General features: G+C 38.7%; 2 protein-coding genes and 1 pseudogene across 9 annotated transcripts in view; all 3 read right to left on the reverse strand.

Annotated features, from left to right (window-relative positions):
- Positions 1 to 51,539: 51,539 nt before the first annotated feature.
- Positions 51,540 to 60,034, reverse strand: LOC116480075 (ATP synthase subunit C lysine N-methyltransferase-like; annotated as a pseudogene).
- A 2,533-nt stretch (positions 60,035 to 62,567) lies between these two features.
- GXYLT1 (glucoside xylosyltransferase 1) lies at positions 62,568 to 121,402 on the reverse strand. Of its 2 annotated transcripts, XM_032173719.2 has the most exons (8): positions 120,960 to 121,402; positions 105,932 to 106,024; positions 94,851 to 95,022; positions 91,558 to 91,683; positions 87,820 to 88,071; positions 79,621 to 79,744; positions 79,154 to 79,326; positions 62,568 to 69,629 (listed from the first exon to the last, which is right to left on the reverse strand). In XM_032173719.2, exons 1-8 carry the CDS (start codon positions 121,169 to 121,171, stop codon positions 69,468 to 69,470), a joined length of 1,314 nt encoding a protein of 437 aa, XP_032029610.1. In that variant the 5' UTR covers positions 121,172 to 121,402; the 3' UTR covers positions 62,568 to 69,467. The 2 variants fall into 2 exon arrangements, with proteins under 2 accessions (XP_032029610.1, XP_032029611.1); XM_032173720.2 differs by lacking the exon at positions 105,932 to 106,024.
- A 14,973-nt stretch (positions 121,403 to 136,375) lies between these two features.
- The window catches only part of YAF2 (YY1 associated factor 2), a 78,314-nt gene continuing 72,826 nt past the window's right edge, over positions 136,376 to 141,863 (reverse strand). For 5 of the 7 annotated variants that reach the window (XM_032173724.2, XM_032173725.2, XM_032173721.2 and 2 more), the window contains 2 exons: positions 138,112 to 138,264; positions 136,376 to 137,326 (listed from right to left, as the gene is read on the reverse strand). In XM_032173724.2, coding sequence (XP_032029615.1) covers positions 137,089 to 137,326; positions 138,112 to 138,264 — 391 coding nt within the window. In that variant the 3' untranslated portion in view covers positions 136,376 to 137,088. Of the gene's footprint in view, positions 137,327 to 138,111; positions 138,265 to 141,863 lie in introns of those variants that run through there. The other 2 variants (XR_009209344.1, XR_009209345.1) reach the window with 2 other exon arrangements.

Here is a 141,863-nt window from a genome sequence, read left to right on the forward strand (position 1 = left end):
CTAATTCAGTGGATTATAAGGTAGGAGAGTGGGGCTCAAGTCTGCATTTTAACAAGGTCACTGGGGGATGCTGAAGTCCATCAGTGTTTGAGCAATTGGCCCACATTACAGTGCATGAAATGTGTATACTAATTACATATTGAGGAGGCATTTGGAGTCTGGCAAGAATTGTACTAGCTCCAAGTAGGTTTAGCCACAAAGACAGCTGTTTGGCATTTTCCATAAACTCAAGATTACAGATGTCCATTGTGCTCAGAGGTTACCCAATCAAAGCTGGGTTATCCATCATATGGCTTCACTAGGGAACTAGCTGAGCCTTGGTACTACTTATTAAAGAAACATTAGGTACAGAACACAAAGAAAGTGAGAACATGGTGGCTTGTAAAACACTGAATTACCCTGGGGTTCATATTTACTACATATTTAGGAGTCAAAAAGTATCCATGCTCTTCTGGCGTTTCCACTCCAAACATAACGATGTGCAGAAAGAAAAATGGATACCAGACATTTAAATCAAGCTCTGTAAGAAGCCACTTCTAAAAGCCAGGTGGCTAATTCAAATTAGAACACATTTTGTGTCTTTTCTGAACAACAAGGAGGAGCAGAAAAGACACATTTTCAATGACATTTATAAAGCATTGATTTCCTTTTCTCTCTAACCCAGGGATGCTTCATTCACTTCAGAGATAACACCCTGAATATGAACGTGATTAACAGTGATGATTTGGTAAGAGGCATGTTTAGAGCAAAGCAGCTTCTTCAGCTTAACCAGCATTTATTGAGCACCTACTGTCTATGGGGCATACAATGAAATGGAGGTTTGAAAATTATTTAGGTTCTAGCCATGGAGACCTAAGGGCAACAGTACCTAGGAAGGATGAAAGAATAATTACACAGAGTCCTACAGCAGAGCTGGAGTGCTTAAGGAACTTGTACATTTAGTCTAGAATGTAAGTTTTCCTTAACTGCCACATCAACTAGCAGGGTTTGGTGGGCAGGAGCTACATTCTCCCGGCTGTCGTCCTAGCTCTCCAGAGCAATATACTTGAACAAACAGTTCCTGGCCCAGTCTGTGGCTCTGGCTAATTTGAGAAAGAAAAAAAAAAAATTCCATGCACCCCCTGTTATACCTTTAAAATTATTATCTATTTAAAAATATATATATTGTTGAAAGGTATTATAAATTCAATGTGGTCTTAAAATAAGTTGTATTAAACATAGCAGTATCTACATTCTACATATATCTAAAAATAGTTAAATTGTATGAGGCTGGATGCAGTGGTTGACACCTGTAATCCTAATATTTTGGGAGGCTGAGGTGGGAGGATCCCTTGAGGCCTGGAGTTCAAGACCAGCCTGGGCAACTTGTCTCTCCAAAAAAAATTTTTAAGGCTGGACACAGTGTCACACGCTGGTAGCCCCAGCTACTTGAGAGGCTGAGGCAAAAGGGTTCCTTGAGCCTAGGAATTTGAGGCTGCAGTGAGCCAAGACTGCGCTATTGGACTCCAGTCTGGGTGACAGAGAGAGAGTGACCCTGTCTCTAAAAAGTGTGGTTTATTCGGTCCACAGGCAATGCTTCGTGCACTTAGGAATCTGAAGAACACTTTAATACTTTCGGCTGGGCATGGTGGCTCACGCCTGTAATCCCAGCACTTTGGGAGGCCGAGGCGGGTGGATCACAAGGTCAGGAGATCGAGACCATGCTGGTTAACACAGTGAAACCCCGTCTCTACTAAAAATACAAAAAATTAGCCAGGCTTGGTGGCGGGTGCCTGTAGTCCCAGCTACTCGGGAGGCTGAGGCAGGAGAATGGCATGAACCCAGGAGGTGGAGCTTGCAGTGAGCCGAGATGGCGCCACTGTAGTCCAGCCTGGGCTACAGAGCTAGACTCTGTCTCAAAAAAAAAAAAAAAAAAAAAAAATACTTTCAAGGGCCCAGAGCAGAGACCTGCATCTCACAAGCTGACATCTCTTGTTCCAGCCTTTTATCTCCAGGGTTTTCCTCCCAGACTCTACTTAACTAGGTCTGTGGAAAGAAGTCCCCAGTGCCCTGGCGAAAGCAGAGAGGTTAGACCCAGTCAGGAAAAGGGAAACTAACGTTGGGTTTCTTCAGATGGTTGACAGCAGCATTTTTGAAAGCTGTCGGTGTCTTCACGGGGTTGAGGATTGAGGACTGAGCCGAGACTGTCTCGGAGCAACCACTTGATTCTCTTTGAAGATGTGATTTCACCTCAGAAGACACCTTGATGGCATAACATGTGGAGAGTTGTAAAAGGATGAAGCAAAAAAAAAAAAAAGCGTTATCAGGCAGGTCATAAATGTCCAATTCTCTCTAAGGGAGGCAAGTATTGTCCTCAGGAATATTTACCTTATAAAACTGTAGGCAGCAGAGAAGTGGTTTGAATCAGATCGTTCTTAAGGTTTATTCCTCAAAAGTCAAACATGATTTCAGTTTGGGGTCATCCACCAAGCATGAAGGTTGTGGATAACAGTATTATTAATATTCCATAAATTCTTTATACAGTACTCAGTGGAAAATCATCATTTGTAATATTTATCTGGTGCTTGAATGAGAACATGCGATAATATGACAATTCAATTTTCTACTTTGACATTTCAAATATGACCAAGTCATGATAATCAATCAGTAATACATTTATCATCCACATGAAGCCAATTATGCGCCAATAATCAGTGAAATTTTGAACTTGTAACCTAGACCTGTGTGCAGTAACCGACAGTGAAGGTGGAGACATTTGCTGTAATTGTGCTGTTATTTCTTCTAACAAGATGTTTTATACCTGAAAGGGCAGGCAATGCTTTTAAACCCTCCATTCCAGTCTGGCTCTTTATTACAAATTGCCTTCTGAATCATAAGCTCTTTAGAAGGGCAATGTGAGGTGCAGTCATAGAAGATGGCATGAGTCCATGACTCTGGAGTCGACTAGACTGTGGTTCAAATCCTGGCTCTGCAGTTATTAACCAAGTAACCCTGAGCAAGAGATTTAAGCTCTCTAAGCCTCAGTTTCTCCATCTATAAGGGGGATGGTCATAACTACCTTGCGGGGCTATGGAAAGGTTCACCGTGATGTAGGGCACATGGTGCACAATAAACAGGAACTATCATAACCAAAAGAACGTAACCAAAGCTTAAAAACTGAGATCATGTTTTTAAAAGAATAATTTTTAAACTTCCTATCTAGGCTGGGCGCAGTGACTCACACCTGTAATCTCTGCACTTTGGGAGGCCAAGGCAGGCAGATCACCTGAGGTCAGGCACTCGAGACCAGCCTAGCCAACATGGTGAAACCCCATCTCTACTAAAAATACAAAAACTAGCCGGGCATGGTGATGGGCACCTATAATCCCAGCTACTCGGGAGGCTGAGGCAGGAGAATCACTTGAACCCAGGAGGCGGAGGTTGCAGTGAGCCAAGATCATGCCATTGCACTCTAGCCTGGGCAAAAAGAGCCAAACTCCATCTCAAAAAAAAAAAAAAAAGCTTCCTATATAGCTGAATTAATGTTAAGAGAAATATTTAAAACATAGCACCCATTATAATCAAGTATCTTTTAAAATATTCTGATTACTAGACAACAATTATATGCACTATTTTAATAATATCATAAAATGGTTGCACTTTGTTCTTTGTTTATTGCATTCTGAAATCCCATGTTAGAATTATAGGCATATAAACCAAGGCTATTAAGAATGCCTGGTAAAAGCACTTACTGATGCATCATTTAGCCTGTATTTTGTCTTTGGAAGAGAGAAATCCAAATAGCTGCTTCTTTCAAATGTCACCCAGATACATACTGTTCATTTGAGATCATCTAAATTGTGGGTGCGTGTGTGTGCATTTTAACTCAACTTTCCATGGCACCCCACAGAAAGTTTCCATCATCTATGAGACAATTGAGAACACCATCTGGGACAATTGAGAATACTGTCTGGGACTCAGACGAATTATGATGTTGCCAATATGCATGATGTGCATCACTATAGGAGGCTTCCCTTGAGCCTCTTCTCTGGTCCCAAACAGTGGGCCTCAGATCTCATGGGACTGCAGAGTTATTGCCAGATATCCTTGAATCACTATGAGCACAGTCATTCACTGTGTGCAGACTACACACAGCATTTTATCACACATAGATGCGTGTTTCAGATATCTATTACTGTGTAGCAACCCCCCCAACCCATGAGAAGCCAAAAAAAAAAAAAAATGTATTCTTCTCTCCTAATTCTGTGGGTGGATTGGTGGTTCCACTGCTCCACATGGTACTGGCTGAAGTGCTAGGATGTCAACAGTCATCTGGGGACTTGGCTGGGCTGGAACATTCAAGATGTCATGCTCGTACAATTGCCTATTTTTGGCTCTTGGTGGGAAGCTCAGCTGAGGCTGTCAACCACAACACCTGCATGTGAAATTTCTATGTACATGGATACATAGCCACTTCTCAGAGTGGCTAGGTTGCAAAAGATAGCACCCAAAAAGGACGTATTTTTAAAAGGCAGAGGAGAGGCAGCAAGGCTTCTTATGCCCTAGCCTTGGAAACCACACAGTATCATCCTATTGCTCAAAGCACTCACAGGACCAGCCTGTGATTCAAGTGGAGGGCAATTAGACCTCACTTCTCAGTGGGAGTTCTGCTGTTTTCCATGTGTCTTTCAATGTGTAATTGACAAAATACATATTTATTGAAGGGTATATTGGATTTTTAGTAAATGTCAATCATTAAATATTTTTTCAACTAACTCATAAAAGTGTAAAAGCAATTTAACAAGACGATTAGGCATTCAAGCTATGCAGTTAGATGGGTCTGAATTTAAATCCCTATACCTATTGGCTGTGTAACCAGGAGAACATCACTAAGCCTCAATTTCTCCACATCCAAATCAGCAATAGAAACAGACTTCCCAGCGCAGTTCTAAAGATTGCACAAAAAAATGCGTGGTAGGTGCTTAGCACTCAAGATAATTAGCTCTTGTAGTTGATGTGATGCCAGGAGGCTGCTCCTGCTGACAATTCTTCCTCCTCTACCTGCCTCCCTGACCCCATCCTTCCCCTCACTTCATCTGATGTTTACATAAACCGATGGGATGGCTACAATGCCCGACATGTGCTATGGCTGGAAAGCGTCTATGCTAGAAACTCACTGGAAAGATCTATTTTAGCACTTGCTTATGCATAATATTTAATAATGGCGAACATAATTTAAGGGGCAAAATATTGATAGAAGAAAAGGGAAAAATTTAAAAAGTAGCCCTATTATAATCAAGTTTTTTGTTTGTTTGTTTGTTCATTTGTTTGAGATGGAGTCTCGCTCTGTCACCCAGGCTGAAGTGCAGTGGCACCATCTCGGCTCACTGCAACCACTGCCTCCCAGGTTCAAGCAGCTATCCTGCCTCAGCCTCCCAAGTAGCTGGGGCTACAGCTAATTTTGGGGGCTAATTTTTTGTATTTTAGTAGAAACGGGGTTTCACCATGTTGCCCAGGCTGTTCGCGAACTCCTGAGCTCAGGCAATCCACCCACCTCGGACTCCCAAAGTGTTGGGATTACAGGCATGAGCCACCACGCCCGGTCATAATCAAGTATTTTTTAAAAACTTTTCTTAAACCCCATTGCCTGACAAAGAAGTCAGGAGCTAATCCCTACTTAGTTTAGTAATCACAAGTGATGACTTAGTTCTGGCCTACTTGCCATGTTTTTTTTTTTTTTTTTTTTTTATTATACTTTAGGTTTTAGGGTACATGTGCACAATGTGCAGGTTTGTTACATATGTATCCATGTGCCATGTTGATTTCCTGCACCCATTAGCTCGTCATTTAGCATTAGGTATATCTCCTAATGCTGTCCCCGCCCCCCCCACCCCCCACCCCACAACAGTACCCGGAATGTGATGTTCCCCTTCCTGTGTCCATGAGTTCTCATTGTTCAATTCCCACCTATGAGTGAGAACATGCGGTGTTTGGTTTTTTGTCCTTGCGATAGTTTACTGAGAATGATGTTTTCCAGTTTCATCCATGTCCCTACAAAGGACACGAACTCATCGTTTTTTATGGCTGCATAGTATTCCATGGTGTATATGTGCCACATTTTCTTAATCCAGTCTATTGTTGTTGGACATTTGGGTTGGTTCCCAGTCTTTGCTATTGTGAATAGTGCCGCAATAAACATACGTGTGCATGTGTCTTTATAGCAGCATGATTTATACTCCTTTGGGTATATACCCAGTAATGGGATGGCTGGGTCAAATGGTATTTCTAGTTCGAGATCCCTGAGGAATCGCCACACTGACTTCCACAATGGTTGAACTAGTTTACAGTCCCACCAACAGTGTAAAAGTGTTCCTATTTCTCCACATCCTCTCCAGCACCTGTTGTTTCCTGATTTTTTAATGATGGCCATTCTAACTGGTGTGAGATGGTATCTCACTGTGGTTTTGATTTGCATTTCTCTGATGGCCAGTGATGATGAGCATTTCTTCATGTGTTTTCTGGCTGCATAAATGTCTTCTTTTGAGAAGTGTCTGTTCATGTCCTTCGCCCACTTTTTGATGGGGTTGTTTGTTTTTTTCTTGTAAATTTGTTTGAGTTCATTGTAGATTCTGGATATTAGCCCTTTGTCAGATGAGTAGGTTGCAAAAATTTTCTCCCATTCTGTAGGTTGCCTGTTCACTCTGATGGTAGTTTCTTTTGCTGTGCAGAAGCTCTTTAGTTTAATGAGATCCCATTTGTCAATTTTGGCTTTTGTTGCCATTGCTTTTGGTGTTTTAGACATGAAGTCCTTGCCCACGCCTATGGCCTGAATGGTATTGCCTAGGTTTTCTTGTAGGATTTTAATGGTTTTAGGTCTAACATGTAAGTCTTTAATCCATCTTGAATTAATTTTTGTATAAGGTGTAAGGAAGGGATCCAGTTTCAGCTTTCTACATACGGCTAGCCAGTTTTCCCAGCACCATTTATTAAATAGGGAATCCTTTCCCCATTTCTTGTTTTTGTCAGGTTTGTCAAAGATCAAATAGTTGTAGATATGCGGCATCATTTCTGAGGGCTCCGTTCTGTTCCATTGATCTATATCTCTGTTGTGGTACCAGTACCATGCTGTTTTGGTTACTGTAGCCTTGTAGTATAGTTTGAAGTCAGGTAGCGTGATGCCTCCAGCTTTGTTCTTTTGGCTTAGGATTGACTTGGCAATGCGGGCTCTTTTTTGGTTCCATATGAACTTTAAAGTAGTTTTTTCCAATTCTGTGAAGAAAGTCATTGGTAGCTTGATGGGGATGGCATTGAATCTATAAATTACTTTGGGCAGTATGGCCATTTTCACGATATTGATTCTTCCAACCCATGAGCATGGAATGTTCTTCCATTTGTTTGTATCCTCTTTGATTTCATTGAGCAGTGGTTTGTAGTTCTCCTTGAAGAGGTCCTTCACATCCCTTGTAAGTTGGATTCCTAGTTTCATGGGACAAAATTGACTGAGCAGCAGAATCCAAGGACTGCGGTGCATAAAGAGTTAAAAGTAGTATCTGAGTGTACAGCGGTTAGATCAGGTCTCAAGCCAAGGAAAGCAGGGCAACACAGAGCAAATAACCAGGAACCAAAAGAATCAGCCTGTGTGCTTAGGGTAACGAGCGAGAGCAGATTAATTAAATGGGGCAGTGGGGACAGGTAGGAAATCCAACTGGATGGAAGCCAAAGTTCAAATCTCAGAAGCATCAGGTCACAGAAAGAATTCTGCAGCTTCCCTGGGGCTGTTCCCCTTACTGTCTGTTCCAAGCAACTCTTTCTCACCTGGACAGGAAAATGGCCCTGTGTAGCTTCTGATCCAAGTTCAGTCCAATCTAGCCCAAGTTCAGCCCAGTGAAGTTCGTGGTAACCTGAGAGCTCAATGCAGATTTTAAAGTGAGAATTTTGCTCAATTCAAATATTTTCTCAGAAGGAAGTTCTTTGGCCCTGGGCTATTCAAGTGACCATTTCATCAGGAGTGAACTGGCCCTGCATATACAATGTATGAGGTTTCTCCTCCATATTTGGAAGCCAACAAGAGTTATCCACATGAGAGAAGCTGTGGAATCTCGCTCTGTCACCCAGGCTGGAATGCAATGCAGTGGCATGATCTTAGCTCACTGCAACCGTCACCTCCCGGGTTCAAGCAATTCTCCTGTCTCAGCCTCCTGAGTAGCTGGGACTACAGGCACACGCCACCATGCCTGGCTAATTTTTGTATTTTTAGTAGAGACGAGGTTTCACCATATTGGTCAGGCTGGTCTCAAACTCCTGACATCAGATGATCTGCCCACCTTGGCCTCTCAAAGTGCTGGGATTACAGGTGTAAGCCACCATGCCCAGCCTGAAATCTACTTTATAAAGTGTTTTGGAACCCCTGAGTGTGAAAATATTTATAAAAGTTAAATGAACAGGCCTCCCTCTGGGAGACACACCTCTGGCATGTCATGGTAAAGGTAAAATAGAGGTAAAATAAGGTTCTAACAGAGCTCTCCTGGTGTCCCCAACATAAAGCCTTTTTTAAATGCTGCTGGAAGGATCTGCCTACTTCTGCATTCCACACTGCAGTGGGTGTTGTTATATATTAAGACCCCAATGCACAAAGCATTTTCAGTAATGGTATTTCTCCCAGTCCTTTGTCTATACATACAAATTTGCTGAGCTGCCTGTATTTATCATCCTCATGTTTGGTGCTATATATTAATAATGTTGAACAACAGATTTATAGACAAGGCATTAGACACTGAAATTAGACTCACACTAAGACTTCCATATCTTACTGCAGTATTTGTTATACTTTTGAGAGCAACTTTTATATGCCAACTCTTTCTTAATTTATAAGCTAGAAGAGAGAGCCATCATTTTATATTCCTGGTGGTACATTTTATATTCTGTTAGTGCCACCAAACAAGAAAGAGCTTGCTAGGACTCCAGGTCCCTGGGAGAATTCCTCCAAAGCATTGATAGTCAGGGAAGCCCTCTAGTCACTACTCTGACATGTATTGCTTATATACTGAATTTTTGCTTAAGCTCAACAGATTGTAGTTGGATGATTGAATGGCTCAATGGAATCTCATTGCTTTTTGCCCCCTCTCTCTGAGGGAGATGCTTTTCCAAAAAGCCTCATTGGCTAGACTACATTTCCATTGAAAAGAAGGGTTTCCCTTCTCTAATCCATGATACAAGCCTGCTAGTGATCCTTTGATGATATTCAAATGGCTATCCCACACCTTCAGGTAGCCATTTACTGCTTAAAGCCATTGTATCACAGAAAACTTGGTCTATATCTGTTGGTTTCTATTTAAATTCCACTGACTCCACCCTGCCTACTACTTACATTTAAATACGCATTTAATTGGATGGGAGTTTAGCCAAGCAAAGGTGGCAGATCGGTACCCGTCAGGCCATGTGGAATTGACTGTCACTCATTAAAGTTATCCTTAAGATAAAGATTTAAATCTATTTCATTTCCTTACACAGTATCACTAAAGTAAATAGGACTAAGACACGGGTATTAAAGGAGATTTCCCAGCCAAGAACATTGACAGCTGAAATATAATCAGTTTATAAGATTTATAATGCTATAGACTTTTCTTTTGCACCATAAATTTCACTGCTGACTCTCTGCCTGGGTTTTATTATAATATCATATCATATTAGGGAGATCTGCTTTGCTGTTGATGAATGAAAATCACTGATATGAAAAAAATTCCCATTATCAGCTCATCACCTAATCATATTAGCATCTTTGTATCCTATTATCAACTTTTTTATATAAAATAACATTTCCTAATGACAGGGATTTCACTAATGCTGTATGAGTGTTGCTAATATCATTTGAGGGTTCTCATCATGCATGTCCTACTTGAAGGCAGAGTATATTTGTTTTCTACACAGACTTTGAAAATTGCAAATAGTGTTTAGCAATTCAGGCAAAAAATTATGTTTTGTGGAAAAACTATCCTCTTGATTAGCATTGAAGGCCCTTCACAATTTTGTCCCAACCTTTGATTGATAGTATGACTCACAAATTTGAAGACAGTTATAACAGATAGAAAAAAAAACACTGCAAACCTGCTGAATGCAAAGTAGAATATATTTAACTTATTTAGTTATCACTCATACTAATCTCAAAGTCAAAGCACAGTAAAGTTCAGCCAAATTAATTCTTATGTGAAACCTTGAATGTTTTATACCAAGTGTTTGTCAATGTCATCAAGTAAGAGGGTTTTTTAACTACTTTTTAGCAAATGCCCAACTTTCTCAAAATGAATTGAAACTTGGTTTAAAAACAGCACCTTCGTGAAATTCATTTTTGAGAATGTGATCGAGTCATTGGAGTTGGTGGCTATATCTGCAAGATGATGAACCAGCCAATCACCACAGCAATTCAGTTTGACAACCAGTCAATGCAGTGAGAAAATCAATTTCATCAGCTCATTGAACTGAACTGATGCCTGTGGACACATGCAAATCAAAGGCCCTATGTGGCTTCCCCTCACTGCTAAGGCAGCTGCTTCTCTCTTACCATGGTGGGAAAAGGTTCTGACCCAGCTACAATTCCCACAAAAGGGAAGCTTGGCTCTTTTGTGTATTTTTAAGCTCCCCTGGCAGCTGACACCAAGCTAAGAGACACTTGCTAGGCAGCACCAGATACCTCTCGCAACAAACTCCGGCCCAGGAGCACAATCCAGACTCCTTGGTGCTGTTCCCCGCCTACCCTGCTCATTTCCTGTAGAATTCAGGATTCATTTTTGGCTCTGCTGTGAGAGTATACTCTCTCTGTTTCACAAAATGACAGACAGAACAACTCCTCTCCAAAATTTCTTCCAAGGAGCTCTTTTTTTTTTTTTTTCTTTTTGAGACAGAGTGTCACTCTGTCACCCAAGCTGGAGTACAGTGGCACAATCACAGCTCACTGCAGCCTTGAATGCCTGGGCTCAAGCAATCCTTTCTCATCTCAGTCCACCCTGTAGCTGGGATTACAGGCATGTACCACCATGCCCAGCTAATTTTTTTTAAATTTTTTGTAGAGATGGGGTCTCACAATGTTGCCCAGGCTAAAAAGGAGCTTATTTAAAAGGTTCTAATTACAGAGTCTCATACCTCAAAGGTCAGCCAGGAGATTCTAGGATTCCTAGAGTGGTTAGATAATATAACTTGCCTGCTCTGTGGACGCTCCTTATGTGTCTCTCACTGACATGTGAGTCCTTGAAATGAAGAGACCATGTCTTTATAACCCATAAAATGACCGGCAGAGAATTCAAAGAGCTGAGGAATCAAAAAAGAAAAAAAAACTGGCAGATCACAGAGTTTATTAAATATTGAATGGCGAATGGCTAGATTAATTAATTAATTAATTAGTTGGCATTTTTTTCTTTTCTTTTCTTTTTTGAGATGGAGTCTTGCTCTGTCACCCAGGCTGGAGTGCAGTGGCGTGATCTTGGCTCACTGCAACCTCCACCTCCTGGGTTCAAGTGATGTCTCAGCCTCCTGAGCAGCTGGGATTACAGGCACACGCCACCCCTTAGAGTCAGGGTTTTGCCATGTTGGCCAGACTAGTCTTGAACTTCTGACCTCAGGTGATCTGCCTGCCTCAGCCTCCCAAAGTGCTAGGATTACAGGCATGAGCCACCGTGCCCTGCCTAGTTGGCATTTTTTTAATCATCTGAAATCTTTTTAAATACAGATTCCTGTACTCCACCACCCCCAAGATCTTATTTGAGAATAAGAATTTTGGATTGAGTGCAGGTATCTGAATTTTAACAAATAGCCTAACTGACATACTTTGATAAGTATCAGTTGTCTTCCACCAATCTGACCCATCTCTTACTTCAAACAAACAAACAAAAAAAGACTATACAAATATTTGGTAGATGCCAAATTTTGTACCGAAATTTCTGCTGCAAGTATCTATTTTTGCTGTTGTTTCAATGCATTACTTATTTAAGCCTAGAACGGTCAAGCATTTAAAGCATATTTCCAGCCCTGAGTTCCATTGGAAATTAGTTGGGAAGGCATCCCCAGTGAACGTGTGAAAATATTTTCACACAGAATATCAGAGTCTTCATAAATGTCTCCCTTTAGTTGACTTTTTTTTTGAGACAGAGTCTCACTGTGTTGCCCAGGCTGGAGTACAGTGGCAAAATCTCAGCTCACTGCAACCTTCATCTCTCCTCACTGCAACTTCCATCTCTAGGGTTCAAAGGATTCTTGTGCCTCAGCCTCCTGAGTAGCTGGGACTACAGGTGCGCCACCATACCCGGCTAATTTTTGTATTTTTAGTAGAGGCAGGGTTTCACCATTTTGGCCAAGCTTGTCTCGAACTCCTGGCCTCAAGTGATCTGCCTGCCTTGTCTTCCAAAAGTTCTGGGATTACAGGCGTGAGCCACTGCGTCCAGCCTTAGTTGGCTTTTTGAGTTACCTCTGCATTGGCATATTTCTAGATGTTCAGCAGAGGAAAACTGCCCACCTTTAGGAAAAGGTGAGAGGAGTCACAGGGAAGCCCAGTTACACCGAGAGGCGAGTGAGCGGCAGAGAGTGAGAGGAAGCAAGCTGAAGCCAGGTGGGAGCAAGACAGTGTAGCCAAGATGAGGAAGCTCAAAATGTCACTGCCACAGCTTGCTCAGCTCCCCCTAGCAAGAGGAGTCACTCCCTGTCCGTGCCCCTATTCTGATGTGGATATGTCTCTATTACAGAGTTTTTTTACAGCAAAGTGTACTTCACTGTCTCTGCCGGGCAGTAAGCTCCTTCCAGATGGGGCTGTGGCTGACACTATCATGGTTAAAAGCTTGTTCTCCAGGCAGACCCCAAATTCAAATCCAGATCTGCCACTTATTGGCTGTGAGAGCTTGGCAACTTATCCTCCCAACCTCAGCTTTCTCATCTGCAAAATGGACACAATAATAACTCCCCTAGCGGGATGGTTGCATGGATTAAGTGAGATAATCCACATAAACTTCTTAGCAAGCTTCCATTGTAAGTGTTTAATAAATGTTAGTTCTTATAAATTATTATTTGACATGGTGGATCATGTGATCCACCTGCCTCAGCCTCCCAAAGTGCTGGGATTACAGATGTGCTGCCACCGCACCCTGCCAAAAGTTACTATTTTGAGTTTCTTGTACTGACTGAGGACACTGTCCTCAGTGTTTAAGAGTGAGCAGGGTTTAAGAGTCTGTTTAAAACTCTCCAGGGAGCACAGGTCTCCCCCAGGCTCCCTCCAATCTGAGGAAAAGGGGCTTTGATGAGGGTGTAGGGCTAAAGGGGTTTCCAGGGATACACCTGGGCTGCAAGGCTCCAGGGCAGGGGTGTGGGAATGGTGGTGGGGCAGCAGGTTACAGCCTCGGGGCTGACTGCTACTGTCCCCTGCTAGCCTATGAGGCTGGTGTCATAGGAAGGCTCGAGCTGCTTCCAAGTTGGTCCAAGTTACTTGGAGGAACTCTTGCCCTCTCATGTCTAGGGGCTGGGTAACAACAGAATTTATTATCCAAACCTGGACATGAGTGGGAAAGGGTCTGTTATGAATAATTACACAGGACCGGCCCAGGCAAACCAAGACGGGGGTCACCCTACCTATGAATGTGGTTTAGGGAAGACCCTTGTGATGAATGAAATAGAAATGAGGACCTCTGGCACCCAACCTACCACAGCCAGCCTCAGCTCCAGCTGGGCACCTGAGGAGGATGGAAGACAAGGCCAGTCAAGGGCTCACTGCTGATGAGTCTAAGTATTTGCTGAAAGCCTTACGTGAAATGCCTAATGCTGTTGCACTTGGACCGGTAGCCCAGGTTGGGAGACCCCTCATGGCCTCTTCCCTGGGTCCACTCTTCTCTTAGCTCTTGGGGTTTCACCACTCTGTGGAAAGATGTAAACAAAAAGGAAGGCCAGGCACGGTGGCTCACACCTGTAATCCCAGCACAGGTGTGAGCTGAGTTGGGAGGGTTGCTTGAGCCCAGGAATTTGAGACCAGCCTGGGCAACAGGGCAAAACACCGAGTCTACAAAAAATACAAAAAAATTTAGCCGGGTGTGGTCATGCACGCCTGCAGTCTCAGCTATTCAGGAGGCTGAGGTGGAAGAATCACCTGAGCCCATGAAGTCGAGGCTGCAGTGAGCCATGATTGCACCACTGCACTCCAGCCTGGGTGACAGAGCAAGACCCCATCTCAAAAAAAAAAAAAAAAAAAAAAAAAAAAAAAAAAAAAAAAAAAAAAAACGAATAAAAGAAAAAGGAAGCCAAGAAAAAGAGGACCAAGAGACAGGTCTTCCCTAAGCCACACTCATAAGTAGGGTGACCGCCGCCTTGGTTTGCCTGGGCCGGTCCTGTGTAATTATTCATAACAGACCCTTTCCCACTCATGTCCAGGTTTGGACAATAAATTCTGTTGTTATCCAGCCTGCAGACTTCAGAGGGCAAGAGTCCCTCCAAGTAACTTGGACCAACTTGGAAGCAGCTCGAGCCTTCCTATGACACCAGCCTCATAGGCTAGCAGGGGACAGTAGCCATCAGCCCCGAGGCTGTAACCTGCTGGCCCCACCACCATTCCCACACCCCTGCCCTGGAGCCTTGCAGCCCAGGTGTATCCCTGGAAACGCCTTTAGCCCTACACCCTCATCAAAGCCCCTTTTCCTCAGGTTGGAGGGAGCCTAGGGGAGACCTGTGCTCCCTGGAGAGTTTTAAATAGACTCTTAAACCCTGCTCCTAACAGTGTCCTCAGTCAGTACAAGAAACTCAGAATAGTAACTTTTGGCAGGGCAAGGCGGCAACACATCTGTAATCCCAGCACTTTGGGAGGCCGAGGCTAATGGATCACATGAGGCCAGGCGTTCGAGACCAGCCTGGGCAACATGGTGAAACCCCGTCTCTACTAAAAATACAAAAATTAGCCAGGCACGGAAGCACACACCTGTAATCTCAGCTGCTCAGAAGGCTGAGCTGGGAGAATCGATTGAACCCAAGAGGCAGAGGTTGCAGTGAGCCAAGATCACACCACTGCACTCCAGCCAGGGAGATGGGACAAGACTCTATCTCAAAAAAAAAAAAAAACCCACAGCTTTTACTTTCCATGGATTTAAGAGCTAATTTGTTTTTTTATAGTGCCAAAACTCTTGGGTGAGGGACAAAAAGACTATTTAACCAGTTATTGATTGTCCAGCAGTCACAGAATATTGAAGATACAGGTCAACAACATCAAAAAAGCACAATCAGCCACAATAACTAACTCCTGTCAAGCAGTTTACATTCACAATGTGCTTCCATACATACGACCTCACTGTTGCCTTTCATCCCCACTGAGAGATCAGCATTGTCAGCCCAAAGTCTGCAGGTTAGAAACAGGCCACTGAGAAAGGTTGAATTGCTCAAGGTCACTCAGTATGTAAGTGGCAGACCTGGAACCTGAAGATTTCAAACCTTGTGATTCTCTCTAATACAGGGAGTCACATATTCAGATTAACTTGAATTCAACTATAAATTTTCCAGGAATGAAAAGAAAAAGAAGAGAGAAAAATACAGAGAGAAAAAAAAAGTGAGAGGGAGGAACCATTTAAATAGTACAGGCAACATCTCTGACCCATCCTTTTTTTTTTTTTTTTTTTTGAGACAGGGTCTTGCTCTGTCACCAGGCTAGGGTGCAGCGGTTCACTTATAGCTCACTGCAACTTCAACCTTCCAAGCTCAAGTGATCCTCCCACCTCAGTCCCCAAAGTAACAGGGACTACAGGCACATGCCACTGCGCCTGGCTTATTTATTTATTTTTTTTTTTTTGTCCCACCCCCAGCATCTAATGTTATTTTGTCTAGTTGGGTTCTCATTACCTTGTCCAGGTTCGTCTCAAACTCCTGGGCTGAAGTGATCTTGCTGCCTAGGTCTCCCAAAATGCTGACATTACAGGTGAGAGCCACTACTTTTGGCCTCTGACCCATCCTTTTAATGCAAACATGGCATGGAATGCGCAAGCAATCTGAAACATGACAACATCGTTCACTCCACGGACTCCATTCTCAGAAGCTTTAATCATGAGACTGTCTCGCTTCACTGAACGTGATTCTAGGATTTAAAGGCATGTATTTTTGGACAACACAACCCCTAAACACAAATGAACACCTCTAGGTCATCTGGTGCTCAACCCAAGGAAACAAGCATGCATTAGATGCTGGGGGTGGGACAATGTCAGACCCCACATGGCATCTTCCACAGGTCTCAGCCCCCATAGGAGCTGCGGCTCCCGCAGCGTCCACCATTTTATAACTGAAAAAGTGTTCGCACAGACCCAGCTCACCCAATCCTTTCAACATCCTTGAGAAAGGGAGAGTAGGACAGATGTCATTGTCCCAACCCATAGGTGGGGCAGGATAATATTTTGAAATACTACACTGTGTATTTCCTCTCCGTATTTTATGCTACGGGAAAGGAAGGAATGGAAGTAGTGAAGGCTCATTCAGGTCAGGCCTCTGAATTTGGGGCTGTCTGAGCTGGGCAAGTTTCTTGTGCCTGAGCTTAGCCCAGAAGTCACAGAGCTGCCTGCCACCAAGGCACATGGCTTGGGCAGAGCAGGTGCCAGCTGTGACCATGCTGGACTGAGGCTGGATGATCCTCCCCATAAACTAAGGCACCACTAAGCTGCCTGTCTTCTTATATGTATTAGTCTGTTTTCATACTGCTATAAAGAACTACCTGAGGCCAGGCGTGGTGGCTCATGCCTGTAATCTCAGCACTTTGGGAGGCCTAGGTGGGTGGATTACTTGAGGTCAGGAATTCGAGACCAGCCTGACCAACATGGTGAAACCTCTTCTCTACTAAAAATACAAAAATTAGCCAGGCTTGGTGGTGCACGCCTATAATCCGAGCTACTCAAGAGGATGAGGCAGGAGAGTAACTTGAACCTGGGAGGCAGAGGTTGCAGTAAGCTGAAATCGTGCCACTGCATTCCAGCCTAGGCAACAGAGTGAGACCCTGTCTCAAAAAAACAAAAAAAAACCTGAGACTGGGTAATTTATGAAGAAAAAGGTTTGACTCACAGCCCCACAGGTTTAACAGGAAGCATGACTGGGAGGCCTCAGGAAACTTAAACAATCAGCAGAAGTCAAAAGGGAAGCAAGCGCTTCTTCATATGGTGGCAGGAGAGAGAGACAGCAAAGGGGGAAGATGTGCCACACGCTTTTTTTTTTTTTTTTTTTTTGAGATGGAATCTTGCTCTGTCACGCAGGCTGGAGTGCAGGAGTGCAGTGGCGTGATCCCTGCTCACTGCAAGCTCCACCTCCCAGGTTCACGCCATTCCCCTGCCTCAGCCTCCTGAGTAGCTGGGATTACAGGCGCCCAACACCATGCCTGGCTAATTTTTTATATTTTTAGTAGAGATGGGGTTTCACCATGTTAGCTAGGATGGTCTCGATCTCCTGACCTCATGAGCCACCAGCCTCAGCCTCCCGAAGTGCTGGGATTACAGGCATGAGCCACTACACCCGGCCATGTGCCATACACTTTTAAACCCCATCAGATCTCGTGAGAACTCACTCACTACTACAAGAACAGCAAGGGAGAAATGAGCTTTCATGAGCCAATCACCTCCCACCAAGAACCTCTTCCAATTCAACATGAGATTTGGTTGGGGACAGAAATCCAAACCAATTATACAACCCCAGGGAGTTGGAAGGATCCCCAATAATGACTGTAAATTTCTTCCAAACCCTGGGATATAGAGCACTCACAATCATGTTTCTGTTGAATTTTTTAAATGAAATATGAAATCTCTTGCAGAATGTATTTTGTGATTGCAAATTTTTCCCATTACACAAACAAAAAAAGAACAGGATGACAAACATCCATAAACTATACATTTGAGGTAAATGGGCTAGCCTCATCTGGAATAAGACACTTGGTTTATTAAACAGCCTGTTGGCTAATTTTTGGTTTTTCCTTTGTTTCCTGTAGAGACCACAGTTGTTTAAAGTGACTTCAGGGACCCCTGTCCTTCACTGACTTACTGGATTGTCTCTAGTATCAGTTACCCTCCAAAATATATAAAGCCAAAGCAGCTTAGGCAGCACCTTGGAGGTCCACAAAAGAAGGGGTTCCAAGAGCATGCAGTCATTAAGCAACTTTTTATGCCCTAGTTCCAGGGCCTTGCATCCAGATATAAAACAAAGCTCAGGTACATAGAACGGCTGCCTGTCCTGTAAGGTTCTATGGATATAAATTCACTTGCAATTCGTCCTGCTGAAAATGTCTCCTTTCCTGCCGCCTACTCGGGTCCTGTTCTGCTTCTACTCTGCAACATTCTGAATTCTGGCTGTTGCTTTTGTTTTGTTTTGTTTTGTGTTTTGTTTTGTTTTTAGCATGTAAGGGTGTCTTTTCTCACTTTCAAGCTTAGCTATACATTCAAGGCTTTCTCTTATATTTCCAGCGTGTCTCTATGTCCAGAGCCTGAGGAGGGCTTCTCACCGTACCCTGGTTTGCTATGTTCAAGGTAGTCTCCATCAAAAGTTCATTCATTCAGTCAACATTTCTGAGAGCTTATGAGGTGTCAGGCACTACGCAGGACACAGAGGGCACAAATATGAGTGAGATGGCATGCCTGTTCCTAGCAATCTCATAGTCTAGAGAGGAAACTCCAGCACAATGGGGCTAGTGCCTGGTATAGGTGTGAACAAACGGAACAGCAGCAAAGAGAACCGAGCCACTGACTCTGATGGGAATGGTGTGGAGGGATTTGCACATATGGCTGTGCGATGAGTGTGACCAATATCCATCCATGATCCGCATGGCAGGGAAATAAATTAACCTTGACATTTATGATCTGTACTTGTTTAAAAATACAATGGAGCATAATGTCAGATGGGTTGTTAGACTGATCCTCAAGAAACCTGGGTCAGAGTTCTCACTCTGCCTCTATGTGAACTGAGCACGGCATTGCACATGGCCAGGCGTCACTTTCTCACAGTATTATTTAATCAGTTGAGTTAAATAATCCCTAAGATCCCAACTAGCTGAAAACTACGTGATTATTATACTTAATGTCATCACTTTCCCACCAAAAAAGCATTTCTATAAAGTTATTTAAGAAAATAAAGCTAAATATATCTGTTTGCCAAGGTCAACACATGCAAATTTAGCCAAAGGAACAGACCTAGAAGAAGAAAGCAGACACAAACCAAAAGACTAAAGAGAGGAGAGATTGCTGGGGAGCCCTGGGCACAATTAGTGGATGAAGCAGGAACACAGAGAAGTGTGGCTGTGGTTGTTTAGTTTTGACTGAGTATGTGCAGGTCACCTTCTTGACCACAAACTTCTCAAAGTTCCAAATCACATCTTCTCACTGCAGCGCACTAAAGAGCACCAAGGGATCTTTCATAAATATAAATTGGTTATGATGAAGAAGAGAGTGTCGGTTCGCTGATGTTTGTTGAGTGCTGCTGATAACAGTCTTTGAACGTGCCCCGAGCTGCCTTCTCCTGACAAGCAACTTGTAAGACGTAATGAGCCCGGTTAATCCAACACACGCAACCCCCTGGATCACGGATAACAGAAACTGCGCGTCCTCCAGAGCACAGATCAGTATGAAGCGAGGTAAACTGTGATTCTAAATGCGTAGTTTCCTTTGCTCACCCGGTTCCGAATAGGTCGCTTGCAATCTTCAACTCAGCTCTGCCAAAGTTGGGTTCCTGTCACGTTACAGACGCGGCAAAAAGGGAAGCGCAGCGCCATCTGCTGTCCATCGAGGGGAGAGTCGAGGCTGCTACGGAATTGCTACGGTGTATGCAAGAGGGTCCTTCCAGTGGGACCCGGACTCCTTGTCAAAGCAATTCTCTCCACTATAAAGGAATACATGAGATTTATTTGTTACAGTGCGAGCTTTTGTATTTATTTTGTTTTCTCTAGGCCTGATAGTCCAGATAAAATTTCTCTGATTTGAGACAAAAATGAAAATAGAAATTTAAACCTAGTGTATAATGTTTTAATGTATGCACTAAACTACGGCATGCATTTCATAATAAAAGTATCTGACCCCAATTACAGAGCTTTCCTTCACATTCATTGTAAGTACCATAAAATTAATGGCGTACACACAAGCTGATATTTATACAAATATAAAGAGAACTATTGAAGAGGAAAATGTATTCAACTATTTTATAAAACAAACAGCACATTTTGAGTTATTAAAGTAAATATTTTTACAGTAACATTAGAATTTAAAGCAAATGGTTCAAAAGAAGTCTTGCTTTCCTAAAAAAGCTGAAACTTCACACCAAGTTGGCTGGTTTGTTCTTAATTGCACTTGGTATGTAATTCTATTTTAATAGTCTGTTTTCAGAGCTGACAGTGGGACACTGAGTTTCTTTCAACTATGAATGAAAACGTGCTGTTTAGGACTAGAAATTGGCTTTCTAATGTAGATGACTTGGAGCTTGTGTGTTATGACGAGAAAAAAAAAACGGTGAACAGGATGTCAAGGACAGCCTCAAATATCTCGGAAGTCTCACCTACAGTACCGCCATCCCTAAGATTCTGGAAAGATACTATGACGGGGACCTGGACAGTGATACCCAGAGGCAGCTTCCTTGGGTCACTTTCTCCCGACATCTGATTCCAGTGTATATTTATTAATTAAGCTTCTATTACTATAATTTCAGGTAGGGGAGAACAAAACAGGTAAACTATGTTTATTTTTTATTACAAATATTCCCAAAAATATTTGGAAAGAAAAAGATGCTAGAAATAGCATCTTCAGGAAACAAAGTATAGGTTATGCCCTAAGAAATTGCTGCTGCTGGACTATTTTTTTTTTTTTTTACCAAAAGCAAAGCAATTTCATATAGTTTACCCTAATACTTAGGAAACTCAAGGGTGCACTGACATGGATGTGATAGGGAATGACATCCCTTGTAAATGCAGTCTTTACCTGGATGTTTCTTCACGTCTGAGGCTAGGTTTATGAGAAGTTATTTGGACAAATGTTTTAGTTTGTGACATGAGTTTTATAAAAGAGCACCATCCCTCAGCAGAATGCAGTAGCTCAAATGAGCTTTCAATAGGGGCTGCGATTTGTTTAAGACTTAGATTCTTATCCTTGTTCACCAGTTAAGTCTCTGTCCAACTTTTCTTATTGTAGAGTAGATAAGAACTATATATAAAATTAATATTTTCATACATTGACTAGTAGACATGCTGCAATACAAAAAGCCCATTTTTAAGTCAGTTGCTTAAATGTAAGCAAGCATTTCCTCAAAGAAATAAAAAGTGGTTCTAAAAAGTGGTCAAGTTTTCAGGTCCAGTCATGGGGGTCTACATAATTCACAATTCAGCCACACTCATGTTATTTTACAAATCTGAATTATAAGCCCAGGAAGCAGAAATACAAAAAGAAGAAGAAAAATGATCAAACACTGATAGTATGGTACTTAGTGTTTATGATACCATGTTCAGTATTCTGATAAACTATGATATTCTTAAGTATTGAAATACATACTTAGTTCTGAATGATGCTGATATTTTCATACTTCCAAAAAACATGAAATCTAAATCCTTTATGTATTCAAAAATCAATGACTCAATTTTTGATGTATGCAACAAAACAAATCTGGGTTCATTTTTTTACATCTACACAGATCTACACCCATAAAGGTTGCAATGAGCAACCAGATGTGCCAACTGGAGCTTCCACTGAAAGCATAAGTCTCAGTCTGTGCATGATGAAAGTAAGAAAAACAAAGACAAGCAGAAATGCTCTCTTCAAAACAAAATAGAACAGCTTACCATAATAAAAGAAGTGTCATTCTAAAAAAACAAAGTACGAAAATTTTCAAAAAGTACTCTTCAAAGAGATGGGGTGACTTGAAGATAGAGTCGAAAGAAAATGTCTGAGCCAGGAGTGGTGATGTGTACTTGTAGTCCCAGCTGCTTAGGAAGCTGAGGCAGGAAGATTGCTTGAATCCAGGAGTTGGAGACCATCCTGTGCAGTATAGCAAGACCCCATATCTAAGAAAAAGCAGAAAGAAAACAAGACACTATTTTATAGATTTTATTGATGAATAATTTATACTATTATAATGTATGCTTATTTTCATAAATTTTTATATTACTTGAGGTTTTCTAGGTTTATACATTTTAATATTTGAAATGTATGAAATTTTGAGTCCCACTGAAATTTTTTAGGAATTCTAAAAATGTGTTTTAAATAATTTGAGGCCCAGCGCAATGGCTCCCACCTGTAATCCTAGCACTTTTGGAGGTTGAGGCGGGCAGATCACCTGAGGTCAGGAGTACTAGACCAGTCTGGCCAACACGGCAAAACCTTGTCTCTACTAAAAACTAAAAGATAATAATAATAATACAAAAATTAGCCAGGCGTGGTTGTGGGCGCCTGTAATCCCAGCTACTCGGGAGGCTGAGGCAGGAGAATCACTAGAACCTGGGAGGCGGAGGTTACAGTGAGCCAAGATCACGCCACTGCCCTCCAGCCTGGGTGACAGAGCGTGACTCCATCTCAAAAATAAATAAATAAAATAATAGATAGTGTGTATTTCACCATTCATCTCACTTAAAATCAGAATAAATAGTGAAGAAACAGAAATATCATTTTCTCCTGTCTAGTGGTGCTCAAACAGAGATGGCATGTGGAGGAAGACGGAACAAAGCATTAGGTCAAGAGACCTAGATTTCAGGCTGAACTAGGCCCTACAGAGGCTATAAACGGTGAATGGTGGTCCCTCACCAATATGAAAATAAAAATACAAATGACATTATACCATAAACTAAGTCCAAAAGAGTCCTTATTTTTCCCATAATGAACAGTAAATATTTTTGTTAAATATTTTATTTTTCTCCCCTAGAATTATTCTGGTGCTCCTGATTTGTTAGTTGCCTGAGAATAAGACATGTTCCATCAGACTCCAAAAAGTTCAGTACTCTCAAGCCTGTTCTTCTGGTTGGCTCTGCCCATCGGTCATTAACCTCTCTAGGCCTCTTTCTCCAGCAACACAATGAAGGGTTTTGATCAGGTGGCATCTGGGCTTCCACCCAGCTCTGAAGAATTACTCCCTGCTCCGGTCACTGCAGAGCCAGCCCTAGGCCGTGTTTCCTGAACCTCTGAAATCCTGCCACCTCCCTTTTTAAGAGCGTGCTGTTGAGCTAACTCATGGGGCTGTGTGAATGAATGATAGAGAGCCTTAACCTTGCCGGGTGTGTCTTTATTTTAGTATTACGAACCATGAGACTCCAGTTAAGGGAATTTCAGACATTTTTAAGAATGATTTTGGTTTTTTTTCCAGGGGCGATAAGCGTGGTGCTTCCTGAGAGCAGAGGCTTTGGAGCATGACTGATAAGGGTTTAAAGGCTGGTTCTACTGAATGGGTGAAGATGCTGATTTGGTAAGGGCATGGAAAAACAGGCACTCTCAAGTATGCCTCTATGGAAAGGAGTTTGGGTTATAGCTTTCAAAATTTCCTGCTTATCTACTGTCAGGGCAATTCCATGTGAGGAATTTTTCCTGAAAATATACTCGAATAAAGGCAAAATATGAGTTCACTGCTATAAAGAACTATCTGTGACTGGGTAATTTATGAAGAAGAGAGGTTTCATTGACTCACTCACAGTTCCACAGGCTGTACAGGAAGCATCACTAGGAGGCCTCAGGAAACTTACAATCATGGCAGAAGGCGAAGGGGAAGCAAGCACATCTTACCACGGCAGAGCAGGAGAAAGAAAGAGAGCAAAGGGGGAAGTGCCACACACCTTCAAACAACCAGATCTCATGAGAACTCACTCACTATCACAAGAGCAGCAAGGGGGAAGTCCACCCCCATGATCCAATTACCTGCCCCCATGCCCTCCCCTGACATGTGGGGATTACAATTCAATATGAGATTTGAGTGGGGACACAGAGCCATACCATATCAGGGTAGATGAACATGGACAGGTGCCAAGGACTCTAAGGCACAGATTGTGCTAGTCAGTGACCCACTGCTCCTCAACGCACAGCCACCCTTCTAGACTGTGCTTGTACTCCTAGGGCTGGGAGTGTGCAGACCACATTTTTCAGGCTCTCTTGTCAGCCGTTTCCTGTTTGGTTCTCCCAATAACAGACTCTAGTGGTCTTTTCTTGGTCCAAGAAGAGACAAACATTCTGCTTCTGGCCCTGGCAGTGTGGTAGTTGCTGGGGGAGGCCGGCAGGAACTGTAGTGGCAACAGGATTCCGACCCCCCAGCATGATAGGCAGCATCTTTTCAGCTATTTCAGTTCTAATCTAGGTGCACCACTCTGGCAGAGCCAGAACCAACTGGCTCAACATTAGCTCCTACAGTGCCACCTCTACACTGGGGGGATTAGCAGCTTCTGATCTCAGATTATCACACCATCTTCCTTTTTTTCACAGGGCCCCTAAACCTTCCTCCTTTTGCTCTTCCAACACTTCTAAGACCATTCTAATCAGTTACCTATATTGAATTTTTCTCTGTTTGAAATACTAAGTAAATTCTGTTTTTCAGAATGAACTTCAAATGATACAAAGGTCATTCATTCCAGTATTGTATTTAATTTAAAAAATGATTTTATAACAATGTGTCACTCAGTAAGGAACTGGTTAAATAAATTATAGCACAAACAAACAAAAGAATACTATACAGTTGTCAAAAAGACTGATGCAGTTCTATATGTACCAATATGAATCATCTTCAAGTTGTTATAGTTAAAAAAATAGGTACAGAATACCACATGTCAGATGCTACCACTTGTGTTGATCTCTCTTTCGGTAGAATTTTAAGTTCACAGGCTCTCTACGCTGGCCAACTGCCATGATTTAATTGGCTCCATGGCCACACTGTGGCCGAAAAAACCTTTCTCATCTTCTTTCTACCATTTCCTCTGTTTACCTTCTTCCTCCAAAAACATTAAGTTTCTGTCATGATCTATGGCTGATAAGATTCATGTAAATCTAAAATGTAATACAATTAGATTCTCAGATCATTTCAAAATCCAGTCAGAGATTAGGAGTCCACACTGTAAACTGCTACTCGAGCTTGTTTGATCTGCAGATTTCTTTGTGTTTTTTAAATTCTGTGGGTGGGGACTGATGCAGAGTTCTCATGTGTGCATGACCTATGAGACTAGAAAACTGTAACACATGGAGATCTCTTTTTAAAATTCTGGAACAGATGTAGGGTAAGACTGAGCACCCCATCATGCCTAAGAAGTAGCCAGCCCTCCTCCTGGTCTATGAGGAAGATGCTCAGACTGTGACTGTACAAAATAACATGAAATGGGGGGAGAGAGATTGTGGAGCCATAATTTTATGAAGATGCCAATCCACTTTCTGCACTTTATCTGCTGGAAAAAAAACAAAAACAAAAAAAACAGAAGATTGAATAGCCAGGTGTGCTTTCACTTTTGTGGGGAAGAAGACAGTATTAATGAGAGGAAGAAGTTAAACTTCTCTGAGAAATAGAGGGTTTTACTTGACAGGGAAGGGAACCTCACAATCAAATTTTGGGTATTTTGTATTGCTGCTGGCAGATTGTCCAATGAGCTAGAGACAGGAGAAATGAGTACATTCTCTGGGGTAAAGGAGTTGTGTAGCCTTTGGGTTTACTTACTTAATGTTTGTCCTTGACTCATTTCAGCATTTCTTGGAGCAAAATAAAAGAGGAATTTAAAAAGGCAGTCAGGGGCTCTACTGCATTTTAAATCCTAAGAAGTGTCTAGGATTTTTGAAGTGACCCCATAAAGATCCAAACAGAATTTATCAGTCTGGATTTGGTCAGAAAACAGTTACTACAAGTATTAAGAAATAAGGGGTTTAACACAGGAATTAAAGACTACAGCTAAAGAAGGAAAACAGTCCCTAACTTCCGTAAAACATTAAGAAATTTATGCATGGGCCTTTTTTTTTTTTTTTTTAGCTCATCAGCTATTGTTATTGTTACTGTATCTTATGTGTGGCCCAAGACAATTCTTCTTCCAATGTAGTTCATGAAAGCCAAAAGACTGGACAACCCTACTAGGCCCTAAACTAAAGCAGTGAATGGGGAGAAGCAGCCAAAGCTCACAGGGAAACCCAGGAAACTTCCAGGTTGCACCTGAGCATCACAGCTACCACGCGGGAGCGCTGGAGAAACCTGCAAAGCCATCGCAACTGGCTGCCATGACTTCCTGTGAATAATGGCTTTTGCTTCACTGCCGTCTTCCAAATCTCAATGCAAGTTTCTCTCTTGCCCAACTAAGAACCATACAGGGAAGGGGATTCCAGGGAAATGTAGTTCCAGCTTTACACGATGCCAAGCGGGCAACGGACAGTCTAGTACACACAACTTCACTATTATTTCTTCACTAAAACCTTTAGCAGGCTGGGTGCAGTGGCTCCTGCCTGTAATCCCAGCACTTTGGGAGGCCGAGGAGGGAGGATTGCTTGAGCTCAGAAGTTCGAGACCAGCTGGGCAACATGGCTAAATCCCATCTCTACCAAAAAAAAAAAAAAAAAAAGAGCTGGGCATGGTGGTGCACACCTGTGGTCCCAGCTACTTGGGAGGCTGAGGCAGGAGGATCACTTGAGCCCAGGTGGTCAAGGCTGCCCAATCGTGACCATGCCACTGCACTCCAGCCTGAGTGACAGAGTGAAATCCTGCCTAAAAAACACAAACAAACAAACAAAAACCTTTAGCATTTGACATGTTGGCTACTTCTTTCTTTTCAGAATACTTTTTTTCCCTTGGATTCTGAAATGCCACTTTCTCTTGGATCACCTTTTACCTAGTTTTTCTTTCTGTCAGCTTTGATGCTTCCTGTTCCTCTCCCAGAGACATTCCTGGGACCTCCTTGCTGACCTCATTGAGTCTCATGACTTTGAGTAGGTCTGTGTTCTGAGGACTGCCAAATATAGATCCCCAGCTAAGATTCGGCCCCAAAACTCTTGACTCCTGTATTCAAGTGCCCTCTTGACTTCTCTGCTGTCATCTCTAATAGCCAAACCAAACTCTAATCCCCCCACAAAAAAAAAATTTATCCCTCGTTCTTCCCCATCTCAAGAAATAGCAACTTTCTTTTTTCAGTTGCTCAGGTCAACAAAATCATCCTTGATTTTTCTCTTTCTCTCATCCCACATCCAATCCATCACCAAATCCTGTCAGCTCTATGCTCAAAATATATTAACAATCTGACCACTTCTCATTACCTCTGCCTCTGTAGCCCTTTGCAAACTCCTGCCTGCATTTCTTCAGTGGTCTTCCAACCCACCCCACCTCCAAGTCTATTTCCAATACAAGAGGCAAAGGGATTCACTTAAAACATAAGTTAAATCACATCACTCCTCTGCCCAAAAGTCGACAATGATTCTCCATGTCAGTTAAGACTAAAGTCACAGTTTACAATGTCACACTATCAGAAAGGCATTTCATGACTACCTTACATAACACAGCAGCCCCATCAACACTCTCCTGGGACCTTGCGTTATCTTTCTCCGTAGTGTATATTACCATCTGGCCCATTGTGTACTTGCTTATTTAGTATTTTATATCCCTGCTATGGACAGAATTATGACCCACCCCCAAATTCATATCTTGACATCCTAACCCCCAATGTGATGGTATTTGGAGATGGGGCCTTTGGAAGGTAATTAGGTTTAGACGAGGTCATGAGAGTAAAGCCCTCATGAAGAGATTAGTGCTCTTACAAGAAGAGGCATCAATAAACTTTCTCTCCCTCTCTCTCTCTCTCCACCCCCCACTTCCTCCTATCTCCACACATTAAGAAGGCATTCACCTGCAAGCCAGGAAGAGAAACTTCACCAGGAAAGGAATCAGCCTGCACCCTAATCTTGGACTTCTAAGCCTCCAGAATTGTGAGAAAATAAATTTCTGTTGTTTAAGCCACCCAGGCTGTGATATTTTGTTAGAGCAGCTCAACTGCCTTGGTTCAGATTTGGACAATCCCACTGTTTCCAACAAGGTTATAAGACACATAAAGGACAAGATTTTCTTTTTGTTCACTGCTGTATTTCCAGCCGCTACTTGCCACTCAAAATATAGTATATCTCCACAATGAATAAATGACTGAATGAATGAGTTGCCCAATGTCATGGCTAGAATGTGGCATAGCCTGAGCTAGCTCAGATGCTAGCTGATAACTACACAGTGAAGTAGGGATAAGTCTTAACCTGAGCCTTAATTGTTTAAGATTAAACAACTGTGTGAACCTGATTTGCAAATAGCAATATAAGCAACCCATCTTCAATATTCTAGTACATTCAGAAAATGCAGATACAAATTCTGCCCCCCCAGGTTTCTCCTAGGTGAAAGGAATGATCATTCACTTAAGAAAATCTTATAGCACATCTGTCTTGACATAATCTTCACCTGGTAAACAGCATTTGGGAATTCAGAAAACACAGCATTAAATTCTGCTCCCCATCCAAACCACAGAAGTGTGTTTATTTCTTGAAGGCTACTGCAGAACTAACTTCCCAGTATAAGGGCCAACCAGCACTCTTGAGGTCTTGACTTTAAAACCAAGGCAGTGCTTTTTTAATTCCCCAAGAGGGAGAGCATGTTGGTAAAGAAACATAACTCACAATGTAAATTAGCTTCTGATAGTAATTCATCTGGTTCCACTAAAACAGAAAGCTCAAAACCATTCAGACGTGTTTCCTTGAGACTGCTGAAATAAGATTCTTTTAAAAGCAGTAAGTAGTAACCATCCCTGAAAATCAAGGCAAAATGGGCCAGAAATGAGAAGCAGTTTGTAAATTCTGAGTTTTGGTCCACTGGAGCCAATTACTGTAACAGGGACAACCTTGGTGTCTTTATTTGGATGTTTGAGATAGCCTGTTTACTGCAAGGTAAGTGATTGATGTGTGCTCTCAGTGTAATTGAGGAGAAACCTCTCAGATCACAAATTCAACCAGTAATTACTGTAGGATTCCTCTGAGAAAGTGTCTACATAATTTCCTTTGCATGTGTTTTCCAAAAGGACTTATGTCTCCTATCCAGTGTTCTCTAAACCACAAATGTACTCCATTGATTTTCTCAGGCTACAGTGTGTTGATTTTCAGCCCATAGTGTATAAGGTGAAAGGAAACAATAACTGAATATAGAAAATATTGATCTGCAACCATTGATTCAAGGCCCCGGGGTGTCAAAAGATTAGTTACTTTTAAGAGAAATCCTGAAGGTAACTTTCAACTACTTTTTATTGACCAACACAGACCAGATAAACCCTTCTATTCAAAGCCATGGGCTTTTCTCCAAGAGCCATAACGAAAAACCATTTTACTCCCTTGCTTGAGATCCAGGTAAGACAACATAGTTTCTAAGTACATATAAATGATGTACTGTTACCAAATGATTCATGGTATTCTAATTTAACTATAGTAACAACTAGTACATTTAGTGTTTACTATGTCTCAGGAATTGTTCCAAGTGATTGACATATATTAACTTATGTCATCATCACAACACCCCTCTGAGGTAGGTACCAATATTATCCCCATTTTAAAGAAGAGGAAACTGAGGCATAGAAAGAATAAGTCACTTGTCCAAAGTCAAACAGCTAGTTAGTGTCAGGGCCAGGCTTTGAATTCAAATAGCTTGGCTCTAGAAATTATACCCTTAACCATTGCATGATGATAGCATTCAAATGTTAAGGGAAACCTGAGAAACTTCACTGAACAAAGTTGCAAATGAAAATTATTGAAATATTGGTCATTATTCTGCATCAGCAGAAGGTGAAGAAGGAAAAGCAATACTTCCAATTCTAAGTACTTTTCTGGTTTTTTGTTGAAAAAATAATTTAGAATAAAACTAAATAAATGTATCACCCCATAGCTTACTAAAATACTCTGGGGAGATTTCCTATCATCATTTATACACTTTAAATCCCATAGACTATAATCAATACATATCAAAACCACAGTGAGATACCACTTCACACCCATTAGAATGACCATCATAAAAAAAAAAAAAAAAAAAAAAAAAAAACAGTAAGTGCCCATCATAGTGGTGTACCTATACTCCCAGCTACTCAGGGGGCTGAGGTGGGAGGATTCCTTGAGCTCAGGAGCTGCAGTTCAGCCTGGGCAATGTAGCAAAACTAGACCTCTGAAAAATATTTATAAAAAACTAACAAAACAGAAAGTAACAAGTGTTAATAAAGATGTGGAAAAATTGGAACACTTGTGCATTGTTGGTGTGGAACATAAAATAGTGCAGCAGCTATGGAGAGCATTATGGAGATTCCTCAAAAAAGTAAATATAGAATTATCATATGATCCAGCAATTCTACTTCTGGGTATAAAACCAAAAGAGTTGAAAGCGGGTATTCTAACAGATATTTGTGCATCTATGTTCATAGCAGCCAAAAGGTGGAAACAACCCAATGTCCATCAACAAATAAATTTATAAACAAAATGTCATATATACATATAATAGAAATTTTATTCAGCCTTAAAAAGGAAGGAAATTCTGACACATGGTACAATACAGATGAACCTTGAAGACATTATGCTAAGTGAAATAAGCCATCACAAAAGAACAAATACTATATGACTGCATTTAAATGAGCATCTTAGAGTGCTCAAATTCATAGAGATAGAAAGTAGAATGGTGGTTTCCAGGGGCTGGGCAAAGTGGGAATAAGGAGTTTTTGTTTAATGGGTACAGAGTTTCCACTTGAGAAGATGAAAAAATTTTGGAGATGGATGGTGCTGATGGTTGCACAACAATGTGAATGTACTTAATGCCACAGAAATGTACTCTTAATGGTTAAAATGATAAGTTTTATGTTATGTATATTTTATAATCAAAATACTATATTTTCTTATGTGTATCTGTGTGCACATATATGTGTATAGATAGTTACTGTCTTTTTAATACTAATCAAAGCTGTAAACACTATTCTCTATCTTTTTTCTTCCTATAACAACGTATCTTAGGGATAATTCCATATTAGTACATTCTTTTAAATAGCTTCCTGATATTCTGTGATATGGGATACCATAATTTAAGCCACCTGAGAACAATGATTATTTAATTGTCCACAGCCTCATTACAATAAACAATGCTGCAACAATAACTACAACAACAACAAAAATTTTGAGAATCGAAAGTACATAACAGTTCTTGCATTAGGATAGATGAGGTAATGTGATGCTAAAAAGCATCCCCCAAACCTTCTATTAAATAGGAAAAAACTCTCAAATCCTCTTAACACAAGAGGCTATTATTTACTCATGCTACTTGTCCTGCAGGAGTCAGCAAGGGCCTCTGCTCCACATGGTTCCACCATCTTCTGACTGTATCATCGAGATGTAGCTTCCCTCCCTGATCACTGGGCTTTCTACTGTCTTGTTCCAGGAGACTCATCTTATTATCCAAATTAGTATTTGCTCTTTGATGAGTATTATGACTACCTCTTCCACACTTCAATCACACAAACAGAAAAATTTTCTCACTATAGGTAAATCAAAGTTTTACAAATTATTTATGGAATTCTGTCTGTAACACTCCAGTGATAAAATTTTCACTCAAAAAATATTTCTATCATTCCTACTACATACTAAGCGCTGTCACATGGGAGGTATTCAGTAAATATTTGCTAAGTAAAAAACAAACGATCCCTACTTGTCTAGTAATTGCTGCTCTTTCTTCCAGAGCAATCCAACCACTAGAAATAGGAAGAGTAAATAAGAAATGACTTCCAATTAAATACTTAGAAATTAACTTAACCAAAGAAGTGAAAGATCTCTGTAATGAAAACTGTAAGACACTGGTGAAAGAAATTGAAGAAGACACACACAAAAAATGGAAAGATATTCCATGTTCATGGATCGGAAGAATCCATATTGTTAAAATGTCCACACTACCCAAAGAAATCTACAGATTCAATGCAATCACTATCAAAATACCAGTGATATTCTTCATAGAAATAGAAAAACGATCCTAAAATTTATAGGAAACCGCAAAGGACCCAGAATAGCTAAAGCCATCCTGAGCAAAAAGAACAAAACTGGAGGAAGCACATTACCTGACTTCAAATCATACTGCAGAGCAATAGTAACTAAAACAGCATGGTACTGGCATAAAAACAAACACATAGACCAATAGAACAGAACGGAGAACCCAGAAACAAATCCATACATCTACAGTGAACTCATTTTCAACAAAGATGCCAAGAACATACACTGGGGAAAGGACAGTCTCTTCAGTAAATGGTGCTGGGAAAATTGGTTATCCATATGCAGAAGAATGAAACTAGACCCTATCTTTCACCATATACAAAAATCAAAATGGATTAAAGACTTAAATCTAAGTCCTCAAACTGTAAAAGTACTAAAAGAAAACATTGAGGAAACTCTCCAGGACGTTGGAGTGGGCAAAGATTTCTTGCATAATAACCCACAAGCACAACCAAAGCAAAAATGGACAAATGGGATCACATCAAGTTAAAAAATCTTCACAGCAAAGGATACAATCAATAAAGTGAGCAGACAACCCACAGAATGGGAGAAAATATTCCCATCTGACAAGGGAGTGATAACCAGAATATATAAGGAGCTCAAGCAACTCTATAGGAAAAATCCATTAATCCAAATAAGAATGGGCAAAAGATCTGAACAGCCACTTCTCAAAAGAAGACATACAAATGGCAAATAAGTATATGAAAAGATGTTCAACATCACTAATCATCAGAAAAATGCAAATCAAAACTACAATAAGATATCACCTCATCCCAGTTAAAATGGCTTATATCCGAAAGACAGGCAATAACAAAAGCTGGCAAGGATGTAGAGAAAAGGGAACCCTCGTACACTGTTGAAGGGAATGTAAATTAGTACAACCACTGTGGAGAACAATTTGGAGGTTCCTCAAAAAACTAAAAATAGAGCTACCATATGATCCAGTGATCTCACTGCTAGGTATATACCCAACGGAAAGGAAATTAGTATATCAAAGAGATATCTGCACTCCCATATATATTGCAGCACTGTTCACAATAGCCAAGATTTGGAAGCAACCTAAGAGTCTATCAACAGATGAATGGATAAGGAAAATGTGGTGCATATATACAATGGAGTACTATGCAGCCATAAAGAAGAATGAGATTCTGTCATTTGCGACAACATGGATGGAACTGGAGGTCATTAAGTTAAGTGAAATAAGCCAGGGACAGAAAGACAAACTTTACATGTTCTCACTTGTTTGTGGGAGAGAAAAATCCAAACAGTTGAAATCATGGAGATAGAGAGTAGAATGATGGTTACCAAAGGTTGGCAAGGGCAGGGAGCGAGGAAGTGGGGATGATTAATGGGTACAAAAAATAGTTAGAATGAATAAGACTTAGCATTTGCTAACACAACAAGGTGGCCATTGTCAATAACAATTCAATTGTACATTTTTAATTAACTAAAGTAGTATATTTGGATTGTTTGTAACACAAAGGATAAATGCTTGAGGTGACAGATAACCCATTTACCCTGATGTGATTATTACACATTATATGCCTGTATCAAAATATCTCATGTACCTCATAAATATATACATCTACTATGTACCCACAAAAAATTAAAAATTTTAAAATTAAAAAAAAGAAAGAAATGACTTCTGGCTTTCTTCTCACCTAGTCACTTGGCCAGACCCCAAACAAGTTTAACTTCCTCTTTGAGAGTAAACCATTACTGTCGGGAGGAGAACCAGGAATCTAACTGAGCCCAAAACTACAACTAAGTCATAATCACTGCCCAGTTCAAAATTCTCATTGTTTCAAGGTCAAACCAGTGTTTAAGGTTGGCACTTACACATTTCAGCTTAGAGCTTCCATTTGCATTTTGCACAAATATTATGCATAGGTGAGAGAAAAGAATATGATACAGGCTAATCCAATAGCTAATCAGCAACACCTGCACCAAAGCAATATTAGCATCTTGCTATTAGGTTACTGTTTGCATTACAGGATAAGTGATTATACCTGTCAAACTATGACAGAAATTGCTTCATTTTCCAGTTTGTGTATAAATTTAAATGCCATTTTTAATAGCCCCCCAAAAAATTTAATGTGACATTTTACTATTTTTGAATTTCAGTGAAATGACAGAATTTCAATTCAATTCCTAAAAAATTAGAAAGTCATATTTACATAAATAAACACATCTTTTTAATTATTTCTATCAGGGTATCTCCTTTACTCTATCTACCTGTTCTCCCTGAGCCTCCAACAAGTAGATACAAACTCTAAAGGTAGCAACACATGCTAATGCTCATAATTTCATCCCTATGCTTAACAGAACACCCAGTTTGTGCAGGTGCTCAATACATATTTGTGGTATTAATTAAATTCAATTTCTGCCTCTATGTTGATGACTCCCAAGCCTCCAGCTCCAACCACTTTCCAACCTCCAGGGTCTACTCACTTAACAAAATCTCTCTCTTTGAATATTTTACTATTCCACAGACACTACTGTAATCCCCCAATGGGTTCATTTTGCCAGCTGCCCAGAAAAGATAATGCACTGAGAATAGCAGGATTTTGCAGCAAAGAAAGAGTTTAATAATCACAGAGCCAGTCAAGCAGAAGGATGGGGCTTACTACTCAAATCAGACTCCCTAAGAACTCAGAGGCTAAGGTTTTTATGGATAATTTGACAGGCAGGGGTTCAGAGATGGGCGCTGCCGATTGGTTGGGAATGATATCATAGGAAGGTGGAAAACAGTCCTCATGCACTCAGTCAGCCTCTGGGTGGAGGCACAGGGCCAATTGATTCATGAGTCACAGGTCCTGGTGGAGTCAGTCGGTTGCCAGAATGCAAAAGTCTGAAAAACACCTCAAAAGACCAATCTCAGGTTCTGCAATAGTGATGTTATTTATAGGAGCAATTGGGAAATTCACAAATCTTGTCACCTCTGGCCACATGACCCCTGAGCAATAAGGGATTCTTGAAAACTACACCTACATTATAGCAGAATTCAGGCCCCTCCCATAATCTTGTGGCCTTTCATTAGTCTTAGAAACGCAGCTTCAGACCCCAAACAAGGAGGGGGTCCGTTTTAGAGAGAAAATATTATCATCCCTGCTTCAAAGTTAAACTACAAACTAATTTCCTCCCATGGTTAGCTTGGCCTACACCCAGGAATGAGCAAGGAGAACCAGCCTGTGAGGGCAGAAGCAAGATGGAGTCAGTCATGCTAGACTTCTCCCACTGTCGTAATCTCTGCAAAGGCAGTTTCACTACCTGCTCTATTATGATCAACATTCATATTATTTTCAACACTGATAGTCACTCAGATCAAGATCAAGAACTCACAGTATTCCTTGTCCACACATGAGAAAATTCTTTCTCCAGTCCTGGAAGAAGTGTCATGTTGTGAAATTGATTTTGGAGCAGAAGTCCTAACCTGGGAGCAGAGGAGGGTTCTTAGGGAATGTAGAAACCCCCTAAAATTCACACAAAATTTATGTTGTATGAATATTCTCTCTCCATCTCAGAGGTAGGGGTGGGGTTGCTGTAAGACCCAATGTGTCCTAAAAGGGAGAAGTCGGAATATGACTTTATAGCATGGGGCCTGCCATACCATCGTTAAAATTTTGCATCATTGTATTTGCCTTCAAATGTCTAAAGGGTTTTCTGACATGAAAAAAAAAAAAATGGATCAGATTTGTTCTGTGAGGCTTCAGAGAACAGACCTAGCATGAGGAAGTTAGAGAAAAGCACACATTCACTCAAGAGAAGAAGAAATTCTGCCTCAGCTGTCAAAACCGGCATGAGCTGACTGGTGTGATAGGGAGTTACTCATTGAAACATGTTCAAATGAGGCTTGTCTGTGATCCTTTGGATGGGTGTCTCCAAAGACCTTTATCTAGCGTTGACTAGGTGGGGTGGCAATGGGAAGATAAAAAATGGATAAGAGATATCCTCTGCCTTTAGGAGCTCACAATCTATGACATCATACTCCACATTCATAGGTACTTGGAAATTAACACGATGTACTAAATTTTTACTTTCCCTCAAAACCATCCTATTTTTGAAATGTTATTTCCCCTAAATACTAGCATTACAACTCCTTATGTATTAAAAAAAATCTTCAAAATATGTTGTATTCCATTTTTGCACTTAAAATAGCATTGATTTACTTAACATACTCAAACCCACACTTTGAGTCTGAAGATTGAAAAGCTGTTCATTGTGCATCCCACCGTGGGAACTGAAAATCTAATGATCAAGGCTCCATGTTTTCTGTGAAATGGACTCAGATTTTGCCTCCAGCTGTACAATACAGAACCCTGTAGACAACATTTTTTAAATTACCATTAAAGGTATAAGAACATTTTCCAGACTACAGAAAACTATTCTTTCAGACAATGGGAGTCACTTTTCTTCATAGCATCAAGCTGAAAAAGGTACTATAAGTCAGTCATTATACTCAGAGAGCACATACATGCATTTATTTCAACGTCCATCTAAGACTGAACTATAGCAGTGGCGACCTACAATTTCTCACAGATTTATCGTGAAAAGATCCAAAATGGCCTTTCTACTCAGCGCACATCTACTCTTCTATTGTGAGAATCTCATCTCTGATGCATACTTTCTCCAGGCTACAGATATTCTTTGCAATATTCACCTGACTTTGATCACCAGTTTGATCATTCAGTCTCTATTGCAGAAAATATTCTTCAGTTTAAAAATATAGTCTTGGCCAGGCATGGTGGCTCACACCTGTCATCCCCACACTTTGGGAGGCTAAGGTGGGAGGATTGTTTGAGTCCAGAAGTTCAAGACCAGTCTGGGCAACATAGTGAGACCCTATCCCTACAAAAAAAATTTGAAATTAGCCAAGAGGGGTGGCTCACTCCTGCAGTCCCAACTACTTGCGGAGCTGAGGCAAAATGATCACTTGGCCCAGTAGTTGAAGGCTACCTGCCACTGCACCCCAGCCTGGGCAACAGAGCATTACTCTGTCTCTTAAAAATTAATTAAAAATAATAATTTAAAAATTAAAATTAAATTTAAAAATAGTCTTAAATGAAGATTATTCAAAGCAAGCCCATTTTATATATTTTCAATATTTACAGACTTGTAAGGATATGACATTTTGAACTTACTAATCTTTTTGTTTTTTAAAATAATAAACTGATTTTTATAATATGCTCAATAAAAACAATAGTTTTGTCAACCTTCTCTTTTATATTAGGGAATAAGGAGAGCTGAGGAGGGAAGAAAGAGAAACAATTTTCAATATTTCTCCTGGCTGGGGTGAGAACTTCCTAATGCATAGCTAAGTTCATTTAAAAAAATACAGTTTCCAAAATAAACAAGAAATCTACTTTTCAGAAATAGGCCAAAAATTGGCACAAAGTATAATCAATAGGTCTTGGACATTTTACCCTGATGTGCTGACTCTATGAAATCTCCTTAATTCTATATAATATAAATCATCTAACAGTATTAGAATTAAATATAATTTGAAATTAATGATGTGAGCAATTTATTTCCATTATCATTTAATCAAGCCACTTTCATAATATAACTATTCACCTTGGCTTTCCAGAAACTAATGAAAGAAATAGCTTCTCAAATGGCAGGGGGGATGGACTTGGGCATCTGATCTTTTCCCAGTTGTCACTGACTACTTCTGTAACCTTGGACAAGTCACTTCACTTCTCTAGGCCCAGGTTCTCATGTGAAAATAGGCACAATATTACCTACATCACAGATTATGTTCATCTATATGGCAAATACTTATCAAAAGCTCACTAGGAGCTGCTCACATAGATGTTAGAAATTCAATTAAGAACTAAGAACGAGATAGACATGGTCCCTATCCTCATGGAACTTACAATATAGTGGAACACAAAGATAAGAAAGCAGAAAAAGAAATAATTATATATCATGATGGCTGCTATACAGGAAACACACAGGGATAGAAACAGAGAGTAACAGATAGGGTCCTAATTATACAGACTGATCAGTGTTACAGGAAAGATGACAACAAAATGAGATCACAGAAAAAGCACTTGACACATAAAAGGCATTCAGTAAACAATAGTTTTTATTATGTATTATTGCTTCAGAATAAGACATGCAGAAAATTCTGGAATAAAAATAGGTAGAATGTGAAATTTAAAGGAATGGCAGCCTAGATATTTTCAAAAATACTCCTACAAGATACCTAGATAAATTGAATACAATATAACATCAGTCCTTTCTCATGCATAGTTGAGTTCATTTAAAAAAAAAAAAGTAAAGGAAACTCCCAAGGGCAAAGACTAAGGAGCAAGCTGTAACCCACAGTTATAGACTGACACTGAAGGAGCAGTTGGCCTCAAAGCAATTGCCAATTTCCATTATCTAAAGTCTTGGATTTTAATGGCTACTTGGGGACAGGAAACAAGGCCGTGAACTTGCATAAGGTAGGGATTTGGAATTGAAGCCCCACATAAAGTGTTCACACCCATCTAAGTGCAGTGGCTCACACCTGCAATATCAGCACTTTGGAAAGCTGAGGCAGAACTGCTTGAGCCCAGGAACTTGAGACCAGCCAGGGCAACATAGTGAGGTCCCATCTCTAAAAAAAAAAAAAAAAAAAAAAAAAACCTTTTTTTTTCAATTAGCCAGGCATGGTGGGGTGTGGTTGTAGTCCCAACTACTCATGAGACTGAGGCAGAAAGATTGCTTGAGAGCAACATATTGAGGCAGCAGTGAGCCACTCCAGCCTGGGTGACAGAGGGAGACCCTGTCTCTAAGATTAAAAATTAAAAATAAAATCCTCACATTCAGCTTAACAGAAGGCTGCAAAAAAGCTGTCTACCCAACAGCAGAAAGGAGAAACAAGATTTGTCAGTCTTGACCCAGATTCAATGTGCTTAAAAATAAAAATCTCTCCTGAGATTTATAACTACAGGCTTAACGTCATGCAGTTAAGGTTAAAATTCTGTCTCTGGTTTTAAAAACTCCAAAACAAGAAATTAACAGATAAAGGTCAGACAAATATGATTTCACAATCCAAAATTACAAACCACATCAGCAAACAAGCCACCATGAGTAAAAATCAGCAGAAATAAGAAATTAGGGCCTCAAGGACTTCAGCTACTGGAAATATTGGATACAGATACAGAATAGAAAATGAGAATTGTAAAAGAAGCATATAGTGACTAAAAGTGAAAATCCATAATAAAAGATTACACTGACGATGAGGTAGAACACAAAAAATAAAGTTAGAAATAAAAACTAAACTGAAATAAAATATAGGGATAATGATCAACTATAAAAATATAATGGAGGCCGGGCACAGAGGCTCACACCTGTAATCCCAGCACTGAAAGGTCAAGAGATCAAGACCATCCTGGCCAACATGGTGAAACCCCGTCTCTACTAAAAATACAAAAATTAGCTGAGTGTGGTGGCGCGTGCCTGAGCAGGACTCCGTCTCAAAATATATATATACACATATGAATATATATATGAATTATCTGAAAAATGCCTGAGATTTAGTCAAATATCCCAAAAGATCTGTAATTGAATAGAATTTATATATCACAAATTTTAGAAAGATTGGGGACTGAAAATACACTGTTGGAATAGTCTCTTCTTTAGTGAAGTAAAGAATTCTGTGCTTTTAATACATAACATAATGGGATGCCTGGAATCTTAGACTTTCATTAGAATTACCTTATTTAGAAATGAAGCAGCTATTCACTTCACAATTTGAACGGATTAATGCCTGCAAAGAGCTTTGGCTACTTTTTGGTCTCACTCTATCGCTCAGGCTGGACTGCAGTTGATGCAATCACAGCTCACTGCATCCAGCCTAGTCCCGCCTGGGCTCAAGTGATCCTCCCACCTCAGCCTCCAGCGTAGCTGGGATTTATAGGTGTGAGACACCATGCCTGACCTGGACTAGATCTCTTTTTTAATAACAAAAAGAGATCTGAAAATTTTGGAATCCACCCAAGGTATTGTTAGGAGGTTGTAAAGTGAGATTTGGCATGTGATATAATTGGAATATTTGTCCCCACCAAAATCTCATGTTGAAATGTAATCTCCAGTGATGGAGGTGGGACCTGGTGGGAGATGTTTGTATCATGGGGTGGATCACTTATGGCTTGATGCTGTCTTCCTGATGTGAGTGAGCTCTTGTGAGATCTGGTCATTTAAAAGTGTGCAGCACTTCCCCCTGCTCGCTCTCTCACTCTTGCTCTCTCACTCTTGCGCTCTCTCTCTCTCCCTCTCTCTCTCTCTCCCTCTCTCTTTCATCCCTGCTCCCACCATGTGAGAACCTGCTCCCTCTTTGTTTTCCACCATGACTGTAAGTTTCCTGAGGCCTCCCCAGAAGAAGATGCCAGCATTATGCTTCCTATACAGCCTGCAGAACAGTGAGCCAACTAGACCTCTTTTCTTATAAATTACCCAGTCTCAGGTATTTCTTTATAGCAATGCAAGAATGGACTCATAGAGCATAGAATTATTAAAAGCAGTTTATACCCCAACTTATTCCACATCTCACTAATGCAGTTACATATATGTAAAAGGCAGAACAATACAGTACTCAGCTTTCAAGTCCCAAGATGCTTTTCAGACCTGCATTAGGAAAATTAGAAAAGCCAATTTTATTTATGGATAGAAGTTCATAATCTATCCAGAGAGATGGGCTATGCGAACATAAAAAGTTAATGCAAAATACTTCACATAACAACAAATGACTAAGTGCTGACTGCATGGCACAGACTACGAGATGAGAAGGAAAAGCCCTGTGAGCTACTGGTGAGGTTTCACGGCCAACACGGGACCCGCGCTGCACCTGGAAACACACGTATCGTTTGCATTGATAAAGAGATGTGTGGGGGATTTTGCAGGTAAAAGGAGTATCATGAGCAAAGATGCAGAAATGAAAATCCAGGCATCATGGTCTACCTGACTGCTGTGGAATTCACATGAAGGAACAAAGGGACATATGTTTGGAGAAGGAAAAGGTCAGATTTCAGAAGCTATGACATGTCAGCAAAAGGAATTAAGATTTCATTGGATAAGCAATGAAAAAAAAAATAGAGGCTTTGTACAAAGGCTTTTGAGATGATTGGTAAAGGAAGACTCAGAGAAGGGAGCATTTAGAAAAGGAAAGAAAACATTTATTTTCCAAGACAGACGCACTTCAGCAGAACTGGCTAGCCAAATATGAGTATTTACATTTAAAAGAAGCAAAATTACCCAGGTTTCCAAGTTAGCATTAGTCTGCACATGCAGGAAAGACAATAGCTTTCTCACATGATTTTCATATTTACAAAGGTCATGATGTATCTTCAGACACCACCATGGCAATTGTCAGATATAAAATGGTTCATGGAAAATACTCAAGGTTTTACCATTATAGAGACCACACCCAGCCAGGGTGACCTTGTTAATTTTGATTTATGTCTGAGAGTTGCATGTTTTCTCTGACTGCCGTATGTGAAGTGCTTAATTATATTGAAAGCAGGGCAAAGTGTCATCTTTCGCTTCTATATGATCAAAGTAGAAATGGGGATCAATACATTTGACACTGGTATTTAGTTTGGGTCGTTGGGATGAGCAGAACCAGGGAGACCAGAAGGCTACATAGATGTGAGTTGTATGTGTTTTCCAGCTTCACCACTAAGAAACTGAGGCAGAAGGGTCAACCCACCTGCTCGATAACATATTACACAATATAGTAAGGCCATGGTGCAGAATTGACATTACAGTTTTCAGCCCCAGCTGTCCAGCCCGTCTGATTAGCTTGCTGAACGGTTTTACTCCTCTTTCAATAGCTACCAGTGAATTAATTCAAGTGTGGGTGTGTTTTGGAGTTACTTTCAACAAGACAAATGCTATAGGCCTTACAAGCAGCGCCTACAATTCAATTATTCTTAATTAGGTAGTGCTAATCTAAGAAAGAATCATCGTGCAAGTTCCTTGATGCCTCCCTGGATATCTCAGCATTATTGTCAGAGCATCTGCCTCCTAATTCCAAAACATATGATTTACCTCACATTTTATTACATTTTGGGGTTTTCCCCCTTGAACCTGGAATGTGCAATTGGTGTCCTGTTAGGTTCTTAATCTGGCCTCAGAAGGAGCAATGCCAAGTTGCAAATATGCCTCTGTGGTATCATACTGATTCAGCCATTAAGAGATTCCCATTATTTCTGCTACCTGGCTCCATCTGTTTCTATGATGATGGAAGGAAGCACTTTCTAAAATCTTGACTGTTTATCTGGTTTTCACTACATGATGAGCTTTCTGTTGTTCAGTACTCATTAAGCACTTAAAAGAAGTATAATACAGTGCTATAATATAATTTATAAGTAGAGAATTGTTTCCGTATATGTTACCCAAAGACGCAAAATTCAAACCTTCCCAGGTCTTTATTTGTGTCACACAATGTTTTTTTTTAACAGAATGTTGGCTGGGACTTTTTCTTTTATCCTGATACTGCTGTTAATTTAGTCCTGCTTTTTTTTTTTTTTTTTTTTTTGTGGGCCCTCCTCACTGCAACTCTGCCTCCAGGTTCACCCTTCTCCTGCCTCAGCCTCCCGTGGAATACAGGCCCCATATTTTTAGTAGAGACAGGGTTTCACCGTGGTCTCGATCTCCTGACCTCGTGATCCGCCCGCCTCGGCCTCCCAAAGTGCTGGGATTACAAGCGTGAGCCACCGCGCCCGGCCTTAGTCCTGCTTTTTACTGGTCTAACATACTCAGGACCATCTGCCAAAATATACACACAGCTCCATAACTAGGCAATTACAATTGTGTCTATGTATAAAAACTGCATTCAGGCAGCAAGTGTTGATGGTGGAGGTAGGAGGGGAAAAGAGAAGGATAAATTGCAGATGTTTTAGACTTGGAAGTAAAAAGACTAACAAAATGTTCTGAATAAAATATTTTTGTTGTTTTTCTTTTCCTTTTGTAAAATAAGTTTGTCTTTTGAAATTATAACAAACATGGTTACATCACAGTAATAGCTCTGTAAGATTCAGAATACTTCAAAGATAGTTTTGCTCATCAAATGAACTCAACAACTTAATTTTTTAAATGCAATTGTAAATTAATATAAGTTAAAATACAAATAAAACTTTCCCTTCAAAAGTAATTTTTGAGAACAAACCCTGGCCTTGGAATCTTTGCCTTTTCCTTCCTCTGCTGGAAATGTTCATCTAAGCTGGTTTTATGGCATCTTATTTAAAAAGCATCACTGGGCTGGGCGTAGTGGCTCATGCCAGTCATCCACACACTTTGGGAAGTCTAAGCAGAAGGATCACTTGAGCCCAGGGGCTTGAGATCAGCCTGGCAACATAGTCTAAAGAAAATAAAATGTAAAAAAGTAATTAAAAAGCATCATATTATCTAATAGGGTGGTAATGCAGGAGGGGCCCTCTACTCCAATTGGATTTCAAAATGAGAAGCTGAAGCTGTATGGATCACTATGTCCTTTTTTTAAAATTGTGTTAAAATACACATACCATAAAATTTGCCATCTTAACCAATTTTAAGTGTACAGTTCAACCGTGTTAAATATATTCACATTGTCGTGCTATCAATCTCAAGAACTTTTTTCCTTTTGCCAAACTGAAACTCTATACCCATTAAACAACCCTCGTTCCTATCCTCCCAGCCCCTGAAACTATACCCTTTTAAGAAAACCCTGTTTAATTTCCCTTTAGTGCTGTCTCATCATTGCCATCAGTTTTCAGCCTCTGGGAAGTCACATCACCTGTTCTGTCACCCTGCCCTCTCTAGCTCTTAGCTTTGCCACACTCACCTCCATTCTTTTCCTAAACATCAGGCTCCTCCATATTCCTAATCCTAATCCTACTCAATCCTCTCTATCTCCTCCTCAGCATTTGTATTGGCCAGTGTGGCTCTTTCTCTTTTAAAAAATTTTTTTAGATTGATTCTTGGTTGGCATTTTATTTATTTTTTTTTTGAGACAGGGTGACCCAGGCTGGAGCGCTGTGGCACAATCTTGGCTCACTGCAGCCTCCACCTCCTGGGCTCAAGCTATCCTCCCACCTCAGCTCCCGAGTAGCTGGGACTACAGGCTCACACCACCAAACCCAGCAACCCAGACACCTCGCCACAAGCTCTCACTCATATTTCCCTGCAAACTCCAAATTCTTCACCCACACCAGAGCTTAGGGAGAAGTGGTTAGTAGCTCTTTCTTGATCCTCCTCCCTTCAGACTTTGACTTCCTCAGCTTCCCTCACAATTGGGCAAGGTCTAATTCATATAATCACTTCCTTATTCTGTGACATTTTTGGTGGCTCTGCTTCCCTGACTGAACACCAACTGATATAATGGTAGAAGAGGAAAAACAATTTCCCTCTACCTTTCTAAGTTCAGCAGCTGGGGCCCTGCCAATAAAACTGACAAAAGACAGATTAATAGGAGAAAAGGCATACAAATGTTATTTGATATTAATATGTTTACATGTACACAGAGGCCTTTGTATAAAAGAAATGAAGATTCAAAGAAGCAAATAGGCATGAGCACTTATATACCACTTCAACAAAGAATGCTAAATTCTGGAGCTATGACACGTCAAAGGAAAAGGAGGCAAGGGAATTTCCTAGGGGTGGTAAATTGTGAGACAGTAAATATATGAGGAAATTAATGGGAAATAAAAGTTGTTTAGTAAGATTTGTTCTGCAGATTTGTCTTGGTGCATCTCAGGGCTGATAAGAGTTCTAGAGTCCTCCAAGTAATCAAGAGTCCTGGTGATTAAGAGTTGTTCTCCTGGGAGCTGTGGCTGACACACCTGTAATCTCAACACTTTGGGAGGCCAAGGCAGAAGGATCATTTGAGACCAAAATTTCAAGACCTCCCTGGGCAACATAGCGAGACCCTGTCTCTACAAAAATAAATTAGCCAGGTGTGGTGGTGCACACCTGTAGTCCCAGCTACTCAGAAGACAGAGCAAGACCCCATCTCTTAAAAACAAAAAGAGTGATGTTCCCCTTCTTGTGTCCATGTGTTCTCATTGTTCAATTCCCACCCATGAGTGAGAACATGCAGTGTTTGGTTTTTTTGTCCTTGCAATAGTTTGCTGAGAATGATGGTTTCCAGCTTCATCCATGTCCCTACGAGTTGATGGGTGCAGCACACCAACATGGCACATGTATACATATATAACTAACCTGCATGTTGTGCACATGTACCCTAAAACTTAAAGTGTAATTAAAAAAAAAAGAGTTATTCTCTTCTTTCTGGTACAAAAGAGGTAAACACCTTTACAAGTAGAAATTTATGTCCTGCTTTTAGTCAGATGGAGGAGGGCAGAGAGTTTTTTCTGCATAAGCTATTTCTTAATTGCCTTCAGCCCAAAATAATCCTCATGCCAAAGTGGCATATTCTGGTCCCCTTCACAATATATGTATGTGTGTAGAAAAATGTCTGAAAACATACATACCAAATGTAAACCCTGGTTATCTCTGAGCTTATGTGAATTTTTTTACCTTTTACTCATTTGTATTTCCTAGTTTTTAAAAGAATAACTGTGGGTTAACTAAGCTGAAATGATTAAAGACAGAAAAATATCTATTTACATTACAACAATTGAGTAACAACCCATTCTTAAACAAGAACCTTGGTAGGAATGAATGGGACACAAACTGCCTGGCATTCATATGAGAACCTTCTCTTCAATGTAGACAGCCTGAAGTACTCAGTTTATTCCCTGAGATGACCAAGGAATCTCTGAAATACTGTGGATTTTTGTTAAAAAAGGAAAGAGACAGAATTATTATACCTTTTCATACTTTTGATTCACTTTCACATTTCTTTACTGAGTCTTTTCCCACCCTGGCAAGGTAGATATATAAATCTTAGTTTTACAAAGAGATGGACTGACACATAGGACAAAAAAGAGTCAACTAAAGAATTTATAATACAAATGTTTTATGCTTAATGTTTTTATAAAACCATTGCAAATAAAGATTAAAGTATTTGTGAACATATGCAAATTCTGTAGGTGTTTGGTCAATCTTGGCAAGGAAGTGGTTGTCAAGGATTTTTTGTTTGTTTGCTTTTACAAGGCAGACTGATCTATCTGCAGGCAAAGTGGAAGTATTTAGAATAATTGATATGTTATAAAGTATTCGTAATTAATAATTATAATAAATTAACTTCATAGATAACATTTTGGCACAAAAAAGTTGGCAAATGATCAGCAGACTTGACAATTCTTTAAAAATGAACATTGTAGCAAATGAATCTGTTGTGTGTAGCATGTAATTACAGCGCTGTGGATAAGGTGCTAAGCTATCAAAAGGAAAAGTATGCTCTAAATTGGCCTCCTGGAGCATGAGGATGGTGAGAAGCACATTACAACACTCTAATAAATTACCCATGTCACCAGCTTGGGCAACATAGTGTGACTTCATCTCTACAAAAAAAATTTTTTCATTAGCTGGGCATGATAGCACACACCTGTAGTCCCAGCTACTCAAGAGGCTCAGGTGGGATCACTTGAGGTCAAGGCTGAGCCGAGATCATGCCACTGTATTCAAGCCTGGGCAACAGTGTGAAACCCTGTTTCAAAAAAAAAAAAATTACCTATGTCAAATGGGCAAATATTAATATAAATATTAATATAAAAGCCAAGAGAAATTCTCTTTAAAAATAAAAATTACATAATTCTTCCAGTAATTAACTACATTTGCCCAAACAAGACAATAAAGCAACAGGGGAAAATGGAAAAACAAAAGGATGCATGTTTGATGTTCTGAGGTTAAGAATAAGACCACTAGGCCAGGCACAGTGGCTCATTCCTGTAATCCCAACACTTTGGGAGGCCGAGGTGGGCAGATCACCTGAGGTCAGGAGTTTGAGACCATCCTGACCAACACGGTGAAACTCCGTCTCTACTAAAAATACAAAAATTAGCCGGGCATGCTGGCGGACGTCTGTAATCCCAGCTACTCTGGAGGCTGAGGCAGGGAGAATCGCTTGAACCTGCGGGGGCAAAGGTTGCAGTGAGCTGAGATCGCGCCATTGCACTCCAGCCTGGGTGACAGAGTAAGACTCTGTCTCAAAAAAAAAAAGAATAGGACCACTAAAGTCTGGTCTTGCCACTTATTGCTTTGTCTTAGGCAAAAAATGTTTCTATCACTCAGTTTTCTCATCTATAAAGTGAGGATAGTACTATCTAACCCATAACACTACCATAAATATTTGATGAGCTAATCAATATAAAGTAAAAAGCATCATACTTACTGCTCAATAAGTACGAACCATCAGAAAAAGCTTAGCTCCTTTAGTAAACTGGTATGTGTGGGGTAGGGTAAGGGACTTTATGGAAGATAGAGCTTAAAACAGCCAGAGATTAGCTAAATGAGTCTTTTGCACATTTTTAAGCTAATATGCTAATTAGCATCTCTAGAAATTAGACAGTAAACTGAGAAGAACAGATAGAAAAGAGAATTAAAACTCCTTATGTTAAAAATAGCAACAAATTGTTGAATTAAACATAGTAAGTTGAACTCACATATTTACCTTTGCTTCTTCACTAACCTCCACTAAAATGAAAGTGTAATGGTTAATTTTACATGCCAACTTGGCTGGGCTAAGGAATGCCCAGATAGCTGGCAAAACATTATTTCTCTGTGTGCCTGTGAGGATGTTTCTGAAAGAGGTTAGCATTTGAATCGGTAGAATGAGTAAGGAAAATTGCCTTCAGCAATGTGGGTGGCCATGATCCAATCCATTAAGAGCCCAAATAGAAAAAAAAATGTAGAGGAAAGGCAAATTCTCTCTCTTCATGAGCTGGGATATCCATCTTCTCCTGCTTTTAGACAATGGAACTCCCAATTCTCAGATCTTCAGCCTCGGATTGAATTGCACCACTGGCTTTCCAAGTTCTCCAGCTTGCAGAGGGCAGGTGGTTGCACTTCTCAGCCTCCATTATTGTGTGAGCTAATTCCCATAATAAATTTTCTCATGTATAATCCCTATTGGTTCTGTCTGTCTCTCTGGAGAACTCTGATAAACACGGATAATAAAAGAGGAAAGGCATAAACCCACATGAACAAAGAAAACTGGAAAAGAGATAAATGCAGCAACAAAAATTTGAAAACTGGAAAGCAAATGAGGAAGTTATTATCCTCTTCTCTGCCTAAATGTAAGCAGGCAATGGGGAAATCCCAGAAATAAGCTATTTGAATTTTTAAAATCCTGGGGAAATATCAGGAATTGAAGCACAAGGTGCCACTGAAAGCAAGGGAACTGATAGACTTAATGCATGAGAATTAGCTGAAAGTTCATATAAGATACTGCTAGACCACAGCCATCTATTTCACCCTTCCTCCCCCTTCACCCCACCCCCCCACTCCCACACCTGCCCTCCACCTTTTGCCACCATACAACGCCATTCCTCCACTATGGCAGAAGCCTGAAGTTTAACTGGTTAGAGAGATCGACCAAAAAGACTGAATTTGGATACACTGTGCTTCACAGAGAATGAGGGGTATTCTACCAAAAAAAGATGGGGGGTGGTTTAAGTGAAAGGCAACAACCCCTTTCCCCTACTTAGATTCCAAAACATGGCAGTCAGTTTCAAACCACATAAACAAGAGTTTCTTAGGAATCTGACCAGTACTCCTCACCCCCCAAAAAAGACTTATACATACTGAGAGTCAGGGGCTCCCAATAAAACAGCACAAATAGATGACTGTATTATAGAGTATATCAGGTAATAAATGCCACCCATGCATAGAGTTTCCCATCAGCTTTTAGGTAGCTCGATATTAAATATGAGAAGATAGTCAAGAATCATCAGTCTTTAGAAATATTCAATCTAACATGAAAGACAGAGGTCAAAACAAAGAATAAAAAGAAACTGTGACTGAGCTAATACAAAATCATTAATATCCGTGGAGAAATAAGTGCATCCTTGAAACAAGAACAATATGCTATTAAAAAGGACATTCAGAGAACAAAAAAAAATTATTCTTGGAAATTAAAAATATGAAAACAAATTTAAAACTCAATAGAGGCCGGGTGTGGTGACTCACGCCTGTAATCCCAGCACTTTAGGAGGCTGAGGCAGGCAGATCACCTGAGGCCAGGAGTTCAAGACCAGCTTGGCCAACATGGTGAAACCCCATCTCTACTAAAAATACAAAAATTAGCCAGGCATGGTGGTGCATGCCTGTAGTCCCAGCTGCTCAGGAGGCTGAGGCAGGAGAATCGATTAAACCTGGGAGGTGGGGGTTGCAGTGAGCCAAGATTGCACCACTGCACTCCAGCCTGGGCAACAGAGTGAGACTCTGTCCCAAAAATAAAAAACAAAAACAAAAACAAAACAAAACAAAACCTCAATCGAAGTTTGGAAGTAGGAGAGAAATGATAGGTTTATTAGAGAACTAGTCCAGGCTATGAAATGTCTGAAAAATACATGTTCCAGAAAGAGAGATAAAAAGTGAAAGGAAAGTATTCAAGACAATTTCCCAGAAATAAAGTTTCAAATGTCAAATGTCCAAATCAAAAGAGTTTTTTAAGTACCCAGCACAACGAAGGAGAAAAGGCTCATCCCCACCTTCATCATCATGAAATTTCAGAACTCCGAGGAGAATTACCCAGCGGAATGAGGACCTCCAGGAGAAAAGACTTTAATGGTTTCCAGAAAGACAGGCCACATACAAGAGTTCAAGAATCAGAGTTCCATCAGACATCTCAATAACAATATTACAATAGAACATATGCCTTCCAAATTTAAAGGACAGTTGCTGTCCAAATTAGAGTTCTATATGCAGCCAAATTATCCAACAGGCGAACTCTAAAACAAACACATGTTTTAGATGTGCAAGATGGGACACTGATTGTTGCCCTTCAAAAGCTTTCTTCTTTCTGTCCTCCTCCTCCTTCTTCTTTTTCTTCTTCTTCTCCTTCTCCTTTGCCTTCTGTAGTAAATATGACAAATTCTATCTGGACCCATGAAGATCCAGAATATGTAAAAATTTTCCAACTTTCATTGCAGCTAGATGTGTCCATGTGACTAAGCTCTGGGCCAAAAGTATGTAAGTAGAAGTAATTGATGGTACTCCCCAAAAGTTTTATTAAAAGCTAAAAGCAGGCCCTTTTCCTTCCATTTTTTTCTCCACAGCTAAAAAGGGATGGTAGATGGAACCAGACTGGCATTCTTATACTACTGGTGGAAGCCATTTGTTAGGAATGACCAAGGAGCAGGCTAGAAGGAGACTGAGTCCCTGATAATAATAGAACTTCCAAATCAGCTTTGACTACATTTACGTGAGAGAATAAGCTTCTATCTTCTTTATTCTCATTTAAAAGAAAATTATCAAGTTGATCATGTAAGTTTAAAGATGTAACCATCTTACTTTGTTACATCTCCATTAAGATAGTTCAGTATTTAGGTTACAGGTATATGACTGAGAGTTCAATTCTCTTTTGTGATAAGCATGGATTATTCGAGCTATCATTCAATATTCATTTTTCAGATACATGAAGCTTGTTGACTCACATTCAAATTCACATTTGCTACTTTTTAAAATCATTTCTCGGGGCCAGGCACGGTGGGTCATGCCTGTAATCCCAGGACTTTGGGAGGCCTAGGTGGGTGGATCACTTGGGCTCAAGAGTTTGAGACCAGCCTGGGCAACATGGTGAAATCCCATCTCTATCAAAAATACAAAAAATTAGTCAGGTATGGTGGCACACACCTGTGGTCCCAGCTACTCAGGAGGCTGAGATAGGAGGATTGCTTGAGCCAGGGAGGCGGAGGTTGCAGTGAACCAAGATCACACCACTGCACTCCAGCCTGGGTGACAGAGTGAGACCCCCTCTCAAAAAAAATCATTTCTCCTCATTTGTGGCATTAAGCCATATTCCTTATAATATGAAGAGCTGTTGACATCTTTCCTACCCATAAACATGACCATATGACCATCACTTATTCATATTTTCATGCATCCAATTGCATAAAAAGGCAGTAAGTACATTTCTTAGAATATAGCATTAAAAGCAGATTTTAAATCTACCTGTTTTTCTTAACTTCTGTTTGTTTTCTCCCACAGTTAAGGAAAGGAATAGTAATTTTTCATTTCATTCTAATCACACTAGTAATTTTTCACACTAATACAATGTGTAATATATTCCCACTGTATTAATCTGTTCTCACACAACTATGAAGAAATACCCGAGACTGGTAATTTACAAAGGAAAGAGGTTTAATTGACTCACAGTTCTGCATTGCTGGGGAGGCCTCAGGAAACTTACAATCATGGCAGAAGGCAAAGGAGAAGTAGGCACCTTTTTCACAGGGTGGCAGCGGAGAGTGAGTGCAAGCAGGAGTAATGCCAGACACATATAAAACCATCAGATCTCTCGAGATTCACTCATTATCATGAGAACAGCATGGGGGAACCACCTCCATGATCCAATTACCTCCTTGACACATGGGGATTACGGGGGCTACAATTCAAGGTGAGATTTGGGTGGGGACACAGAGCCAAACCATGTCACACACCAAAGAAAAGTATGCTCTGGTGCACAGCTGTAAGTTTCCATAAAATCAGGGAAGATCACGAACATTTCAGAAGAGCACTCTTACTAAGGTTTATATTTGAATGACTGGCTGGAAATGCATCAATGTTCAGGGCTTCACCTGCTCTAAAAGTGCACATGTCATATGCCCACACTGTGTCTATACTCTCCCCAGTTATATGGTCTGTGTTCCAGTGGGGAAAAGGGAACCGGTAAGCAATGACTCTGGCATCATCCCCAAGTTCAAGTTTCTTCTCCAACTGCAGCATCATCTGAGAGGCACACCAAAAATAACAGTGTTTGAGTACTATGAAAAAGTAACTGCCCACAAATCTGAAATATAAAATTTGGCAGAGCCATGCACACTTTCTTGCCAAGCATGACACTTGGAATACCAAACTAGCCACGGATTAAATTCACAACCAACTGCCGTGAATCTTTCCTTTGCAGCTGCTATTACTGTGTTATTAATGTGTCCATTGCCATTATCAATGTCTACCAGGGATCCTCCTCTGCATAGCAACATTTTCACATTTTTGATCTGCTTTGTAGTTGCAGGTACAAAAGGCAAACAGACTTTTGAGAGGATTGGTGCTATAAATGGCATAGCTACAGCATACAGCCACCAGAGCCCCGCCCACAATCTCAATAAATAAAAACCCCTAGTTGCTTTTCTTCAAACGGTTGGCTTCAAAAGTCAAAGGTAGAATATGTCTTGACTGACTTTCTTCTTTAAGTGTTTCTAGGGATGTACCTCCCTCCACTCTTTTGGGAGTTTCTATCTTCTTTAAACCACCATTACTTTGGGTTTCTGTCACTGTAGCCAACCTTATCCTGGCTAATCCTACCTAATGCACAAGTTTTTGAAGGTTTTCTTTGCAAATTATTAAGTTTTATAAATATGGATATAATATGTATATATATATTTGATTGCCTTATTTAACTCTTCTGTATACAGCTGTTTTGTCTTCTTGATATGCAAATTATGAAAGAAGTTTATTAAAGAGTGACACTATGATGGTGGCTTTACCAATTTCTTATATTTTGGGGGAGATTTTGCTGTGCGTACACAAAACCATTATAAAATAGTCCTTTGCCCCATTTTAAACTTTGAGTTTTGATTTTTTCTGATAATACTACATTTGATTTCTTCCATTTTTATTTTTCTGCTGTGTCCTTCCCCACTTATTTTCAAACTTCAGTTGTCACTTGCTTGAGTATTGCAGAATTGATCTCAGAGAATTCTGAAGGCTGATTTTATTTTTTTTATTTTTATTTTTGAGATGGAGTCTCGCTCTGTTGCCCAGGCGGGAGTGCAGTGGCGCCATCTCGGCTCATTGCCAGCTCCGCCTCCGGGGTTCATGCTGTTCTCCTGCCTCTGCCTCCCAGGTAGCTGGGACTACAGGCACCCATCACCATGCCCAGATAATTTTTCTGTACTTCTGGTAGAGACGGGTTTCACTGTGTTAGCCAGGATGGTTTCCATCTCCTGACCTCGTGATCCACCCACCTCGGCCTCCCAAAGTGCTGGGATTACAGGTGTGAGCTGCCGCACCCGGCCAGGCTGATTTTTTTGAGGGATGCTAGACCTGGGAAATTGCGGTTAGCCTCACCCACTCTCATGGTAAGCATTCAGAAAATGTTGGGATTATTTTGCCTCTGATTTATGGGCAGTTATATAGCTCAAGTCTCTAGAATAGTCAGGTTGTGAGGCAATAGGCAGGGGTTGAAAAAAGAAGGAGATGAAAATCCTGTGAAAATGGTAAGGTGAGATTCCCTTGTGTAGCAGAATCTTCACTCAGTGCTGTTGGTAATAAACACAATTCTATTTCCCTATGGAAATCTTTGGAGACTGGCAAGTCCACACCACCATTAGGTAGCATGTTATGTCATATCCTGCCTTTGTGCAATTGAGTCCATAAGTTTCCATATTCTTTCCTATAAAAAACATTATATCCTTTAATAACATTGGCATTTTTTCCACCAATCACATCATCATTTTGTTATGAAAGTCACCAGGTATGTCTTTTGCAGAGAACATGAAGTTAATTGCTGGATTTTTTTTTTTCCTGTAGTATTACCACATAGTTACCATACCATTTAAAAAATATCTTGCTCAGTCTTGGACAGCTCTGTTGAGATCTTTAATATGTTCTGATAAAGCATTTATTACTTCTCATTCACCACATTGAACATTTCTATGTGCCAGGTATGTATCAGTGAATAAAACAGAAAAAAAATAAATCCCTGTTTATACTACAGTGAATCGGGGAAAAAGATGTTGACTAAGAGGAAGATAATAAACATGGTAAATAAATATGTTATATGTTAGAAGCTGATAAGTACTATGAAGGAAAAAACAGAGCAAAGTGAGAAGTGAGACATATAGTCACAAATTGCAACTTTACATTAGTAGTCAGGATAAATGTTTTGGTTATTGTTGTGTAATGAACTACCCCAAAACTTTAATGGCTCAAAGCAACAACCGTTTTATTATGTCACATGATTTTGTGGGTCAGGAATTTGGCTAGGGCTTAACTGTGCAATACTTCTGTTCTACCTGGTGTCAACTGGTGGCTAAGCTGGGCTGCAAGATCCAACATGACTTCACTGGTCCAAGAGGGTTCAAGATGACTTCACTCACATGCCTGGAGTTGACAGGGAGGACTAGAAGCCTAGACTCAACTGGGACCCTCTCCTTCCTCCATGGAGTGTCAGGATGTCTCCAGGTGGTTTCTAAGCAAGGTATCAGACTTCTTACAAGGAAACTCAGGATTCTAAGAGTCCCAGGTGGAAATTGCTAGTCTCAAAGCTAAGTCCGACAAAACTCTATTGGTCCAAGCAGTCATACACCATCCATTATTCAAGGTGATGGGATATGGATTTTTACCTTGACAGGAGAAATGTCAAAAATTTTGTGGCTATGCCTTCACCTAGTAGGCATCATTGGGAAGTGACATTTCACTAAAGACTTGAAGAAGGTGAGAGAATTGGCCAGGGGATCTTTGGGAGAATAGAGTTGCAAAGAGAAAACAACAGGGCAACATTCCCTAGTCAGGATTGTGTCAGGCATTTCAATGTGACTGAAATAGAACGCGCAGGGGAAGAATATTAAATGGAATATGAGAGAGAATGGGGAGGGGATGGATTCCCAGCAGATCCTATGAGTCTTGTAGCCATTTAAGGACTTTGGATTTTACTATGAGTGAATGGTGGATCACTGAGAATTGAACAGAGGTATGACATATGACTTATCTTTTAAAAGGATTATTCTAGCTGATATGTTGATAATAGTCTATTGCACTAATTTAAGCAAGAGATCACACTTGCTTAGACAAGCATAGTAGAAATAGAGGTAGTGATGAGTGATTGGATTCTGGATTTATTAACAATTTGAAGGTTGGTATAGGATTTTTAATGGCTTGAATGTGGAATGTGTATGATCAAGGGAAAAGTAGAGCATGGTTGCAAATATCTTAGCCATACCTGGCCGGGTGCGTGGTTCACGCTTGTAATCCCAGCACTTTGGGAGGCCAAGGTGGGCAGATCATTTGAGGTCAGGAGTTTGAGACCAGCCTAACCAACACGGTGAAACCCCGTCTCTACAAAAACTACAAAAAAATTAGCCAGGCATGGTGTCGCATTCCTATAGTCTCACCTACTCGGGAGGCTGAGGCAGGAGAAGCACTTGAATCCAGGAAGTGGAGATTGCAGTGAGCCCAGATCACGCCACTGCACTCCAGCCTGGGTGACAGAGACTCATTCTCAAACAAAAAGAAAAAAAAAAAATTTAGCCATAGCAGCTGGAAGAATTAATTTACAATCATCTAAATAAAGAAAATTCCAGATAGAGTAAGTTTAAGAGAAAAATTGAGGATTCTGTTTTGGACATGTTAAATTTGGGATGGATGTTAGCTATCCTAGCAGAGATGTCAAGCAGGAACAAGGAAGAGAGAAGAGTGTGGAATTCAGAAGACACTCTTGACTGAAGATATTAAAAATATGATAGGTGGTCCATGTTTTTAAAGGCATAGACTGGATGAGATCACAGGCTGTGGTATATTTCAGCATTAGGAGGGTGGAAGAAAATGGAATATCAGAATAGAGACGAAAAGAAGTATTGAATGAGGAAAGAGGAAAACAAAGAGTGTGATGAAATGGGGGGTCAAATCAAGAAAGTGTTTCAATGAAAAAAGTGCCTCATCAAATTATGTCAAACTCTGCTCATAGGTCAAATAAGATGAGAATTAGCAATCGGATATTGGAATCAACAGCACGCACATCATTGGCGACCTTGACGAGAGGAACTGGGGACAAAGAATATGGATAACTCTTTCAAAGAATTTTTGTTGGGAAAAATTCAGCAGAGTGGAAAAAACTGCAAGATAAGAGAAAGAGGGAAGAATTGATGGACAATGTTCTTGAATAAACAGAGGGCTTGAGTCTAGGGCAAAATGAAGAAAATGGCTTTAGATGGGAGCTGTAGTAACATGGGGAAGATAGAATCTATGGGTGCAGACTCAGGAACATGGGTTTTAGTAGATCTAATGCTAGGAACATGTGAAAATTCTAATTATTGAAAGAAGAAACAATGGTGTCAGCTGAATATGAGGATAGAGGAAGAAGCGCTGCTTGGTTTGAAGAGAAAGGGAAAGGTGTAAACTATCATAGGAAAGTGGGAGACTGAATAGATCAGGGAGTGGTATGGTTTGATTCTGTGTCCCCATCCAAATCTCATCTCGTGCCAAGGGAGGGACCTATAATCCTCATATATCAAGGGTGGAAGGTAATTGGACCGTGGGGCAGTTTCCCTCATCCGGTTCTCATCATAGTGAGTGAGTTCTCATGAGATCTGATGGTTTTATAAGTGTTCGACTGTTCTTCCTGCATGCTCTCTCTCCTGCCACCTTGTGCAAAAACTACCTGCTTCCCTTTCCACCATGATTGTAAGTTTCCTGAGGCCTCCCCAGCCATGCAGAACTGTGAGTCAATTAAACCTCTTTCCTTTATAAAGTACCCAGTCTCAGGGAAGTTCTTTATAGCAGTGTGAAAACGGATTAATACAGGGAGATATACAGCATAACTGCTGGCAACATTAAGAGCCACTTGAGGTTGCAAACTACAAAAAAAAAAATCCTAAGCCCTGTACCAACTGAATGGACACCCACCTTGGCCAAGGGGACCCCAGAAAAGCCTTAAAGCAGTTCCCAGCTAAGATGGGACAGGAGGTTGGACATACCTCATTATACCCTCTCCCTTTTGCAGTTTAGACACAATTGACCAGCATTAGTAAAATAGAGATCATGAGACTGACAGAACAGACTCTTCGTGGCAATAAGATACCAAATTATAAACAGGCCCTAAGGCATGTCAGGCAAGGGTTAAGTCATGCACCCCACATTTCCAAGAATAAACTATGTTCTAAAGGCCACAAGGTTTTTTTCTCTAGCAGCTAAACAAGCACTGGCCTTGATAAGCAATATCAAAACAATTGCAGCTGATCCATTGCCAGACACTGACTGAACCCCTGTTCCGCCAGCCATAACCACCGCTTTTATCAAACAGGAGACAATTTCAGAAACTTTCTCCACGTAAAAAGACCACCAGACCATGGGCTGGTTCTGGAACGTTTAGAGAGGTTGTGCACTTGCATGCCTTCATGTCCTAAAAAGATCTTAAGTCCCCACCCCAAAGTGAACATGGGCCACATATTACATGTATGTTTATTCAATAAAAATGTCTCAGGACCACCTTCATGAACGCTCCTCCAGTAATTTGAATACATATGTTTAGCCAACTGTTCAGCATAAAGCTCTTACCCCAACCCCACCTTCTTTGAAGACTTGTCTCTGATCTTGGCCTGAGGCATGCTTCCCAGCCTGTAGGATGGCAACTGTAATCCTTTACAGAAAATGAAAGTCTTCTTTTTTAAAAATTATATATTGTGTGTGGGTTTTTTTTTTTTAATATTTATAAGGTTCATGGCCATGAATTTAAAGTAGGACCAGTAAGCAGTTTTGTTTTTCCTTCAGCCATTTTCAGCTGCACTGGTGCAGGTAAAGGATAGATCTAGAGTTGGATTTAACTAAGGTTGTGGTTTTGCCAAAGTAGTATGACAAAGTGAGAGAGGGCAAAGTTGAGTGCATACGCATGTAAATAATTTTTTATTTTTGGAGACAGGGTCTCACTGTGTCACCCAGGAGGCTGGAGGGCAGTGGTGCAATCTCAGATCTTGGCTCACTGCAGCCTCAACCTCCCAGGCTCAAGCAATTCTCCCATCTCAGCCCCCTGAGTAGCTGAGGCTACAGGTCTATGCCACCATGCCCAACTAATTGTTTTGTATTTTTTTGTAAAGATGAGGTTTCGCCATGTTGCCCAGGCTGGTCTCAAACTCCTGAGCTATGGTGTTCCGCCCACTTTGGCCTCTCAAAGTGCTGGGATTACAGGTGTGAGCCACCATGCCCAGGCACAAGCAAACAATTATAATGATCTAATAGCATGTAATTTGGCAAGAAAGTGAAGAGAGGAGGACATCAAGGGGACAAAGGGCAGTGGAAGTGGTAGATGAGTAGACTGGAATCCCCATGGAACAGGAAAACTGTTAAAGTCAGGATACTAGAGGAAGTGAAGTAGAAAGGAAGGTGGAGGAGGTGGTGATCAGAGAGCGAGATGTACAAGGCCAAAATTATAGAGGTTGCAGCAGTTGTTATGACAAGGTTAGACTGTGACTATGAGTGCTAGAGGTAGGGTCGGGAGGAGTTTAAGGTGTTTAAAAGATCATTTATGTATTTACTGAAATCATCTAGAATATCAGTCATAGTTTTGGTAAGATTAATGAGCCAGACTCTAAAATGATCATGAAATGAGAGGGAAAGGGTGATAGAATGAAGGTCTCCTCCTCCCACTGTATCTGCTGCTATCTGTTGATAGGTTTTCTCTCTTATCGACTGAACACTGGCATTTTGCATCTTATGTACTTTTCCCCTACTGGAAGAAAATCTCAACTCTGGGGAACAGCAGTCTTTATCAGAATCCCAAGGCTCTCCTATGTTCCTGATGTTTCAAATGTCGTTCACAAAGGCCCAGATTTCCTGTTTTCGGAATGCACCCCAGTTCTATAAGGAGTACCTTCAGCCTCAGAACAGTCACCTGATTCACTGGCTCTGGAGCCTACTTTTGTCAGAGGATCCACTCTATTTTTTCATAGTACAAACTTCTCTCACCAACAGCCACTTCCATTACCCTGAAGTCAAAAGCAGGAAGAGATAAGACACCTGCTCAGTTTGCTTATCACCAGCAAGGCCATGGTAGAGTCTTAAGCACGACAGGCATGTTTACTAGATTAATGCATTAGGAAAACCATTCTGGTTACATTTTGGAAAACAGCTTAGAGGAGGAAGAATAGAGGCAGGGAGACAAACTAGATGGCTGTTGCTATAACCTAGGTTAAGAGACAGCTTACCTAGACTGATCTAGGTTGGTGGCTGTGGAAAACAGGATAAAGACATTCCAAACTAATTCTAGTTTCCAGAACTCATGTTAATCTTTCTCATCTGGGGATTTGCAGTTAAACCTTCTGCTTAGAAAATTCTTCCTCATTGTTCAGTTTCCACTTATGAGCAAGAACACGCGGTGTTTGGTTTTCTGTTCGTGTTTAGTTTGCTAAGAATGATGGTTTCCAGCTTCATCAATGTCCCTGCAAGGGACATGAATTCATCCGTCTTTATGGCTATATTCCATGGTGTATATGTGTCACATTTTCTTTATCCAGTCTATCATTGATGGGCATTTGGGTTGTTCCAAGTCTTTGCTATCGTGAATAGTGCTGCGATAAGCATACATGTGCATGTATCTTTAAAAAATGATTTATAATCTTTTGGGTATATACCCAGTAATGGGATTGCTGCGTCAAATGATATTTCAGGTTCTAGATCCTTGAGGAATCGCCACACTTTCTTCCACAATGGTTGAACACACGGACACATGGAGGTGAACCTCACGCACAGGGTCTTGTCGTGGGGTGGGGGTCTAGGAGAGGGAGAGCTTTAGGAGAAATACCTAATGTAGATGACGGGTTGATGGGTGCAGCAAACCACCATGGCACATGTATACCCATGTAACAAAACTTCACGTTCTGCACATGTATCCCTGAACTTAAACCATAATAATAAATAAATAACTGAAAGTTCTTCCTCACCCTTCTTGCCTAGCCCTTACTCTTCCTTTTGATTTCAGTACAGATGTGATTTCCTCTGGGAAACATTTCTTATGCCTCAAGAGCAGCTTGACTTCCCTGTGTGGCTATGGCCTCCTGTGCTTATCTGTATCAAGTCACGTCTTCCAATTATTATTTACCCGTATCCCAGTTTCTTAAACAGTGGCACTGACATTCTTGATTAGCTAATTCTTATTTGTGGGGGACTGCCCAACAAATAAGTTGTTTAGCAGCATTCCTGGCCTCTACCCGCTAGATGCCAGTAGTACTCACCCTTTTCCTTCCTCCAACCTGTATAGTTGTGTTTGCGACAATCATGTCTCCAGACAGTCTTACGTCTCCTGGGGGCCAAAACTGCCTCCAGGTGAGAACCACTGACCTAGAAAAATGTATCGTTTCCTAACAATTGCCCCACCTCTGGACATTTAGGTTATTCCCATGTTTACTACAGATTTGAGATTAACATTATGTGCGTGAATCATCAATAATTCCAAAAAGTGAACTAAGAGGGTACATAAATCATACCAATCTTACCTTTCCATCTGTAGTTCCTGCATAGCAGATTCACCGTAACTTTTCAGTATTGAGCTTTTTCACATTAAAAGATACAAGCTCCACTCATTACAATTTAAAAAAAATGAAACTCTTCTGGTTTATTTCGCCATCAATGAGAATGGGCATCTTTTGAAGCATTTTACTTAATGTCTTTGTTTTTTAAATGGCTAGAGTTCAAACTTCCAAATTCACAAAAAAATTCTAACACTTCTCAATTAAAATTCAAATGTTAGTGTTTACCATGTACAGTACTGTGGTCAGGGTACTAGGTGATAGATACTACAGTAAAAACAGAAATGGTGTCTGCTTTGAGAGTTTACATTCTAGAGAGGCATGGTCCAGTATGATAGCCACCAGCCACAAGTGATCATTGAATACTTGAACTGTGGCAAGTTCAAATTGAGAAGTGAACTGTAAGTGAAAAATATGTGCTTGGTATGGGGAAAAAATATGAAATACCTAACTTTATACTGGCATGTCCATATGACACGTTAGATATACTGGGTTAAATAAAACATGTTTCTGAAATTAATTTTGAATATACATATATATTTTTATATATTAAAAAATCTTTTAACCAGTCAAGTGACTCTCTTATTTTAAATGTTAAAGAACAGTGGGCAAAGCACAGGCACATTTGGTGGTCAATTTTTGTTAATTTTCTCTGTCTGTCTATCTAAAAGGAGACAGGATCTCACTCTGTTGCCATCTATCTATCTATCTATCTATCTATCTATCTATCTATCTATCTATCTAAAAGGAGACAAGATCTCACTCTGTTGCCCAGGCTGGAGTGCAGTGGCATGATCACAGCTCACTGCAGCCTCAAACTCCTGGGCTTAAGCAATCCTCCTGCCCCAGCCTCCGGAGTAGCTGGGATTACAGGTGCAAGCCACCATACCCAGCTCATTTAAAACATTTTTATAGAGATGGGATCTCACTTTGCTGCCCAGGCTAGTCTCAAACTCCTAGCCTCACGCAATCCTCCTGCCTCAGCCTCCTAAAGTGCTTGGGATTACAGGTGTGAGCCACCACATCCAGACCACAAATAGTTTTTAAACTGTTCAAAATATTTTAAAAATATATATGGAAAAGAACCTTGAAGTAACATTTATCAGCCACACCAGTTTCACAAAATCAGGTATTGCTACCTACTAGGTTGGTGCAAAAGTAACTGCGGTTTTTGCCATTAAACGTTAAAAGGGCAAAATAAATAAATAAATAAATAAATAAATAAATAAATAAATAACTTTTGCAAGGACCTATTAGTATGTATCAAACTGTAGAAAATTTCACTTTTAATTTTAAAAAAATCTAACATTTATTTTGATGCTTACACTACAGTTTTACTCTAATGTTCCTTAAATCACATTTAAGCAAAAAATGGGAAACTGGTCCGTTTCTACCTCCCCTATCAAGTTAAAACTCATTTACTTACACTTTTGTACTTCAGAAATGTGTCGTCATCTCTACTTAAGGACACTACTATACAATAATCACAGCTATGAAGAATGAGGTGGATCTAATGTATTAAGATGTCACAGATGATGTGAAAAAAGGCAAGTTATAGAACAGTGCCTAAAGCAGAAACTATTTTACAGCCACATTTGTGTGTTCCTGTATGTACACGTGCATAGCACAAGACTGGGAAGAAAGATACCAAATGTTTTTCAGTTGTAGATGGTGAGAAAGTTCTTTCATATTTCACATAATATACTTTTAACTCTTCTGTATTTTTTATTGTTTCAATTGGGACATTTTTTAATTTACAAAAAGAATTTTAAAAACATGACAAAGATTGCCAATAAATACATTTTCATCACAAGAAGCCATCATCTCCACAATCTTTTAAAACCTTTTATGATTGCGACAAAAAAAGTATAAAAATTAAAGTATACAAAACTGAAAACCGTTCGATTGTAACATTACAGAGACTTATTTTTTATTAAATTTTCTTTAGTACACATGATTCTCATCTTAGTTGAGACAGGGTCTGGCTCTGTAGCCCAGGCTGGAGTGCAGTGGCATGATCTCGGCTCACTGCAACCTCCGCCTCCTGGGTTCAAGCAATTCTCCTGCCTCAGCCTCTCAAGTAACTGGGACCACAGGCGTGTGCCACCACACCAGGCTAATTTTTGTATTTTTTGTACAGAGGGGAGGTCTCACTATGATGCCCAGGCTGGTCTCAAACTCCAGGGCTCAAGCGATCCTCCCACCTCAAACCTCTCAAAGTCCTGGGATTACAGGTGTGAGCCACCTTGCCTGGCCTTACAGACCTTTTTTTTTTTTTTTTTTTTGAGGCAGAGTCTTGCTGTCGCCAGGCTGGAGTGCAGTGGCGTGAGCTCGGCTCATCGCAACCTCTGCCTTCCAGGTTCAAGCTATTCCCCCGCCTCAGCCTCCCAAGTAGCTGGGACTACAGGCACATGCCACCACGCCTGGCTAATCTTCTGTATTTTAGTAGAGACGGGGTTTCACCATGTTGGCCAAGATGGTCTTGATCTCCTGACCTTGTGATCCACCCGCCTCGGCCTCCCAGAGTGCTGGGATTACAGGCGTGAGCCACCATGCCCAGCCTACAGAGACTTTTAAAAGCAAAACTAGTTCCTGCGATGGAAAAAGGTGCTCTTCTCTAGATCTGAAATTTGACCCGACTGAAAATTATAGGAAATACTTGGGTCAGTAAAACAACACATGGTCTGTTGCCCACCAAACAGCTATCTTCCAAACTCCCTACGAACTCCTACCCACCAACTTCATCCAGAACCTGGAAGTTGTTCCCCTTTTTCTGAGCAGCTATTCATCAAGGGGAGGTCATTCTTAATTTCAAGGGCAAATCTTCATGGTCTAAGCCAATCATAGGAGCTTTATTCCCTTTGAAAAGTGATTGCTTTGGAGATAATACACATTTTGCTGTGGCCACGAGAGCAAGTGAATGGGGGCAGGTGAAATCTTCCTCTTATAAAAAAGAAAAAGATATTTCAGCCTCTTATCATCCACCACCTGGAACCTTTGCGGTCACTTTGGAGCCATAAGGGGAGACATCAGACTCACTTGTTGAGAATGGCAGTGAAAGGTAGAAGGTACTAAGGCTCTTGATGACACTGTTCAGCTGCTGAATTAGCCAATCTAGGAACTGCCCTCCACCTAGACTCCTGGTTCTCAAGCACCTCAATCCCAAAGATTCTACAATTGTTTTTGACTGTTAAAATAATCCAGACACAGAATTTGAGGAAATAAAGCGTTTATTGAGTAAATGTTTAGTAACAGCAACACATAGTTTCTCAAGAAGAGGGTGAACTGAAAACTCCTCTAAGGCAGGACGAAGCAACTTTCCATTATTCTTTGTTTAGACCAGAATCTTTAATTTTATATTCTCCTTTAATAACTGTCAAAATACACCAAATACTTAGAGGAAAATATTCACAGTATACCAAAACATTTTAAGATAAAGAGCAGTGTTAAGAGTAGTATTCTCTACATACCACAGTATACAATGATGCCTTCCTGCAGGTTTAGAACTATTACTACTCAAAATATTAATACATTTATGCAAAATGATTGGGAAAATTGAAATACCTGCAACCTTTTCCAGTTTCTGACTTCAGGAACAGGCACAAACCACCATCCTCCTCACAGATCTTCTGTTACGGCATCCATCAAAAACCACTGGTCCAGCTCTCAAATATTGATGACAATACATGTGATGCATGCGTGCTCTGCTAAGTTTTGAACAGATAACATATTCTACAGCAATGCTCAAGCCCTAGATTATTTTTGCCTGACAAAAATAATATTCCAATATTCCCTGAAGAGGTTTTATAAAAAGGTTGAAAATGGCTGTTTCTCATAGTCAAAGCCAATTTCCTTTATTTTTTGAGACAGGGTCTCGCTCCGTCACCCAGGCTGGAGTGCAATGGTGCAATCTTGGCTCTCTGCAGCCTCAAACTCTTGCACTCAAGCAATCCTCCTGCCTCAACTTCCTGTGTAGCTAGGACTGCAGGCAAACGCCACCACACCGGGATAATTTTTTAATTTTTTTGTAGAGATAGGGTCTCACTTTGTCACCTAGGCTGGTCTCAAACTCCTGGGCTCAAGCGATCCTCCTGCCTCGGCCTCCCAAAGTGCTGGGATTACACGCATGAGCCACCACACCCAGCCAATTTACTTTTTAATAGAATATACACTGTTGCATTCTATCTTCATGATTTTTTACAAGAGGTGCTGTAGTGTGCTACGTGTGTAAATATTCAGATCCTGTATATAAACTAAATATAATCAAAGGCTCCATGTCAGTTCTTAAGTTTGATATTTAAATGTCTGACCAGGGACCCTCCAAATAGTATTCACAGTATTAATGGTGAGAGAAATTTTCATTTCTATTTTTTCCTATCTTTTCAAAGTCCCATTAAACATTTGAAATTACTGGTAGAAATGAGGTGATAATAAATATTTTCTATTTAAAAGTTTGACATTGATTTGCAATCCACTTTAAACTGTTACATCCAATATGCTATTCTGTTTTTCTCATGAGTCTTTCATTGCTAGATATTTGAATAACATATTAATTTGTTTTTTAAAAAAATTTTTCTTGTACTATTTTTAGACTTCTGTCTTAAGTTTATATAATTTAGTTTGTAAAACCTAGTTTCATGTTTAATGAATTAAGAAACAACAACATCAGAACAGTTTAGCCAGACTTTAATAGGCAAAAAAGGGTTGCTTTGGCAATTTATAAAAGAATAACTGTTATAATACAAATCTTTATTTAATCTACTTTATTAAATATTAAAATGCAATAAGGCAATTATTGTTTTAAGACCCTTGAAATTGCATTTAATAAATGGATAGCTGGCCCCACATCTGACATATTGCACCCCTACTTTTCTTCTCTACTCTAAGGAACCAAAAAAATTATTTTAAAAAACAAATCAGTGGTCTTTCTAAAAACATCTCAAAGAGGTTCTGACTACTACTAAAGTATTTATTAAATACAAATATCTGAAAAATAAGACAACCAATAATATCTTTTAAGGTATTTCTGCTGTCTTTTGTTCTCTTAAATCTACTCAGAACGGTTCAACTGAAAGTATCCAGACTGAGGAATAAATAGGTGTAATTTATTGCTTAATTTGCCATCCAAGGCTGGACAGTGATTCCCAAACCTGGCCTCTCAGCAGCATCATCTGGGAAAACTGCTGCAACACATTCCTGGGCCCCCTTTAGACCTAATGAAGCAGTCCCCTCCACTTCCAACCTCCACTGGGGAATATGTAGTTAGTCTTGCAGTCTAACACTTGCGATGGCTAAAACGATAAAGTTAAAAAGGAAGATACTTGTATTTCCACAGGTCCTAGCTCACAAACTGGGATCCAGTGGGGGGGGAAAAAAGACATAAAATGAATTGGCACTAAATGATCAGTGAGTAGGGTGACTGGGAAACAACTCTAGTACTAACAAACCAAATACAGCAGGCCCTGCTGCCCCATTCCATGGAAGTCAGCACCTTTCCTGACCCCAGAGAGCCTACGCAAGCAAACTGATGTAGTGTGAGGGCTACAACTCAAAAAGTAAATGTGTTTCTCTCCATCTCTACTTCTCAATTTTCCATACACTCATTCCACCTTTTCTCTTACTCTGCCCTTTGCCTTTCCCATTCTTACTCCTTTCTCTTTCCTCACCCCTTTTCTCACTTCCTCTCTTTTCCTTCTTTTTTGATGTAGTTACATCATTCTTTTCTTCTCTACTTTCTCTTCCTGAAAAACTCTTCCTTACATAAACAAATTCATACTGGAGATCCATGTCAGAAAACATTCAGCCTGAGTAAACTGAACGCTCTGTACAGAAAACAACAGAACAAAACAGAACTTCATCAGTAACACTGGCATGGCATAATATAAACCATGCACAATGCTTCCAAATCCATTCTCTCTTCTGAGTCTCATCTTGTGAGGTTTGAAGAGTACACTGATTGTACTTAAAAACCTAAGGCACAGAGAAAGTTAAATAACATGCCTGAGTTACTAAGAGGAGAATCCAGATCTAGTTCACAATCTGGTCTTCTTTTCACTACACCAGTAACATCTGACTGGAGGCAAGATGAGAGAGCAATGAGTAAGCACTAACGTTATTTCAGGGCCTTAAAACCCTTATATATTATGAACTACTCTTCATTAGAAAAAAGTATGCGTTTTCTTAAAGCGTAAATCACAATATACATTTTTAAAGGTTTCCCAAGTTCTTTTCTACTTCATACAAATGAAGTTTGACTGCATTTTAAAGGCATCCCACTTTGGTAATACTGTAGCCCAGAGATAGTTCTGAGGGCAGAATATATAGACTCAAATAATAAATCATGTAATTTATATAAACTGCATAGATACACTATGTTTTATGAAAGACCATTTATATGAAAATGGAATACGTTCTCTAAGTTGTCCATCTATAATTTAACCTCTCATCAACTCCAAGAACTGCATTTCTTTAGAATTCAAAAGAATTACCTTGTCTAAAGATAAATTCAGAAAATTCATTTAAAAATTATCATACATACTTTGTGATACCTTTAATTTTAGGTAGAAACAGTGCCTAAAAGACAGCTTTCACTATAATTCAATTTATGGTAAAATGATCAATTAGGTCAGGTCTAAATAAACCAGATGAAGAAACTTCAAACTGATCCACAATGTAGTGTGTGTGACAGTGTAAATAAGCCACAACATGAGTGAGACTACAGCACACAGTCCAGTTGGATTAAACTGTGACCACGCTCTACACAAGTCCCAATCAATTAGAGCCCATGGGGCTGAGATTCTCCGTTCACTGAGGAAACTGTATCTTATCAAACTTACTAATATAAATACATATCTTGTCATTAACCCCAAATGCTTCCTCTAATATTTCAAAATCACATTTATAATCCACCAACTGTGCCAAGAATTGTGGTATCCTAACTTCAACTTTCAAGTTGGCAAAATAATTTCCAATGGTTCTCAAAGTAGCTAACATCAAAGTCGTCTGAGGTGATTGTTAAAAGCAAAATCATCATGCGACTTATATTCTGTTGATTCTAACAAACCAACCAGAAGATGGCATATTTGAGATAATCAGGGAAATTTGCTTAAGGACTGGCTATGAGATGAAGCCGAAGGACTGCTGCTGCCTTTGTTAGGTGTGATATCATGGTATCTACCCAAAGTGTTCACAGCAGTCAAATAACACGATGTCTGGGATTTTAAGATACTTAAGCAAAGAAAAAAATGACAAATGAAGCAAACATGGTAAGACAGTGGTAAGTGTCAGATCTGGATGTTGAGTACCAATGCACTATTCTAGTTTTGTATAATTTTTAAATCTCTTCATTAAAAAGTTTTTTTACAGACTCCCTCCTAGACACAGCATGCCAGAGTCTCCAAAGGCCTAGCTCAGGAATCTATTCTTAAGCTCCCAACAAGAATCTTATATAGTCAGGCAGGCAATGATCATTATTTGAGGACCATCAGAAATGATCTAATACATACCCTCCAAACTTCACATTTTTAGTATTTTCATTTTCTACTCCGTAAGTTCAATTTCACAGTTTCTTATACCCACCATGGCATTCTGCCAAGGAACTACAACTCGTGTTCTCTAAACCCATCTGTTCTAAGAATGTTGGACTGGTTATCAACTTCTAATGCACCCTGCTTAAACTTTCCTCTCTCAATTTGTCCCTGACTGAACTGCAGACGACAGAACAACTGTACTAACCATCTCTTTCTGCATATTCCATGTCTCCACAGAGGTCACTGTGTCTTCACAAAGCTAACTGCCACAATTTTCACAAGTGATATTTTTCCTTCATGATTTTCCATTTTCTACTTGAGCATTAAAATATCAGGGAGAAAAAGAAGATAACCATATAGATAATCATATTGTTGGTAAAATAAGATATGTGCCCCAGCATAGTATATGCTAAGTATTCAGAATCTATAGTTATATTAGCTAACAGGTCAAGAATGCCAAAGAAGCAATTTCTCAAGATTTAAAAAAATTAACTGTCTTAGGTGATATTCAAAAAAGGAAGATACGCACATCAACCCAATTAAAACCACATTTTCTATAGCTGGATGTAACAATCTTATTCCAAATCATCCACTTAAGTTGTTTAACTTACTTAAAGTAAGGCTCTAGACATTTGCTTCTTCAAAAGTATCTTGCAAGGCTGTTATGAGGTAGAAGACAAGTTTAAATGGACCACATTTTTCTACTCCATTGTAACTAAAATTACTACTCACAGGAAGTATATAGCTTATGCATTTTGGTCCATCACATTTTCCACCATCATATGAGTATACTCTTAAGGTTCTCACTTTATCATTAGCATAATATATTTTGCTTCCAGAATGCCCAGTAAAGCTGACATTTTTCATTTAAAGTGATAAAAAAAAAAAAATTCCCCAAATATCTACTTAACAATCTTAGATCTGAGTTTTGGCAAGACAGTTTAATGCATACAAAATGAAACACTACATTTCTCACTCTCTCTCTCTCACACACAAACACGCACACACAGATTAAAACCCCAAAGTTTTCAGTATTTTTCCTCTACCTTGCACAGCTCAATTTTTAACATGCAGCTTACTTGTAATCTAAAAATAATCTTAAACGTGATTGTCATAAAAATATTTTAAAACAGAGATGAAATGTATAAAGGCACATATAGATTGTCAATGGTTATATCAGTTACATCACATTTCTTTAGAAACAGAACTGTTTCTGCTCCTGTAAACAAACTTTTTTCTCACACATTTAAAGTGAGGTTAGTGCTGACATAAAATTATTGCTCTACTCACAGTCTTGAGTGTTTGCACTGTTTGAGGTACATTTTCTCCATCTACACACCCCTACCACCACTCTTGAGAGTATGAGTCAACAGAAGTCTGCAGGTTAAAACCATTCAATAATATTTTCACCAATACTGGAATGACAGCAAGTAACATTACAAAACATCAGAGATAAAAAATGTTTCATTGTTGAGGCCTAAGATTTTAACTTATTCTTCATTACCTGAAAATACTGCTTATTTAACTTCTTTAGGAAAAAAAAAATTATTCTGGAGATGAGTAATTCCTTCCTGAATACTTCATCCAAGACGATTCCTTCACACTTATCCTCTGATTCTTTGTTTTCATCCATTTGATTTAGCAGTCACCAAGAATCACTTTTCCTTTGGTGATCTGGCATAACGATCTCTTACACTTTTTGCTAGTTGTTTGATAAATATTTTGTAAATTCTTCCACAGTATGTATGCACTGTTTTTTGTAGTTCCAGTTCTAAAGGTTTTAATAAGGAACGGATGTTGTCATCTTCAAAAGAACACTAGAGAAAGAAAATTTAAAAAAATAAAAAATTTAAAAGGCAAAGGTACATATATAAATTCAATTATTTTCCAAACTTCTTCAATCAGTTTAACATGAACAATCTCCATTTTATGTCTCACAGAAATTAGATGTTTAACAAATATTTTCAATAAATTAAACAGAACTATTAACTCCCATTAAAGAAAGACAGCCACGGTAAATCTCCGGGGGAATCCTGGAGAACATGCCTAAGGGCAGAGAAGACTGAAATACTGGTTAAGACGACAACCAAAAGCCCTACAAGTATCTGGACGAAACTAATAAAAGGTGGACTGGCTAAAAGAAGAGCTTTACCACACACCACACCCGCGTCCCACCTTTTAAAAACCACCCTGGCAATAATACTGCTGAGGCTGGAATGGAAGGAAATGAAGGAAAGGCATATGGTGGGAGGAATGCAAGATGATAACATAGCTCAGCATTTCCCACGGAACTCTAACCGCACAGAAGGATCCCAACAATAAACACATTTGAAAACTGCTAAATATTAGGCACTCTTCATGGGGACTCAGACTGGCACAGGAAAAAGTCTAAAAAGTAAAACAGAAAATAAATCTGTTGAGTGTTGTCTGACCTGTTTGTCCCAAGATATATTTTTGGCTAGAGTCCTTCTTTTACTATAAAATATACTAATATTGAGAAATATATTTTGGAAAAGGCTGTGGTAGTAAAGTGGAAATTATATGTAATCTTTGTATTTTCAACCAGGTATTCTGTGATTTAGTATTTTCAACTAGGTGTATTTTCAATTAGAAAGATGGGTGGGGCTTAAAAGTAGAACATTTTATATGGAAGTTGAAGTTGGTGAAAAATGCAAAATCACAAAGGAAATTCAGAACCAGAAATCTCCCAGGTTATCCCTAAGGTTCACTAGCACGCTGAGGGAGAGGAAATGAAAGCACCACCCCAAGCACACTTAGTGAGTCTGCAGGAAGCTACAGTCAATCTACAGAGAAGAGGATGAAGCTGGATGTTTGTTTAAACCATGGGTTTTGTCACTGTAGAGATGCAAAGAGATCCTAAACTTTGGCATCTTTTGAGCAAGAAAAACTGTAAGCATTAACTGCATAAAACCATCAACCTTGGAGTGATTTTTAAAAATCAATCACACATACTCAAGATAAACGCTAAAACTGTTTTGAAGATAAAAGTTTTAAAAAGTGGCGGGGAAACTTAGCCAGGAACAATGTAATAAAAATAACAATAGCACATAGAGTGCTTGCTACCTACATGCCAGGCACCATTCTAAGAGTTGTATATGACCGCACGTTCTCACTCATAGGTGGGAATTGAACAATGAGAACACTCGGACACAGGAAGGGGAAAATCACACACCGGGGCCTGTTGTGGGGTGGGCAGAGTGGGGAGGGATAGCATTAGGAGATATACCTAATGTAAATGACGAGTTAATGGGTGCAGCACACCAACACGGCACATGTAACAAACCTGCACGTTGTGCACATGTACCCTAGAACTTAAAGTATAATAAAATATATATATATATAAAAGAGTTGTATATATATTAACATATTTAAGCCTCATAATAACTTTATAATACAGGTAACATCTCCATCTGACAATGAAACAACTAAGGCAAGGAGAGAGGATTTTCTCATAGTTATAAATCCAGTAAGTGGTTAAGCCAGGATTCCGTCCCAACAGTCTAGCTCCAAAAGTCCATGCACTTAATTAACCACCAGACAGCACTACTTATCCAAACATTAAGCAAACAACACCATGCCAAGTCAGTTCAAAAATCCTGATGAAGGACGAAGCTCAATGAATGGTGGAAATCTGGGGAAAGTGCTGTACTGTAAATAGATACACAAATTTTGGGAGGTTAAAAGTGTAGCCAGCTTGAAGAAGGTAAACTTCATCAAGTGATACTGTCAAGAAATATTTCAATGTGCACAAAAAACACTTGAACAACTGGTTGAGTGGTGGAAAATTACGGGAAGCCCAAATTACTGTGATCGTTATTTTTACTATATGACAATAAAATGAAAACACCATGAAAGCATTTAAGAATAGAGGAAGACTATTCTTGATTCCCAGGAGTATGTAGTACTCGAGATTTTCTTTGTCTTCATGTGATTTAAATCCCAGTGTTTGTGGTTAAAAAATGTTTTCTTCTTCACTGGAAAAAAAAAAGCCATTTGATGAATATTTTCTTAAATAAAAACAGTGTCTCATTAGTTAGACCTCTTTCTGTCCATCATATGAAAAAAGCAATTTGACCTTTAAGGAAGAAGATAAATTTCCAAAATTTCCACCTATATAAATATAGCCTAAAGACACTGCATTCTGCCATTTACATAATCTGCAGTGCCTGCGTATTTGTGCAGTACATAACCTACATCTAGGTGTCCCTTTCCCAGAGGCCACAAGTGCCCTTACCTGACTCCAGACTTCCTTTCATACTATATACTATGCCTGACTTGTCCTTACCTTTTCTTCTCTGCCTGGTACTCATCATCCTTACAGCTTAGTTCAAATGTCAGCTCCTTTGAGAAGCCTTTCCATGTACAGTTAATCATTCCCTCTTTTCACCGGCACAGGACCCTGTACACTAATTTTTAGGAAGCTCGTGCTTTATACTGTCAGTTGAACGACAGGAAATAATAAGGCTGTGATAACCACAATTAGGCAATTTGAGGTATTTTCCAAAAATTGTACATCTTTGAAAAATACAGAAGAATGGCAGTTCAACAGATCCTAAGTGTTAACTACACGCAAGTCAGTACCATGGGAAGGAAAACATTCAAGACTGCTTTGCAGAGATAGTTATGCAAATATAAGCAAGGTGTAAAGTAAATCAAAGTTAACAGAAAACAACAAGAAATACAATTCAGAGTGAAATGCGTGATGCAGAAAATACCTTATAGAGCCATAAAATGTTTTGTTCTGATTTTGAATTTGCAATTTTTAAACAATATTTTTATTCACTCAACAACTAATATTTAACAAATGCGCATGGACTATAAAAACAGATTTGCTGGTAGACACAGCCATGAATTCACACTTAAAAGATGGTTCACATTCTTTATAATTCATACTGTTCACTGCATTCCATGGCTATGACTAAGCCTCTGTCTGAAACTTGCATAAATATCCTTGTCTTTTAAAAATTACACTTCTTACTGAATTATAGATAAGGAAATATAAAAACACGAAGCAGGAGCACCATAGAAGACAGATTAACTTCATTAAGTTGAAAAATGAATAGATGTAAGCTGTAGTTAACACAGACCCAAAACAAACACAAAAGATAATTAATCATCTGAAATCCTCTTAAAAATAAGATTTCTTTTTAAAAAATCAAGTGTAATTAATCAACTTAAAACTATTACTCGGATTTTTAAAGGTACACACTTACAAACCAAAGAAAAGATCAAATAAAACCAGGGAAATTTAATTCCCTAATAGATTTTTGTAATACTCAAAGGAAACAAAGGAATCTCAATTTTTATAGGAATGCATTTCTTTTCTATCCTGCAAAGTCTCAGAACCCCATAACCACTTTTCTTCATTTTTATCACCTTCTGACAACCCCTAATAAAGCATTATTAAAATACAGTATTAATTTCTGAAGGCATACAAGGTCTGCTACATTAAAATGAACATCAACACTAAATTTTATAATTCATCAGTGAATATAGTCATACCATGATAAACTGATTGTTTAGAAGCTGTATCTGTCAAGTTTATAGGACAAGAAACTTAGCTAATAATACACTAAAACTGTAGCCTACATACAATGCTGTTAGCATTTTGTCTACCACCAAGTTTAAGAAACAGATTTCTGGGAGAAAACTTTAATTCCTTTTCATGGCAGATCATCACCTTAACATGGCATACCACCTCCACATCCACTTCATTTCGGCCCCTGCTGACTTTCATCCATCACTCCAGTCACACAGAACAGATGGATGCCTGACCTCTCCCTGGATCTTTTCACAGCCTCTGAACCTTTTTCTCAGGCAGTTGTCAGCCCAGACTGCCTCCACCCACCTGGAAAACTCTTACTCATTCTTCAGGGCCCACTTCAAAAGCCTCCTCTTCAAGGAGGCATTCCCTGGCCCTTCAAGGCAAAACTGAGACACTCTTTCACAGTTCTAGAACAATCTCTGTCACCATGGATTATAGTGAAATGTTTTTATTCTCACTGCTACTGATGAGGCTATATAGATCAGAGGATTTCAGTCACTAACAAATAATGAGAACCTAGTAAACGGGGGTCATCAGCTTTTCTCCTGACCCCCACATTTAAACCAAAGTAGCACTTCTATTATTTGCTTTGTTTCCACCTATGTAAGATTAAACAGTGTAGCAGAACAGACAGCATACCTAAATGAGAGTTGAGTGATCACATGTATTAATACTTCTTCCTTAGTAGCAGTGAAATAGCTAACATGGATAGTGATACAGCTTGTTAAGTAACAGCATAAATCCAAACCTCCCCTGGATTTGCCCCAAGTTTTGGTCCTTAACATTCACAGAGATCTGGTTCACGCATCCACCTAGAGGTATACGAAGTATTAATCATGTCCCCCATCAATCCACCCCAATTACATAAAAGGGGACTAATAAGAACAAGAAGAAAAGAGAAAACGGACAATTGGGGGATGGGGGAAGAGAGGGGCAGTATAATTTTTTTCCAAACTCATTATAAAGCAAATGCTTAAAAGACAAAACTTTACTTACAAAAGCAACAAAAAGATAATACTTAAGCATAAACAAGTTATATTCAAAACCTGTAGCAAAAAAAAACTGTAAAGCAGGGGTGTCCAATCTTTTGGCTTCCCTAGGCCACACTGGAATAACTGTCTTGGACCACACATAAAATACACTAACACTAACAATAATGAGCTAAGAAAAAAACACACAAAATAAATGTCATAATGTTTTAAGAAACTTTATGAACTTGTGTTGGGCCACATTCAAAGTCATCCTGGGCTGCATGCAGCTCACTGGCCACAGGTTGGACAGGCTTGCTATAAACATTCCTAAAAGACAAATGTAAAGACAGCCCTTGTTCTTGGTTAGGATGTCTCAACACCATCAAAACGTTAGCAGTCCCTAAGTTAATATATGAAGCTAATAAACTCCTAATAAAAATATCAATTTTTTTGAGACGAAGTTTCGCTCTTTTTGCCCAGGCTGTAGTGCAATGGAGCGATCTCGGCTCAGTGAAACCTCCATGTCCCAGGTTCAAGCGATTCTCCTGCCTCAGCCTCCCAAGTAGCTGGGATTACAGGCACGTGCCACGATGCCCAGCTAATTTTTGTATTTTTAGTAGAGACGGGGTTTCACCACTCTGGTGGCCAGGCTGGTCTCGAACTCCTGACCTCAGGTGATCCACCCGCCTCAGCCTCCCAAAGTGCTGGGATTACAGGCGTGAGCCGCTGTGCCCGGCCTAAAAATACCAACATGTTTTTAACTTTTTAATGGAGTTGATACTTATGGAAAAATATACAATAGCTAGGAAAACACTCAAAAAAACAGGCTATAAAGAGGGAGTAGCCCCTTCAGATATTAAAACACAGCAAAGCGCCTTTATAATTAAAATAGTGTGGTATTAGTGTACAAATGAACAGACCAATGGAACAAAACAGAAAATTCAGAAATTACAAATGGAATTTATGATAATGTCAGTATCTCAAATCTTCTGGTTAAAGACAGCCTTTTATTTTATTTTATTTTTTAGAGACAAAGTCTCACTATGTTGCCCAGGCTGGTCTCAAACTGCTGGGCTGAAGGAGTTGCCTGAGCTGGTCTTGAATTCCTGAGCTTGCCCACCTTGGCCTCCCAAAGTGCTAGGATTACAGATATGAGCCACTGTGCCCAGCGAAAGATAGATTTTTAAGTAAATGGTGTAGAGACAAAAGGATAGCCATTTGGAAAAGAGTCAAATAGTATCTATTCCTCACCCAATACAAAAGAGTAAATAAATTCCAAACACAGCAAAGGTCTGAATGTAATAAATGAAACAGCATATGGGTGAATTATCCTATAACCTGTTCTGTAACCCAAGTGTAGATTGGAAAAAGCTTTCTGATTACGACTTTAAACAAAAAAAAAGGCGGAGGGGTGTTAGGCTAGGTGTGGTGGGTTATCCTGGTAATCCCAGCACTTTGGGAGGCCAAGGTGGGAAGATTGCTTGAGCCCAGGAATTCAAGACTAGCCTGAGCAACATGGCAAAACCTCATCTCTACAAAAAAACACAAAAACTAGCCAAGCCTGGTGACATGCACCTGTAGTCCCAGATATTTGGGAGGCTGTGGGAGGATCAACTGAACCCAGAAGGTTGACGCTGCAGTAAGCTGTGATCGCACTACTGCACTCCAGCCGGGGTGACAGAGCATAACTCTGCCTCAAAAAAAAAAAAAAAAAAAAAGGGTGAGGCTGGGCTTGATGGCTCATGCCTGTAATCTCAGCCACTATGGAGGCTGACGCTAGCAGACTGCTTGAGCTCGGTAATTCAAGACCAGCCTGAGAAACAAAGCAACATCCCCATCTCCATAAAAAATACATAAGTTAGCCTGAGTGTGGTGGCACGTGCCTGTAGTACCAGCTACTTAGGAGGCTGAGGTGGGAGGATCGCTTGAGTCCAGGGGACAGGTGTTACAATAAGTCAAGACTGTGCCACTGCACTCCAGCCTGGGTGACAGAGCAAGACCCAGTCGTGAAAAAAAAAAAATTTTGATAAACTTATTACATGAAAAATTTTATACAAACTGAATGGCATCAAATACCATAAATAAGTCAAATTGGTAGAAAAATATTCACAATGTATATCACAGGAAAAGTACTAATATTCCTAACATACAAAGAACTTTTAACAATTAAAGGGAGGAAAGGGCGAGAAAGCCCAAACGCCCTCATGGTAATAATGATGGTTGTACAATTCTGCAAACATGCTAAAAGCTACTGAATTATACATTTGAAATGGGTGAACTCTGTGGTATATAAATTATGTTTTATTAGTTATTTTTTAAAAACCTATAGAAGAATAGGTGAAATATTTAAAAGAAAATTCACTCCCCAAAAAGATATAAAAATATTTCATAAATATACAAAAAGATTAAACTTCACTTATAAGAGAAATGCAAATTAAAACTACACTAAGATACCATTTCTCACCCATCAGAACGACAAAATTTTAAAAGCTTGATACTATACTCTGTTGATGAGGATGCGGGGAATAGACTGTCTCACAAATCATTGGTAGGAATACGAACAATCCCTGTGGAGGAACACAGGTAATAATTTCAATCCAATAATCCCACTTCCAGGAATTTACCATGAAGATTCACCTTCCAACAATACAAGTGTATATATATATATGACACAGCTAACTATACATTGCTGCATTATTTATAATTCAAGCTATTGGAAACTACCAAAATGTCCAAACATAGAGAATGGTTGAATAAACTCTGGTACATACATAAAATAAAGTACCATACAGTTTAAAAAAAAAAAATGAGGAAAATATCTCCAGAATATTTTAAATATAAAAAGCAAAGAATGACTGAAGATATACACTAAGCTACCTTTTGTGTAAGAAAATGGAAATTACAAAACATGCATACATCTGCTCATCTTATTGAAAACACAGGAAGGATAAACCAGAAAACAATGAAACTGGTACCCGATAGAGGTAGGGGGCAGTTAGGATGGACGGGCTAAGATAACAGGTTACATCTGAGTAAACCCTAATTCTGACTTTGTGAAGTATATTAATATTCCCCTATCAAAAAAATGCAATTATATCAACAAAGATAGTGGAAAAAAACTAAAACTGAAAGCATACGGAAATGAATGAATCCAACTGTATTTCAAATGAATAAAATAATCACACTGAAAGATCGGAAAAAATGAACTAATCCAAGTAACTTCTGAATACAGTATTGAGTACACACCCTTGTCTGGGAGCATGGAAGAGGAAGAGGAAGGACTGAAAACAAATCCTAAGCCATTTTTAGTAAGCTGATTTGGGGGTGGAGACAATGGTATGAATGGAACATTTCTGAAATTATTTTAAATGATTGTAGGATTAAGCAAATGACAAAATGTGTTGATGACAGAAGTCAGGATTCTAACTGGGGAAGAAAGGAGATATAATATAGAGTAGAAGAAAGCAAGGAAGAGTCTTGGAAGAATGGCGTGGAATTAGAGAATCAGGTGTGAACACATTAACATCATGTCTGCACGCTTATACTTCCTAGCTCTGCCACTGAAAAAGCTCAGAAGCAATGAGACCCTGGTAGCAATAAACATGCCTAACATCCAGAGCCTACTAAAGGGAACCAGAGCTCCTTTGACAGATGACTAATTTCAACGGTAGGGCAGGGAAAGTATAAAATAAACCTGGAATATTTTGTTGGAACAGAAAATAAAAGAGGTACTCAAAAAAGTGATGAGGACACGTCAAAGGGGCACAAGAAGTAGCCAGTGGGGCTCCCAATGGCCATATCTGGAACAACTTTAGCATCAACATAATTAGAAGGAAATAATGAATTATAAATCATTGGAGGAAAGTAAGTATTAAAGGGGTCATACTGATTATATAAACATCAACATATGTGCCAAAGGGAGGGATCTTCCTTATAGACGCATGCCAAGTGTCAAATGATGTATGTGGAAGGAGTGCTAGTGTTGAACAATCATCAATTTGCAAGTTAACACAGTGAAGATTGTTTTGGGCAAGAACCAACGATGGATGCTAAATCTTGTAGGAAAATTTTAATGAGAAGCAGAGTGTTTATTACATGATTTTAAAAGGTTCTCCCCATAGGCTGCTTGTAAGAGGAAAAATAACTACACTATGGAGAAAATAAACGATATTTTGACTGACTGACCAAAATCAACATCACCAGTAAGGGCAGACAAAGGGGACTATGACTATGAGAGCCTGAGAAGGACACATCACCATCTATACAGTATTCTGAGCAGGCATGTATATCCTGAACCTAATCGTAAGGAAACATTAGACAGGCCAAAATGAAGAACATTCTAATAAAAAAAGGGGTGAAGAGGCTCTACTGTCCAAATATGCCAATGTCATATAAGACAAAGACTGAGAAACTGTTCTAGATCAAAAGAGAGTAAAGCCATATGGATGGCAGATTAATGTATTCCATCAGTATTAAATTTTCTAGCTTGACATATATACTGTGGTTAATAAGAGAGTGTCCTTATTCTTAGTTTAAAAAAAAAACTAAAGTTTTTAGGGGTAAAAGAACTTAATGTATGCAACTTACAATCAAATTTAAGTTGAGTTTTCTGAAAAAACAACTACATTGTTTTCAGGAAAAAAAATGTAGAGAGAAAACCAATGACAAAGCAAATAAGGCAAAATGTTAATAACAGATGAGGCTGAGTGTGTGTAAAAATTCTTTGTACTATTTTTGTAAACTAACCATTAGCTTGAAAGTATTTTCAAACAAAAAGTTAAAAAAAAGAAAAGGCAAATCTTACATTTCTCAGTGCTTCATAAACAGCTCTAAATGCTGGTTGCTTATCATCATGGTAAACACCTCTGTTCCCATGAAGAATAAAGATTCCTTCTTCTTCTGCTTCTTGGCAATTGCTTCCATATATACAATGATCTGGTCGATAATTCCATTGACACGGAAAAACAAAAAGGCTTTCTACATAAAGAAAAGACCAAACAATGAAGCAAATACCCCTAATTCCACAGATGTAACATTATGCAAAACTTTCAGTTAAAAAATACAGCTCTTACAAGTAAGAATTAAAGAAAAATGTTTGGCATTTAGATCTCTTCCAATTAAAGCAAAATTCAAGAAAAGTTTTACTCTGTCTTAAACATAAATAGCAATAATCATTAATATAAGACAGAATCAGATAAGTGCATGTTTTCCTTTTTCACTAAGTATTATCTGTGATTTTTTAATGCAAATAAAAGGAATTTAAATAATTACCTGGATTATGAAAAAACATGATATTCAACAGATCTTGATCACCCCATGTGATGTTTAGTTTGTATTTTTTAAGCAATGGCATAAGTATATCTCCCCATTGTAGTCGTACAGTTGTCATATCATTCTGTTGATAAAAACATTCAAAAGATCTTCAGACTTTCAGGCTTAAAATGGCAGCATGATGACAGTTCCTCATTCTTCCCACAGCAACCATTACAAATCCACAAAGAGAAATGCAAACTCCTCACAATATCAAGTGATATTTCTAACCCTAAATGTGAGAAGGGCTGTACAGTAAAAGACAAAATAACAAAAGGAAGTTGTATGTGGCAGTGATAAAACTAGTAAGTCAGGAAAGAAAGCGAAAGTAACTGTGTCCTTATCTTAAAATGAAGATAGTTTTGGTACCTATGACTGTGCCTACATCAGAGTTGTTGATGATTAAAATTGTTAATATATAAATTTAAAGTGCTTGGAATAGCACCTGACACGTGGTAAATATTCAGTGTTAGCTATTATTATTTTTTTACCACGATGGCTATTATTCTCAGATTGATTTGCTTAACTTCTATAATTGGCAGTTCAAATAGATCATTTTGAAATTGATAAATCAAATTTAAAAATGCATACACAACTAAAGTTAAACACTAAAAAACAATATGATTGACAAAAATCAAGGCTGCAGAGGGAGTGGGGAAGATGAACAAAGAAGCAGAAATGTATGAGTTTTGTGTCTACTTGTAGTAAAAAATTCTCACAGAGAACTGGCCTTTTTATGATGGATTTTCCTATCCAAAAATATAGTATGTCTTTCTACTTATTTAAGTGTTATCTTATTAAATTTAAAATATATATATATGTGTGCGTGTGTATATATATGTATATACGTATATATCCTGCCAATTTCTTTCAAGTTTGTTCCTATGTATGCTATTTCTTTTGAGGGTCTTCCATTTTATATTCTAAAAGGTTGCTATTTGTACATTAGAAAACGCAAGCAAAGAATTCTGTAAAGAGGCACCATGAATGACATATAAAGTCAAAGAAGATTTGCTGAGGAAAATAACTGGGTCCAGTCTAGCAGATGCATGCAGTCCCATAAACTCTCACCGTCCCAGAGGGAGGCAAGTTAGGACTGGCATCTTTGGCAATATTAAGACTGCACTCCAAGAAAGAGACCCTAGTCTCCTGATGCCTCTCATACTACTGAAGAGCTGACAGATTCACCCAACCCATTTTAACAACTGTAAGCTTTGCTATCAGAATTACACCCTGCTAGCAAAAGTATTTTCCTATTCTTGGATATCAACTAATTGGCATATCAACACTGTTTTCAGGAGAAGACCATACTAGGCTACTTGAGAAAGAACCCCTGGAGTCAGCCAGCACAGTAAATGGTTTGACTCTCCTTTTAAAAGCAGCAATTTCTGTATTTTAATTTTCAACTCAGCCAAATTAACTATATATCCTTAATGTTTATAGTAGTTTTAATAGGTTGAGGTTTTCCAGGGATATAAATGTTATGCAAATAATAATTTTACATCCTATCTAATTTTTATACCTATTTCTTTCATTTGTGTAATATGGGGCTTGTTATTCCTCCATGCTGAGAACCATTATTTAAATATTACTTAGTAGTTATGATGCCAGGCACAATGGCTCACGGCTGTAATCCTGGCACTTTGGGAAGCCGAGGCAGGCTGATCAGTTGAGTTCAGGAGCTCGAGACAAGCCTGGGCAACACGATGAAACACTGTACCAAAAGCACAAAAAATTAGTCACGCATGGGGGTACACGCCTGTGGTCCCAGCTACTTGGAAGGCTGAGGTGGGAGGATCACTTGAGCCTGGGAGGTGGAGGTTTGCAGTGAGCCAAGATCATGCCACTGCACTCTGGCATGGGTAACAGAATGAGACTCTGTCTCAAAAAAAAAATAGTTACGGTAATATTAATAGATATCTTCATTTTAACTGGAAAGCTCCTACTGTTTAGCCATTAAGCACAATGCTGCCTTTTGAAATGAGATACAAATATAATACTAATAATCTATCAATTTATATTTTATGCTTTTTTAAAATAAAAAAGATACGGAATTTAATGCTTTTTCAGATACTGAATGTAATGCTTTTTTCTTAATGCTCAAAACTTGTTATTTGAAAACCCAAAGTTAAATATTTAAGGAAACAAGTAACTGAGTCCAATGAGAAGCTGGTGTTGGAAGGGGTAGAAGTGAATACTGGGCCTTTTAGATCTATGTGACTCGGGGACTATCCAGAGTAAAAACCAGTATTCTTTGTAGTGCAGTTCACATAGTGTGGTGTGCTACTATGTAAATTTTTTCTATGTCTTCAATAAGATTAAGTAATTAAGTATAGAAATTAAGAGTAAAGATTTAGAAACTTTTACAAGTTAATAGTTTTATGTCTACTTAATATATTTCTCTAGTGATCTATCTTTTACGAAAGTATGAGCTCATAACATACTGAAAATTTTAAAAAGAATCTTTTGCCACAGTTTGAGAAACATTGTTATAAGCCATTTTATAATTTATATTAAATTCAGTGACGATATAAACAATCTATCCTTTAAAAAAGAGAAGACCAGAATTCATGAAAAAAAAATCCACATACTTAAATTGATCTGCTACAATTGATTATCCTTGTGTGAAATTTCTTAGAACACAGTAAATAGTAATTATAATCAGAATTTTTTTAATCTGGAAAATGACTAAAACAAGTTTTACTTAAGGAAACAATGTGAAAAGGTAACTCTTAGAAATAGGTCATTGAGTATGTTAAGGAAATATTCTTAGGATCTGAAAAGAAAAATATCAATTACACAAGGACAAAAACCAGCAACACTTTCAACAGACAGAACTGGTGGAGCCCTTGTACAACACCATGTTAAAGTCTTCACATGATTCTATCTATTCAAATATACACAGAAATATAGATACATATTTAAATTTTAAAAACCAATATAAATCAAATATATATATTTGAATATATGTCTTACAAGAAATGTACCTATTCAAAGAACATCAATGAAATACAAAATTAAGAGTTCAGTGCAGTCTTGGGAAAAAAATAAAAAGGGAAAAAAACCTTAAAGAAAAAAGTCCTATTAGAAAACTATTTGGAAAAGAAGCGATAACACTAGTATTATTTGCTAATGATATAACCTAAATTATCCAAGACAACCAATGAAAAGCTATGAGAAATGAGTTGAATAAAGAGGCATTACATATAAAAGGAGTTCAAGTCAATAAGAAAGAGAAAATCACGAAGTGGGCAAAGGATATGGGCAAGAAGCCATTCACAAAAGAAGAAACAGAAATGGCTATAAATTATAAGAAAAGATTTTTAACCACACCAGTAGTATAGTCAAGAAAATACAAATTTTTAAATATATTTTCAGCCATACAACTACATATCCATACTAAGTACACACAAAAAAAGAAAATAAAATCATCCATTCTCCACAGCATACACACATTAAAAATGTGATTATGTCTAATGACACAGAAGTCAGTCAACTATATATTTACTAAACGAAAAAAGCTGAAGATGTATAAAAGAATCCTATATCTAAATGCTAATGCACACGTATGCTTGTTTCAAAATACTTTTTTTTTTTTTTTTTTTTTTTTTAGACAGAGTCTCACTCTGTCGCCCAGGCTGGAGTGCAGTGGTGCAATCTTGGCTCACTGCAACCTCCACCTTCTGGGTTCAAGTGATTCTCATGCCTCAGGCTCCCGAGTAGCTGGAATTACAGGCACCTGCCACCATGCCTGGCTAATTTTTGTATTTTTAGTAGAGATGGGGTTTCACCATATTAGCCAGGCTGGTCTAGGACTCCTGACCTCAAGTGATCCACCTGCCTCGGCCTCCTAAAGTGCTGGGATTACAGGCATGAGCCACTGCACCCAGCCTCAAAATACACTTTTTAAAAGGTCCAAAGAACACATAGCCAGGTTTACAGTGTCACTCTGGGTGGAGGCATGAAAGTGTGGAGAGATATGTCAAGGGGAGACCTGTCTTTTTATTCTACATACAATTAATGTTTTGAATCTTTATAAGCACAATTTAGTTTCATAACATTTAAAACAGAAAACTGTAGTTCTAATTTTACAAAATTTAGCAAACCTATGACCAAATACATGTTACATAAAGATCAATTAGTTTCATTTTTTAAATTAAGCATGCTTTGAAAATGAATGGACTGTCATTATCAGCCTGTCCTATACATACATATAAAATTAAAGAGCATTCACATTATGCTCCAACAAAAAAGTGGGAACTCATCAATTCCCAAAGATTAGTTACTTCACTTTAAAAGTTCTACCCCTTTGGCAAGATGTTTGTTGTTATTATTCTGCTCTCATAAGCTATGTACTAACACAAGAAAACTCTTCTATCACATACATCTTACAAATATGTAAAAGCATTGTATCTACTTCATACAAAGTGTTCCCTTTTCCAGTATTTTTCAATTTATTAATGGCCTAGTTTCTAAAACCATCTGACTCTCCTTTGCTAGCAATTATCAAGTTACTACTTTATGTCAGACACCATGCTAAATATTCTTAATATAAAGCTGTATAAAAGACACATCCTGCCCTCAGTAGGTAGAGCAAACAGACAAAAAATACTTTACAAACTAATATATAGAAAGCTGAAAGGGCAGAGTAAACAAAGAAAAAATTCCCACCATGTCTAATTTATACTCTTTGGTTTTTTCCTAATAAACAGGCAAAGGTTAAGAAATACAGTAATACATTTTTTAGAAGGAGAGAAAATAAATACCCTACTAGGGATTCAACACTGCAAATATGATACTGCAAAATAGAATGTAATCGTTTAACCAATGTTATTCATTATCTAACAAATATACAATTATGAGATTAAAAATTATGATTTTTAAAAAAAAATTTTTAATTTAAAATTAAATAAATTTAAAATTAAATATTCATATTTATATTAATTATATTAAATTAATATTAAACTAATATTATATTACTATTATTAACCTTATATTGATATATTAATGAATATATTAATATATTCATTAATATATTATATTAATGCTAATTATATTAAATATTTATTTAATTTTATATTAAATTTATTTAATTTTAAATTAAATATTTAATTAAATTATTTAACTAAATGATAACTAATAATTAAATTAAATATTTAAATATTAAATTGAATATTTATTAACTAGAATAATTATTTAATTAAATAATTATTTAATTAAATAGTTAATTATTAAATTATTTGAATTTAAATTTTTTAATTTTTTTTTTTCTTTTGAGACAGAGTCTCACATTGTCACTCTGCAGCTCAGGCACTGGAGTGCAGTGGTGCAATATCAGCTCACTGCAACCTCTGCCTCCCTGGTTCAGGCGATTCTGTCTCAGCCTCCCAAGTTGCTGGGAATACAGGCATGCACCACAATGCACAGCTAATTTTGTCTATTTTTAGTAGAGATGGGGTTTCACTGTGTTGGTCAGACTGGCCTCACACTCCTGGCCTCAAGTGATCCACCCACCTCGGCCTCCCAAAGTCTTGGAATTACAGGTGTGAGCCACCACATTTGGCCCTATTTTAACTTTTTAATATACATAACCATAATACATCAGGTTCGAAATGAACAGCCATGAGTGTTAAGAACCAGGTGACAGCAAGGCAAATAAACTATGACCTTTGTCCTAAATTTTTATTGTGGCTGTACATGGGTTAAGAACCATGAAGCAACAGTCGTGGATCTGTATAAAACAGTTTGGAAAGTAATTATAAGCAACTCAGTTATATTGCTAAATTTCTAAAATTTAAGATCTAGGCTAGAAACTGTAAAACTGGTAGGAAAAACCAAGACAATGTTTGCTATAGATATAGAGATCAAGAAAAATAAAAATATATGAGAAAAGGAATTAACAATCAATAAATTTTGTAGGACCATCTCGACAATCCTAAGTATAATAAAATATTTGAAAACAAAGCAAATCTGAGTATGTTCCCAAGGAGCAAGAATAGGGTTGTTTGTAACACAGGAAGAGTAGGTGTGAAGTAAATTATACCTGCCAAATTAATGTACAACCAATCATCTTGTGTTTTTTTCATAGTCATTAACGTGCAGAAGAAAAAAAGGTTTGAAAGTTTAGAAATTATTCCAACTCCCATAACTACATCTCTAGGTAGCTTAGAACATGTCACAGAAAAAAAAAAGAACAAGGGAAAGGGAGAAACTATTAAAGCATTTATGAATGATATTTAAATAAGTAATAGGTAAGTTAAAAACAGTAAATCTGGCCAAGTGCAGTGGCTCACACCTATAAACCCAGCACTTTGGGGGTTTGAGGTGGGAGGATCACTTGAGGCCAGGAGTTCAAGACCAACCTGGGCAACTCTTTTTCTGCAGAGACTGTTCTCTACAAAAAAGTAAAATAAGAACAAAATAATTTTAAAAACAATGGATTTGAACTATATAGCTATTTTTAAGTTGTAATCAAATGGTGTTATATTATCTCTATAGTTCTTTGCAACACTAAACTATTAATTTCACAAATTTCAAATGCAGTTATTGAGAAGTCACATTATTTTTTTGCAGATAATCTTACAGCACCATCTTCTGGTATAAGATCACTGTGCATAGTCTAACAATCAGAAAATAACAATCATGTTACTATCCTATTTTTATTATATTTAGTAAAACTTTACAGTACATGAAATTTAAAAATTCAAGATAGAATAACAAACTTGGTAACCAAAGAGAGATGTTCTCTGTTAAACAAGAGCAGAGGTTACCTAACACTGGGCTTATTAATGCAATCAGTTGTGGGAGACAAAACTAAATTTAAATCAGAATTTTAAAAAGATTCAGAAAAGGGAAGGCTAAAAAAAAACACTAAGTTTACATCTTAAACTAAGTTTAAGATCAACAGAATAGAAGAGTGACAGGTAATAGCTGTCAGACTCTTAAGACTGAAGTGTTGGCATATGGTAATGACTACAGCAGTACTGATGCCTATACCAAAGGTAAGAGCAAACAGTTCCAAATGAGGCAAAGACTTAAATCAGACATGTAGAAAGAATAAATTCTGTTCCACCAGATGCCATATGAAAAATACACGACAAAAACACATACATATAAATGTACACATATACTCATATCATAAAAGACATGATATCCCTTAATGTTTAATTTAGTCCTAATGAGATACAAAGGAATAAATAGTAAGTCTATACCCCTAGAGGGTATAGTGTTTGCTCAGAAGTCACTGTTTTTAGCTAACATTTTACTGCTTACTTCATGTCAGGCTCTACTAAGAATTTTCAACAGATCGCTTTTAAATTAACTTAGTTAAGTCTGTTTATTATCTTATTCAGCTGAGATAATTTATACTTGAAAGTTAACTAAATGGCTAGTAGTTAAGTACTGCACAGGAGGCAAAGCTACACAGAAAGCCTGTCTGATTCCAGAGCAAGCAAACTACAGTGACTTGCAACTTAGATATACAGCTAATCTACATGAAACTGGTAAATGGTAGTACATACTGACGTAGTCTAAATGCACACTGAGATAATTTAAATAGTCTGACTTTTCTACTGACCCCACAATTTGAAAGACTGGAAACACGCAGGAATTTTTAAAGTTAACTTCCAATAACACCATAATAGCTAACATTTACTATGTGTCAGCCACTGTTCTAACTCATTTACTCCTCACAAAAGTCCCAAGACATTGTTAGTGCTATCATTTCCATTTTACAGGTGAGAACAAACAGGCTGCAGAGTCTATGCTCTTAACTGCAACGCCATGTTGTCCCTAAGGTATATCATAATTTAGATTCTACGTATTCTATGAATGTACAACTACAAAATAACATCTGCTTCCTGGAATGGCAATCTAGGGAGAAGATGTTCACTACTTAGGGCATTGTTATTTTACTTCATTGTCATGTCATCTGGTTTGACCTATTGTAATGCTCTGTTAAACAGAATAATATAAACACACTTCTAGATAAATCTAGATATGTAGATTCTTCTAATGTTCTAGATTATTCTAAATAGAAAAATTCTTTACAGTTCAATTTAGTTTTTAAGAAAATTTAGTTTTTAAGAAAACTAAATTGAAAAGCAAACATTTAGAAGGTTTTTAGGGAAATGTTAACAACTACCTGTATTAGTGACTTACCTTGAAATACTTCCTTCTCATTCGAGTCATGTTCATCAACATAACTCCAGAGTTTACTCCAGTTTTTCCATAATATGGATGCCTAGCAAAGCGATTATACCATCCTATTCGAGGTTCCTCATGTTCTGGTGCCATTGCAGCAATTTGTGTGGAATTAAATTTCTTTAGTAAAGACCAAATATCATCAATTGGTCGTAAAAAAAGGATATCGGTGTCGACATATAATAGTGAGTCAACTTCTTTCAGGATTAACTACAAGGAGAGATATTTGAATGATTAACTATAATTCTATTTTTAAAAGAAACATAAAAGCACCTCTAATTCTGTAAGATACACCTGAGATTAGCTAATTTATATTATTTTATTTTAAGGCAATCTTTCCTAAATCTGTCATTTTTAACAATAGCATATATATAAAGATACTATGCTAACCTTCATATTAACTTTCAGAGAAGATATGAAAACAAACCAAAACAAAATACTCAATTATAAAAATTGAGAGAATAATATGAAATCTTCAAAGATCAGGGAGGAAATGTTTTTCATAATGGACAATAACATTAACTTAGGTAAATTTATATCTTGAATCCTAATTTCCTGAGATAAATACAGAAATACACCAATACAAATAAAGATCTTCTGAACTTATTCCCCTTGGCCCGTAACACTGGCATCTTTACATCATTTCAGTTTCAACTAGTAAGTGGCAGAGCCAAATTGGAACCCAGGCAATCCAGATTCAGAGTCCATACTCTTATTTCTAGGCTGTCTCCCAATGAATCAAAGCAAATGTGCACCTAGCAAGGGTAAAGGCTTGACTTAGAAGAAAGACTGGCTATGTTGCGCTTTCTAAGAGATAAATCTCCAACATGTGCCTTCCCTGGGGAATTTTAAGGATAATTATTATTATTTTTCATTTTTGTTTTTATTTTGAGACAGAGTCTCACTCTGTCACCCAGGCTGGAGTGCAGTAGCGTGATCTCAACTCACTGCAACCTCTACCTCCTGGGTTCTAGCCATTCTCCTGCCTCAGCCTCCTGAGTAACTGGGATTACAGGCATGCATCACCACACCCGGCTAATTTTTCATATTTTTAGTAGAGACGGGGTTTCACCATGTTGGCCAAGCTGGTCTTAAACTCCTGACCTCAAATGATTCACCCACCTCGGCCTCCCCAAGTGCTGGGATTACAGGCAAGAGCCACTGCGCCCAACCAAGCATAATTTTTCATTTCTGCCTTACCCATGAACTTTAGGTTCTGACTCCTACAAATTTAAATTTACTGCCTATCCTGGTCTATTAGTAAGATTCGATAAATAGGTGAATCTAAACCTTTTTAGTTAAGAATATAATAGGAGCTTGATCCTAGTTCTGCTACTTTTCAAAGCTGCTACTTCCTCCTGCAACTAAAGCCATCACCTTAATGAGCAGCTACTAGGCTGAAATCACCTCATTCCCCCCTTATCTCACTATCAGCTGATTTAATATCAGGCTGGGGAAAAAAATCTGATGGTTGACTGCAGGGCCTGAGTAGGGATGGTTCACTTGGTCAAAGACCTCAACTAGAAGGCAATCTGTGGTCAGGCATGGTAGCTCACGCCTGTAATCCTAGCACTTTGGGAGGCTGAGGCGGGCAGATCGCCTGAGGTCAGGACTTCGAGACCAGCCTGGCCAATATGGCAAAACCCTGTCTCTACTAAAGATACGAAAATTAGCCAGGCACGGTGGTGCGTGCCTGTAATCCCCAGCTACTCGGGAGGCTGAGGCAGAACTGCTTTAGCCTGAGAGGGAGAGGTTGCAATGAGCCGAGACTGCGCCAGTGCACTCCAGGCTAGGCAATAGAGCAAGACTCTGTCTCCAAAAAAAAAAAAAAAAAGGTGTGTCGGGGGAGTGTGGAGTCTGTATGTCTATCTCACTTTTTTGAGGGGTAGTGGAGTTAGAATTGTTTTTAATAGCAACATTCTACATCTGTGTCACATCTGTTTACAGATTACTATACTCTTAGCAGAGTAGGAAGAAGCTGCATAAAGCTTCAAGTTCAATGCTGGGAGCCACTACCAGCTGGAAATCAGACATATGGTTAAATAATAATCACCTACATATAGTTCTGATTCCTTTCAGGTGAAAAAGGCATTGGCACAGTTTACATTAGTTCTTTTCATGCATCTATTTTAAAGGAAGAGAAACTCAGCAGAAAAATTTATCACTATAAAAAAATAAAGCACCAATTTACTTAAATCTGGTTAAAAAGATTAGAATTAACAATAAAGTAAGAGGTCAATTTGACAGGTTTCAAGTAGTTCTTGTACTTAAAATTCCATGTAGGGATTTAACTAGATTACATCATTAAATGATCTGGCAAATTTCATGTAACAACATCAACAATTAAACTTGTTAATAAAGTGTTAACAAAGTGCCATGGTGCCAAGTGTTAATAAAGTGCCATAACAAAATGGCAGAGAAATGGCCAAAACCTCAGGTCTTTCTTTCATCTCTTATTGTTTTTTCAATATATTTGTGTGATTATTTAATGTCTGTCTCCCACATCAGACAACAAGCTCTATGAAAACAGGAAACCTGAGTGTTCTATTCATTCCTATATACCCAGCATTTCAATATAGATGACTGACAAAAACTAGGCACTCACACATTAATTAAATGACTGACACTGCAATCATCCAATATAAAACTTATTTCAAAAACTTATAAAACCTACATGAAGTACCTAAAACTTTTTTTTTTTTTTTAACCAATCTTAATCCCTTATTTGTGTGCTTTTTACAATGGAAGAGAAGAGAAAGATCACAGGATACAACTTTTTAAAGCGAAGCAACAAAGATACTGGTTAGACAGACTTTTTTTATCAATATTATAACTTAATCTTACAGATATCCTGAATTCAATACACCATATTCTTAATAAGCTAGGGATTGCCTTAATCCACTTAGCAATAAGAAGTAACTGAAGGTTCTTCCCTTTAATTTATATACTTTCCGGAAACTTGTGTGCTTCTTAAATTCAGTATTTCTACCATAAGTATTCTCCATGTGTTTAAGCTGCAAAACTGTAAGTATTTAAATATCATACTGGTCTAAACAACTACTGTGAATTTTAAAACTGGGTAAAATCAAGTCAAAATGAAAGAGGTAACCTTGCTTCAGAACATTTGTATATAGAAAAGAAAAAAAAAAATCAAGGTTTATCACCATAGAACATTACCAAAGAACAGCCCCACTGAATAAATAGTTCCTATTTTCCCTTTGAGTTGATATGCCTTAAATTTGTTTCTGTTTAAGTATCAGTTACAATAGATAAATTGGATCGGTATAAGACACAAACTGCTATTTAATGATGCACTCTACCTCATTTCTCAAACTCTAAATGCTGCCTACAAGTTGAAGGTGATAATGCCACCTCATTTCTGCTGGCAACAGACTTGGCTCCATTAAGACCTGGCAACCTCTATTCCTTCTTACAGATAAAAGAGTTCACGGCAACTGAATATATTAAACTGGTATCTCAACAGAAATTACTAAAAATTTTTCATTCTTAACAGGGGTTTTTATTTTACTTGTTCCACAGGAATATTTTTTCATGTTCAAAAGGAAAATAGTACACACATTGATTTCTGTTTATTAATTTATTTAACTGGAATTATATGTAACTCTTCAGAGACTCATATGTGTAAAAGTAAGGTTCAAATTAAAAAAAAAAAAGACACTAGGGGAAAAAACTTACCGGTAAGAACAATCTCTGCGAAGCACATGGTTTGAAGAGTTTTTTCCACTCTGCTGCATTCTCACTTGGAAAGGTTATGGGGTATAACGTATAATTAAATGTTTGTAGAAATGACCAGTCGTCAAGCTAAAACAATTAAAAAAAAAAAAAAAAACAGTTTAGTTTCACTCTGAATTTTCTCTGTAAAATCATAAAACAACGGATTATAAAAAGAGCTAAAAATTATGATGATATACATTTTATGCTGTAAAATTAAGGGAAAGATTCTTCTGTTCCACCACTGTATTTCTTTTCATTTAAAATCTAAAAATCAAAATAAGATCCCAGAAAGACTTCACCATTAAGATCTGAAGCATAATGAAAGTTATCAGGGTTCAACTCCCAAAATCGGAAAGGTGAAAGACCCTTGCAAGTTTGTCTTCCTCAACTTTACCTAATGTGTAAATTCTCTTAATCCATCAACAAGCAAAAATCAGAAAAATTAAGCACTAATTTTTTTTACCACTGTATATATGATATGAAAGACGCTTACATTCAAAGTCAGACCAAATATGAAACTAGTTAAAAAATATTTGTCCATCAATGCATAGCTTTAATATGCCTAAATATTTCTGATAATAAAATATTCTGATAAATACATAGCCAATGCCAATTTTTAAAAAATTATTACAAAAAGCAAAATGTATCTGAAAATCTATGATGAACATGTTTACACTTAGTACCCTAAATGCATTTCAAGATACTGAATTGTTTCAAATTCAGTTTAAGTATTATCTCTCATTCTTACTTCAACAGAATTACTGATTCAAATTTCCTAAGGAGCATTAAGAAAAAATCTATGGGGGGGAAAACTAAGTAGTTTATGTACAGGCTGAACATGATCTCTTTTGAATTATGATAGTGTTTAAGTCATTTTTAAAACATTAATATCTTCCAACACAGTTTAAGGGAATGCCTTTACTTCCAACACTCTGCTTTGGTGTCTCTGCTTATTTTATTTTATTATTTTTTTGAGAGAGGGTCTCACTCTGTCACCCAGACCGGGCTGAAGTGCAGTAACATGACTATGGTTCACTGCAGCCTTGACTTCCCAGGCTTGGGGGATCCTCCCACCTCAGGCCTCCCAAGTAGCTAGGACTACAGGTGCACGCCACCACACCCAGCTATCTACTAACTATTTTAAAATACTAGCACTCTTATTTCCCTGCTCCACTTATTAATCACTTAAAGATCTTTTCAATACCAACTTCAAAATAAAATCTTAGTCACTTTCATTTAACATATAATAGTGTTCTTTCATGTACTAAAAGCATGTTCCATAAAATATTTGATATTCTTTCATCAAAAGCAAAACCAAACATTCTCAGTGATTATTATAGTCAAAGGAAAACTAAGTTCAAAAATATAGTATATGTTACACAAACAATAATTCGGCCAGGTGTAAACACAACACAGAGGCTGCACCTAAGATAATGCAATAAATGTTTTACTTTTCTATTATATTTTCAAAGATTTCCCAAACTGGCAGCAGTCTATTACTATTCTCTTAACCCCTAGGACAAGATTAATTCCTCAATATTTTAAAAAACAATCCACATAAAGAGATCAAGATCACAAAATTATCTAACAAAAATATAGACACTAAAAATATTTTTAAACAGTAAGTAAGAAGGTATACTTTCATATACCACTTAAACAGTAAGAAAACTTTTATACCTTTTAGTTTTCTGCCAAAAAGTATAAACGTTTTTGGCAGAAAACTAAAAGATCTGAGCTCATAATTAGTATTTTTGCACTTGATATGCAAAATGAACTGATTTAACCTGAAAAAACATCAAATATATTTTTTACATAGTTAGACCAAGCATAAAAATCCAAATGAATTTAAAAGCTTAATTAAGTGGATAGATGTAAACAAATGATAGAGAGGGAGAGGGAAAATACGAATGATCATTAGCATCACCTTTACCACCATCTCAAAACAAAACGTAGTGAGATTTCAGGTGAATTTTCTTTTTCTTATATGTTCTTCTGCCTGTATGTGTTCTCTTATTGTACAATAATATTTTGTTGTTGCTGTTGTTAAGGAAGTTACAAGGCTGGCCTGATTAAACAGTATATATTCCGCTGTAACAGCTAGGCATGGTCATATGACTAAATTCAGACCAATGGGATACTGGCAGAAATGTCACAATGACTTCTAGAAAGTACCCTTAAGGATACTGCCCTTCTTCACTCCCTCTCTGAACAGAATATGGGTGCAATGGTTGGAGTCTGAGTAGTCATCACGGACCGTGAAGCAGAAGCCTCATGTTGAAGATGGCGCAGCCACAGTCAGACAAAGCCAGAGTATCTGAAGATAAAGAATTGCCATATAATCCAGACTACCTACTTTTATGGGAGAGAGAAATAAACTTCAATCCTGTTTAAGCCACTGTTATTTTGGGTTTTCTGCCACTGCTGCCAAATTGATTTTAACTAATACAAAACCAAAATAAGTAACTTTCTTACAAGAACCAGAAGCCACTTCCCGCTATATTATTAATCAAGAATTCTCTCCTCTCAAAACAGGATTAAAACCTTTATATAAGCTCTGATTAAGGCACTCCCAAGGAAAGGATATGGACAAAATAAATTATAGGACTTCTTAGTGCTATGACTAAACATCCGGGAACCAGAGTCACTAAAATAAAACCTCCATGTTTGACAAAGAACTTACTTTTAAGTAGCCCACTGCTGTTCAAAAATGAACCTTCCTCTTTCACCTTAGATCTGGACTCAGATGGAAGTGGTTCAAGGAGCACTCTCCACTTAGAAGGGCAGTGTTACAGAATAAATATTTTTGTGTAATGAAGAAATAAAACAACTGATATGGTTTGGCTGTGTGTTGCCACTCAAATCTCATCTCAAACTGTAATTCCCACGTGTCGAGGGAGGGACCTAGTGGGAGATGACTCGATCATGGGGGCCATTTCCTCCTTGCTGTTCTCGTGATAACCATCAGTTCTCATGAGATCTGATGGTTTAAAAGTGTGGTGTTCTTTCTCTTTCTCTCTCTTCTGCTGCCATATAAGACATGCCTTACTTCCCCCTTTGCCTTCCACCATGATTCTAAGTTTCCTGAGGCCTCTCCAGTGATGCTGAACTGTGAGTCAATTAAACTTTTCTTTATAAATTACCAAGTCTCAGGTAGTTATTTCTAGCAATGTGAACAGACTATTACAACAACATTCTATTAAAGTATATTATTAAATATTCAACTCTACAACCTTGACTACATCTCAAATACTTACTCTGCCTTTAAAGCTGTGATGTAGCTGATCTTCAGCAAAAATATGGAATTGAAGAGGTTTGATGCTGAAAATGATTGCTGACTTCAACATGGTCATAGTTTCTTCCAGTCTTTCACCACAGGCAACTACAGCTAGATGCATTTTCTCAACAGGCTGTATTTTCAGGCTATACCTAATAGGAAAGAAAACCACATTTTTCAACAGTTTTAGTATATGTTTACAACATGGTACTTTCATCATGTTCAAAAAGTGAAGCTCAAGGCCAGATGTGGTGACTCATGCCTGCAGTCCCAGCTACATGGGAAGCTAAGGCAGGAGGATCACTTCAAACCAAGAGTTCAATGCTGCAGTAAACTATGACTGCATCACTATACTCCAGCCTGGGCAACAGAGCCAGACCCTGTCAAAGACAGAGAAGAAAGAAAGGACAGAAAGAGAAGAAAGGGAAAGGGAAAGGCAAACGGAAAGGGAGGGAGGGAAGGAAAAAAAAAGAAAGAAAGAAAAACTAAAGTTCAAAATTTTTATTTATAAAACAAACTAGGCCAAGTCTGTAATCCCAGAGCTTTGAGAGACCAAGGCAACAGGGTCACTTCAGCCCAGGAGTTCAAGACCAGCCTAGGCAACAAACCAAGATTCCATCCCTACAAAAAATACAAAAATTAGCCAAGAGTGGTGGCGGGCACCTGTAGCCCCAGCTACTCAGGAGGCTGACATGGGAGGATATTTTGAGCCCAGAAGATAGAAGCTGCAGTGAGCTGTAATTGTGCCATTTTACTCCAGACAGAGCAAGATCCTGTCTCAAAAAAAATAATATATTTATTTAAAAAATAAGTAAAGGGCAAACATCAAATTACAAAACATTTTTAAAATGTTGAATCAATCATGTATTTCCACACTCTCAACCAGCTCTTCTCACCAATTTTCCTCCTTTCAAACTACAGAACACACAAAAAATGACTCTTTCTCAATTCTCCCAAGAATACATAACTAGCACCACTGTGGTTGCCAGTAAATAAATTAATTCATTACTCACATAAGATGCCTTAGGAAATTAGAGCTTAATTCTCTCAAGGAACCCATTGAGAAAGATGGATTTGAAGGTCTTTCCTTCAATTTTTTAAAAACATTGTTACTAAAAAAAACCCTTAAAAACATTCTTACTTCATCTGAAACCTCTCCCCATACCACCTCTCACCAACCAACAGTTCACTGTAAAGCAAACCCAGTCATAATTTCATTCATAAATATTTCAGTATTACATCCAATCTTAAACCATGCTGACTACAAGAAAAAATTTCCTTCACATTAATAATACACATTCAGTCCCATTTACCAAATACCTAGGAAGATGTAAACACTTCTAAGATGGTCTAAAACATGCTAGTCAAACACTAGTATGTCTTTAGAATCTACTTCTAACACAGTGCAGCAGTGGATACCAACAGGCTTAAGTAACCTTTAACGCCTCTTGCTTCTGCTGTGCCACTTCTTTCACATGTCTGGTGTTAGCATTAGCTTCAGTCTTTTTACTTTTTTTTCCTTCTTTTTAGAGACAGGGTCTCACTCTATCACCCACGATGGAGTACAGTGGTGCATTCATAGCTCACTGCAGCCTCAACCTCCCAGGCTCAAGCCATCTTCCTATCTCAGCCTCCCAAGTAGCTGGAACCACAGATGTGCAACCACCATGTCCAACTAATTTTTTTTTATTTTTTGTAGAGATGGGGGTCTCACTATGTTGCCCAGGCTAGTCTCAAACTCCTGGCCTCAAGGGATCCTCCCACCTCAGCCTCCCAAAGTGCTGGGATTACAGGCATGAGAAAGCGCACCTGGCCAGTTTGGGTCTTTTTAAAGCTCTCTATTATTTTCTGTTGACTGTAATTAGAAAGAAACAATGTCTCTTCCCTTGTTTGTACACTCTATCCTTTGCCCTCTTTTGTGCTGAGCCCATCAGTTCATAACACTGAAACTAATGATGGAAGGGAGACTTTCTACGCTTTCTACGTCTATAAAGAGGGGACATGAATCCAGTTCATCTCAAGAACAGTGGAAGCCACAATAAGTCAAAAACTAGGCAATCAAGACATGACAATTTTTAGAGAATTCTAAATTACCTCATCTTTCCAGTGACTGCCTCCAGATCCTACTTTTCATTACAGCATCATGATTTAAGAATCAATAATGGGCTCAGATTGCTTTACTGGCCCATAGCTAGATCTTGCCCCAAAGTCAAAGGCCAAGAGAAGATTTTAAAAGTAAGCCATAATAGTCATATGCTGTTTTGTACAGTATCAGCTACATACACAGACAAGAAGTATATTAAACCTTAAGAAACACTAGCCTCAAGGCCGGGCATGGTGGCTAACACCTGTAATTCCAGTACTTTGGGAGGCCAAGTCGAGAGGACCGCTTGAGGCCCAGAGTTTGAGACCAGCCTGGGTAACATAGCGAGACCCAGTATGCACACACAAAAAAAAAACTAGCTGGGTGTGGTGGTGCATGCCTGTACTCCTAGCTACTTCAAGGCTGAGGTAGGAGGGTTGCTCAAGTCCAGGAGTTCGAGGTTGCAGTGAGCTGTGATCATGTCACACTGCACTCCAGCCTGGGTGCTGGGCGATGTCTTAAATAATAATATACCCAAATGTTTCTCAATGAAAAAAAAGAAAAAAATCCCTCTAAAAATCAGTCTCAGGAACTCCTCCCAGGTATTTCAGCAAGGATTGTTTTGGTCACACTGTCAGCACTCCTTTCACCAATTTCTACAGGAGTACTGTCAACTACATCACATTTCCTTTTCTGTTTGGGATCATTTTTAGTGAAAGTATTATATACAGTACAGGCTCAACTCCTAAACTGACCACAAAAAACACAGTTAAAAGATGTCTCTGACAACCACCCTACCCCTAGACCCAAAAGACAGGAAAATCAATTGCAACTGGAAAAAAATCTAAAGTAAGCTTCTATATGATAGGAAGTGATAACTAAAACCTTCTAAGCAGTTACAGGGAAGCAGTCATTCAAATAATGTTGGCCCCAACTGAATGGCGGAATCTTGCCAGGGTCTACAAAAATCTTTCTTTTGATCACAATATGAACAAGAGAAAAGTCCATGTGGATTTAAAGAAATGTAATAGAAAAGGAGATTTTAAAGTCAAACTTATTTTTCTACAGATATACGATTAGAAGAAATTCTTCAGATGATTCAAAGATAGTATCTGAGGGTTCCCATGGTTAAAGCTGGCATAACCTGAGTATGAAAAGTATGACAGTAATGAATGATAGCGTATTAAATTTACAAAGTGAACCCCGGCCGGGCACTGTGGCTCACACCTGTAATCCCAGCACTTTGGGAGGCCGAGGTGGGTGAATCATTTGAGGTCAAGATTGACCAGGCTGGCCAACATGGAGAAACCCTGTCTGTACTAAAAATACAATAATTAGCCGGGCATAGTGGTACACACCTGTAGTCCCAGCTACTCGAGAGGCTGAGGCAGGAGAATTTCATGAACCCAGGAGGCAGAGGTTGCAGTGAGCTGGGATCATGCCACTGCACTACAGTCTGGGCAACCGAGCGAGACTCTTTCAAAAAGTAAATAAAAAGTGAACGCATCAGTCAAAAAATGATATTAAATAAAGGGGTAAGGAGAGGGAACTCTTCTTTTTTTTTAAAGATGAATACCAACCAATAAATGCAGAAGAAATGAGATAATTATAAAATTCACTATTTTGCAATCACCATTGTAACAGATAATCTGGACAAAAATCATCAGTGGATGCTAAAACTACATACTAACAAAGCATTTCCCCCATATATTATAAAGGGGATAAAAACACTGTTACAGTGTAGAAATGTGAGAACATCACCTTAACCATGTGATCAAACTTAATAATATTAAACTTAAGGCATCAGATGTCTCCTGATAGCATGCCCAAAGAAGAACACAATATCCCATGCAGTAATCCTGCCAAAAATCCTGAATCTAATAATAAGTAGACAGTCGGCAAATCAAAATTAAAGGACACTCTGCAAAACAAAAACAAAAAAATCACAAAAGATACCAACAACAGCACCCCTTTTCACCCCAAAAAAGGCTGGGGAACAGTTCTAGAATAAAGGAGACTAACTCAACCCGAGTTGAATGCAATGTATGGTCCTTGACTGGGTCCTGAATGGGGAGGAAAAGATACAAAGGACATTAACAGGAAAACAAGAAAATAGGAACAGGAATATATATTCTATGAACAGTGTTAAATAACTTAAAGTGACAATTATGGCTGTATTAAAGTATGTCCCTGTTCTTAGGGGATACATGCTGAATCTATGTATTTAGGGGTGTGTCATAATGCCTGCTGTCCCTCAAATGGTTTGGCAGAAAAAGAAAAGTGGTAAAATGTTAATAATAAATATCTAGGTGAAAAATGTATGGTATGCTTACTGTACTATTCTTGTAACCTTTGCATATTTGAAATTTATCAAAGTAAAAATTTGGGAGGTAGGGATTTATCATAAAAAAAGAATGCTTTACATAACAAATTTAGATGCAAATATTGTTAACAAATTTCTAAGTCTTAGGAATTGACTTCTTATTTTAAGTAAATTTCTGCTATAAAGGAGTCATAACTTTTTTTATTTTGTTTTATTTCACAGTATAATCTCTAGTGTGTTCTTATAGCCTATTATTAAATTAGTATTCCCTATTTAAAAAGATACATAGACTACAAACTACCATTGGAGTATATAAAGTCAAACTAAACAATTAAATTTCAAATAACCATCTACTCAAACTAAAAAAGAACTGTCATGAAGCTATCTTTAAAAACTTGCAGTTGAACAAAATGGAAAGCTTTTTTGCTTAACTTGTTTTGCTTAAAAAGAAAAACAACACCTTTTTCTCTTACTATTAAAAGAGGAGTTCCCAGCAACACATAATGGACTAAAAGAAAGAAAAAAAAAAAAAAGAGTTGTGCTAAATTATCATACCAGGCAAAATTACTTTCATGAGTTGCATATAAAACACTTTCAAAACAAAATACTTAAAAAAAAAAAAAAGCTAGGATTTTTATATAAAGCATTAAAAAATAAAATCTAAAAATCCAACATGAAATATAAATATTAATTTCTAAAACATAATTTTAAATAACCAGTAAAAATATAACTCTTAAAACTGGTATGAACTACTCAAAATAATACAGCTAAGATTAAATTCACCTATGAGCACAGAATTCACAAATCTAAAATCAACTCCCACCATAAAGAAGATTCAATATTTTAAAGAACTGATTTTTTAAAAAACTCAAGTCACAGAAAAATTAGTACATTAAAACAAAATATTTGATATTTTGCTAATTCTAAAATTTAGTTTGTATAATGAAAGTAAAATAAAAAACATATTAGAAACTTATTTGCAATCAATGGCAAAACCGAACATATTATTCTAAGAATTCATAAAATAAACATTAAAAATTCAATAGATAACTATCAATATCAAATAGATGATATACAGAACAAAAGACAAAAGCTAAATAAATGTGGAAATACATTCAACAAATAATCAACAAAAAGCTATCATTTTAATAAGTGATAAGATTATAATTCCCAATAATGCTAAGGTTATGACAACCCCAAGTACACTCACACAGTGCTGGTGCAGGCTTATAGCCATATAATTTTTATAACACAATTTAGTGATATAATTCATTCTTTTTAAAAAATATTTGGGCCGGGCGTGGTGGCTCACGCTTGTAATCCCAGCACTTTGGGAGGCCAAGGCAGGCGGATCACGAGGTCAGGAGATCGAGACCACGGTGAAACCCCATCTCTACTAAAAATACAAAAAAATTAGCCGGGCGTGGTGGCGGGCGCCTGTAGTCCCAGCTACTCGGAGAGGCTGAGGCAGGAGAATGGCGTGAACCCGGGAGGCGGAGCTTGCAGTGAGCCGAGATTGCACCACTGCACTCCAGCCTGGGCCACAGAGCGAGACTCTCTCGAAAAAAAAAAAAAAAAAAAATTTTGAACTACTTTCATATAGGCACTGGGTTAGGCAAGAAAGCCACAATCTTCACCTCATACAATCTGTAGCCTGTTGTGAAAAGACAATGGTAATTGTTTTAATAGAAAAAAACTGAGATTGCTAAAGAGGCTCACAACACAAACATCTAACCCAGTGTGACCTAGTCTAACCTGGTATTGGGGAAAGCTTCCCAGACAAATGATCCTGTTAATCATTTGTTTCTCACTGGTTGCCAAACACCTTGCTAGGCATGAGACTTAAATGATAACACCATATGGTATCAGCCTGCAGAGTTAATGGTCTAGAAGTGGATGAAGATTCACAATCACAACAGATGCGGTAAATACAATAACGAAGAGGAGACAGAGAAGGGAGATGAAGTGAGCAGTGAGAGACTACAGTTGTTTGGGAAATGATGAGTACAACAGTTAAGGGAGAAGGAAGGAAGGAAGTAGCCAGGAGCAACAGTGTGAAAGGAGACAAGAAGAGTTAATGCAGACTGACATGTGGAGAAAGTCCGTCGTAAACATGATACAAAACACAGATGAAGGAAAGTCTGAGGAGCTAGAGCATGAGTTCAGGTTTGAACATGAGTCTTTGAGGCATCTGAATCAGAAAGGTAAAAATGACCAATATGCAACTGGAAATACAAGTCTGGCTCTCAGAAAAGGACTCTGAATTGGAGCAATCAGTTAAACAAATTATCCTGTGACTATTCAGGGAATGGGGAGAGAAAAGAGCAGAGTCCTAAGAAATGCAGATCATTTAGAAAGCAGCGTTAGAGAAGTCCAGGAGGAGAGAGATCAAAGAGCTGAGTAACGGGTCTGGTCTCAAAAGCCAGAGGCTGACAGAGCTGACAGAAAAAGGAAGTAGTAAACAGTGCCAAATGGGTAAGAAAAGTAAAATTAAGCCCCAGAACAATAATTCAGAGGTGGGGTGATGATAATAAGAGTCAGGTGGCAGATAGTTGAGGTGTGAAGTTCTTTTTATTTAAAGAAGTAAACCAAGGCTGAGCACAGTAGCTCATGCCTGTAATCCCAGCACTCTGGGAAGCCAAGGCAGCAGGATCACTTGAGCTCAGTTGTTCATAACCAGCCTGGGCAACATAACGAGACAGCGAGACCTTGCCTTCACTAATACTAAAAAAAAAAAAAAAAAAAAAATTATTCGGGTATGGTGGCATGCACCTGTAGTCTCAGCTACTTAGAGGACTCAGGCAGGAGGATCACTTGAGCCCAGGAGGTCCAGGCAGCAGTGAGCCCTGGTGGTGCTACTGCACGCCAGCCTGGGTGACAAAGTGAGACCATTTCAAAAAAACAAACCAACCAAACAAAACCCAGAAGCAAAACCAGTAGGTACTTTTTTTTTCTTTTTTTTTTTTTTCTTTTTTTTTTTGAAACAGAGTCTCACTCTGTCACCCAGGCTGGAGTGCAGCGGTGTGATATTGGTTCACTGCAACCTCTCCCTCCTGGGTTCAAGCGATTCTTGTGCCTCTGTCTCCCAAGTAGCTTGGACTACAGTTGCGCACCACCATGCCTGGCTAATGTTTGTATTTTTAGTAGAGACGGGGTTTCACCATGTTGGCCAGGCTGGTTCTCGAACTCCTGACCTCAGGCGATCTGCACGCCTTGGCCTCCTAAAGTGCTGGGATTACACGTGTTAGCCACACCCCTCCAGCCAGTAGGTAGGTACTCAAAAGAAGCTTGCTGATGAAGGGAAAGAAAGGATTGAAAACAAACTGTTGTAGGGATTTTTGATTTTGTTTTAAAGACATAAAGCCAGGCACAGTGGCTCATGTCTATAATCCCAGTACTTTGAGAGGCAATGGAATAGTGTGTTGCCATTGACATGAGAAATATGAAGACCATACTATATTGAAAAGTATTAAAATTTTAAGCTCAGAATTCAAGATTAGGCCAGGGGCAGTGGCTCACGCCTGTAATTCCAGCATTTTGGGAGGCAGAGGCGGCCAGATCACCTGAGCTCGGGAGTTTGAGAACAGCCTGAGCAACATGGTGAAACCCCCTCTCTACAAAAAACAGCTGGGCACAGTGGCAGATGCCTGTAGTCCCAGCTCAGGAGACTGAGGCAGGAGAATCACTTGAGCCCAGGAGGCAGTGGCTGCAGTGAGCCAAGATCATGCCATTGCACTCCAGCCCGGGAGACAGTGAAACCCTGTCTCGAGAAAATAAAAAAAAAAAATTCAAGATTAGTCTACACCAGAATCACAACTATGTAAAAGCATATGATGTGTATGAATGATGAAAACACTTGTAATAGGAGTTGAGGCCATTTTATTTTTTATATTATGTTCACTGTATAATAAATTAATTGGGAGAAAATGATCACCCAAATAAGATTTGATCAGTTATACAAATAATTCAAGATGGGAAAGTAAGGTACCCAACTAAGGGCCCCCTGGTGCCAGGCAGAATGTGACATCAAAAGTGGTAGTAAAGGGGGATTCCAAAGAAGCTTTACCAGTATTAAAGTAGATACTGAGATGGAGGGCAAGAATGATTTGGCAGTTGTATGGCATTTGGGCTTGTATGCATATTTGAAATAGGGTGATTAAATCTGAGGGAATCCTTAGTTCTAAATAAGAAACTAAGTTTGAGAAATTTTTACATAATTATATGACACAAAATGTTTGCTTTTTTTAATGTAATAGCATGATATAATGGATGCAATATTACGGGTAGAAAGTATAACAGAGGAAAGGCATACAACTTCTGAAGTCTCAAATTTAGGTTACAGGCACAAGGCTTACAACATTATGTATCCATCACATATAATTTATTCCACGGAATACTTGGGAGCATTAGGAAAATGAGTTAGAGGAGCCAAAACAAAAGGAATGGTAAGCAGAGAGTCTAGGATTCCAACTAGGTAAATTTCCCTGGGACACTCCCGAAGTCAGTAAGGAGGAAAGATTATTATTACTCACGCTGTAATTTACAAAAGGGTCTGGGTGGTATAAATCAGAGTATGCTGAACCTTTCAAGTTTACCCAGCTTCAAGCTAGTGGAATTACGTGGCAAGGCAAAGTGGTTCTTGTCAATACTATATTCATTTGCAAATATTCATAAGAATGAAAACATACAAAGCTTCAATTATCCAAAATTATAACCAATCTTAAAGGTTAGATTATCTTTAAAAGTTAATTTTTAAAAGTTGGAATATTACTTGGCTCATATTAAAATTTCAATCACCCAATCTCTTCCACAGCAACAGGATATAACTAAACTATCTGATTTGAACCTATTCCCCACCACTTCTTCATGGGATGCATACTGTATTGAGAATGCAAGAATTTACAAATATGTACAATTAATAGATACTTAAAATGCAGTTCTTACAGAGAGCAGAATGGTGGTTACCAGGCACTGGAGGTGAAGGGCTGGGAGAGAGTATGTGATGGAAAGATGTTGACCAAAGAATACAATACAAACTTCCAGTCAGAAGGAATAAGTTCTCAAGATCTACTGCACAGCAAGGTGACTACAGATAATTATGTTTATTTCAAAACTGCAAAGAGAATAGGTTTTAAATGTGCCCATTACAAAAACAAGATAAATATGTAAGATGATAAATATGTTAATGAGCTTGATATAATCAGTCCACAATATATACAGACACCAAAACATCACTTTATGCCCCATAAATACATACAATTATTGCCAATTAAAAATAAATTTTTAATTAAATTTTTAAAAATGAAGTTCTTCCTATCTCAAACACTTCACCTCCTGTCCTTGAAACTAGCTAATTTCCAGATTATCATCTAGTCACTCCCTCCAAGAAGTCTTCCCTGATGCTTTAAGATGACTCATCAAAGCCACAACTTGTCACACTCTATTGTAATTTCAGGTTTACTAGTGTGAAACTCCCATCAGAATGTAAGCTCCAAAAGGATGGAGCCACAATTAACCTGACCCAAGGGTCCAGTGCTTACCACCTAGCACAGCGTGTGGCAAATATAATGAGTAGAATTAATATTTATTTGTTTTTTTGAGAGAGGCTCTTGCTCTGGGCTGAAGAGCAGTGGCGTGATCACAGCTCACTGCAACCTCAACCTCCAGGGCTCAAGCAATCCTCCCACCTGAGCCAGCGCATGCCACCATGCCTGGGTAATTTAAAAAAAAAAAAAAAAAAAACTGTAGAGACAGCGTCTTGCTTTTGTTGCCCAGGCTGGTCTTGAACTCCCGGGCTCAAGCAATACTCCCGCCTCAGCCTCCCAAAATGCTATTACAGGTGTGAGCCACCATACCCAACCTAGACTATTTAAATGAATCATAAAGATGCAGTAAAAATAGATACTCTTCTAAGGAATTTTACTCTTGGGAAGAGCATTTCAAACCTTTGCCCCACTCTCCTCTGCCACTATATCAGGGAGATAGTCTGAGAGTCACTGCCTTAACCTATTCTTATCAATACTTGTTTCTTTCATTGAAGATTAGAGCAGGAAGGGACCTAAAAGGTCAGGCGACCCAATACCTTCATTATCCAGAGAAGCGAATAAAGCTGAACTAGTCAGTAACTTAAAAGGTCAATAAACATTAAAGGAAGAAGTAGCCAGGAGCTGCTCCTCCATTTGCTCCTCCATTAAATACTTATCTTTATTCTCCTATTCCCCAGTATTCAATCTCTCTACTAATAACTAATATAATCCTTCTCCAGTTGTTCCCATCCACTACAGTACACAAGCTTTAATTTAGACAAATGCCATATATTTTATATATATATTTATCTGTAAATGTCAGTAGAAGCCTATTTTTATCTCTGTTTATCACTTTATCAACTGTTACCAAAAGTTAGATTATAAATTCTCTTAAGAACAGTGGTTTGTCTTAATAACATCTAAGAAAATTTAAAGCATTTATACACAGTATGTACTAAAAAATAGTGATAACAACTACAAAATGGGAAAAATAGAAAACCCAATCAGAAAATAAATTATGTGTATAATATCATAAGAAACATTTTTACATCCTATTACAGTCAAAGGTTTTATTATCAACTATCTAACCTTATCTACACTGATCTACCAATTAAATATTAAGTGCCTACCTAAAAGCCGCTTCCCAAAAGCAGTTCATTCCACAAACATCAGAGGGCAGCATCCAATAGGGATTCCAGTAACACAGAGAGAAATCTTTACACCTAACAGAGTAAGACAGAAATAAGAGTCCTGTGTGAGTATTTTGGTTTGGAACTAACAAGGAATTTACTCAGTAACACGATAACTTACTGTTCTATTTTAAAGCAAATAAAATTGTAAATCCAAATTGCTATGATAAAGATTTTGGAAAACTGATTTCTCCCTTACTTAGGGCACCATTATTTTAAATAGTACTTTAAAACCTTGAAGGTAGATTATACTATAGATTGGGAAACCGTTTTTCCGTCGGAAAGTCTCCCGATATATTAAAATCCCCTCCTCAGATAACACAGACAAATATGTCTTCTAAAATTTTCTTCACAGGCTACACATACACCCCTAGAACAAAATCCGTTTGGGACAAACAAAATATTTGCTTATCCTCAAACATAATAAAAATGCCACAAATGCTGGCAGAAAGGGAAAAGAAGATCTTTAAATGCTTTTAAATTAATCCTCAACCCAAACTACTTGTATGGTGTTTTAAACTGAAAAATAAATCATAATGGCCAAGATGTATATGAAAACGGTCAACATCACTAATCATCAGGGAAATGCACATTAAAACCACGAGATAACATCTCACCCAGTTAAAATGGTTATTATCAAAAAGGCAAAAAAACAAATCCTGGCAAAGGTATGAAGAGAAACGGAAACACTCATACACTGCTGGTAGGAACATACATTACTACAGCCACCATAAAAAAAACAGTATACAGATTCCTCAAAAAACTGAAAAGAGAACTACCATATGATCCAGCAACCCCACTGCTCTGTGTGTATGTATACATACATATACACACATACATAGACGGGCACAGTGGCTCACATCTATAATCCCAGCACTTTGGGAGGCTGAGGTAGGTAGACTGCTTGAGCTAGGAGTTCAAGATTAGCCTGGTCAACATAACAAGACTCCGTCTCTAAAAATAAAAAATTAGCTGGACATGGTGGCATTTACCTGTAAGTCCCAGCTACTCAGGAGGCTGAGGTGGGAGGATGGCGTGAGCCCAGGAGTTTGATGCTGCAATAAGCTGTGACTGTGCTACTGCACCCCAGCCTGGCTGAACAGAGCAAAAGAGACTCTGTCTCAAACAAACAAAAAAAAATTTTTAACCGCCCTGCCCCCAAAAATCCTGGAAATCATGCTGATATTCACAGCCTAGTATCATTATCTACATTATCTCAGTTCCATATTATACGAGCTAAAATGGAAGATCAAGTCTGGTCTTTCTTGTTAGGTTGCATGTTGGAGCCAAAAAGGAAAAAAGAAAACACCTTATATTACAAAAAAAATTGTTTTTCATCGTGATTTCTTTCCAAAATAGTAGTCTACAAGTCACTGGGTACTAAAGTATGTATGAAGTCAGGGTGAGTCACTAAACCAGGTCACTTCATTATCTCATCACTATGCAGCTTTGTTTTCTCTCATTATGAATTCAATTATGAGTTACTGTGCTTATATCAAATGGTCTATGAAATTTCTGATTTGCAAAAATCTGATCACATCTCTTACAAGTGGCAACAGTCGAAGGCAGGGGTTCTCAGCCCTGGTGGAGGGTGCCACACAAGACCTATTAAATCAGAATCTCTAGAAACAGGGTCTGGCACTGGTGGTTTTTAAAATGCTGCCTAAGTAATTGTGTATACTACTGCATAAAGAACAACAAGGTTGGAATTTCTTAATCAACAGAAAAAAGTTACATTATAACTTTGTTTTCCTCTAAAGAGACACCATATTCTAGCATAGCACAAAAGGCTACATATCTTCACTTAAAAGGCTGAACCAGAAAGAGAAGAAAATGTGTATATATCAGTAAAACTTATGACTTGATTAGAAAATCTGTGTTTGTACCCTCTCAGGCATGGCTATGTATTTTAAGTCTTTGATTTCATACCACACAGTCAGACTCATTGATGGTAATAAAAACTAACACTTAAGAGTTCTTTTCAGATTCAAGCACTTTCACAACCATTTAGACTCACAAGAAACATTTTAAGGTAGGTATGATCTCCGTCTTTCAGATACAGATGATATCACAGCTTTATTTCAACAAATCCACAATTTATTTACAATCAACACCTAATGTGTACCTTTGTTCTATGAAGAAGATAACTAATCAGGTTATTCCATATCCCCTGTCAAACTCTACAACAGTGAAAAATGGAAATGGAAATCTCAAAAACAAATTCAATTTTTCTATAAAATTAATTAAAATTATATATATTTAACAATACCATTTGCAGCCTCAACTTGTACTTTAAGTTACAAAACAAATCAGTTATGTGTTGTTTTCCGAACCTGCCTGGTCCTCAGGTCACTTGTTAAAAATACAGATATAGGATCCTATCCCATACCCAGTTAATCAAGACTCCCCAGAGAAGTGGCCTAAGAAGCTGAATTTTTCACCAATATCCCCAGGTAAGTCTTAAAATCAGACCTGAATGAGAAACACTGTGTATCAAGGGATAACTAGAGTCAGCTTGAACTTTTTTTATCGAAGTACTGATAATAATTTCTCTTATGATAATCCTGTTTACTACAACTTAAAAATGATTAAATTTTTGAAAATTTGTGTTTCTACGAATACTTCAATCAATACATGTTATTAAGTACCGTTTAGAAAAATTTTTAAAGCCTAACAAACAAATTACCCACCACTATTAACATTTTCATATCTTAACTACCCCATATTTCAAAAATATCTTCCTACAAATATTTGACTAGAAAAGTTAACGTGCATGTTGTCAACATGCAGAAGTTGCTGAAACTACTTGATCTTCGTTAGTCTCAAGAAAACGCCTATGTGAGCTAGAGAGCACACCTCAAACTCCCTGTTCTCAGGAAATATCCAACAGGGAGCTTCTAACTCAAAAGACCCTCTTGCAGTATTACAATTAAACTGTATTTGGGGGTAATGATTTGTTTTGTTTTTTTTTTTAAAGTTGATGCAAGATGACGAAGCCACAGACATGAGAATTAAATTCAACAAGACCAACATATTGAACAACTTAGTAACGAGTTTAAATTTTGTGAAGCTTTGAGCCACACCAAGAGCCCTACACTTCTGCTAGTACCAAACTAGGTGCCAAGTATGGTGGACTAAGGATGATCACACATCTGACACTTCTATTAAGAAGTAGGATCTGCTGCGCGCAGTGGTTCATGCCTCTAATCCCAGCACTTTGGGAGGCCAAGGTAGGCGGATGACTTGAGGTCAGGAGTTCGAGAATGGCCTGGCCAACATGGTGAAGCCCCATCTCTACTAAAAAAAATCAGTCAGGCGTGGTGGTGGTTGCCTGTAATCCCAGCTACTCAGGAGGCTGAGGCAGGAGAATCGCTTGAACCCAGGAGGCGGAGGTTGCAGTGAGCCAAGATCATGCCATTGCACTCCAGCCTGGGTGACAGAGCAAGACTCTGTATCAGAAAACCAACCAACCAACCAACCAAGTAGGATCTAACTCCCCTTATCCAGAATCTAAGTGGGCTCTGTGATTGCTCTGACAAATAGAGTACTGAATATAATACTGTACCAATGTCCAGACCCTTGCCTTAAGACTTCCACATCCTATTTCTTGGAACACTCTTTGAACCTGATCTTTACATCGTAAGAAGCCCAAGTCACATTGAGAAGCCACTTGGGAGAATGCAGATCAACAGCCTCCACTGAGCTCCTAGTCAAAAGCCAGCATCAACTGCTAGCCATGTAAAAGAATCACAATGCCACACCATTCTGATCTACCAACCTACTGGTTCCTCCCCAACTCACAGAAAACTAGCATCTGGTTCACAGTCCTCGTCTCAGTACCAAATCCTACTTTCCTCTAACCATTCATTTGGTAAATCAATAAATTTTCTACCGAATGACAACCTACACAGGCCAAACACTGGCAACACAACAGTGAGTAAAATGGACATGGATTATACTGTCTAGTGGGGTATAACAGAATGTCATCTCAGATACTGCAATGTGGGAGACCTAACCAACACCTAGGTTACACAATTCTTTAACTCCAGTAACTCTTACCTCCTTTTCCCTTCAGTGAAAAATGGCAAATGCTGGCCAGGCACAGTGGCTCACACCTGTAATCCCAGCACTTTAGGAGGCTGAGGTGGGTGGATCGCTTGAGCCCAGGAGTTCAAGACCAGCCTGGGCAACATGGCGAAACCCCATCTCTACAAAGAATAAAAAAAAAAAAAATTAGCCAGGCATGGTGGTGTGTGCCTGTAGTCCCAGTTACTTGGGAGGCTGAGTTGGGAGGATAGTTTGAGCCCAGGAGTTTGAGGCTACAGTGAATTGTGATCATGCCAATGCACACCAGGTCTGGGCGACAGAGTGAGACCCTCTCTGACAAAAAAAAAAAAAGAGAGAGAGAGAAGAAAAAGTAAAAAATGACAAATCCTGGACCCTGTCATCACCTGAAACTGCAATCCAATACCTCATCTCAGACTAGTCTCTGATCTAATAATTATGGTTCTTTTTTCTGAGACAGGGTCTTGCTCTGTCGCTCAGGGTGGAGTGCAGTGGTACCAACACAGCTCACTACAGCCTCAATCTCCTGGGCTCAAGCTATCCTCCTGCCTCAGTCCCCAGGGATCTAGGACTATAAGCATGTGCCACCAGGCCTGGCTAATTTTTAAAAATATTTTTGTAGAGATAAAGTCTTGCTTTGCTGCCCAGGCTGATTATTTATATCCCATTACATGTGTGGAAATCACTCAGCCCTCCAATCACACGCTTCCTAAGTATAAGCTCCCTCCTTTACCCATTTCCCTCCCTACTCAGACTACATCATATGGTTCATCCATTCACGTTCCTATACCTGCAACTTCCACCTTCTTCTTTCACCATACCTTTTCAGCACAATCTTCAGTTGAAACTGAGCCGTTCATTTGCATTCTCAGATAAATACTGAAGAACAGTTAATGACATGACTATGCTGATTAGTAGAAATAGAAATTAACTGTCTTCCCCTTAGCTAGTCTCATACCTATTACCAACTTCATATGCATCTCCTTGTTGCCCATCTTCTTCTCAGGAGTCCTTAAAGACCTTCTTGCATCAATTAGTCTGTCTTTCTCCTTAACTGGCAATCTCTATTTGTGTAGTAGACTGTATTACTGTTCAGTTATTCACTCCCCACATTTAACTATAAAAGGATTATACAACCCTATTCCTTACCATGGGCCTTGCCTGCCTGATAGGGGAGGCATATATCCCTGCATCATTTATTGACTTTGACCTTATTCAAGTTACTTGCTTTGGCCAAAATAATATAAAAAGACATGATACTGTGGCATCAAAGTAGAAGCTTCAAATGGGACTGTGTTGTTCAATCTGGCTTCTTGCTCATCCGCTACCACAAGACTAGGCATGTCCAATGTATGGACTGCTCCTTCAGCTTGGATCCCAGGATGAGAAGATATATCAAGCAAAGTCATAGCCATAGACATGTAATGTGTGCAAGAAATAAATGCTTGCTATTGTAAACTGCTAAGATGTATGGGGTTGTTACAAAGCAAAGCAGAATAACACAAACACAATTCCCTTTTAAAGTGTGTAATTCAATGGTTTTTAGTACATTCAGAGTTGTGCAACCATGACTCACCAATTAAATTCCTCAGTATATACTCAAGAGAACTGAAAACATGTTCACAGAAAAACTGTGCATGAATGCTCAGAGCAGCACTATTCATAATAGCCAAAAAGTATAAAACAACTCAAATGTCCATCAAATAATGAGCAAAATGTGGTATATCCATACAATGGACTATTATTTGTCCATAAAAAGGAATGAAATATAGTGATATATGCTACAGTGGATAAACCTTGAAACATTATGCCAAAAAGAAAGCCAGACTCAAAAGACCACATACGGTGTGATTCCTTTATGTAAAATGCCCCAAACAAGTAAACCTCTGCAGACAGAAAGTAGACTCGTGGTTGCTTAAGACTCGGGGACTGAGGAGTGCAAGGTGGGAGTTACTGCTAATGGATACAGGGTTTCTTTGGGGGGTAATGATTTACTTCACAAAGGTTTAATGCAGTCAAAATTGGATGGGAAAAATCAAGTTATAGTTAAATTGATCATAATTCAATGTCAAAAAACACACAGTATATAGGAAAGATGTTTTTCTTTCTTTACTGGAAATATAAGAGCACATGCACTAGTGAATACATATGCTGCATACCATTAAAAAAATCATAAAACACTTAGATACTGCTGTAAGGAGTGAAGTAATTTGTTTATAGTTTCTTAACTCCCAAATATCCATTTTCCCATTTTGAAAAACTGGTTTTGGAGATTAAGACAAAGAGTAGAAACTCACACTGAGAACTTATGACGTATCAGTGGCTTATTAGAAGCAATAAGATAAATTAGCAAAAGCAACTTATCTGAAGACAGCACTTGCACTTTCAGGCCAAAAAGAAAAAGTTTGAAAATATGGGAAAAGTAAAGGTAGTTATCCAGGTTCTGGCTATTAGTTGCTTAAAACTGTTGAAAGCAGAATACTAAACATCCAACATTTAAAGAGGTAACTCTATTAAATAATTTTAAAGAGGCAAAGCATTAAAATGAGTTAGGTGGGTATGTCTTCACTATACCCATACTGACATTCAAAAGCACTGAAGTCCTAAAAGGGAATTTTTTCACTGTGGATCAAACTGAAATAAAATGTTACTATGGCTCATCCTTAAGTTTAATAAGGCATAAAGCATCTAGCTCTAGGTAGCTTGTCTACAACTGACCAAGGAGTAGCACAAGGTATCTTCGTGGTGATGAAACAATTCTGTATCCTAATCCTAATTGTGGGGGTGGTTACACGTATTTACACGTGATAAAACAACGCTCGGCACAACAATAGTTGTCGAACTTGAAGTTTACTTAAAACCAATTACATAAGGTTTTTTATACATACATACATACATACATACATACATAAATACATACAAACAAACAAGTCGCCCAGGCTGGAGTGCAGGGGTGTGAACACGGTTCATTGCAGCCTCAACCTCCTGGGCTCAAGCAATCCTCCTACCTCAACCTCTGAAGTAGCTGGGACCACAGGCGCACGCCACTATGCCCAGTTAATTTTTTGTATTTTTGTTGTTGTTGAGAGAGTGTTTTGCCATGTTGCCAAGGCTGGTCTAAAACTTCTGGGTTCAAGCAATCCACCCACCTTTGCCTCCTTGCTAGGATTACAGGTATGAGCCACCATGCCTGGTTGTACTTTTAAGTTAAACTAGAAAAAGTAATTTTCATTTCAAAATGTCCAAGATAGGAGGCTTCCGTGAAAACTATGCAAAACTTATCAAAGAGTCAGTGATACGAGACAAGCCTGACCAACATGGTGAAACCTCGTCTCTACTAAAAATACAAAAATTAGGCCAGGCGCGGTGGCTCACGCCTGTAATCCCAGCACTTTGGGAGGCCGAGGCAAGAGGATCACAAAGTCAGGAGATCGAGACCATCCTGGCTAACAAGGTGAAACCCCGTCTCTACTAAAAACACAAAAAATTAGCCAGGCTTGGTGGCATGCACCTGTACTCCCAGCTACTTGGGAGGCTGAGGCAGAAGAATCACTTGAACTCAGGAGGCAGAGGTTGAAGTGAGCTGAGATCGCGTCATTGCACTCCCACCTGGGCGACAGAGCATCTATTTCAAAAAAAAAAAAAAAAAAGAAAGAAAAAGCGGATCACAAGGTCAGGAGATCGAGACCATCCTGGATAACACGGTGAAACCCTGTCTCTACTAAAAATACAAAAAATTATCTGGGCATGGTGGCAGGCGCCTGTAGTCCCAGCTACTGGGGAGGCTGAGGCAGGAGAATGGCGTGAACCCAGGGGGCAGAGCTTGCCTTGAGCCGAGATCATGCCACTGCACTCCAGCCTGGGTGACAGAGCGAGACTCCGTCTCAAATTAAAAAAAAAAAAAAAAAAAAAGTCAGTGATAAATTTAGGCATATTCAGCATAAATATTTGACAGTATGAATGAAGTGCTGCTGCAAAGCAGTAATGCAACTTCAAGGCATGTATACCCTCCCTGTGACTGTGCAAGAGAAGCAAAGATGCTTATGGACACATTAAAGGAGGCCATTCCCATGATACTGCCAAATCACTGTTATTTAATTTTCAACTAAATTGTTTCCAAGTCAGGCGCGGTGGCTCACGCCTGTAATCTCAGCACTTTGGGAGTCTGAGGCATGCAGATCACCTGAGGTCAGGAGTTCGAAACCAGCCTGGTCAACATGGGGAAACCCCGTCTCTACTAAAAATAAAAAATTAGCCAGGTGTGGTGTCATGCGCCTGTAGTCCCTGCTACTCAGGAGGCTGAGGCAGGAGAATCACTTGAACCCGGAAGGCGGAGGCTGTAGTGAGCCGAGAGAGCACCACTGCACTCCAGCCTGGGTGACAGAGACTAAATCTCAAAAAAATAAATAAATAAATAAACAAATAAATAAATAATTTCCAGACAACTTAATTTCTAGCTCTAAGTAAGACCTTCTTTTTCTTAAATTTCTAATTTCATTAATCCTCGGCAAGTAGGAAAAGGACTGCTTATATATAAATGACACTGAAATAATCACCTACCCATTTCAAAGAAAAAGCCTCACACAATATACCTCCTCTACCCCCCCCCAGCTCCCCTACAAAGCTGGATTGATTTAAATCTAAAAAAGGGAGGGGAAAAAAACTGGTAGAAAGCTTTCTTATGCATAATAAAGGTAAACACGATAAAGTAAAAAGTAGCCAATCTGAAAACAAAAATCGTAAACCTCATACAGTACACACATTATGAACAAAATTTAAGTTTATACGTAGGGGGAAGTACTTCCAATAAGTACGGCATATAGATAATGATCTTACTGCTTTAAAATAAGATTTTCTAGGCAGGGTATGGTGGCTCATGCCTGCACTTTGGGAGGCTGAGGCAAGTGGATCACCTGAGGTCAGGAGTTCAAGACCAGGCTGGCCAACATGGTGAAACCCCGTCTCTACTAAAACATACAAAAAGAAAAAAAGAAAAAAAAAAAAAAAAAAGCTGGGCAGTTGGCACACACCTGTAATCCCAGCTACTTGTGAGGCTGAGGCAGGAGAACTGCTTGCACCCGGGAGGCGGAGGTTGCACTGAGCTGAGATCATGCCACTGCACTCCAGCCTGGGCAATGGAGCGAGACTCCGTCTCAAAAAAAAAAAAAGCCAGGTGTGGTGTGCACACCTGTAGTCACAGCTACTCGGGAAACTAAGGTGGGAGGATCACTTGAGCCCAGAAGGTTAAGGCTGCAGCGAGCCATGATCTCAGGCCACTGTACTCCAGCTTGGGTAACAGAGTGAAACCTTGTCTCAAAAATAAAAAACAAGACTTCTAAATCAAAAGTACGTATTATTTTTTCATCAGTCAAGTAACTTTCCCCTCCAAAAGCACAGAATATTTTAATTAATTACTAGTATTTATTAAATACTATGTGTCAGGTTTGGACTAAGAATTTGCTATGGTCTGAATGTTTGTGTCCCCTCAAAATTCGTATGTTGAAATCTAATTACTAACATGATGTTAGGAGGTAGGGCCTTTTGGTAGGTGATTAGGTCATGAGAGCAGAGCCCCCATGAATGGGATTAGTGGGGGGCCTTATAAAACGGGCCTGCCTCGCCTCTTCTATCATGTGAGAACACAGGGAGAAGGCGCCATCTATGAACCAGGAAATGGGTCCTCATCAGACACTGAATCTGCTGGTGCCTTGACTTGGATTTCTAGTCTCCAGAACTGTAAGAAATAAATTTCTGTAGTTTCTAAGCTCTCTAGTCGATGGTATTTTGTTATAGCAGCCCGAAACTAAGATAACACTTCACAAATATGTAACATAGATACCACTATGATCCTTCAATGACCTAAAATACAAGGTACAGGGCACTGGTTTTATGTAAGATGTTTTTGCAATAACAAAGCAGAGATTAAAGTGGCTTTAGTAAGTAATTCAACTTTCTTTACTGTTCACTGACTCAACTCTCTTCTTCAAACATAACTGCAGAAAAAAAGAGGGAAAAAGGGCTGGGCACGGTGGCTCATGCCTGTAATCCCAGCACTTTGGGAAGCCGAGGTGGGCGGATCACAAGGTCAGGAGATGGAGACCATCCTGGCTAACATGGTGAAACCACGTCTCTACTAAAAATACAAAAAATTAGCTGGGCATGGTGGCCGACATCTGTAGTCCCAGCTACTTGGGAGGCTGAGGCAGGAGAATGGCATGAACCCGGGAGGCGGAGCTTGCAGTGAGCTGAGATCGCACCACTGCACTCCAGCTTGGGCAACAGAGCGAGACTCCATCTCAAAAAAAAAAAAAAAAAAAAAAAAAAGGCGGGGTGGGGGGGGGACCTTCACTAAAAACAGTAGTGTGAAAATAGTGCCCAAACTATTCTCAATTTTTGGTTTTATAACAAGCTGGAGCACATATCTAAAACATAAATTCCTGGACCCCACTGCCAGGGCATTTTGATTTAACAGGTCTTAACTGGAGCCCAATGACCAGAATTTTTCCCAAAGGTCAGAAATTGGAAGAAAAAAAAATATCCCTACTTAAAATTTAAATTACCAAAATGATATTAGCTAAAATGTTGTTGTGTCAGGCACCATACTAGGTACTCTATATCAGCTATTTAATTTCAATTCTCACAAACAACTCAATATCATACTATTCTCTCTGATGAAGAAAACAAGTTCAAGGTCAACACAGTCAGTAAGGGGCAAAGCTGAAGTCTGCCACTCCAAAACTCTTACTTTCTATTCTTTAAGTTCTCAGTATATAACACCAGTGTTCCCAGGATCCAGCAGAAATGATAACTCTATGGCCTAACCAGATCTAAAAAAGAAAGTGAAATAATTACCTCCCTGTGTGACAAGGAGACACATAAGGAGACTCCAAGGGCATGATGGGTCCAGAAATGGTATCACTGAAACATTTAGTAATTTCCTGATTCCCCACTACCAATACTGCTGTATAGCCCCAGGCAAAATTTTGATAATCAATGTCAGGACTTATCAGTGAAATATGATAATTTAATCATCCTGAGTAACTAAAATGCAAAAAGTAACTAAAATGCAACAAAGTGGTATGAAGTAGTGATGTCCGGTAATAACTACTGCTTTCTGTCAAACACCTTAATACAGTCTGTCCACACTGAAAAGCCTGAGTCTCTCCTCGTAGAACAGCCACTGCCTACCCAGCATTCCTTCTCCTTTGAGGCACCCCTCCTCTCCAACACCAATCATGTTATTCTGTCTGCCATAGGGATGTGCAAGTGACACAGAGCCAACAAATCAGAGCTCCCCATCCCAAGTAACACTGACTGGTCCACAAACGGGCATGCAATCCAAGCAAGTCCAATGACAGCCTTTTCCTAGGATTTTGTATTTGAGATTAGAGAATAAAACCTGCAAGAACAGAAAAACCCCATGAACAAAGTTTTGTCTTTAGTGGAAAAGAGTCCCCAGTCCCTAAGTTCCTTTGAGCTGCCCTGCTATCTGCAGTTTTTCCTTCATTTTAAAAACTGTATAAGCCTATAAATATGTTCTGCTTGAGACAGTTTTACTGAATTTTCATCAAAGACAACTAAGAATTCTATTACAAATTAAGTAAGGTAATCTAATGTACAGCCTGATGACTATAGTTAACAACGTGTATAGTATATCTAAAATGTGCTAAGACAGTAGATCTTTAGTGCTTTCACCACACACAAAAAAAACCCTATGTGAGGTGATGATGTTAACTAGCTTAACTGTGATCATTTCTCAATGTATATGTATGTCAAACTATCAAGTTGTATGCCTTAAACATATACAATCTCTATCAATTATACCCTAATAAAGCTAAAAAAAATGTTAAGTATTATCTACATTTTACAGGCGAGGAAATTAAAACACAGGCAAGTGACACAATTTAGAGAAAGTCTCACAGCAACCAGAGCCAGAATACTGAGAACACGGGTTTATCTGACTCCAAGACCCATGTATTTTCTGATTATTAAAATCATGGCTTCAAACAGAATACACTAACGGATAAGAGATTCCACTGAAAAACTGTTCCTTTCATTTTAAAGTTACTTCAAGGACTCCAAGTCTTTTGTCGTCATGAAATTCTATACTATGAATAGTTTTTATAAGATCTGACCAATGGAACTTACTGGGTACAAACCTAGATCCCGTGTTTAAAATAAAAGGAAAGAAATAATAGTTACAATCTTTCAAGTAAGATGTTATCAAAAAAGGCAAAAATGCAATAATACCTAAGTACTACTGAAAAGAGAAAGCTGCTGGCTTGCCCCATAGCCCCACTGCCCAGAGTCCACTATCTAAACTAGACCCTTATCTTTCTTTACAGAAAGAGCTCTTTCTTTCATTATCATTATACTTTAAGTTTATAACACTCAAAGGATACACAGTTTCTTTTTTTTTTTTTTTTTGAGACGGAGTCTCGCTGTCGCCCAGGCTGGAGTGCAGTGGCGCGATCTCGGCTCACTGCAAGCTCCGCCTCCCGGGTTCACGCCATTCTCCTGCCTCAGCCTCCTGAGTAGCTGGGACTACAGGCACCCGCCACCGCGCCCGGCTAATTTTTTGTATTTTTAGTAGAGACGGGGTTTCACCGTGTTAGCCAGGATGGTCTCGATCTCCTGACCTCGTGATCCACCCGTCTCGGCCTCCCAAAGTGCTGGGATTACAGGCCTGAGCCACCGCGCCCGGCCAGGATACACAGTTTCTAATCCTCCTCCAAAATTGATTTGCTTTGGATCTTGGCCAAATGATTTATACATGAAGAGGTTAGGGATTTCTATACTGTATCTCATGGTGGCCAAAAAAGTTAATTTTTTTTTTTTTTTTTTTTTGAGACAGGATCTTGCTCTGTCACCCAGGTTGGATTACACTGGTGCAATCATAGCTCACCATAACCTTGAACTCCTGGGCTCAAGTGATCCTCCCATCTCAGCCTCCCAAAGTGCTGGGATTACAGGTGTGAAACACCACATTGTTAATTTTTTTTTTAATTTTTTATTTTTTGTAGAGATGGGTTGTTGACCAGGCTGGTGTCAAACTCCTGGCCTCGAGCAATCAGTCATCCCCACTCAGCCTCCCCAAATTCTGGGATTACAGGCGTGAGCTACTCAGCGTTGCCAAAAGTTGATTTAATTCTATGAGATTTCTATAAAAATGTTATAAATGACGATATGTAAAATAGGGTCCTGAGGTCTTAGTAATTCTCGTGATCTTAATCTAACCATAGGGTAAAACTTCACAATCCAACTTTTCCACGTTGTTCCCCTGCCCAAATGGTTTCTTATGCGCGCAAATGTGGTAACATGTTATTCTTCATCACATTTTTACAAAGAGAGATAGATACACCTGTAGTTCTTAGATGTACACCTTATTTAAAATAAAGAGTAATGCTACTCAAAGGACCTAAAAAAGTACAGCATTTCGGTTGACTCAACCCTGACACATAAAACTTAACATTTCAGTAATGATTCTATTGGATGTTTATTAAAACTGAGGCTATTTTCAAAAATTTCAAATAATTTTATTTAAATCAGCTGGTCAAACAAAATTTGTAAATTTCTGTCACAAAATATCTAAGACCAAGGCACTAAAAATGTAATGCTAACATCAGTCTAATTTCATTCAGTATTTAATTAAAATGTTGCTTCCTTACAATTCAGCCCAATATAAAAATAATTCCCTTTCCATAATTGCAAATGCTTCACAATAACATACTAGGCCATAAACAGTTTAGCTTCAACCTGTCATTTTTCACGAGCTCATTCAAGTCTTCAGTGACTGCTTTCTCCCAGGACAGACAATTGAGGGTCCTGATGTAGGAATTACCCCGACTGTAATCCAATCGCAGGGTAAAAACATGACAAGTCCGCTTTCCACGCTGCTCCTCTGCCCAAACTTTCCCCTTTCATTCTAGGAATGACCATCAACTCTCAAACTGATGTTAAACAACAGCCCACAGCTGACCTATACTCCCTCTTCCGACAAACCCTATACTTCTCTACATCAAAGCAGCATCTGCCAAGTCCTGGTAGGGAGCACTTCAGGTCGTTCCCAGAGAGGTGCCCATACATAAGGTGGAAGTGTCCATGCTGCAAGGCAGTGCAAACGGTCAGATTTCAAGCATTCATAATGCGTTGACAGAAACATTTTTTTTCTGTTTAAATCTCATGTTGATTCCTACTCTGGCAGTGATTTGTGCAAATCCACCTAAGTGATTATGTCGCTTTTTAAATACCGATTGGTCAAGAAAGGTAACTCCATCCCATCCAACAACAGACTTGAGCACGTCAAGTATCGCTCATTTTTCTTAATTTGCTCTAAGTTTCTTAATTAACTGAGTGTTTCCAAAAGAAAATTTCACGACCCGCACAAATGCCATTTCCAAATTTAACTAACCGTGGCTAATACTTAAAAGTGTAAGCGTTAACACAGGAAAATCAGCATGAGAGACAAAACACACACACATACACACACACACACACACACAATCCTTAAACACTGAACTAGGGCGCCAGCCTCATGTTTAAATATCTCAACTTGAACTCCACTGAAACAAGAGGGAATTCTCACTAGCCAGGCAGCAGTAAGCCTTTTGTGGACACCTCTTATTTTCAAAGAACCCTCTTTTTTAAAAGTTGAAAATTAATTTCTAACTGCTTTAAAGAGCGCATGACTGGGTCAAAAGACAAACACAGAAAAGTGTGGGACACTCTCAGGCGGGAGCAGCGCGGGTTTAGCCCCGGCCGGAGAGGAAGGAGGGAAATGAGTGAGGGGTCAGAGACCGCAGGAAAGACGCGGGAGACGCGGCACCGACCCGCGAGCAGCCCGGGCTAGGCCGAGCCCGCGCCCCGCGCCCGCCGCGTCCCCCACACCGGGAACTGCCCATACCTGTCCGACCCGCCAGGATGCGCTGCGGGGCTCGCGCCTCTCACGGCGCCGCGTCCGCCGCCCGCGAGCCAGGAAGCCACTGCGGCCTGCGGCTTCCCGCCACCGCCGCCCGCTCCTTCTTCCAGGGACACGGCGAGCTGGCTGAAGGCGTAAAGGAGCGAGCAGAAGCCGCAGGCCACACACAGCACCACGACGCGCAGGTAGCGCCGCATCGCCCCGGCCGCGCTCCTCCGTCTCCGCCGCCGCCGCCGCGCCCGCCCGGGCGAACTGGAGCGGAGGGAGCGGCAACGCGCAGCCGCGGGCGCAACAAGTTCCTCCTCCGCAGCCGCCGCCGCCGCCTTGTGCCCGCTCCCTTTCTTCCCTCCCCGCCCACCACCTAGGCGAGCGCAGCCGCAGCTCCGGAGCCGCAGGACTACCCGCCCGGAAGCCTGGACGCCGCCTCTGCCGCCGCGCGCCCAAGGGTCAGCGGCAGCGACGCAGCCCCGCCCCTCCCCCGGGCGGGAGGGCTGGACGCGCCGGCGCAGTTCGCGTGGGAGGGACGCAGGGCTGGCGCGCCGGGGGCGGTGTGGGCGCGCGGAACGCGGCGCCCTTGGGGGCTATAGCGAGCGCAGGCCAATGCGCAGGTGAATCGGAGCCCAGTGGGTCTCGACCGTCGAGAGGTGGAGCGAAAGCTTCAGGGCTCTGGAGGCAGTTGACCTAAATTCTAATTATGGGCCTTCCACATGGTAGTTTGTGACATTGGGCAACCTAAATTCTCTGAGCATGTTTCTTCGTCCCTAAAATGGAGCTACTATCCTCATCATGTGGTGGTCGTAAAGATTAAACTGTTTAACGCTCGAAAACCGCCTAGCACTTAGAAGACACTTGACTAGGCCACTTTCCTCTCCATCCTCCCCCAGCCTGTAAGTTTCTGTGATACTAGAATGTGCACGAGCCATTTTCACCCAGATAATCTCATTGCTTCGTGTGTTTGGTATGCGGACCTTGCCTCCCAGCAGACAGTGAGTTCCTGTAAGGCAGGGCTCTTCCCTTTGACCTTTTTGACCTCCCTCACAGCTCATTATTTTCATGTGCAAAACAATTAGTATTTTTTCCCACAGAGCTTCTTTCTTCCCCAGTTCTTCTCCCTCTTCTTCAGCTGTTTCCACTACGTTCATTCATTGACCATTTTATAAAGCATCACTTGTGCCAAGCGCTGTGTGAGTACCTAGGGGTATAAAGAAGCCTAACTGGAGCGTGGGTGGGACAGCGGATACTTGTAAATAAGCGCAACACAGTGATACAGACTTAAGATCCAGGCCTGTAAGGGTGTGGGCACACACACAAAGGAACAATCAGTTCTATCTGTGAGTGTGGTCAAGAGAGACTTCATAGCAAAGGTGGCGCTAGAGTCTTGAGTCGGATAAGGGAAGTAATTCCAGGCCGAAGGATCAATAAACAGGCTTTTGTGTAGGGAACTGTGAGAAGTTTGATACCATCAGCTAAGTGAATTCAAGAGAGGGTATGATGAGCGATAAGCGCATAGAAGGGGCCAGATATTTGAGTGCTTTGTTTAGCACACCAAGGAGTTTGAATTTAATCTGCAAGACACTAGCGAACCATTGAAGGGTTTTTAAATAGGGAAGTAACATGATCACATTTGCATTTTAGAGAGCATATTCTGGTTGTAGTGTGGAGGCTGAAACAGAGAGAGGAGAGACTGGAGGCAGAAAGCAGCACCAGTGCCAAAAAGTGAGGGAAGGGAAGCTTAAAAATACAAACACACACACACACACACACACGAACACACATTCATGGGGAAAAATAATGCATTTCACTGCTGAAATTGTATCTGGGGCGTTGAAAAGTTTGGCCATGAGATACAAGGTGGGGAAATGCTGCGCAATATAGTAGCAGTCTCCGTTTGGATCCTTGGCTCCCTATACCAAAAAAGTAGTGGTTCTGTGACCATGAGAAAGTCACTAAACAAATTTAAGGTTCACCTTCCTCCCCTTCTTGCTTTACCTGATAAAAAATGAAAATTAGCATACTATCAAGATGTGTAAAGAGAATGAGAACATACATTTATGCATTCGGTAAACATTTATTGAACATACTCTACATGCCAGACAAGGGGCTCTGATGCAGAGTATTCAGAAATAAAGGAGTGTACTGCTCTCAAAGGGAAGACAGGCAAATAGAAACCACAAGAATACTAAATTAATACTTCCACTACACCTTACACTTCTTAGAGAAATGAAGATAAACTTAACGAAGTACCCAGAATGATAGGAAAAGCATTGATAAGAATGAAAATACCTTTTGAGAGAAAGCTGAAGGATATGGTACCAAGAAACTAGAGTAAGGGCTAGTACTCAAAAAATGTTTAATTTAAAAGATACTAACTATAACTGCTCTCTATTTCAACAAAGAAACTAAACGTAGTAATAATTAAGAATAACCCCCTGACCCACAGATGGTTAAAATAATGGAATGGCAAAAAGAGAAGGCAAGCAGTTTTCATTTCTGCAACAATTTTATGAAAAGAGCATATCGGGAAAAATAGCCACTCATTTATTGACGTCAGGGTACTGGACCATATCATCCCTTTAGATTCCTTCTAATCCTGTAATTTTCTGTTGAAAAATTATATGAACCATTCCAAAAATAGAAATGATTTTTCTATTACTCACACACCATCTTAACTGGCTACCTTGGAGGAGCTGTGTGCATGCTGGCATCCCCTCTAATTATTAACTGGATTTACACATTGCATTTTGATATTTCTAAAATTAAGTTAATGAAAACTCTTTAACATATTTGATGTCACAACAGTTAGGTGTTTCTTTCATGTACTGCGTGAAGGTATGTATTCCTAAATCTATTTTTTTCTCTCTATACCAGTCTCTTAATTCTCTAATGATAGACTGATATCCAAATTTTTAATTCATGTTGACCTTCATTCATCCTATCAAATAGGTAAATTTAGGTGGAGAAAAAGTAATTTAAAAGTATCAATATTTGTTGTTTAGGAGATAGAGATCTCCATGATCTGGAAAATTCTCTGATTCAGAATTAAGCCACATCTCAATAATTTTATATTTAAAAGATTAATCTTGATTTTTCATATAGCTCGTAGTACATCCTGGATCTATAATTGGCGTTCAATTAATGGGCGTTTCCTTTTTTTTTTTTTTGAGATGGAGTTTTGCTCTTTCACCAGGCTGGAGTGCAGTGGCACAATCTCAGCTCACTGCAACCTCCGCCTCTCGGGTTCCAGTGATTCTCCTGCCTCAGCCTCCCAAGTAGCTGGGACTACAGGCACGTGCGTGCCACCAGGCCCTGCTAATTTTTTGTATTTTTAGTAGAGACGGGGTTTCACCATGTTGGCCAGAATAGTCTCTATCTCCTGACCTTGTGATCCACCCACCTCGGCCTCCCCAAAGTGCTGGGATCACAGTGTGAGCCGCTGCGCCCGGCTCCTGTTTTCATTTTTTAAAAATATCTTCTCTAAATCACTCTAGAGCAGATTTGGGGGCCTGCTCAGCATTTTCTTTACACTTCTACCTTAAGTACTTGATTCCTTAAAAAAAAAAAAAAAAAAATAGAGAAAGTGAAATTCTACAGCTTTTCAGAGTAAAATTCAAAAACTCTTTTTGCAGGAAAAAAAAAACCTTTTTGCATAACTTCCATTGTATAAAGGTCTATGCATAATGGAATTTAATCCTTGGCTGGCCATGGTGGCTCACACCTGTAATCCCAGCGCTTTGGGAGGTGGAGCCAGGAGGATTGCTTGAGGCCAGAAGATCAAAAACAGCTTGGGTAATATAATGAGACCCCTCTTTCTACAAAAAAAAAAAAAAGTTTAATCTTTATAACATTCCCATGAAGTAGATGTTATTCTATTCTTTAAAAAAAAAAAAAAAAAAAAGAGCCTGATAGAGATGTGACCACAGATGATAAGAAAAATTTAAAAATAAAAACAATCCCCCCCAAAAAAAGCAAACAGCCTGAAATTCAGAGATGTTCATTTACCACATGGTTAATAATAAGATCCAAAATTCAGATAGAACTCTAAGATTTCTATTTCTTGTTCTTTTCCATTACACCATGCTGTCTCACTAGGAACAAATGGAGCTCCTAAGCACTAAATGGAGTGGTACAAATTCAAAATGAAAGCCAAAAGGGAACCAATGTTATATGAAAATCTTTCAGACTGGTCTTGGAGTCTAAAGCAAAATTTATAATCAGTGAAATACAAGTCAGATTAGTAGCAGAGCACAAAGAATCAGAAACTCAGGCTAAAAGTAAAATTCATTTTCTCCGCTAGTGGGCTTCTAGTATATTTCCCCATTTTCCACAGTCCAATTCCTAGAGATTTTGTTGGACTGGAGGAAAAGTTGGAAAATAATGTTTAGTTTGAACAAAAATCTCATTTTATGTGTTCATTCAGACCAGTAACTGTAGGGAGAGTCAGGGGAAGGATGAAAGAGTAAAGTGATGCTCTTCATTCTTAAAAACATGTTGCTACAGGCCACAAGAGTAGAAAAAGAAGTAGTGAAAGATTAAAAAATAAATAAATAATTTAAATTGAAAAAAGAAAAGCAGTGGAAAACCAATTAATGAGGATGCCTTAACCTCCTATATGATACCAGAATTTCGCTGACATTTCCATCTACAAGGTAGGGAAAGTGTACAGTGGGCTGGGTGGGAAAGAGAACGAGGAATATCCTCTGGATGTCCCTCTATTTCTCCCTGGTTCAAACTTCAAGAACCCTGCATACCGATTAGTAAAACAGAATATATTATTTTTAAAAAATAGTAACGGCCAGGCGCAATGCCTCATGCCTGTAATCCCAGCACTTTGGGAGGCCAAGGCAGGAAGGTCACTTGAGCTCAGGAATTCAAGATGAGCCTGGGCAACGTGGTGAAAACCTGTCTCTACAAAAAATACAAAAATTAGCTGGGCATGGTGCTGTGCATCTGTGGTACCAGCTACTCGGGAGGCTGAAGTGGGAGGATCACTTGAGCCCAGGAGGTGGAGGTTGTAGTGAGCCAAGATCGCACCACTGAATGCCAGCCTGGCTGACAGAGTGAGACTCCGTCTCAAAACAAAAACAAAAACAAAAACAAGAAATTGTCAGTAAAATATAAAGCTAGATTTGTAGGGAAATTTAGTCATGAGGAAATTTTGAATTAAAACACCCATAGGCCAGGTGTGGTGGCTTATGCCTGTAATCCCAGCACTTTGGGAAGCCGAAGTGGGTGGGTCACCTGAGGTCAAGAGTTTGAGAACAGCCTGACCAACACAGTAAAACCCCGTCTCTACTAAAAACAGTCGGACCAACATAGTAAAATCCCGTCTCTACTAAAAATACAAAATTAGCCAGGCATGGTGGCGCATGCCTGTAATCCCAGCTACTTGGGGAGCTGAGGCAGGAGAATCGCTTGAACCCGGGAGACAAAGGTTACAGTGAGCTGAGATCGCGCCATTGCACTCCACCCTGAGCAACAAGAGTGAAAAGCCATCTCAAAAAATTAAAAAATATATAAAAAAAGAAAACACCCATATGCAAATTCTTGTCATCAGCCAAGGCTCATAATTATAATATCAAGGAACAGACCTACTATTTGATAGCACAACAGGGTGACCATAGCATAATGGTACATTTTAAAAATAACTAAAACTGTATGTAATTGAATTGTTTGTAACACAGAGGATAAATACTTGAAGGAATGGATACCTTATTCTCCATGATGTGATTATTTTGCATTGCCTGCCTTTATCAAAACATCTCATGTACCCTGTAAATATATACACATACTATGTACCCCCAAACAAATTTTTTAAACTTTAAAAAGGAAATAAGCATAGGAAGGAAGGGAGGGGGGGCGGGAGGCAGGCAGGAAGGAAGGGAGGAAAGAAAGAAAAGGTTTCAAGACTCTTCTGACAAGTTCCCAAACATTGAAGACTGAAAATAATTAAGAATTCTGATACTATCGCACTTCTGTCTGATGCTTGGCTGAACTCATAATTCTCATTGTTCCCTCATATTCCTTTCTATCAGAAATTACATCACTAGGTAATCCTGTTATGTTTGGTTTCTTTTTACATTTATATATTTTATTTTTAATAAAGTAAAAATTCTTTTTTGCTCTCTTTTCTAATTAAGTGAAAGTGTTCCTTAAATTATTTATCTTATTCTGTGCTAGAAAACATAGGCTTTTTTTATTTTCCCTTATTAAAAACCAAAAAATCCAGCACTTTGGAAGGCCAAGGCGGGCGAATCACAGGGTCAAGAGATTGAAGCCGTGCTGGCCAACATGGTGAAAACCTGTCTCTACTAAAAATACGAAAATTAGCTGGGCATGAAAATTAGCTGTAGTCCCAGCTACTTGGGAGGCTGAGGCAGGAGAATCGCTTGAACCCAGGAGGCAGAGGTTGCAGTGAGCAGAGATCGCGCCACCGCACTCCAGCCTGGCAACAGAGCAAGACTCCGTCTCAAAAACAAACAAACAGACAGACAATAACAACAAAAAAAACTACTTCTCAGGCCAAAGGCCAGATCACTGCTCTTTTCTTCTGGGAACTCAACCTACTTTCTTTGTAAAAATGCATTCACCACCACCCACTTTCATCACTGTTATTCAACATACTACTGGAAGTCCTAGCTAGAGCAGTCAGACAAGAGAAATAAATAAAGGGCATCCAAATTGGAACAGAAGTTGAATTATCCTTGTTTGCAGATAATTATAATCTTACATTTGGAAAAAACCTAAGGACTCCACCAAAAAACTGTTAGAACTGATAAACAAATTCAGTAAAGTTTCAGGATAAAAAATCAACATACAAAATTCAGTAGCATTTCTATATGCCAAAAGTGAACAATCTGAAAAATAACAAAAGTAATCCCAATTAAAAGAGCCACAAATAAAATTAAATATCTAGGAATTAAACAAAGAAGTGAAGGATCTCTACAATGAAAACTATAAAACATTTGATGAAAGAAATTTAGAGGACACACAAAAAAAGGGAGAGATTCCATTTTGATGGATTAGAAGAATCATATTGTTAAAATGTTCATACTTACCTACCCAAAGCAATATACAGATTCAATGCTATCTCTATCAGAATACCAATGACATTCTTCACAGAAATAGAAATAACAATCCTAAAATGTATATGGAATCACAAAAGACACAGAATAGCCAAAGCTATCCTAATAAGCAAAAAGAACAAAACTAGAGGAATCACATTACCTGACTTCAAATTGCCCTATAGAGCTATAGTAACCAAAATAGCATGGTAATGGCATAAAAACAGACACGTAGACCAATGAAATAGAACCCAGAGGCCAGGCGCAGTGGCTCACACCTGTAATCCCAGCACTTTGGGAGACCAAGGTAGGTGGATAACTTGAGGCCAGGAGTTAAGAGACCAACCTGGCCAACATGACGAAACCCGTCTCTACTAAAAATAAAAAATTAGCTGGGCGTGGTGGTGCACACCTGTAATCCCAGCTACTCAGGAGGCTGAGGCACGAGAATTCTTGAACCCAGGAGGTGGAGGTTGCAGTGAGCCAAGATTGCACCACTGCACTCCCGCCTGGGTGACACAGATTCTGTCTCCAAAAAAAAAAAAAAAAAAAAAAAAAGAATAGAAAAGAAAAGAGAACCCAGAAACAAGTCCACACAGCTACAATGAATTCATTTTTGGCAAAGATGCCAAAAGTATACACTGGGAAAAGACAATCTCTTCAATAAATGGTGCTGGGAAAACCAGATATCCATATGCATAAGAATGAAACTAGACCCCTATCTCTCACCATATACAGAAATCAAATCAAACTGGATTAAAGACTTAACTCTAAGACCTCAAACTATGAAATCACTAAAAGAAAACATTGGGGAAAATCTCCAGGACCTTGGTCTGGGCAAAAATTTCTTGAGTAACACCCCATAAGCACAGGCAACCAAAGCAAAAATGGACAAATGGAATCATATCAAGTTGAAAAGCTTCTGCACAGCAAAGGAAACACTCAACAATATGAGGAAACCCACAGAATTGGAGAAAACATTTGCAAACTACCTCTCTGACCAGGGATTCATAACCAGAATATATAAGGAGCTCAAGCAACACTATAGGAAAAAAAATCTAATAATCCAAACAAAATATGGGCCAAATGTTTGAATAGACATTTCTCAAAAGAAGATGTACAAATGGCAAACAGGCATATGAAAAGGTGCTCAACATCACTGATCATCAGAGAAATGCAAATCAAAACTACAATGAGGTATCATCTCACCCCAGTTAAAATGGCTTTTATCCAAAAAACGCAATAACAAATGCTGGCAAGGATGTGGAGAAAAGGGAATCCTTGTACATTGTTGCTGGGAATGTAAATTAGTACAACCACTATGGAGAACAGTTTGGAGGTTCCTCAAAAAAAAAAACTAAAAATTGAGCTACCATGGAATCCAGCAATCCCACTGCTGGGTATATACCCAAAAGAAAGGAAATCAGTATATTGAAGAGATATCCGCACTCTGGTGTTTATTACAGCACTGTTTACAATAGCTAAGATTTGGGAGCAATGTAAATGTCCATCAACAGATGATTGGATAAAGAAAATGTGGTACATACAAACAATGGAGTACTATTCAGCCATAAAAAACACGAGATCCAGTCATTTGCAACAACATGGATGGAACTGGAGATGATTATGTTAAGTGAAATAAGCCAGGGTCAGAAAGACAAAAATCCCATGTTCTCACTTATTTGTGGGATCTAAAAATCAAAACAGTTAAACTCACGGAGACAGACAGTAGAAGGATGGTTACTACAGGTTGGGAAGGGTAGGTCGTGGGGGTGGGGAGGATGGTTAATGAGTACAAAAAACTAGAATGAATAAGACCTTCTATTTGATAACATAATTGTACATTGAAAAATAACTAAAAGAGTAGAATTGGATTGTCAGTAACACAAAGGATAAATGCTTGAGGAGATGGATACTCCAATCTCCATGATGTTATTATTATGCATTACATGTCTGTATCAAAACATCTCATGTACCCTGTAAATATGTACACAAAAATTAAAAATTAAAAAACAAAATGTGTTCACAGTCATTTTGTTTGTCCTTTAGAAGTCTTCTCTCAAACTAGTTTTATAATCTTCCAACTCTTCTCATTCTTGCTGACTCCAAAAGTAAACACAGGACCATTTTATTGTCGGATTATGAATTAAAAGAGGATAATGAAAATAATATCCATTTAGTTTCTGAATTTTCTTGCTAAAAGATTTATTAGAAAAATGATGATGAGGTGGTAGCTTTCATCCAAACTCCCTTCTTCCAGGTAGGTCAGCCGATTTAAATCTAGATGTAATCTAAAGACCTACTAAAACTGTATGTATTATTTCCACTCCTCAGGAATTCCAGCTGAGGAGGTATGTATCTCACTGGGCCCTTGCCCCAAATAGTTCCCCTAGGAGTTTATTCTTACAACTTGAAATAAAGAAGATTTTTTTTTAAATACTATTTGGCCTGATTTACACTAGATATTTGTGGCCATTTATAAGAACAAAAGAAAAACAAGTAGATAAAAATCGAACTCTGGAAAAATACAAAAAAGATCAAGAATAAGAAATTAGATTAAAATAGAAAAAGAGCCATCACCAGGCTCCATGGCTCACACCTATAATCCCAATACTTTAGGAGGCCAACGCAAGAGGATGGCTTGAGCCCAGGAGTTCAAGACCAGCCTGGGCAATGTTGTGAAACCCAATATTTATAAAAAACACAAAAAGAAGAAAAAATTATATTTCACAATTTATTATTTGTCATGATGTGAAGCTTGAATCTTTATATTAAATCCTTTTCCTTTGATAAAAAAAAGACTAAAAAGTTAGAATACAGATAAGCAGACAACCAAGCCCACATAATTATTAAAACCGAACTCTTTTTTTTTTTTTTTTTGAGAGGGAGCCTCGCTCTGTCACCCAGGCTGGAGTGCAGGGGTGGAATCTCTGCTCACTGCCACCTCCACCTCCTGGTTTCAAGCAATTCTCCTGCCTCAGTCTCCCAAGTAGCTGGGATTACAGGTGCCTGCCACTATGACCAGCTAATTTTTTGTATTTTTGGTAGAGACGGGGTTTCACCATATTGGCTAGGCTGGTCTCCAACGCCCGACCTCAGGTGATCTGCCCACCTTGGCCTCCCAAAGTGCTGGGATTCCAGGTGTGAGCCACTGCACCCAGCCTGAACCCAATTTTAATAGGAGATTTCTCACAACTACAGCAAAAAATCGGGCAACCAATTAATAATCTGCTTTGTCCATAAGGAAAAGGCAATTTCTCAGGTGAAGTAAAGCTCTTTCTGAAATAAATCTGAATAAAATTTCTTTTGGACAGAGTGATGTAATACGCTTCTTCATCCACAAAAAGGACATAGCAGACCTTATTCAGCTGTTGTGTGATTTTTTAAAAATTAGTGAAGGAAAATGATAAATTATCTCACTTTACATGGCTTAAAGTCTTAAACTTTCGAAAATTCAAGCTGGAATAAATAAAACTGGAGTTGGGCTAAAACTACTGGTGACACCCAACATTATCAGCTTCAAACATCAAGATGAGGCCCTAACATTTTCAATGTGGACTTGCAGTAGATACTTAAGCCTAGGTGAATTTTCTAGGAACAAATGGGTGGCAAGCACTCTCTCTTGTCTGTATCTCATACACGTTATTATTGTAGTTATGGCACTGTAATTATTTACAGTCTCTAAGATGTGCATTCCACATCTTATTGTGTATATATACTCATACATACTCAGTAAGTGTTCACTGAATTAAATAATACTCAATAAGTGTTCACTGAATTAAATAATACTGATGTAAATAAAACCAAAGTCAACAAAATACTTACTGTATTACAACAGTGAAATAGCTATTACAGTCCATAACTCCCACCAACAGGGGAGACTAAGAATGTGAAACATGTCCCAGAGCACCGAAGCCTTCCAGGTAGGTACTTGATTTTTTCCATTGAAGTATTTAGTCTTATGGCATTTCATATGCTCCAGAATTAGACCATTCCATAAAGACAGGAATATCTGCACTGGCTAAGCACAAAGCCTAATTCAGTTGACCCTTAAACAATGTGGCCGTTAGAGACACCAATCCTCAAGCAGTCAAAAACTCGCATACAACTTTTGACTCTCCCAAAACGTAACTACTAATAGCCTACTGTTGACCTTACTGATAAAGTTGATTTATCATTAAGCTTACTGTTGGCCTTACTGATAAAGTTGATTAACACATAATTTGTGTATGTATTATATACTGTATTCTTCAATAAAGTAAGCTAGAGAATTAAATCATTAGGAAGGAAAAATATATTCATTTTTTATAATTAAGGAAAAAATTCATTAAGTGGAAGTTGATCATCATAAAGGTCTTCATCCTCATAGTCTTCATATTGAGCAGGCTGAGGAAAAAGAGGAATGGTTGATTTTGCCGTCTTCAACGTGGCAGAGTTGGGAGAGAATCCATGTGTGAGTGCACCCACGCAGTTAAAACCCATGTTGTTCAAGGGTCAACTCCACATTACATACTTAAAATTTAAATTATCTGGGCTGGTAGGAATGTGCATTCAGGAAAGTAGTTAATAATTTTCTTTTGTTCTTATAAATGGCCACATATATCTAGTGTAAATCATGCTAAATAATATTTAAAAAAAACCTTCAAGTTGTAAGAATAAATCCCTGGGGGAACTTTTTGGGGCAAGGACCCAGTGAAATAGATACCTCCCCAACTGGAATTCCTAAGGAGTGGAAATAATACACACAGGTTTAGTGGGTCTTGAATTACTTTGTAATTCAAGGTAAAACTTCTCTGTGACAGCTTCCTAAAGCAAACTGGTTTTGATGAACATCATTCTGTATTACACATACTGCTGTCTTAGTAAATAGTCTACTAAACACAAGTTAAACTTTAGCTAATGACAGTCATCATGAAGATGCTTTATCATGTTTTTAAAACGTCACTAGAGACTTATGTGCTGTAAGTTCTATTTGTTCTCTCCCTTCCTAGTGATTCTACCATTATCCAGACTGAATCCCAGTGTCCCCTTTCCTAATTTTTTTCATAACTTTTGCTTTTTCCCTTTCTTCTTCACTTTTTTTTTCCATCCCTGTCCTTCATTGCCTGTGATAGGAGTGGGGCTTGCTTTTCATCACCCTCAATAGCCAGGGAGGGCATTCTTTTCCTTCTGCTTTTGAAAAATGATCAATAACAACGTATATTCTGTAACCTTGTCTTTTTATTCTGATCAGTGATTTTTGTCATTGGTAACTGTTCTTAATTTCTTCAGTTTTTCCTACATTCTTTGTTCCAGACAACTGAAGGTGCCTGGGGATACACAGGAGAGGGCGAGTGCTAAGAAGTCAAAGCGTTCTTTTACTATTATTTTCCTTACATACGCACTCACTTTTCTGTTTTCACTTAATTTTCAAAGTACAGTGCGGAAACTCCTACTAATGACTTACTAAATAGCTCAGTTCCTACATCAAGTCCTTAAAAGATTCTGAAAAGAGGTAAGTTGCAGAGTAAAAAAGTATCTCAATCCACTTTTTTTTGCTATAACAGAATAGCTGAGACTGGGCAATTTATAAAGAAAAGAGATTTATTTTGGCTTATGAATCCAAAGGCTGAGAAGTCCAAGATCAGGCAGCCCATCTGATGAGGGCCTCATGCTGCTTCAACTCATGGTGGAAAGCAGATGGTGAACTGAGGAGGGCAAAGAGAACAGAACACAAGAAGCATCCTCACTTGGTTAACAACCCACTCTTGTGAGAATTCATCCATTCCTGCAAGAGTGAATCCATTCCAGAACTAAGTGAGCCTCATGAGAAAGCCTTTAATCCATCTCAATGACCTAATCACCTCTTAACGGCACCACCTACCAACACAATCAAACCGGGGACTCAGGCCTCAGCATGAGTTTTGGTGAGGACAAACCATATCCAAACCATAGCAGGAAGTTTAAAAAAGCGGGTGGGGGAAGCCTCAGTGGAAACGAAAACTTCTAGACCATTTACCATTAATGCATATAATATGCAGAGGCTACATTCTTTTAGGCTATAAGGATCTTTATCTAAAAGTTAATAAACATGCTATCAACTTAGAAAGGCTGAAGTTTCTCTTTTTAAATGTTTTCACTTTGTCTGTTATCCACTATCATTTTAGGAAAGCATTTAATAAAAATAAAACCTTTATTTCTATTGTATAATACAAAAGGTTTTAAGAATATTCTTCTGTGCCTCAAAGTATATTCACTTTTTAAATATACATATATATATATGTATATTCAAATTTTTTTTATAGAGATGAGCTTTCACCATGTTGCCCAGGCTGACCCTGGGCTCAAAATATCTGCCCGCTTCAGCCCAAAGTGCTGGGATTACTGGCAGGAGCCATTGCACCCGGCCTATCTTCACTCTTACCTATAGCAAAGTAAGGTAATAAATGCTGGAAAACATCCAAGTTCTTTTTGTATGGAATTTGGCTAAAAGAACCCAGTGCTCAAACCACATTGTAAGTTCATGAAACAGAGAAAAGCATGTATCCTAAACCTAGGTTCTGAATCTTTCTGCATATTTTAACAGCAGTTCTATTTATGGAATTTGGGTCTGTTTTCCTGGTGTGGAAGTGTACTTGAGGTAGGGTGAAACAAAGGCAGGTTGAGATACCTGTGATTAATAAAAGTAAAATAATTTCAAGTCAACTTAATTCATTTCTCCAATCTCATAGTGCACACCCACCAGGTTCTTTAATTATGGAAAGATGGTCTTTCTGCATCCAGAGAAAACATCTGATATTACACCGAAAATTTAGTGAAATCTATAAAACACTATTACTTTAGGTCATCCAAGAGGGCATGCAAATAATTGTTACAAAAAATATTTTTGTATTTTTGTAATGGGATTTTACCTATAACAATAGTAAAAGCTCACATTTACTGAATGACCAGTATGTGTCAGATAATTAAGAATTTTACATGGATTGACTTAATCCTCCCAACAACCCTAAGAATTAGATGTGATTACCATTATTAGCCCTGTTCTATAGATGGAAAGTAAGCTTGGGTAATTTAAGCTCATTTCCATTCTACAACAGGCTTCAAACATGAGGTGTCAGTTAGCACACTTAATCTCCATGCTACACCGTGTTCCTGCCTATGTAGAAAGATGAGTATCTTCCCACCTATGTAGAAATATGAGTATGCCCCCTTCAGGTAAAATCCCATCTCCTGTCAGATTTTTCTCTCTTGCAGCTCATTTAAAATACATCCTGAAAGTATCTGATCATAAGATGTAATTCCTTTAAAGCATAGTTTTTGACTTAAAAATTAAATATTTTCCCTATTACATTTTTAAATTTTTACTATCTCCAAAAATGTATAAAACATTTGAAACATGTTAAAAACAGAGTAAGACAAAAAAATTCATGTTTTAAAGGAACATATCTGGTTAGTTGGTATTCCACTGAAAGTATCTTATAATAAACACAAATTTTAATTTTTCATTTAACAACACTAAAGAATGAGGTATATAAATGTTTTAATCACAGATTTTTACTGTATGCAATTAATTGTATTTCACAACTGGCATCTTACAAAAAAGACAGTACCACTGTGCCTGTAAAAAGTACTGTAATTAAACAGAAAATTACATTACCACATGAAACCACCAAATATCACAACTGTTAGGGTCTACAGTTTTATTTTATCTTCAAATGTTATTATGATGTCTTATGTGATATTTTGCATCCACATTCTATTTTTAAGTTCATTTACAATTCAGAAGTCTCCTTTAGGTAGATATATATTAAGCAAATGGTTAAGAGAAAGCAGGAGACCCCAGGAGAATTTAAGTACTGTGTGGTTTCTAGGTTGAATTCTAAATACAACATAAAACACTTTAATAGTCGTAAACAAAAATGCAAAATCTGTAGTCATAAAAATATTTTATTGGTAATTTTACATAGTATAAGTAGGGCTATACTTTTTTCCTTTCAGGATACTGAGAAATGTGTAAACTGGCAGCTGTGTCTGAAAATAGGGTACTATGATTTTCATAAGAATTGTTATATTTAATGAGGCCAATTAGACTGATTTAAAATTAGTTATTTCCCATTTCTGTGCAACAATTCCCATTTCTGTTTCAATTAGATTCATACTTCTATGGCCCTGGGTAAGTCTGGGACAAGAAAACAGTGATAAAACTATCATTAAGTTAAAGCTTTTCTAAAATTGCAGCTTGTAAAATATGGCAAGTTTCTTTTTTCTTGTTTTTGCCAAATGCTTATAATTATTTGAATTTTAATGTTTTATATGATACAGAAAATACCAGTGTTCAATGACAATAGCACTAAACCTGAATTATAAAGCTAAATAATCAATGTTTTATTGTTTACTAGTCCGCTAGTAAACATTACAATAAATGAATGTTTTGAAAAATAAGCAAACAAAAAAACCTCAAAAAATGGATAAAACCAGAAACATAATTCAGGAACAATAATTAGTAAAACGTGTCAAAAACATTGGCAAAGGTTCATACAAATTCTTTATTTAATAACAATTTTCCTATTTAACCACACCAAGTACCAGCAGGTGTATTTAAGAGGATAACCATTAAGAAAAACCTGTTGCAGCAATAGTTAAGTTGTTCTTTAACTTGTATACATATAACTATCTGTTTCACAATTCTCAAATAATACATATTTAGGCAGCTTGCACTATGTTATAAAAAATTTAAATTCGTTACATGCCAATAGTAGAGAATTCAAGAATTATGTGTTAGAATTCACTAAACTAAAAGTGAAAATACACTTACCAATAACACTGCATAATGAATAATTCAACCACATTTTCATGGCACTTAACTGCAGAGACCAAAATGTTAAGTCTGGAAATGTTTGGTAGGCATAGTTGCAATAAAATCTAACAAATTCTAACAAATTTCTATTTTATGTAAAACTCAAATTATGGATTGTGCATGAATGTATTTGTCATGAAAATGTGGTACCTCTTGGCATAATCTGTGTATTTGCATGGTAGGACAGAAGTGACTAAGAAATTGGAGAAAATAAACTTTAATGAGATTCTCCATTCAATGATGAGGCTTCTCCTCTGGGTGAAGATGACCTGGACATTCCTCTCTCTGTGTTATCAGAGCTAGAGCCACTTTGACTGTGTTGATCTGCAGAAGCAGCACTAGATGCAGGCGGTGACTTTGTTTTCTCCTTAAAGTCTGTAATAATGACTGTCAGATCTCCAACGGTAACTTCCAAATGCTGAGCACTACTCCGATCCACATTTTTCAATCTTGGCCTAAACATAAAAAAATGAAATTTTAAACTAGCTTTTCCCTCTACCAATTTTCTCAGCATATAATAAATAATAAAAGTAGGTAAAAGTAACAAAATGAATACATATATTTAAAGCAATTTATGTGTAACTAGCCACAAAAACATCATGTTTCAACTCATTAACATTAATCAAACCAGTCATTCATGAACATTCTTCAATGCGACCAAAAAACTGTGACAGCCTAGAAGTAGAACTTGTGCTTCTATAGCTGTATCATAATTTTGCAGACGGCTTATTAATTTTATTAAAATAGATGTTTCAGACAACAATGAAATAGTTGCACCATGGAGGAAGGTGATGAAAGCTAAGGTTGAGCTACATGCAAGGAAGACTGTTACTCCACTGACACACACTAATAAGGGTATCATGATTATTATGACTGAACGCATGACCATTTTGATAGGTTAAAACCCATGCAATTATCTGTTCGGTATGTTGAAAACGACTCCTGGTTCAAATAGTTCTTCTTAAGGGAAAAACAAAACAAAACAAAACAAAAAACCCGGACACAAATGTCTTCCAATCTCGTAAAAAGAAAAAAGCATCATCACGTTTAAGCTTGTATTTGTGGCTTCTGTGTTTAATTTCCTATGTATCTTTCAAACTCAGTAAAACCTTTCCTGATACCTTATAATAAATGAGACCAAATATTTTACTTCCACTTTGTGTATATTAGTATATCAAGGTTAAAAAAATTAAATGGTTTTATTATCTCAAAAATGTCATAAAACACTCTTCACATTTACCTGGTTTTCTTATGGCTATTCTTTTTGCTAGTTGTTTCCTTTTCACTTTTTTCTTTTTCTACTTTATCTTTTTTCTCTTTCTTTGACTGTGTAGGAGGCACAAACTGCTGAGTAACCTGCTGTGCAACCAACTGGGAGACAGGCCGAGGTTTCCTGTGTGCATGTTAAAAAGAAAGGTATTTTAAATTATAACTTAAAACATAAGTGCTTTATGAGAGAATATCTCACATTATGAAAACAAATTAATAACAATAACTTTCAAGTATAAAAATTCCTCATATATAAGGTAATTTAAATATACAATTTTAAAGATATGTATCATTGTTTTTCCTGTTCAACAAAAATGGAACTATAACAGTTAAAATTTATAGTCTAAGATATATGCTCAAACATTAGAATACTGTAACATAAATCAACATAAGAAATTATTTTAAATGTATATCAAACAAAATGGGATGTACCCACATAAACATGAGTTCTAAAAATCAAACTTCAAAGTTTTCACTGAAATAATAATTTATCTCTTCTCCTTCGGAGAAGGAAATACCTAACCATTTGTGACAATGGCTATCTGTTCTTTAAAGCTTTTTATTTATTCATTTAATAAACATTTATTATCAAAATTTCTCAATCCTTATTGCTTAAATCCTTTAAGTTTCTTACATCTCCAGCCACAATCTCACTATGCTCTTTTGACCCTGGAGATCTACCCAGTCCTTTGAGACTCATCTACTTGCTAACTTACTCATTTAGAAAATATTTACTGAGAACCTACTGTAAGAACTGTTCAGGGATATCTGAAATGTTGCCTGGCTTCAACATCTGATGCTGGTACAAGCTTTCACCTGTCCAGCTTTGCCACAGAACTTGCACAACTGAGGTTAAGATTCAAAATACAGTCTCTAAGTTCTTAAGAGACAAAGAAGGATACAGCAAGGAAAGAGGCAGAGGGAAGGAGGGAAGAAGTAAGATAAAAATACATTTTAACAGATGCTCTACAAACAATGGTAACTTTATTGCCTGAAAAATCCTGACCCTTTTTTGGTTAGTATAGTTTTTTAAAAATCTTTTTTTCCCCTGTTCCTCTACGGAAAGACAACATAAAAAATGAGAAAATACTGTACAATCTAAGAATCAAAGCTGCAAGGCTGAGAGAAAATAGGAAACAGTATGTAAAGCAGATATCAAGAGATGGATAATGAATTTTGCTCAGGGCCTAGATAGTCTGAAGTACTGAAAGGATATCCAGGACAGATGTCCAATATACAACTTAAAAAATAGGACCGACATAGAGTTTGAGATGTAGATTAAGAGTTGCACAAATAAAAGTGATATTGAAAGTATGGTAGTTAATGGCTGAGGTTAAAAAACAAAAGGGTTAAGGTGGTGGTTTTCAAATGCAAGGTACATCAGAATCACCAAGAAGGCTTGTTTAGCTTGCTTAGCCTTACCCCACAGGATTTCTGATTCCATAGGCCTTGAAGTAGAGCCCAAGAAACTGTATTTCTAACTAGTTTCCAAGTTATGCTGATGTCTCTGGGGACCACACTTTAAAAAGAAGCTTGATCCAGCCTGGGCGACAGAGCGAGACTCCGTCTCAAAAAAAAAAAAAAAAAAAAAAAAGAAGCTTGAGGAAATGCAATATATCTGGTGAATACTGTTACTACTATAGGATAAAGTTTGAGATGGAGAGCAGAGTGGCAGAGTGAAAATAAACCAAGCTGGACAGATAAGAAGGGATCCCATGATTAAAAGCTAAGCAGTCTGATTTTATCAAAGAAGCACAAAACATAAATGTATATAGTTTAATTATTCAAATAAAGTTCTCTGCTGCTCTCTAGGAGCTAAAGAGCTTCCACTGAAGGTAGGAGGAACACAGTTTATGATGATCTTTTTACAACGTTGTAAGTCACTCAACTCCATGCCCTATTAAAAAGAAAGCCCTTCTATCTCCAGGTATCTTAAGGTTTGTGATCCCTTTTCTATTTGATGAGAAAAATCAGGATAGGAGGAAATTTTAGAGGTAGGAAATAGTTAACTCAGGAAATAAAGGGCAGAGTATCATTTATAAAATATTACCTTTTTATGTTCACAGATATATCATTCATGGTTTTGACAGTACACTTTTAGTAATGCCAAAGGTTCTGTGATAAGGAGTTGATGTGCACAAAATGGTTGCCTAGTTAATAAATCACTACTGTCTAACCACTGGCCAACTACAGTCCATCATCTACTTATTCACATATGCCATGATTAGATTGTATTATATTTGTCAGATATGATATTCACCAATTTGGGGATCCCTACGTATCTTTCATAGATAGCCCAAATAGAAGGTATAAGTTTGGCAGTCTGTTGATTTACTATAATGTAAGAAAAGGGGGAGCATTTCATTACTCATTAGGACAAAATGTTTTTGGAGCTGGCTGACCTTCTGTGTGAGCAGGAGGTCAATACATGTTGGCTTCACATATGCAATTTCAACTATGGTCTGCCTTCCACCCCCAATGACAAAAATCCCATGTGCTAAATATTATAGGAATAATATTTTAGGCTTGATCAACTTCATCATAATTTAGCTTTGTCATGTTGGACAGGTAAGATGAAAGAAAGGAAAGAAAGAAAAAGAGTATTAAAAACAATGACATTCTTTACTAAAAAGAGGCAGCATAACTCAAATTTCAGAAAGAAGTAATCTGCTTAGTAACACCAAAATATATGGTTAATTGAAGCGATATGGTAAATCTCATTGAAAAAAAAAAAGGCTGGACTAAATACATACATACTGTGAATCTGTTGATACTCTGGCTAACAAAAGCCCAAAAATCTAACCAAGGAAAGATTTTATAAAAAACCACCTGTTTATGGCCAAGCATGGTGGCTCACGCCTGTAATCCCAGCACTTTGGGAGGCCAAGGCGGGCAGATCATTTGAGTCCAGGAATTCGAGGCCAGCCTGGGCAACATAGTGAAACCCCATCTCTACAAAAAAAAATACAGAAATTGGCCAGGCATAGCGGTACGCGCCTGTAGGAGCCTGAGGTGGAAAAATCGCTTGAGCCCAGGAGGTGGAGGTTGCAGTGAGCCACGATCACACCACTGCATTCCAGCCTGGGTGACAGAGTGAGACCTTGTCTTCTGGAACAACAACAAAAAAGAATAGAAAAGAAACTACTTGTTTGACAAATTTTATTGCACATTTACATGTGTCAGGCACTAGGTAAGGAGATTAACCATGAACAAGACAAACATAGGCCCTGCCCTCATGCGCTAAAAATTAAAAACAAAAAACTGTGTGTTGCGATAAAGAAAACAGAAGGATGAGTTATTATAGACAGAGAGGAAATAACTTCTGTTCATGTTTAAATGGTCAGTATACCAGGAGAAACAGATATCACGATGGACCCTTTTAATAAGAGAACAATGAAACAACTTCATTAAGCATTTTATTACGACTTTAAAAGAGAGTAAACCCAATTTCTTATTCTATAATAACTTGGTTTTAAAGTTATCTAGACCTCGAATGGCCAAAAGGTTTTTTTTGTTTTTTTGTTTTGTTTTGTTTTGTTTTTGGATGGAGTCTCGCTCTGTCGCCCAGGCTGTGGAGTGCAGTTGCGTGATCTCAGCTCACTGCAAGCTCTGCCTCCTGGGTTCACACCATTCTCCTGCCTCAGCCTCCCGAGCAGCTGAGACTACAGGCGCCCACTACCATGCCTGGCTAATTTTTTTTTTTTTTTTTTTTTTTGTATTTTT

This window comes from Hylobates moloch, unplaced genomic scaffold, assembly GCF_009828535.3.
Source record: "Hylobates moloch isolate HMO894 unplaced genomic scaffold, HMol_V3 SCAFFOLD_13, whole genome shotgun sequence".
NCBI classification, from domain to species: domain Eukaryota; kingdom Metazoa; phylum Chordata; class Mammalia; order Primates; family Hylobatidae; genus Hylobates; species Hylobates moloch.

Excerpts from the sequence above, each read along its gene's own strand:
- GXYLT1 (XM_032173719.2), bottom strand. The coding sequence starts at position 121,171 with ATGCGGCGCTACCTGCGCGTCGTGGTGCTGTGTGTGGCCTGCGGCTTC. Across the intron at positions 91,684-94,850 it reads ATCACAGCTTTAAAGGCAGA|CTTGACGACTGGTCATTTCT; the intron begins GTAAGTATTTGA and ends TAATTGTTTTAG. Across the intron at positions 69,630-79,153 it reads TTTATGAAGCACTGAGAAAT|TGTTCTTTTGAAGATGACAA; the intron begins GTAAGATTTGCC and ends TTCTTTCTCTAG.